Raw genomic sequence first — 111050 nt, 5'->3', positions numbered from 1 at the left:
TGTGCCCCACTCACAACTTGGTTCTGCGTTTGCAGAGGGAGCCTGTGGTCCTGTGGACACCGGCCCTAGGGGTCACCTGGTGACTATGTCAGGAGTCCTGAATTCAGAGTGACAGCCATTCTCTTTGAAAAAAGTTCCCTTTGCTCCTCACTACCTTGGGAATCCAGTTTCCGCTACGCATGCCCGGCCGCCCACCCGCTTCTCCCAGGCGCTGCGGGGCCCCCACCCTCAGAGGGAAAGAGGGAAGAGCTCTGGAATGAAGCGGCGGTGGGGGCAGGGAGGGGGAGGGGAGGAGCGTGTTTGTGCTCCTCTGGACTTGGCCTTGCAGCAAAAATCCCACCCAGTTGTGGTGCTGCGGAAAACCTGGGCTGCAGGTGGGGTGGGCGCCTGAGCCCAGCCTGAGGCACGCAGACTCTTGTTACCCCCACCTCCCCAGAAATGAGGCTCGGGGATTAGAGCTCCCTAGAGGATGCCAGCTCTGCCCACCGACAGGATGGGCCTCGTGACCTCACTGAAGGGGGCAGGTGAGCGCAGCCCGCTCAGTCCTGCCCTCTTGCCCCTTGGTTTCCCAAGCCCCTCCTCCTGGCTGCTTTCTTCTCCCCCATCAGGCCCCATCCTCTGCCCGTGCCACCTGGGTAGTGGACACACTGAGATCCGGCCGCTTCCCAGGCTGCAGAAGATGAAGGGAGGAGCAGACTCCGAGGCCCCAGGCAGGAGCTCAGCCTGCCCAGGCCAGGCTCTCAAGCGAGGGCTCCTGTTTCTGAAGACTCTGGATACCAGGGAGCCAGGGTAGGCTGCATGGAGGAACGAGCGGAGGCTTCTGGAACTAGCTCCTCGGTACCTGCCTGTACCACGTGGGGCTCCTCCTTCCCTCTGTGAGCCTCCTGAGAGCCTCGGCTCCTGAGCAGCCAAGTCAGTGGGGCTGGGCTGGGGTGGGGTGGAGAGCAGAGCGGGAGAGCAAGGGTGGGACCCCAGCTGGGTGTCAGGGGCCTGAGGGGCTGCTCCTGAGTGTCTTCCAGGCTCGGGTGATGTTGCCTACAGCACCTCTTGTCCCTTGCTTGGGGTGCAGAAGAAGGTGAGGGGCCTCCCTGGAAGCGCCCTCTGCTGTTGCCTAAAGGGAGCTGTCCCTGACCAGTCTGTCAAGGTCTATGTCCCCACCTGTGCATTGCGCTGGGGACTGGGATGGCGTAGGTCGAGGTCAAGGCATAGGGCAGGCTCCTGGGGGCATGCCGGGTGGGTGCTGAACGGTGACTGAGACCCGGCCCTGTCTCCACAGACCTCCTTGTTGGCCAGGACACAGACCCACATTCCAACACTTGGAACGGGGAGGTGGGTGAGACCTTTGCAAGCCAGCGTCAGGAAAGGGCTAATGGTCCTCAGAGAGGGCACGTGTGAGAAGGCCTGACAACCGGGCAGCTCTGGAGCTAAGCTCTGAGCAGCCAGCCATGTGTTTGATAAAACAAAACTCCCCATGTATGGATGGTGCTGGAGGGAACATCATTTCTGGCCTGCTGGAGGGCCCAGGGAGTGTGCTCCCTCCTTCCAGAATAGGCCCCCAGGCGAGAGGAGGCACTGCCCACCCCGGAAGCTCTGTAAGACACCTGCTTGGGTGGGGTAAGCCAGGTGGGAGGGGCATCTCTGATGGACAGTTTGCTGTGTGAGGTAGTGGGTTCCCTGTCTACAGCGGGTGTGAGTCTCTGTTATGGGTGGGGCAAGCCAGGATTTCAGACACTAACTGGTCATCTTTTGCTTCCTTTTTTTCTCATTTGAGCAAAAATAAGTTGGGGGAAAACAGGGAAGGGGTTTGGGCAGACAGAGTTCAAGGCTCTGGGGGCTTTCTGGCTGAGGGACCCTGGAAGGAACAGCAGCAGGACAGGGTAGGGGTCCAGGGTCAGAAGACGGAGTGCCCCTCCACAGTCAGTTCCATTGGAACTTGGTCCCTTCTAGAAGCTTCCCTGACCTTCCTTGTGGGGGTCACTCTTTGGATGCCTTCTCCATAAGCAGTGGGTTCTTGAGATCAAAACTTTCAATTGGCCAGGTGTGATGGTGCACACCTGTAATCCCGGCACTTTGGGAGGCCAAGATGGGAGGATCATCTGGGCTGAGGAGTTCAAGGCTGCAGTGAGCTATGATTGCATCACTGCCCTCTAACCTGGGTGATAGAGTGAGACCCTGACTCTAAATTAAATTAAATTAAATTAAATTAAATTAATCAAGAAAACAACTTATAGTCATTCTTTGCCCAGCTCCTCAGGCTAAAATAAATACCTAAGAGCTTTGTTTATTAAGTAATTAGGTCCAACCACTTAATGATCAGTAGCTATTTGAAAAAAAATCATATCAGTTAAAAATAAATGAATCATATTTTTATTTCATCCTCACATAACTGCAGTTACTGGCCCTCCGGAAGCAACACTCTCACTTCTTGTTCAAGGTCCTGGCTCTCAGGCCATACAAGGTGATGTTCATGCAGGACAGGTGACCCTCAAACAACACAGGTTTGCACTGTGTGGGTCACTTATACATGGATTTCTCCTGCCTCTGCCACCCTGACACAGCAAGACCAAGCCCCGCTTCTGTCTTCCTCCTCAGCCACTCAATATGAAGACCACTAGGATGAAGACCTTTATGAGGACCCACTGCCGCCTCATGAACTGTGAGTCTGGCTTCTTTTCTAGGTTTTCTGAGCAGGAATTTCCTTTCTCCAGCTGAGTTTATTGTAGGAACACGGGGGATAACACATGTGGCATGCAGCGTATGTCCTGACTGTGCGTGGGATCAGCAAGGCTTCTGGTCAACAGGAGGCTGTTAGTAGTTTCGTTTTCAGGGAGTCAAAAGTTATACTCAAGTTTTTGACTTTGCAGGGGGTTGGTGCCCCTAACCCCCATGTTGTCCAAGACTCAATTGTACTTTCTTTAAAACAAATTTTTTTTGCAGGGACGAGGGCCTTACCATGTTGCCCAGGCAGGTCTTGAACTCCTGGGCTCAAGTGATCCTCCCACTTTGGCCTCCCAAAGAGCTAGGATTACAGGCATGATATTCTGCAACACCCTGGGAATTTGCTGTGGCGTCCCAGGGTGCCTTAGCACACAGTTTGGGAACTGCAGCTGGAAAAACAGCAGCCAGGGCTGGGCCTGAGATGCGCAGGTCAGCCGAACAGAGACAAGGAAAATGACGTGGCCACCTGCTTCCCCAAAGCTGCTGCGGTGAGACAGGGTCTCTGGGCCAAAGACCTGTCTGCCTCCCACCTGCTGTCTATGGCCGTCCTGTCTTTCTATCAGTCTCTGTGTTCCTGTCACAGCCGATGAGCCCTCCTGCACAGTTGTGAGTTGCTCTTCCTGTCTGCAGCCCCTCTCTGCATTCCTTGTCTCTGTCCCTCCGCCCCGTCTCCACCTTTGTTGGCGTTGTTCAGCTCAGGCACTGTGGGAATTACCTCGTCCACATTAATATCACCATGAGAGCCCCCGTGGACATTACTGATGTGGGTATGTCCTGGCAGGGCTTTGCAGGTATGGCTGTGAGCTCAGGGCTGTCTGTCTTCCTGTGGGTTACCTGCCCCCTGTGGGAGGCTGTGTGTGGGGTCTACATATCCACAGCTCTGGGTTCCTGCTGTGTATTTATTCAGACCGGAGTCTGTGGCCTCCCCGTGGCCCCTGCCCAGGGCAGGTCCAGCCCGCAGAAGTTGTTGCTCTGCCGCCTTGCCGTGCACGCCAGTCACAAAGCAGGATGGTGGGGGCACCATCCCCGTTTCCCCCTCACAGTGGCACACCACTGCACTGCTTGTCTCAATGAGCATCTCCCACTAGCCCAATCTGGTTACCTGTCTGCTTCTTACCATTGCCCTGTATCTATCTTTCTGAGCTTGCCGTTATATTTATATTTTAAAAGACTTTTCTCCTCTCCAGCCCAGATCTCTTATCAAATTTCCACTTTCCTTTGGTTCTCCGGAAGGTTCTTTTTTATTTGTTTGAGACAGGGTCTCACTCTGTCACCCAGGCTGGAGTGCAGTGGTGCCATCATAGCTCACTGTAGTTTCTAACTCCTGGGCTCAAGCAATCCTCTTGCCTTGGTCTCCCAAACTGTGGGGTTACAGGGGTGAGCCCCTGCGCCTGGCCTCCAAAAGGTCCTTATGGTAAATGTGGGTTGTCAGATGAGATGATTTCTTGAAGGCTCCTGGAGCGGAGTGATGACAGCGACTACCATGCCCACTGTATGCCCACTGTGTGCCCGGTGATCCACCAAGCACTGTGTGGTCAGAGGGAAGCGAATTTCACCATGTTCTGGAAGTGGAAAAGGCTCAGTGAGGCTGGATGAGGAGGCATAGCCGCCTGAACCTCCTGGAGGCAGCACAGCAGGGCTGGGCTCTCTCCGAGGCTCACCATTTGTAGAGTATATGTTTCCCTCCAAGACCGGAAGACCGACCGCAGGACTCCAACTCAGAAGGCCATCCTTTCCTGGCTCCAGGGTAGAAGATTGCGCCAGGATGGGGGGCATGCTCGGGAGTCCTTGTAGGCAATGAGGGGGGTGGGTGGACACGAGCCGGTCCTCGTGAGCTTGCCTTTCTGAGCTGCCCTGTGGGACGACGGCAAGGGGCCCAGTGGCCAGACTTCCTAGAGAGTGCGTTTGCAGGGGCTTGGGGCACCTCTTTGGGAAATAATTCAGTCTGTTTTGAGACATCACTCTCTCCTCGGGTGTCACCCCTTCAACTACCCCCCTTAGAGTTCCATTTTGACCCTTCACCAGATCCCACCTGATGAAAGCAACTGGAACCTTAGGTCAGCCTCTCCTTGTATGGAAAGAGTGGGCTCAAGGCAAAGTGGAAGGAGCAATGGGCCCGCAGGAAAGCACCTGGTCTCCAGGTCCCAGCCTCCAGGGATCCTTCCATACCCCCACACTGCTTTCTTTCCAGGAATGTCTGTTGACTCAAAGCCCTTCGCATGCTGTGCTACGAACGCCACCTTTGAGAAGGCTGACGCATGATGGTTGTGTGAACATCCCTTCACAAATCAAACCATGTGTGTTCTCACAGGCAGCTCTTGGATGCCATAAAAGTCAACTCTGGGATCCAACAGGCATGTCTTTCTCAGTTGACACCCCAGCCATCCACCTCCTAGCTCCATGCTGTCCTCTCTCCCTTAGGGCATGATGTAGGAGACACACGATCTCATTCTCATTGCAAGGTGACTTCTTGAACCTGCTCTCCTTGCAGGTGGCCTGGTGATATGTGGGGAATTGTGGACCTCCCTATGAGGAAGAGAAGATGGAATCTGGGAACCATGGAAGTAGGGCCATCAGCCTCTCCCTTTAGCCATGTGGTTAATCCTGGTGGATCCCATGAAATGGCCATGAAATGCTGGAATCATCCAAACACAGAATTATAGGATGCAGGGGAACTGAGTCAGTAGAACCCTCTGATCTTAGAATCTTATGGTTCTCCAAGCATGGACCCATAGATGGAGAGTCTTAGAACCATAAGAAAATCAAATTTGAGAATAAAAAAAAAAATCACAATGGGCCAGACAGGTAGTTCATGCCTGTAATTCTAGTGCTTTGGGAAGCTGGGGCCAGCAGATCTCTTGAACCCAGGAGTTTGAGACCAGCCTGGGCAACATAGTGAGACTCCGTCTCTATAAAAAATTAGCTGAGTATGGTGGTGTGCACCGGTAGTCCCAGCTATTCAGGAGGCTGAGGTGAGAGGACTGGTTGAGGCCACAAGTTCGAGGCTGCAGTGAGCCATGACTGCCACTGCACTCCAGCTTGGATGACAGAGAGAGACCACGACTCAAAAAAAAAAAAAAAAAAAAAAAATCACAGTATCATGGAGTTCTGGAATCCTGCAGATTAATTATCCAGAATCCTGGTTCCCAGGCCATAACTTACTTCCCTGTGAAATGAGGGCAATAGACTCCCCAGACTTTCCTGTTGGGAAAGAGCTAAGTTTTGCTGCCACAGCAGCTCTTAGGGACCGGTTGGTGGCTGCTTGCTGGAGTTCCGCTTCTGGGCCAATACTGCCACCAAGTGGAGATGCCAGAGGAGGGCGGCACTGAAGGGGTGCCTGGGTCCAATCTTCCCCTAGAGGCAGTGCCCCTTCTGGGCAAGGTTGTGGGGGGCATGAGCGGCGCCTCCTCCCTAGCCCTTGGCTGTCCTGCAGCCCAAGTGGGATTTTACATTGTGGGTATGACCTATCTCATGGGAATAGTGGTGACCACAACCCCTGCTGAAGCCTGCATGACCCAGCTGATCCCTGAGACCACAGGAGATGCAGTGTCACCATCTTTGGAGCATAAGCCAGAGCCAAGGCTCAGAGGCCAAAAGCAAGATTCACAGGGCTGCTGTTCACACATGGGCCTGGGCCTGGGCAGCTTGACAGTCACGCTCCTCCTGTCCACCCCTATCACCCAGGATCATGGGTCTTGGACTCCCTCATCACTGGAGATGCTCTCCTTCACTCTGGTTCACCCCCAACTTCACCTTTAGGGCCTCCCCTTGGCCTTGAAGATCCTGAGCTCCAGGGACATGGTGGGATTTTTAGAACATGATACAAGTAGTGAGTGCAGGTGGTTTATGTGGGAACATGGTTCTAGGGAACAGGAGAGTGGGGGAACAGGTGAAGAGAAAAAGCCATTGGGGCATCCATTGACTGCCATCTTCCCTGGTCGAAGAAGCTGGGGCCCACTGTCCCTGGTGAGGCACAGGAGACATGGCTCCAAGGAGACATGATGTTGTTTTGTTCCTTACAAGGCCAGTCCATCAGCCCGTTTGTGGGCTTCCTCCCTAGCATCCACCTCCTGCACACCCTTTCTGACTGTCAACGGCACCCTACTCTCCCATTTCATGGAGGGAAATCGAGGCCATCAGCTTCTGTGTCAGAACCTGCAGTCTCTGCAGAGAGTTTCTGTCTCTCCCTCCTCAGAGGGTTGCTGAGGTTGTCCTCCAACCCAACGGGTCCAGAAGCTTCCTTGCTGGTTCCTTCCTTGCTGTTCCTTGCTGGTTGTCCTCCAGCCCAGTGGGTCCAGAAGCTTCGGCAAAGCATTCGTTCCTGTTCTGTCCAGGTTCTTCTCATATCAGGCTCAGCAACCACCTCCATACTCTCCTAAATCTTCCACCTGCCCCCTCTACCTGCAGCTTCCTCTTAGTCCAGAAGCTATCAGCTATTTAAAGTGGTATTACTTCTTTCCATTTCCATGTTTTGTTGCAAGTGCTGACTTTTAGTATATTGATGTTGTTTCCTGCAACTGTCCTAAGTTCACTTATTAGTTCCAGCAGACTTATTCTTTTTTGTAGATTTGTTGGCGTTTTCCATATAAACAATTGTGTTACCTGTGAATAAAGACAGGTTACCTCTTCCTTTAAATTCTAGATGTCTTTCATTTCTTTTTCTTGTCTTCTTGCACTAGCTAGAAACTCCAGGACAGTGTCAAATAAAAGTGGTGAGAGTGGATGTGCTTGTGTTGTTCTTGATGTTTAGGGAGGAAACACACAGTGTTTTATTAAAGTGTGATGTGAGCTGAAGTTTTTCATAGATGCCACTTATCAGGTTTAGGAAGTTCACAGCTAGTTCTAATCTGCTGAGAGTTTTTATATAAATATTGGAATTTATTAAATGATTTTCTGCATCTATTGAGACAATTATATGTTTTTATTTAGCCAATTAATATAGAGAATTGCATTAATTTATATTCAAATATTAAACTAACCTTGCATTCCTGGGATAAATCCCACTTGCTCATGGTGTATCATCCTCTTTATATATTGTTGGATTGGATATGCTAAAACTTTGTTAAGAACTTTTGCATCTATGTTCCTGAGAAGTACTGATCTAGAATTTTTTTTCCTTATAATGTCTTTGTCTGATTTGGGCATTAGGGTAATTCTGGCCTCATGAGATACTCATGAGTATTTCCAACTCTTTAATTTTCTGGAAGAGTTTGTGGAAATTGTTGTTATGTCTTGCTTAAATGTTTGGTAGAATTGACCAATGAAGCCATCTGGCCTTTAAGTTTCTTTGTAGGAAGGCTTGTAACCACAAATTCAGTTCTTTAAATAGCTATAGAACCATTTTGTTTATTTCTTGTGCAAGCTTTGGTAGTTGATGTCTTTCAAGGAATTTGTTCATTTTACAGAAGTTGAATTTATACGCATGTAGATGTTTATTCCTGTTTATTTTTTAATATCTATAGAATCTGTAGAGATGTCACCTTTCTAATTATTGAGATTAGTCATTGTCCTCTCTCTTTTTCCTGGGTTGTCTGGATAGAGACAGAAAGCCCATGGGTTGAGCCTGTCTATGGTCTTCCTGAGTTCCTGGCCTATGAATTTTGGACATGTTCAGCCTCTACAAATGCATAAGGCACTTCCTTGTGATAACTCTGTCCTGCCTTCAGGGACTCCACTTACATCTATGTTGGGCTGCTTGAAGTTTTCCCACAGCTCACTGATTCTCTTTTCATATTTGCAGTCCTTTTTTCTATGCTATGTCTTCAAGTTCACTAATTTTTTCTTCTGCAGTGTTAAACTGCCATCAATGCCATTCAGTGCATGTGTCTGCTCAGATATCATAGTTTTCATCTTTGGAAGTTTGATTTGGTGCTTTTAAATATCTACTCCTTCTCCACACATAACATGCTCCATCTTTCCTCTGCCTTCTTGAACATGTGGAAGCACTAGAGGCAATTTTTTGATGTGCTTGTCTATTAATTTTATCATCTGTATCATCATGTTTGTTTCTAATGCTTGATTGATTTTCCTCCTCATTCATGAGTCACATTTTTCTTCTTACTCACATGCCTAGTAATTTTTGATTAGATGCCAGACATTGTGAATTTTACCTTACTTGGTTCTGAATACTTTTGTATTCTTATAAATATTTTTCAGCTTTATTCTGGAATGCAGTAAAATTACTTGAAAGCAGTTTAATTATTCTGAGGCTTGCTTTTAAGCTTTGTTAGGCAGAACCTAAGCAGCATTTAGTCTAGGGCTAATTTTTCCCCAGTACTGAGGCAATACCCTTCTGATCATTCCACCTGATGTCCTACGAATCACTAGATTTTTCCACTCTGGCTGTTGGGAAGACAAACTGTTGCTGGCACTGTGTGAGCTCTGAAGATTGCTTCTCTAATTCTTTGAGGAAGTAGTTTCATCACATGTGTGCACTGGCCAGCACTCAGGTGGATACACTGAGGAACCCTTCTGAAAGTCTTGGGAGCTCTCTCCATGCAGTCACTCCTCTCTGGCACTCTGTCTTGTGAACCCCAGCCAACTTGAACTCCCTGGACTCAGTCCTCCTCCCTGCTGCAGTGTAAACTCTCTCTAGACAGTGTGGCTAATGCAACTGAGGAACCTAGTATTGAATTTTAAGTTTAATGAATTTCAACTTAAATGTAGGTAGCCACGCATGGCTGGTGGCTACTGCCATGGATGGCTCAATCTCTAGTGCAGCTGGTAGAGAGCCTGGGATGAGAAGTCTCTGCTCTTCCTTTGGGAAATGAGCTCTGCCCTCTCTGCAGTCAGGACATGTGTGAGCTCGGCTGGCTCTGGTCAGCCTGGAAGACCACAGTGGAGAGCTCACCTGTCTATCACCTGTCCAAGGTGGGCTTACATTTTCCTAGTTCAAGCTGGGTGCTATGATTTGAACATTTGTCTCCTCCAAAACTCATATTGAAATGTAATCCCTGATGTGGCAGTATTGAGAGGTGGAGCCTTTGAGAGGTGATTGAGTCAGAGGGTCCTGCCCTCGTGAATGGATTAATCAATTCATGGATCAGTGGATTAATGGGTCATCATGGAAGTGGGACTGATGGCTTTATAAGAAGAGGAAGAGAGACCTGAGCTAGCATGCTCAGCACCCTCCCCATGGGATGTCCACTACTTCTTTAGGACCCTGCAGAGAGTCCCCACCAGCAAGAAGGTCCTCACCAGATGCACCCCCTTGGTCTTGGACTTCCCATCCTCCAAAACTATAAGAAATAAATTTTGTTTTTTTAATAAATTACCCAGTTTCAGGCATGCTGTCATAAGCAACAGCAAATGGACCAAGATTCCGGGTTTTGCAGCAGTTAGCAGTTACCCTTCACTGCAGTACGGCAGATGCTTAGCTGGGCTTTGGTCTCCAAAGAGCCCCCTCTTCTAGCCCAGTTCTGTCAGATCTTGACTCAGAAAATAGCACAGTTTTCAGACCATCATAAACTCAAGGGGAGCCATTGTGACATTGGAAAAATAGACACTAATTCCACAGTTCCAGCCTCCAGGGTCTTACTCTGTCCTAGGCAGTGCCATGGAATACAAAATCCCAGAATTCCAGCCCAAATGCCCAGCCTCACATCTCACTGGTGGGCAAACCAGTCCAGAGAGACTACAGACTTGTATCCAAACATAGCACATAGTGATGGGGCCTGGACTGGAGCTCCCTGTGCCTCCAGATCCTCCATCCTGGCCGGCTGGCCTGTCCCCCCCACCTCTCTGCATGTTCTCTGATTCTATCTTGCTTTTTGTCTCTGCTCCCTCCCTTTCTTGTAGGGCTTTCCCTCTTCTCTAGGTACCCATTTTGGCCCTTTCCAGAGAAGACAAACACAAGGAGAATCCCATCTTGTGTTCATGTGCAAGGACACGCTCTGGACATTTTTGTCCTATCTGGTCCATCTCCCCATCTGCCTCCTCCCCTCCGGGGTGACTCTGCTTTTACAAGCCTGTAGACAGAGATGGTGGAGAATGCCTCCGGGAGAGAGACACTACAGGGCAGGGAGAATCTCATTCCTCAGGGAGGGCTTGTCAAATGAGTCCTGGGGCAGCTTACAGGCAGCTGTGTTCTTCCTTCCCTGAAGGCCTTCTTAGGACAAATTCCTCAAAAGTGGGACAGTTGGCCCCAAGGTGTCATGCACATTGAAGATTTTACTACATATCATTAAACTGACATTCAGAAAGAACTCTCACCAATGGCATGAGAACAACTGTCCCCACCCCTCCACCTGACTGTCTAATCTTTGAGCAGCCTGGTCTCTGAGTCAAAGGACCAAGGAATGAGTGAATGCTCAGGGCCTGGGTGGGAGGTTAGGTCCCTACTGAGGGATGGGTGGGTTCCCACAAGGCAGGGTCTTGGGAACTTTGATACTTACAATAACAACCATTGAAATCAAGACACTACCTTGACCTATTACTGCTGTCTAATTGTCACAGAAGTTCAAGGGTGACCAGTTGTCCCAAAAAGCCTTGTTTAGAAAGAGTGTCTTGGGCCGGGCGTGGTGGCTCGCGCCTGTAATCCCAGCACTTTGGGAGGCCGAGGCGGGTGGATCACGAGGTCAGGAGATCGAGACCATCCTGGCTAACACGGCGAAACCCCGTCTCTACTAAAAATACAAAAATTAGCCGGGCGTAGTGGCGGGCACCTATAGTCCCAGCTACTCGGGAGGCTGAGGCAGGAGAATGGCGTGAACCCGGAAGGTGAAGCTTGCAGTGAGCCGAGATGGCGCCACTGCACTCCAGCCCGGGCGACAGAGCGAGACTCCACCTCAGAAAAAAAAAAAAAAAAAAGAAAGAGTGTCTTGGTCAGAATCATGCATTGCATTTAGCCGTCATGTCTCTTCAACCTCCTCCAGTGTGGCTTATTGGCCATTTATGTATCTTCTTTGGAAAAATGTTTGTTCAAGTCCTTTGCTGATTTTTAAATTGGTTTTTTGTTGTTGAGTTGTAGGAGTTATTTATATATTCTGGATATTAATCCCATAGCAGATATATAATTTGCAAGTATTTTCTTCCATTTTGTAGGGTGCCTTTTCATTCTGCAGTCAACACTTGCTGTTTTCTATTTTTATTTTCTTCATAGTGACCATGCTAACCGAGGGCATGCCAACCCTTGCATGGTTGAAAGTCCATGTATAACTTCTGACTCCCCCAAATTTAACTACAGAAGCCTTGCCAATAACACAAACAGTCAGTTAACACATATTTTGTATATGTACTATATACTGTATTCTTACAATATAGTAAGGAGGAGGAGGAAGAGAGGGCTTGGTCTTGGTGTCTCAGGGGTGGCAGAGGCAGAAGAAAATCTGAGCGTAAGTGACTCATGCAGTTCAGATCCATGTTGTTGAGGGGCCAACTGTATATATCTCATTCATATATATACATAATATATATTACATTTATATATACATATATATATACACACATCACATTTTTATATATGCGTATATATAACTTTTTTTTTCTTTTTTGAGACAGAGTCTCACTCCGTCGCCCAGGCTGGAGTGCAGTGGTGCAACCTCGGCTCACTGCAACCTCTGCGTCCCAGGTTCAAGCAATTCTCCTGATTCTCCTGCCTCAGCCTCCCAAGTAGCTGGGATTACAGGCACATGCCACCACGCCCAGCTAACTTTTGTATTTTTAGTAGAGAGGGGGTTTCACTATGTTGGCCAGGCTGGTCTCAAACTCCTGACCTCAGGTGATCCACCTGACTCAGCATCCCAAAATGTTGGGATTACAGGCGTGTGCCACTGTGCCCAGCCAACATTTGTATATATGTATATGTCACATTTGTGTATATATATCACATTTGTATATATCACATATCACATTTGTATATATACTATATATCATGTGCGTGTGTATGTGTGTATCCATTCCTATGTCAACTGATATTTAGGTTGCTTCCACCCCTTGGCTACCGTAATTAATGCTGCAATGGACATGGATGTGCAAATATCTCTTCAAAATCCTGTTTTCAGTTCTCTGGATCTATACCCAGAGTGGGATTGAGGGATAATATGGTAATTCTATTTTTATTTATTTAAGTATTTATTTATTTTTATTTTTTGAGATGGCATTTCATTCTTGTTGTCCAGGCTGGAGCTCAACAGCATGATTTTGGCTCACTGCAACCTCCGCTTCCCAGGTCCAAGTGATTCTCCTGCCTCAGTCTCCCAAGTAACTGGGATTACAGGAATGCGCCACCATGCCCAGCTAATTTTGTATTTTTTTCTTGTTGTTGTTTTGAGACGGAGTCTTTCTGCGTCGCCCAGGCTGGAGTGCAATGGCGCAATCTCGGCTCACTGCAAACTGCACTTCCCAGGTTCACGCCATTCTCCTGCCTAAGGCTCCTGAGTAGCTGGGACTACAGGCGCCCGCCACCACGCCCAGCTAATTTTTTGTATTTTTAGTAGAGACAGGGTTTCACCGTGTTAGCCAGGATGGTCCCGATCTCCTGACCTCGTGATCCACCCGCCTCGGCCTCCCAAAGTGCTGGGATTACAGGCGTGAGCCACCTTGCCTGGCTCAGTAATTCTATGTTTAATCTTGCAGAAAACCTCCATACTATTTTCTATAGCAACTGTGTCATTTTACGTGCCCACCAACAGTGCATAAAGGTTCCAATTTCTCCACATCTTTGCCAACACTTGATGTTTTCTGTTTTTGTTTTCTTTATAGTGGCCATCCTAAGGAGTGTGAGATGGTATCTCATTGGTCTCGATGTGCATTTCCCTATGATTAGGATGTTGAGCATCTTTCCATGTGCCTATTGGCCATTTGTATGTCTTCTTTTGAGAATCATCTATTCAAGTCCTTTGCCCATTTTTTAGTCAAGTTATTTGGTTGTGCTTGTTGTTGAAGAGTTGTAAGAGTTTTTAGATATATTCTTGATATTAATCTTTATCAAAATGTATGTGTTACAAGTATTCTCTCCCATTCTTCATGTTGTAAGTTGTCTTCTCTGTTGATTGTCTCCTTTGCTGTGCAGAAGTTTTAAAGTCTGATCTAGTCCCATTTGTCTATTTTTGCCTTTGTTGCCTGTGTTTTTGGTGTCATATTCAAGAAACCATTGCAAAATCCAATGTCAGATTTTCTACATTTTCTTCTGAAATTTTATAGATTCAGGTCTTAAGTTTAGGTCTCTAATCCATTTTGAGTTAATTTTTGTTTATGGTGTAAACTTAGAGTCCAACTTCATTCTTTTGCATGTGCATCTCCATTTTTCCCAACACCATTTATTGAAGAGTGCATTCTTTCTCTAGTGTATGGATTTGACAGTCTTGTTGGAGATCATTTGGCCGTGTACATGAGAGTTTATTTATGGGCTCTCTATTCTGTTTCATTGTTCTATATGTTTGTCTTTATGCCTGTGCCATACTGTTTTGATAACTGTAGCTTTTGGAATTGTTTTCTCTCTCTTTTTTTTTTTTTTTTTTTTTGAGTTGGAGTCTTGCTCTGTTGCCCATGGCGGAGTGCAGTGCTGTGATCTCGGCTCACTGCAACCTCTGCCTCCTGGGGACAAGCTATTCTCCTGCCTCAGCCTCCCAAGTAGCTGGGATTACAGGCATGAGCCACTACACCCAGCTAATTTTTGTATTTTTTTTTTTTTTTTAGTAGACATGGGGTTTTGTCATCTTGGCCAGGCTAGTCTCGAACTCCTGACCTCAAGTGATCTGCCCTTCTCAGTCTCCCAAAATGCTGGGATTACAAGCGTGAGCCACTGTCCCCAGCCTGAGATTGTTTCCTTAAGTTTCTTTTTGGATTGTTCATTACTACTGTATAGAATGCAACTGATTTTCGCAAGTTGATTTTGTATCCTACAACTTGGCTGAGTTTCTTTATTATCTCTAACAGTTTCTTTGTGGATCATTTAGGATTTCTTCTGTATAAGATCATATCATCTGTGAACAGAGATAATTTTACTTCTTCCTTTCCATTGTGTCTTTAACTTCTTTTTTTTTTTTTTTGAGATGGAGTTTCACTCTTGTTGCTCAGGCTGGAGTGCAGTGACGTAATTTCAGCTTACTGCAACCTCTGCCTCCTGGGTTCAAGGGATTCTTCTGCCTCAGCCTTCCAAGTAGCTAGGATTACAGGCGCCTGCTACCACGCCCGGCTAATTTTTTGTATTTTTGGTAGGGATGCGGTTTCACCATATTGGCCAGGCTGGTCTTGAACTTCTGACCTCAGGTGATCCACCCGCCTCGGCCTCCCAAAGTGTTGGGATTACAGGTGTGAGCCACTGTGCCTGGCCTTTTTTTTTTTTTTTTTGCCAAATTGCTTTGGCTAGAACTTCTACTACTGCATTGGATAGAAATAGCAAAAGTGGACATCCTTCTCTTGTTCCTGGTCTTCGGGGGAAAGCTATCTGTCTTTTACCATTGATTATATGATGCTAGCTGTGGGGTTTTTATATATGGCCTTTAACTAGAGAAAGTTTCCTTCTATTTCTGGGTTGTTGAGTTTTTTTTTTTTTTTTAAATCATGAAAGGGTGTTTGACTTTGTCAAATGATTTTTCTAATCATTTTTAAATCAATTGAAATAGTCATGCTTTTCCCCCTTCATTCTGTTGATATGGTATATTCTATTGATTGTTTTTTGTATGTTGACCCATTATTGCATTCTAGGAATAAATCCTACTTGGTCAGATATATAATCTTTCTACTATGCTACTCAATTCATTGTGCTTCTATTTTTTGAGGGTTTTTGTGTCAATATTCATAAGGGATATTGGTCTATGGTTTTCTTGTACTTTGGTGTTGGTATCAGGGTAATGCTGGTCTCAATGAATGAGTTAGGAAGCGCTCCCTCCTCTTCAATTTTTTGGATGAGTTTGAAAGGGATTGGTATTAGTTTTTGTTTTTTTCTCACAGAGTCTTGCTTTGTTGCCCAGGCTGGAGTGCAATGACATGATCATAGCTCACTGCAGCCTTGACCTCCCGGGCTCAAGTGGTCCTCCCACCTCAGCCTCCCAGGTAGTTGGAACTATATGTGTGCATCACCATGCCCAATTAATTATTTGTTCTTTGTTTGTTTGTCTGTAGAGACAGGGTCTCACTAGGTTTCCCAGACTAGTCTCAAACTCCTGGGCTCAGGTGATCTTCCTGCCTTGGTCCCCCAAAGTGCTGGGATTACAGGCATGAGCTACCACACCCAGTTCTTTTTTGTAAATGTTTGGTAGAATTCTCCAGTGAGGTCACCTGGCCTTGATTTTATTACTAATTAGATCTCCTTACTGGTTATAGGTCTGTTCCAATTTTTCTGTTTCTTTATGGGTCAGTTTTAACACATTTTGTGTTTTAGAAATATCCATTTTAGTTAGGCTGTTCAGTTTGTTAGTATACAATTGTTCATGGCATTTAGTCATTTTTTTTATTTCTGTAAAATCAGTAGTAATGTCCCCACTTTCATTTCTGATGTTTAACTTGAGTCTTGTGTCTCTCTTTCTTGGCTGTTCTAGTGAAAGATTTGTCATTTTTTGCTGGCCTTTTCAAAGAAATAACTTTTGGTTTTATTGATTTTTTCTATTGTGTTTTTATTTTCTTTTTCATTTATCTTTGATCTGATTTTTATTATTTCCATTCTCTTGGATGGAAGCTTTGGGTTTAGTTTGCTCTTTTTTTCCCCGAATTTTTAAGGTGTACAATTATTGATTTGAAATATTTGTTCTATTTTAATGTAGGTGTTTACAGCTATGCATTTCTCTATTACCACTGTTTCCACGGTATCCCAGAAGTTTTGGTATGTTTCGTTTTTATTTTCATGTGTCTCAAGGTTATTTTCTAATTTCCTTTGTGGTTTCTTCTTTGACCCTTGGTTGTTTAAGGGTGTTTTGTTTAATTTACACATATTTCTAAAATGTTCAGTTTTCCTTCTGGTATTGATTTCTAGCTTCATTCCATTCTGATCAGAAAAATACTTCAGATTATTTCAATCTCTTAAAATTTATTAAGAATTGTTTTGTGGCTTAGCATGTGATTTATCCTGGAGAATGTTCTATGTGCCGTTGAAAATAATGTGCATTCTATAGTTGTTTGGTGGTATGCGCTATATGTTTTTTAGGTTTAATTGGTTTATAGTATTTTCTAAATCCTCTGTTTTCTAAACGTTCTTCTGTCTGGTTTTTCTATCCATTATTAAGGTGGGATATTGAAGTTTGCAACTACTGTTGTAGAACCGTTCGTCCCTTCAATTCCGTCAATGTTTACTTTATAAATTTTTGGTGTCTGTTAGGTGTTTATATGTTTATGGCCATATTGTCTTGCTGTATGAAGACTTTCCTCTCTATATATTGTTCTTCCTTGTCTCTTGTAAAGTATATTTTTCTGACAATAATATAGCCATCCCAGCTCTTTTTCATTACTATTTACATAGAAAGTCTTTTTCTATTATTTTATATTAAACCTCTTTGCATCCTTCTATGTAAAGTGAGCCACTTGTAGACAGCATATAGATGGACGTTGACTTTTAAAATTCAATATGCCAATCTGCTTTCTTAGACATTTTAGTTAATTTACCTTTAATGTGATTACTGATAAAAGGATTTACTTCTGCCATTTATTTGTTTTCTATATGTGTTATATAATTTTTTGCTCCCCAATTACTACCTTTTTTATATTTAGTTGATTTTTTGTAATGTACAATTTTGATTCCCTTCTTTCCTTTTCTGTGTATTTTAAAGTTATTTTCTTAGTGGTTACCCCAAGGTAACCACTTTCAACCTGGTTTGAATAATACCAACTTAGTTTCAATTCTGTCTTCTATACACTACTCTGCTTCTATACATCTCTGTGCCTCCCCATTTATATTATTATTTGTCACAGATTACATCTTTATACATTATATGCCAATTAAGTTAGATACATAGATATTATTTTATGTGTATGCCTATTATATCATATAGAAAAATAAAGATGTTACAAAGCATACCAAAAGTACATTAGTGGTGGCCTACATATTTACCTATGTAATTACGTTTACCAGTGTTCTTTATTTTTTCTTATGGCTTTGATTTTGTCTAATGTCCTTTCCTTTCAGCCTGAAGAATTCCCTTTAGCATTTTTTGTAGGAACAATCTTCTGATAATAAACTCCCTCAGCTTCTGTTTTTCTAGAAATGTCTTAATTTATCTTTTATTCTCAAATGAGAATAAAGAGAAATTTTTGTTAAATATAGAATTCTTAGTTGACAGGGCTTTCTTTTTTCTTTCAAGATTTAAATATGTTATCCTATTGCCTTCTGGCATCATTTATTTTTCTGATGAGAAATCAGATGTTAATCTTACTGAGAATCCCTTGTGCATGAGATGTTTTCATATTGTTGCCTTCAAATTTTTCTTTTTGTCTTTTTCCTTCAACAATTTGGTTATAATTTGTCTTGGTGTGGGTGTCTTTAAGTTTATCCTGCTTGAAGTTCATTGAGCTTTTTGGACAAGTATATTCATGTCTTTCCTCAGATTTGGGAAGTTTTCAGCCATTATTTCTTCAACTATTCTTTCTACCTCTTTCTGTCTTCTGTGAATCTCTGTGTATATTGGTCCACTTGATGGTGTCTCATACAGCTCTTAGACTCTGTTTACTTTTATTTGTTCTTTTTTCTTTCTATTCCTGAGACGTAATAATTTCAGTTGTCTTACCTTCAGGTTTGCAGACTCTCCTGCCTGCTGAAATTTGCTATTGAGCCCCTCTAGTGAAATTTTCATTTCAGTTATCCCACCATTTATGCCAAAAATTTGGTTTGGTCTCATTTTATAATTCCTATCTCTTACGGGGAGTCTTATTTTGTCATACATGGTTTTCCTGATTTTCATTGTCTTTAGCTGTTTGGGCATATTTAAGATCATTGTTTTAGTCTTTATCCAATCGTCCAATGCCTGGGCTCCTTAGGGACAGTTTTGATCTATTTTGTTCCTTTGAATAGGCCATACTTTCATGTTTCTTTTTACGCTGTGTAATTATTTTGAAAACTAGACATTTAAATATTATGATGTGGTAACTTTGGAAATCAGATTGCCCCTTTTCCCAGTGTTTGCTGGATTTTTGATTGTTGAAGGCTGTAGCAGATAATTTCTATAATGACTTTCCCAAACTATTTTTTGCAAAGACTGTATTCCTTGCCATATTCAATCGCTGACATTTTGTCCATAGCCTGTGTTCAGCTTGTGTTTTTTTATTTTATATTTTTATTTTTTGAGACAGGATCTCACTCTATCACCCAGGCTGGAGTGTAGTGGCATGATCATGGTTCACTGCAGCCTCCACCTCTTAGGCTCAAGCGATCCTCCCACCTCAGTCTCCTGAGTAGTTGGGACTATAGGTGTGCGCTGCCATGCTGGACTAATTTTTAAATTTTTTTTAGACTAGGTGTCACTATGTTGCCCAGACTGGTTTCAAACTCCTGGGCCCAAGCAATCCTCCCACCTTGGCCTCTTAAAGTGCTGAGATTACAAGGGTGAACCACTGCGCTCGATCTCAGCTTGTGTTTTGACAGAGATTCCCTTCAATATCAGGAACTAAAAACAAACAAACAAATAGCAGAAACCAAATAACCACTCCCAGACTTTGCAGATTGACTCTGTGGCAGGCACTCCTTCAACACTTACCCAAGCCTGCACTTAGCTTAGGGATCAGCCCAAAGTGGAAGCTTAGGATCTCCTCAGGTGTTTTCTGAGGATGCATCTTGCCCTGGGCATGCATGTGGCCTTCTAAATCCCCTTGTACACATGGGTGCTTTTGAATGCCCTGATTTCCCAAATAAACCCTCACCAGCTTTTACTACTGGGTCTTAAGTGTTTTATTGTAGGTCTCAACTATAATCTTCTGCCCTAGGCATCTGCAGGATGTGAGTTCACCTTGCTACATATATATATATATATGTAGCAAGCAATTGCTATATTGCTTATTTCTGAGTAGAAGAATATGAGACATTTCCCTAATCATTATGTGTAATTACAATTACATATATATTACATACATATATATATAATTGTAATTACACATAATGATTAGGGAAATGTCTCATATTCTATATACATAGACAGAAAGGGAGAAAATATATGAGGGAGAGAAAGAATCTTTCCATCTCCTTTGAGTTCCATGGTGTTGAGAGTCACGACAAATACCATTGCTTCATCATGCCTGCTTGCAATTATAGGGCTTTTGAACCATTTGTTCCCTCCTTAGATATCCTCATTGTTTTCAGATTCTTGCTTAGAAGTCACTCCTCCGTGGACCTCCTCTGACATATTAAACATTGCAGTCCATTATAAGCTGCAAGAGGACAGGGATTTTTGCCTGTTTTATTCCCTACTGTATCACCAGGGACTACAGCAATATCTGACAAACAGTGGGCATGTAATGAATATTTGTTAAGTGAAGTAATAAGTTCGATCAAATCACATCACCTGTTTAAAGCACTTCATTGGCTTCACATTGCACTTAGAATAAAGAGAAATTCTTTTTATACAATATAAGTTCCTGCAGAATGCAGACACTTTCTACTTCTCCAGCCTCTTTTCAACTCCTCTCCTACTAGCTTCTGTATTTAAGCCACATTAGACCTTTCTTCAGTTTTTTATATAGACTTTGTTGCATCACACCTCAGAGATTCTGTACATGTTCTTCCTCCTGCCTAGAAAGGATCATCCCTCCACTTTTGCCAACTAATCCCTGCTCAACTTTTCGTCTCAGCAGGAGGCCCATTCTCTTTGGCAATCCTCTGGCCTCCAGCCCATTTATTATATGCTCACATGTCAACATGTACTTCATACAGCATGTAAAACAATTGCACTTTTATATTTTAACAAATTATATTTCCCATATTGAACTGTAAGTCTCCTGAAAGGAGGAATTTTGTTCTTGCTCATCATCAACTTTTTCAACATCCAGTGCACCATTTAGAACTTAGATGTAGTCAATACAGTTTTGTGGAATGAAAGAGGAAAAGAAAGAATTAATATTCCTTTAAATTAGGATGGCAAAGATCGTATATAGAAAATTGGCTAAGTTGTGGTCCATTCATGTTTGCTCCCAATTAAGGAGCACAGCTATGAAAAGGAAGGCTTCAAATTAATAACCAATAGATTTTTTAAAAAAGAAAACTGGCCAGGTACTGTGGCTTATGTCTGTAATATCAGCATGTTGGGAGGCCAAGGCAGGATTACTTGAGCCCAGAAATTCCAGACCAGCCTGAGAATTTGGCAAAACTCTCTCTCTACAAAAAATACAAAAATTAGCCAAGTTTGGTGGCATGTGCCTGTAGTACCAGCTACTTGGGAGGCTGAGGTGGAAGAATAGCTTGAGTCTGGGAGGTCAAGGCTGCAATGAGCTGTGATCGCACCACTGCACTCAAGCCTGGGTGGTAGAGTAAGACCCTGTCTCAAAAAAAAAAAAAAAAAAAAAGAAAGAAAAATCACTAAGCAAAATAAGACATGTGAAGGATCATGTCAAAGGTAAGAAAAATTAGGGGAACATTAAAAGCTTTCTTCCCAAGCCACTAAATCAACTTGACTAACAAAATTACCACTTGATTTAGCATTAGAAAATTACATTACATATCAAACATAAACCCATTAATCAAATACTAAAGAAATTTCTGAGTTAAATGGTATAATGTTAGCTTATGCCGGAGCTGACCTCGAAAGATTGTTCAAATATGGCTCAGTGTGATTGAAAGTTCTGTGTGAATATGTTTTTGGAAAGATCCAACAGCAACACCTTAGTGTATGTTTTTGAAATAAAATGTATCTGAGTAGCAGCAAAGTTATTCTCAAATTTCCATTTTATAGCTGGAGATGTTATACCGTGACATATATGATAGGACCCAATATGGATTAATCCCTTTTAGAAGTCAATCAGGAAGAGGGGAGCAGTTAAAACAGTTGCTTGGTTTACAAACATTAGAACAATTTTCTTATTCACACCATCTGATTATTGTATTTTATTTTTTCCCCAATGTTTAGACTACACAATGAGTTAAGAATGATAAAAATAAGCTCACCAATATACTATGTACATATTTACCAAAATCTGTGCATGCTTATGCATATAAACACAGCTGATAATATATTAGTTAGGCTCATTTGTAATTTTTGTCACTATAGACCAGTTTTTTATTTAAATTGAAGATTAGTATACATTTTAAATGATTAGTCAAAATAAAAAATCTAAAATGTGCTCTAAATACCTCTTAGGTCAGAAAAAAAAGTCAAAAGGTAGAATATAGAGAAATTAAGAAATGCCCTAAATTTCTAATCTGACAAAAATTCATACAAGATTTAAATATTTTAATGGAAAATAGAACAGAACTAATCATTGAAGAAATTATAGAAAGGAAACAAAATAAACAGATTATATGGAGGATTTTTAGAAGATAAGTAAATAAATTAATATACTACGAAAAACAAGGGAAATATAATTGATAAATAAATACAGGTAAGAGTTCTTTTGAAATAATGATAAAATAGAAAATCTCTGTCAAAACTAAAAGGAAAGATGCATAAATATATAAATAAATGAGAAAAAGATGTTGCATACATATATGACTTTTTCAGAATCAAAAAATTTAAATTTCTGTAATAAAATTTAAATGTTTATAAATTTAAAAAACTAGAAGAAAGAATGTTGACTGTTCACAATACAAATAAATGACAAATATTTGAGGTGATGGATATGCTAATTATCCTTATTTGATCATTGGACATTGTATACATGTATCAAAATATCACTCTGTATCCCATGAATATGTACAATTATTGGTCTCAAAAACAAACGAAAAAAAGATAATGGGAGAATGTTGAAAACTCAGAGAGAAGAGCAACTCTCACAGATAGGGATCCAGATAACATTAGCAGCTGATTTCTTGGCAGAAACCTTGAAGGCCAGTAGGCAGTGGATTATATATTTAAAATAATGAAGAAACCTGTCAATTGAGAAATCTATAGCTGGAAAACTTATCCTTCAAAAATGAGGGAGAAATTAAGACATTTCCGGATTTTTTTTTTAAACTGAAAAAAATCCATTTATCCCTGAATTTGCCATTCAAGAAGTGTTAAGTCCTTCAGGTTGAAATAAATGAACTCTAGGCAATAACTATATAAGTAAATAAGCAAGCTGTATGAATATACAAAGCTCTCTGGTAAAGGTAAATACATAAACAAACATAAAAACAGTCCTATTGTAATTTTGGTTTGTAACTCTGCTTTTTATTTTCTACATAATTTAAAAGGCAAATGCATAAAATGTAATTGTAAATCTGTTAGCTGGTATACAATGAATAAAGACATAATTTGTTACATCAATAACATAAAAAGAGTAGAGCTATATATATAGCAGTAGAATTTTGGTATGTGATTGAACTTAAGTTGAAATAAATTCAAATTAAAATGTTATAACTCTAGGATGTTATATGTAATTCTCATAGTAACCAAAAATGAAATATACATAGAATATAAACAAAAGGAAATGAGGCTAGAAACAAAATGTGTCACTACAAAAAAATCAACTAAAGATAAAAAAGAAATAATTAAGAAAATGGCAAAAGTCAGTAACTCTGACATATCGAAACCTTCCATGCTACATAAATCTGAAAACTCTATTTCACATAAAACTGGAGCTGAAAGAGACAAATATTTACCTCTAAAGTTAAAAGTTACATAGGGAACAAACACTATTTTTTTTTAGAAAAAATTATAAAAAGAGTAAAAATATGCCTTATACTACCCTAATTTCATGTTTTACAGCTCTGGGAAAATAGAAAATAAAATGTTCTGTTAGCATGAATCCCTCTGTGCCCCGAAAAAACCCTATGGATTGCATCATTATTACCTAAAAAGTCTATTCTCAAATGCAGCAGAGTGATATTTTTTACAAGGTAGATATTAATTTTAGATATGGAATAATATTGGTGATTTCAATTTTATAACACTGGGTTAAGATGAAAGAATGAGAAGATAAAGGTCCCTCAGCAATATAACTCACAAACATGTTCAGAAGCAGTAAGAAGTTACATTAATTATCTTTTGAAAGTCAATAACCTACATCTTTAATGTATGCATATAGCATAGCTAATGTACTATCGCTGGGTCCATTTATTCAATGAATAATTGCCGCTATGTGTCAGACATTTTTCTAGGCCTAGGAATGGACACATAAGTGAACAAAGCAAAGATTCTGGTTCTTGTAGAGTTTCCATTAAAAGACCATTTAGTAAAACTTTTCTTCCCCCAAATTATAAAATCTGTAAGATGATTTAACAACATGTGTAAAAGTCATTGTGGGCCAGGCACGGTGGCTCATACCAGGTGTGGTGACTCATAGCACTCTGTCACCCAGGCTGGAGTGCAATGGCACAATCTCTGCTCACTGCAACCTCTGCCTCCTGGGTACAAGCGATTCTCCTGCCTCAGCTTTCTGAGTAGCAAGGACTACAGGTGCACACCACCACGCCTGGCTAATTTTTGTACTATTAGTACAGACGGAGTTTCACCATGTTGGCCAGGCTGGTCTCGAACTCCTGACCTCAAATGATCCGCCCACCTCGGCCTCCCAAAGTGCTGGAATTACAGATGTGAGCCACAATGCCTGGCCTTATTTTCTACAACTTTGGTAACTTTAGCATATATCCCAAATCTGTAAGACATAACATTATAATTCAAATGCAACTCATGGCTTCTCGTTGTACTCTTTCTCTAGCTTTTGAATTATTTATTCTAATACCAGTTTTAATTCTGACACAAAAGCATGGGAGTGCTAATCAAAATCCAACCTTTTATCATAAAAACTATGAAGAAATTATGAGTAGAATTTAAAAAGGAAAATAGGCCTATTAATTAGATTTGTCTTTGTAGCACTTAACTCTATAATAAATAACATAATATTTTATGCCTATGAGTCCCCAACAAAGCGTCCAGCTTCTATTTAGATATAAAATGTAAAAGTCACTACTGGATCCACAAGCAAGACTATGGTAAAGAAATTTCTCCACCTAACCAGCTTCTTTTACATGATGTTACATGTTTCTTTTGTTTTTTCATTTTGGCAAATATTGGTTGTCATCTTCGTGTTTGTCTATGTCCGAAGTGCTGGGATACAGAATCTGAAAAGATGGACACAGGACCTGCCTTCAAGTTCACCCTTTTTTTTTTTTTTTTTTTTTTTTTTTGAGCTAGAGTTTTGCTCTTGTCGCCCAGGCTGGAGTGTAATGGTGAGATCTCGGCTCACTGCAACCTCTACCTCCAGGGTTCAAGTGATTCTCCTGCCTCAGCCTCCCAAGTAGCTGGGATTACAGGTCCCAGCCACCACACCTAGCTAATTTTTGTATTTTTAGTAGAGACAGCGTTTCATCATGTTGGTCAGGCTGGTCTCAAACTCCTAACCTCAGGTAGTCAACCCACCTCGGCCTCCCACAGTGCTGAGATTACAGGCATGAGCCACCATGCCCTGCTAGGAGTTCACGCTTTAGTTGGGGAAAATATACAATAAGCAAGTCAATTTTTAAAATCAGAACTGCAATTAGAGTTAAATGCTACAAAGACAATCTCACAGGAAGATGGGATGTAGAATGATAAGGCTCTCAGAATAGTAAGAGAAACTATTGCTTCTTACGATGTTTGTCTTTCTTTGTATCAGTGCTCAGCTGAGTCTGCAGTGCTTCAGAGGCAGCTTTCATTTTATAAAAATCTATGATTTCTCCTTCCAGTTGTTTTTTCTCTTCCTCAAGCTTCCTTATCTCCTCCTGTTGCATCATTTTAAGATGCTCGAACTTGTCCTGCAGCTGTGAAACCAATGTGCAGTTGTGACACCAAAGCAGTGTGGCTGAACACCCAAAAGAATACGGTTTTTTCTGATTATCAAACAAACCCAAATCATCACAGTAGAGCAAGATCTTAATAACAATCTCAAAAACTCAGGAGTAAACACTCAGATATGGAATTTTTCTTTTCTTTCTTTTTTTCCTTTTATAAGATGGAGTCTCACTCTGTTGCCCAGGCTGGAGTGCACTGGTGCGATCTCAGCTCACTGCAACCTCCATCTCCCAGTTCAAGTGATTCTCCTGCCTCAGCCTCTTGAGTAGCTGGGACTACAGGCATGCACCACCACTACAGGCGTGTGCCACCACACCTGGCTAATTTTTGTATTTTTAGTAGAGATGGGGTTTCGCCATGTTGGCCAGGCTGGTCTCGAACTCCTGACCTCAGGTGATCCTCCCGCTTTGGCCTCCCAAAGACTTTTTTTTTTTTTTTTAATATAGAGACAAGTTCTCAGTATGTTGCCCAGGCAGGTCTCAAACTCCTGAGCTCAAGTGATCCTCCCACCTCAGCTTCCCAAAGTGCTGGGACTGACTGGATGCAGTGGCTCATGCTTGTAAACTCAGCACTTTGGGAGGCCAAGGTGGGAGGATCCCTTGAGCCCAGGAGTTCAAGACCAGACTGGGTGATATAACACAACAGTAAACTTCAACAGGAGAGAGAATCTGTAAACTTGAATATAGATCTTCTGAAATTATCCAGTCAGAGGACAAAGAAAAAAAGAATAACAAAGAGAAAAGAAGGCTGGGCGTGGTGGCTCAAGCCTGTAATCCCAACACTTTGGGAGGCCGAGGCAGGCAGATTAAGAGGTCAGGAGTTCAAGACCAGCCTGGCCAACATGACAAAACCCCATCTCTACTAAAAATACAAAAATTAGCTGGGTGTGGTGGCACACACCTGTAGTCCCAGCTACTTGGGAGGCTGAGGCAGGAGAATCGCTTGAACCCAGGAGGCGGAGGTTGGAGTGCAATGTGAGCCGAGACCACAGATTGCACTCTAGCCTGGGTGACAGAGCACGACTCTGTGTCCAAAAAAAAAAAAAAAAAAAGAAAAGAAAAGAAAAAAAAAGAGACAGAGAAAAGAAGGCCAACAAGACACCATTAGGCAAACCATTGTCAGGTTATGGGAGTTTGAGAAGGAAAGTAGAGAAAGGAAAAGAAAGCTTATTTAAAGAATGGCTGAAAACTGCCTAAATCATGGGAAAGATTTAGACATCTAAATCCATGAAGCTTAAAGATTCCTAAAGAGGTTGAAACCAAATAGATACTCACCAAGTCACAATATAATCAAATAGTCAAAAGTTAAAGAAACTTTGCAGGTCAGGACAGAATCGAATAATACATTCAAAGTGCTGAAAGAAAAAAACTGCCAGCAACTAATACTATGTCTGACAAAGCTGTCCTTCAGAAAGAAAGAAGAAATAACGTGTTTCCTCGACAAACAAAGCTGAGGGCATTCAGGACCACTAGGTCTACCTTAAAAAAATGCTTAATGGAGTTTTTCAAGTAAAAATGAATGAAGTTGGGAGTGGTGGCTCATGCCTGTAATCCCATTTTGGGAGGCCGAGGTGGGTGGATCACCTGAGGACGGGAGGTCAAGACCAGCCTGGCCAACATGGCAAAACCCCACCTCCAGTAAAAATACAAAAAATTAGCCAGGTATGAAGGCCACTGAGATCGTGCCACTGCACTCCAGCCTGGGTGACAAGAGTCAAACTACATTTCAAAAACAAAAAACAAAACAAAAAAAACAAAACTTGAGGCCTGGCCTTCTGCTCCTCTCCAACCCCCCCTTCTCTGGGCCCAAGCCACCTTGGCTGAGGAGGGGGTGAGGAGGTGTGAGCCCCTGCCAGGAACCCCCTGCCCGGACCAAGTACTCGGCCCCCAGGCCTGCGTTCAGTGAGGCCTCCCGTGGCATCAGCATGTTCGTGTGGAGGAATGTGGAAGGTCACTCTGTGGCCATGTTCCCCTGGTACTCCATCCCCTTCCTGACCCCTCCCTGCAGCCACACGAGGCCCAGCAACCTGCCAGTCACTCAGTGGCCTCCAACCAGAGAAAACAACCTGCCAAGTTGGCAGCTGTTGCTCATGAGCGTCCCTCAGGTGGGACGGGGAGTGTTGACCCTGGGCGGCCCCCTGGAGCCACCTGCCCTGAAAGCCCAGGGCCCGCAACCCCACACACTTTGGGGGTGGTGGAACCTGGTAAAAGCTCACCTCCCACCATGGAGGAGGAGCCCTGGGCCCCGCAGGGGAGTCCCTGCTGGACAGTGAGACAGAGAATGACCATGATGATGCTTTCCTCTCCATCATGTCTCCTGACACCCAGTTGCCTCTACCACTCAGATGATGTCAGGCCCAGTCCCTCAGTGCCCTGCGCAAGGAACAGGACTCATCTTCTGAGAAGGATGGATGCAGCCCCAACAAATGGGACAAGGACCACATCCGGTGGCCCATGAGTGGCGGTCATGATCTTCAGCAAGCGGCACCAGGCCCTGGCAGGGCGCACAAGGGTCACTCCAACCAGGATATCCGGACCGTCAGCCAGATGCTGAGCGAGCGGTGGTACACCTTGGGGCCCAATGAGACGCAGAAATACCATGACCTGACCTTCCAGGTGAAGGTGGCCCACTTGCAACAAGGACCGAAAGAAGTCCAGCTCAGAGGCCAAGCCCACAAGCCAGGGGCTAGCAGGAGTGTAACAAGGGCTCGTGGGAGCGGAGCATATCAGAGACGGGCACTGCCACTGCCCCTGGTGTGTCCTCTGAACTCCTGTCAGTTGTAGCCCAAACACTCCAGAGCTCGGATACCAAGGAGCAGCTTCTGTGGGGCAGAACGGCTGCACACAGTCAGGGAACCCGGCTCAGCCTGGCCCAAGCCGTCTCCCACAGAGGGGTACACAGCCTGGATGGCAGGGAAATAGACCATCAGGCACTACAGGAACTGACACAGGTGGTGTCTGCCACTGCATCACACTCTGGCCCAAAGCCTTCTACTCAGTATGGAGCTCCAGGCCACTTTGCAGCCCCTGGTGAGTGAGGTGACCAGTGGGCAGCCCTGCTGCTGCCCACCTGAGCTGCTCATTCCCAGCACATGGCCAGTGAGGACATAGCTAGTGACGACGAGCACACGGTTATCCATGAGGAGGAGGGGGTGATGATGTCATTGCTGATGATGGCTTTAGCACCACTGACACTGATCTCAAGTTCAAGGAGTGGGTGACCGACTGAGAGTGGGGACAACTCTGGGGAGGAGCCAGAGGGCAACCAGGGCTTGGGTTGGAAGGTATTTGCACCTGTCATTCCTTCCTCCTTTACTCCCGCCGCCCCTTGCTGGATCCTGAGCCCCCAGGGTCCCCCGATCCACCTGCAGCTTTTGGCAAAGTCTATGGTCCCACCCTGTCCTCCTCCTACACATACTCGGATGCTTCCTCCTCAACCTTGGCACCCACCTCCTTCTTACTGGGCCCAGGAGCCTTCAAAGCCCAGGAGTCTGGTCAAGGCAGCAGAGCGGGCCCCCTACGGCCCCTACCCCTGGGGATGGGGGCCCAGGGATGCCTTCCAAGGCGATCTGTTTCCTCCCAATGGATACTGCCACCTTCTGGTGCAAGAGACCTGAAAGTGTGGGTGACCTGGAGCTACCAGGCTCCTCAGTCATCAGGGTCCCTCCCAACACTAAGGCTTTCCTAGGCAGGAGCTGGGCTGAGCCACCCGGGGGGCAGAGCCTGAAGAGAAACTGACTGGGCTTTCGGGGTCGGGGCAGAGGGAACGCCACGGACATGGATCCCACACTGGAGGACCCCCCCACGCCCAGATGCAAGATGAGAAGACGCTCCAGCTGCAGCCCAAAGCCCAACACCCCCAAGTGTGCCATGTGTGATGGGGACAGCTTCCCCTTTGCCTGTACAGGTGGAGAAGCCAAGGACAGGCTCAGGGAACCGGAGACCTAGGAGGCGCTGTCCTCTTCACTGCACGCGCCCTGGACCAGTGCCGGCCCTGATCATGCAGCTCTTCCAGGCCCACTGCTTCTTCCTGTCCACTAGGCCACAGCCGCCCTCCAGGCCCACTATGCACACATCTTCCCCTCCAAGGTTTGTTATGCCCCTGCCCTGACTCCCAGCCCCGTGGAGGTCCTGACCGGACCTCACCTGGCTCAGACTCTTGACGCTGCCCTGGCTGCCCCACCACTGCCTCTGCCCGAGAGTCACGTGAGGCTGAGAGTAGGGGCAGGGGCAGCAGTGGTGCCAGTTGGGGGGCGGTCCAGTGGGAGGAGCCTCAGCCTCACGGGCTGCTCCGTGGGACTGATGACTGCATGATCTTCTGGGCACCTCACGGATCTTCAACTGCAGGTGAAACGGATGCTGGTGGTGGGTGCAGGGCCGCTGGGAGCCGCTGCATAGTTCCCAGAGGCTGGACTGGGGCAGGTGCCAACTGAAGCTGCTGGGGCAGCATGGGCAGGATGTTCTGCACACAAACCTTGGAGAAGAAGATGTGTGCATAGCGGGTCCACTGCTGCTGCCCCTGCCCTGACTCCCAGCCCTGCCTGACCCCACCTCGCCCTGCTCAGGCTCTGGCGCAACCCTGGCTGCCCTGCCACTGCCTCTGCCCCAGAGTTGGGGCCTTGACAGCCTGGTTGGAAGGGGACACCCCAGCCCTGCCTCAACACCTGGGGGTCTCCATAACTACCACAGGCAGGTGGGCGACCCCAAAGAAGATCCCAGGACTCACAGTACCCCCTGAGAACATGGACAGTATGTGGGGGTAGCAATGGAGGGCAGGATGGTTATCTTCTCCCAGGTAAAGCCATTTAATCCTTTCAGTTTGGGACAGAATAAGGCCTGCCTCTTTTTTTTTTTTTTTTGAGACCGAGTCTTGCTCTGTCGCCCAGGCTGGAGTGCAGTGGTGCGATCTTGGCTCACTGCAACCTCTTCCCGCCGGGTTCACACCATTCTCCTGCCTCAGCCTTCCGGGTAGCTAGGATTACAGGTGCACGCTACCACGTCCGGCTAATTTTTGTGTTTTTAGTACAGGCGGGGCTTCATCATCTTGGCCAGGCTGATTTTGATCTCCTGACATCGTGATCCGCCTGCCTCCCCCTCCCAAAGTGCTGGGATTACAGGCGTGAGCCACCACGCCTGGCCAAGGCCTGCTCCTCTTATCTATACCCCCTACCCCTGCAGCTGTGCCGGGGGAAAGCTGGGCAGTTTCCCTCCTCCGAGCCCCTGTACGTACCATGAATTGTGGGACCTTCAGTGCTTTTCACTTTCGGGAAAATAGCTCCTGCTGGGGCTACAAGATGGAGTGTGAAGAGGGCCTTGGGCCACAGGGAGGCGCCTGTGGACTAGGGGGAGTTCATGCACCTCTTCTTTCCCCAGAGGGGCTGGACTCAGGTGAGTATGGGGGTGGGGGCTCCTGCACTTCGACACAGGCAGCGGGAGGGTTTTCTCCCCATTCCCTCTGCACTCCCAACTTGAGCTATACTTTTTAAGAAAGTGATTCACCCTGCCTTTGCCCCCTTCCCCAGAACAGAACACGTTGATCACGGGCGATATTTTTCATTGTGCCAAAAAGTTGCCATGACCATCATTAAACCTGTTTAATACCAAATAATATGGAAAATAAAATAAAAAATTCGGGCATGGTGCAGAAACTCACTCCAAATAAATTACCTACCAAAATACTTATATAATGGTGGAAATATTCCAAAATTCCATATTTTGGGATTTATACACGAAAGATAAACAAATTAGAGGCCAAGAGGCTGCCGGAAGGGAAAAACGGGGCCTGGGAAGGCCATTGTGAGGAATGAGCTGGGCCTAAAGAGGCCACTGGCAGGCAGGAGCTGGACCTGCCAAAGTGGCCGAAAGGCAGGAGCTTTGGACTGGGGAGGCCGCAGTGAGGCGAGAGCTAGCTGGGCGTGGAGAGTCCGCTGTGAGGCCGAGGCCGAGGCCGGGCCCGTGCAGGCCTTCGAGAGGCAGGAGGCTGGGCCTGCAAAGGCCCACTGGAGGTCAAGTTCTGGGCCTGAAGACGCCGCCAAAAGTCAAAAGCGGGGCCTGGGAAGGCCGCCGAGAGCCATAAGCTGGGCTGGGCTGAAAGAGGCCACTGGGAGGCAGGAGGAGGTGGGCCTGGAGAGGCTGACTCGAGGAAGTTTTGCACCTGGAGAGGCCGCCGAGAGGACGGAGCTGGGCCCGGGGAGGCCGACTTGCTGCTCTTCCAGGCCCAATTCCAGGCCGACTTCAGGACGATTTGGGCCTGCAGAGGCCGCCGGGAGGCCCAAGCTGGGCCTAGAGGAGCCCACCGACCGGAGGCCGTTTAGGGCCTGCAGATGCCATCGGAGGGCAGGACCTGAGCCTGGAGAGGCCACCGTGAGGCCTGAGCTAGGCCTGGGGAGCTTGGCTTCGGGAAGTTGTGGGCCTACCAGGGCCGCTGGGAGCTGGGCAGGAGCTGAGTCCAAAGACGTTGTTGGGAGGCCAGAGTCGGGCCTGGAGACGCAGCCGGGAGGAAGAGCTGGGCCTGGAGAGGACGCCGGGAGGCTGCAAGTGGGTCTGGAGAGGCCGACTTGAGGAGGCCCGGCCTCTGCCTCCCGCATGGCGGCCTCTGCAGGCACAGGTGTTCCTCCTGGCTGCATCTCCCAGCCCAGATCCAGCCTCCCAGCAAACAAGCTCTTTTGGCTCAGCTCCCGCCGGCGTTTGTAGACCCCGAAGTTTCTGCAACCAAGGGCTCAGGCCCACATCCCGCCTCCAGTAGCCTGAACAGTCCCAGCTCCGGCTGGAGAAGAACGTCTGCAGGCCCCGCTGTTGCCTCCCAGGGGTGTCTCCAGGCCCAGCTCTCGCCCCACCGCGACCGCCCAGGCCCAAGTCCCTGCCTGCCTCCCAACAGGCCGCGTGCGACCCTGCTCCTCCCTCATGGTGGCCTGTTGAGGCAGGGGCTCACACTGACCTCTCTCAGCGTGGGAGGGGCTGGTGTGAGGCAAGGGCTCACACTGACCTCTCTCAGCGTGGGAGGGGCCGGTGTGAGGCAAGGGGCTCACGCTGACCTCTCTCAGCGTGGGAGGGGCCGGTGTGAGGCAAGGGCTCACACTGACCTCTCTCAGCGTGGGAGGGGCCGGTGTGAGGCAAGGGGCTCACGCTGACCTCTCTCAGCGTGGGAGGGGCCGGTGTGAGGCAAGGGCTCACACTGACCTCTCTCAGCGTGGGAGGGGCCGGTGTGAGGCAAGGGGCTCCCGCTGACCTCTCTCAGCATGGGAGGGTCCAGTGTGAGGCAAGGGGCTCAGGTTGACCTCTGTCAGCGTGGGAGGGGCCGGTGTGAGGCAAGGGCTCACACTGACGTCTCTCAGCGTGGGAGGGGCCGGTGTGAGGCAAGGGCTCACACTGACGTCTCTCAGCGTGGGAGGGACCGGTGTGAGGCAAGGGACTCACACTGACCTCTCTCAGCGTGGGAGGGGCCGGTGTGAGGCAAGGGCTCACACTGACCTCTCTCAGCGTGGGAGGGGCCGGTGTGAGGCAAGGGGCTCCCGCTGACCTCTGTCAGCCTAGGAGGGGCCGGTGTGAGGCAAGGGGCTCCCGCTGACCTCTGTCAGCCTGGGAGGGGCCGGTGTGAGGCTAGGGGCTCCCGCTGACCTCTGTCAGCCTGGGAGGGGCCGGTGTGAGGCAAGGGGCTCCCGCTGACCTCTGTCAGCATGGGAGGGGCCGGTGTGAGGCTAGGGGCTCAGGCTGACCTCTGTCAGCCTGGGAGGGGCCGGTATGAGGCAAGGGGCTCAGGCTGACCTCTGTCAGCCTGGGAGGGGCCGGAGTGGGGCAAGGGGCTCAGGCTGACCTCTGTCAGCGTGGGAGGGGCCGGTGTGGGGCAAGGGGCTCAGGCTGACCTCTCTCAGCGTGGGAGGGGCCGGTGTGAGGCAAGGGCTCACCCTGACCTCTCTCAGCGTGGGAGGGGCCAGTGTGAGGCAAGGGGCTCCCGCTGACCTCTGTCAGCATGGGAGGGGCCGGTGTGAGGCTAGGGGCTCAGGCTGACCTCTGTCAGCCTGGGAGGGGCCGGAGTGGGGCAAGGGGCTCAGGCTGACCTCTGTCAGCCTGGGAGGGGCCGGAGTGGGGCAAGGGGCTCAGGCTGACCTCTGTCAGCCTGGGAGGGGCCGGAGTGGGGCAAGGGGCTCAGGCTGACCTCTGTCAGCCTGGGAGGGGCCGGTGTGAGGCAAGGGCTCACGCTGACCTCTGTCAGCCTGGGAGGGGCCGGTGTGGGGCAAGGGGCTCAGGCTGACCTCTGTCAGCCTGGGAGGGGCCGGAGTGAGGCAAGGGCTCACCCTGACCTCTCTCAGCGTGGGAGGAGCCAGTGTCAGGCAGGGGCTCATGCCTCTGGGCAGGGTGCCAGAGGCATGAGTTGGGCATCAACAGGCCACCGTGAGGGAGGAGCTGGGCCGCACGCGGGCTGCTGGGAGGAAGGCAGGGACTTGGCCCCGGGAGGCCGCCGTGGGGGCAAGAGGTGGGCCTGGAGAGGCCCCTGGGAGGCAAGAGCGGGGCCTGCAGAGGCTGTTCTCCAACCAGTGCCGGGCCCGTACAGGCCACCAGGCGGCTGGAATGAGGCCCGAAGAACTTGGCTGGAGAAAGTTCGGGGCCTACAAAGGCGGTTGGGAGCTGGGCAGGAGTTGAGCCAAAAGAGCTTGCTTACTTGCTGGGAGGCAGGGCCGGGAGATGCCGACTTCAGGACAACTTGGGCCTGCAGAGGTCGCCGGGAGGCCCAAGCTTGGCGTGGAGGAGCCCACCGACCGGAGACCATTTGGGGCCTGCAGATGCCATCGGAGGGCAGGAGTTCATCCTGGAGAGGCCACCGTGAGGCCTGACCTGGGCCTGGGGAGCTTGGCTTGAGGAAGCTGTTGGCCGACCAAGGCCTCCAGGAGATGGGTAGGCAATGAGTCCAAAGAGGTCGTTGAGAGGCAGGAGTCGGGCCTGGAGACGCAGCCAGGAAGAGGAGCTGGGCCCGGAGAGGACGCCCGGAGGGTGCAAGTGGGTCTGGAGAGGCCGACTTGAGGATGTTCTCGGCCCGGAGAGGCCGCCGCAAGGGAAAAACTGGGCCTGGAAAGGCTGTTGTGAGGAATGAGCCCCACGGGCCTGAAGAGGCCACTGGCAGGCGGGAGCTGGGCCTGCCGAAGCGGCCGAGAGGCAGGAGCTTTGGACTCGGGAGGCCGCAGTGAGGCGAGAGCTAGCTGGGCGTGGAGAGTCCGCTGTGAGGCAGAGGCTGGGCCTGTGCAGGTCTTCGGGAGGCAGGAGGCCGGGCCTTGTCGAGGCCTGCAGAGGCCACCGAAAGTCAAAAGCGGGGCCTGGGAAGGCCGCCGGGAGGCATGAGCTGGGCTGGGCCGAAAGAGGCCACTGGGAGGCAGGAGGAGCTGTGCCTGTGGAGGCTGTTGTGAGGCAGTAGGCTCATCTGCGGAGACTGCCGTGAGGTAGGGTATGGGCCTAAACAGGCCATTGTGAGTCATGAGCTTGGTCTGTAGAGGCTGACTGGAGAGAGTTCTGGGCCTGGAGAGGCTGCCGGGAGGTAGGAGCTGGGCCAAAAGATTGAAGCACATTTACATTTATTAGGCACTTCATTTCCATTATTACACTGTAATATATAATAAAATAATTATGGAACTCACCATAATGTAGAATCAGTGGGCGTGTTAAGCTTCTTTTCCTGCAACTGGATGGTCCCACCTGAGCGTGATGGGAGAAAGTGACAGATCAATAGATATTAGATTCTCATAAGGACAGCGCAACCTAGATCCCTCACCTGCACGGTTCACAACAGGGTGCGTTCTCCTATGAGAATCTAATGCTGCTGCTGATCTGAGAAGGTGGAGCTCAGGCGGGAATGTGAGCAAAGGGGAGTGGCTGTAAATACAGACGAAGCTTCCCTCACTCCCTCACTCGACACCACTCACCTCCTGCTGTGTGGCTCCTTATGGCTCCATGGCTCAGGGGTTGGGGACCCCTGCTCAAGTGCATCCAAAGCGATCCTTCCCACACCAGTCTTCATAGTGGTCAAGGGCAGCAACCACTTAGCTCCCAAGGCGTGTGCCTCAGCTGGCATTTTGTCACAATCAACAGTAAGTGGTAGCTTGAGTCATTGTGAGGTCACTTCCTGGAAATCACCAGCATCCCATTTCCCACTGGCAAAGAGCTCAGCACTGCCCCCTGGGAAACCAAACCTATGCCCAAATCCCATCTGTGTGGGTTTATCTCCTGGGACCCTTCCTAACATATTAGTCAGAGTCCAATCAGGAAGCATAAACCACTCAAAAGTTTAAAGTGGTAAAATTTAATACGGAGAATTATTCATTGTAACAGGTGAACAGCATAATGAGAGATTGGCTAGCACAAAGTAAAGAGAACTCTAGAGAATACAGGACTAGCCCAGGCCAGGCATGGTGGCTCATGCCTGAAATTCCAGCAATTTGAGAAGCTAATGCAGGAGGATTGCTTAAGGCCAGGAGCTAGAGACCGGTCTGGACAACACAGTGAGACCCTGTCTCTATCCAAAAAAAGAAAAAGGTTAGCTGGGAGTGGTGGTGCACACTTGTAGTCCCAGCTACTCGGAATGCTGAAGTTTGAGCCTGGGAGGTCAAGGCTGCAGCGAGGCATGATTATGCCACTACAGTCCAGCCTGGTGACAGAGCAAGACCCTGTCTCAAAGAGCAACACAACAACAACCATTTACAGACAGAAAAGAGATAGAGCTAATAAGCTAAGGAAAGATGTTGAAATGTGACAAGTAAAGTAACATGAGGTCTTTTATCTATTTAAAACAATCAAACAAAAAATGACTTACTAAATTATAATACCCTGTGCTGGCAAAGGTGCAGTGAAATGGGCACTTTCTTATACTATGAGGGGTGTTTAAATTGTGTATAAGCCTTCCCGGGTAAAGCTTGTCAATTTTTTAAAATAACGGAGACAGGGTCTCACCATACTGCCATACTGCCTCCTCCAACTCTTGGCCTCAAGCAATCCTCCTCTCTTGGCCTCCCAAAGTGCTAAGATTATAGCTGGGAGGCACCCAAAACCCTGTCAATTTACATCAAGGGTAATGAGAATGTCCATTCACCATGACTCACAGTAATCTTACTTCTGGGGAGACAATTCAATCTAAACAAAACGTCATCTGTACAAACAGTAAAAAACTGGGAGTAGCTGAAGACAGAGTTGGTAAGTGAAATAAGAAACAGTTCTAAGAAATTAAACTATGATATCAATAGGCACCTGGTATAAAAGGTCAGTTGATGTTAGCTGCTACTTTTTTGTTGTTTTGAGACAGGGTCTCACTCTGTCACCCAGGCTGGAGTGCAGAGGCCTGATCATGACTCACTGCAGTCTCAGCCTCCCTGGGCTCAAGTGATCCTCCCACCTCAGCCTCCCAAGTAGCTGGGACTACAGGAACATGCCACCACACTAGGCTAATTCATGTATTTTTCTGTAGGGATGGTGACACCCCCTTTGTTTCCAAGGCCTATCGCAAACTCTTGGCCTCAAGCCATCCTCCTGCCTCAGCCTCCCAAAGTGTTGCGATTACCAGTGTGAGCCACCACACCTGGCCAGCTGCTACTTTTAGCAATATTATTATTATTATTCCACTCAATTAAAAATTATTATTTTCAAGGCTATGCAACAGTATGTATCCTACAGCGTAATTGCAAAAACATATACAGTCGCCGTCCCTCAGTATACAGAATTAGTTCCAGCCCCCCATCTCTGCATATACCAAAACCCATGCTTACTCACGTTTCGCTGTCACCCCTCTGGAATCCACGTATACGAAAATTCCAAATATTAGTTGGGCATAGTGGCAAGCACCTGTAGTCTCAGCCACGTGGGAGGTTGAGATGGGAGGATCGCTTCAGCCTGGAAGGTTGAGGCTGCAGTCAGCTGTGATAGCACTACTACCCTCCAGCCTTGGACAACAGAGGGAGACCCTGTCTCAGAAAAAAAAAACAAAATAAAACAGGTTAGAAATTGTAATGAGGTCTGTTGGGCAAAATTCCATATAAGCAAAGTATAAATTAATAAAGCAAATCGTGATAAATTAGTATGACTGACTTTCTGCAGTTTCTGACAATAAAAGTAAGGAAAATGCAAAACACAAAGACAGTAAAAAGAGAAATTAGGAAAGCATTCTACATGTTTAATAGGAAGACACTGGGCATGTTCATGCAGCGGCAGTATGTCGTGACATGACATACCTTGGAGAGAAGTTAACAGATGAGGAAGTTGATAAAAATCATCAGAGAAGCAAAATAGTGGTAGCGACATTCAAGTAAACCACGAAATTTCCATAACTTATGTCAGCAAAGTGGGAATATTGTACAGTGTGTGTTGAAGTTCCTATACAACATTGTTTATCTGTCTTTTGTTTGTTTGTAAGGAATGTATATACTAAAAGTTCTTCTTGCTGTCAAAAGAATATGTGTGAATAAGTCATTTTTAACTTATTCTTCTGTTTTTCTTTTATCTTCCTGCCATCATCCCACAGCCTTACTTTAGAAATTTTTTCTTTAGAAAATTGAACAAGTGCTCCTTGTGGTGGCACATACCTCTAGGATGGGAGGCAGGGGTGGAAGGGTCACTTGAGGCCATTAGTTTGACACCAGCCTGGCCAACAAAGTGAGACCCCCATGTCTACAAAACAATTTAAAAATTAGCCAAGTATCATCATGTATACCTACAGTCCCAGCTACCTGAACTTACGGAGAAAGTTCAGGGCCTGGAGAGAAGGCTGGGAGGCAGGAGCTGGGTCTAAAGACGCCATTGTAACGATGGAGCTGTGCCTGTGGAGGCTGTTGTGAGGCAGTAGGCTCATCTGCGGAGACTGCCGTGAGGTAGGGTATGGGCCTAAATAGGCCATTGTGAGTCATGAGCTTGGTCTGTAGAGGCTGACTGGAGAGAGTTCTGGGCCTGGAGAGGCTGCCGGGAGGTGGGAGCTGGGCCAAAAGATTGAAGCACATTTACATTTATTAGGCACTTCATTTCCATTATTACACTGTAATATATAATAAAATAATTATAGAACTCACCATAATGTAGAATCAGTGGGCGTGTTAAGCTTGTTTTCCTGCAACTGGATGGTCCCACCTGAGCGTGATGGGAGAAAGTGACAGATCAATAGGTATTAGATTCTCATAAGGACAGCGCAACCTAGATCTCTCACGTGCACGGTTCACAACAGGGTGCGTTCTCCTATGAGAATCTAATGCTGCTGCTGATCTGAGAAGGTGGAGCTCAGGCGGGAATGTGAGCAAAGGGGAGTGGCTGTAAATACAGACGAAGCTTCCCTCACTCCCTCACTCAACACCACTCACCTCCTGCTGTGTGGCTCCTTATGGCTCCATGGCTCAGGGGTTGGGGACCCCTGCTCAAGTGCATCCAAAGCGACCCTTCCCACACCAGTCTTCATAGTGGTCAAGGGCAGCAACCACTTAGCTCCCAAGGCATGTGCCTCAGCTGGCATTTCGTCACAATCAACAGTAAGTGGTAGCTTGAGTCATTGTGAGGTCACTTCCTGGAAATCACCAGCATCCCATTTCCCACTGGCAAAGAGCTCAGCACTGCCCCCTGGGAAACCAAACCTATGCCCCAATCCCATCTGTGTGGGTTTATCTCCTGGGACCCTTCCTAACATATTAGTCAGAGTCCAATCAGGAAGCGTAAACCACTCAAAAGTTTAAAGTGGTAAAATTTAATACAGAGAATTATTCATTATAACAGGTGAACAGCATAATGAGAGATTGGCTAGCACAAAGTAAAGAGAACTCTAGAGAATACAGGACTAGCCCAGGCCAGGCATGGTGGCTCATGCCTGAAATTCCAGCAATTTGAGAAGCTAATGCAGGAGGATTGCTTAAGGCCAGGAGCTAGAGACCGGTCTGGACAACACAGTGAGACCCTGTCTCTATCCAAAAAAAGAAAAAGGTTAGCTGGGAGTGGTGGTGCACACTTGTAGTCCCAGCTACTCGGAATGCTGAAGTTTGAGCCTGGGAGGTCAAGGCTGCAGCGAGGCATGATTATGCCACTACAGTCCAGCCTGGTGACAGAGCAAGACCCTGTCTCAAAGAGCAAAACAACAACAACCATTTACAGATAGAAAAGAGATAGAGCTAATAAGCTAAGGAAAGATGTTGAAATGTGACAAGTAAAGTAACATGAGGTCTTTTATCTATTTAAAATAATCAAACAAAAAATGACTTACTAAATTATAATACCCTGTGCTGGCAAAGGTGCAGTGAAATGGGCACTTTCTTATTCTATGAGGGGTGTTTAAATTGTGTATAAGCCTTCCCGGGTAAAGCTTGTCAATTTTTTAAAATAACGGAGACAGGGTCTCACCATACTGCCATACTGCCTCCTCCAACTCTTGGCCTCAAGCAATCCTCCTCTCTTGGCCTCCCAAAGTGCTAAGATTATAGCTGGGAGGCACCCAAAACCCTGTCAATTTACATCAAGGGTAATGAGAATGTCCATTCACCATGACTCACAGTAATCTTACTTCTGGGGAGACAATTCAGTCTAAACAAAAGGTCATCTGTACAAACACAGTAAAAATCTGGGAGTAACTGAAGACAGAGTTGGTAAGTGAAATAAGAAACAGTTCTAAGAAACTATGATATCAATAGGCACCTGGTATAAAAGGTCAGTTGATGTTAGCTGCTACTTTTTTGTTGTTTTGAGACAGGGTCTCACTCTGTCACCCAGGCTGGAGTGCAGAGGCCTGATCATGACTCACTGCAGTCTCAGCCTCCCTGGGCTCAAGTGATCCTCCCACCTCAGCCTCCCAAGTAGCTGGGACTACAGGAACATGCCACCACACTAGGCTAATTCATGTATTTTTCTGTAGGGATGGCACAGGTCCTTACCCTGTGCCAGCAGCTCCTGTGCAGTGATCCCAGGGGACAAGGCAGTGACTGACATGTTCCGTGTCGTCAAGGAGCTTTTATCATGGCTGAGAAGATGTCAGACAACTCATTAGATGCAGGTGTGATGGGATCACATGAGAAGGTAGCCCAGGTCAGGCTGGAGGTCAGGGAAGGCACCTTGGAGGGAAGGACTTTTAAGCTGAGGCTTGAATGAGAAACAGAAAGCAGGTAAACCCAGGGGTGCTGGCCAGGACCTGTGCAAAGGTAGGAAGGGGGCCCAGCGGAGGAAGCGAAGGCCCGGGTGGCTGCAGCACAGACGCTGGGGAGGCCATGGCCAGAGGAGAGACTAGAGAGGCAGGTGGGGGTGGAGCAGGCAGAGGGAGCGGCGTGGATTTCACCTTAGAGCAGGGCTGGCACTGAGAGGTTTCAGCAGGGCAAGGCCAGACAGGAGCACACTGCCAGTGCCCTTTACCCTACCCTAAGCCCTTGCCATCTCCCTCCAGGTGGTGCCAAGAGGGCTCTGAGAGAGGATGTGGGGCCCAGCAGTGAGGCAGGGACCCCCTCTGGCCCTGACCCTGGGCTCTGCTGGTGGGCTGGGATGGGGAGGAGCACCCCTTTGACCCACTCTGAGAGCCCTGTCGGGGGTCCTGACCCTCACCCCAGACTTGGGCCATCTCTCCCCAGCTCCGCAGGGCCCGGTTGGAGGAGGCCATGGCCCTGTTCGGTTTCTGCAGTTCCTGTGGGGAGCTCCAGTTGTGGCTGGAGAAGCAGACAGCGCTGCTCCAAAGGGTGCAGCCCCAGGCTGACACCCTGGAGGTCATGCAGCTCAAATATGAGGTACAGCCCTGGGAGCTTGGCACCTCCTCCTTGCCTTGCCCCTGCCTCCCTGTGGTCCGCTGCTGTGACTCAGTTTTCCAATTTAACTACGGTCCTGCCTGGGGGAGGGGAGCAGAGAGCTGGCCTGAATTTCGAGGGCCTCCTGGCCCTTAAGGACTCGGATGGCTGTCTTTCCAGGGGCAGGCAGCGTGGGCATCCCTGTAGCAGAGAGCACCACTCAGGTCTGTCATAGGCTAGAGGGGAGTGTGGGAAGAGAAAAAGTCCCCCAAGAGGGCTGGGTCCTCCTTTTCCCTAGAACTTCCTCACTGCCCTGGCTGTGGGAAAGGGCCTCTGGGCTGAGGTCAGCAGCTCTGCTGAGCAACTGAGGCAGAGATATCCTGGGAACTCCACACAAATCCAACGACAGCAGGAGGAACTGAGACAGAGGTGAGAATGAGGCAGGAGTGCAGGTGGTGAGGCAGGCAGACACAGTGCCCAGCCCGGGCCTGACTCACTGGCCTCCCGCCATGCCAGGTGGAGAGGCTGGACGTGTCCGAGGCACAGGGAAGGGGCAAGGGACAGCCAGTCTGGCAGCTTCTGTCATGTGAGGCTCTGGCCAAGGCTCCAGGATGGATGGGGAGGTGTCCCTGTTGTGGAGACAACCTTGTACCCTCTGCCCAGGTGGGGGCAGCTGGAGGCCCTGAAGAGGGAGAAGGCCGTGCAGCTGGCACACAGTGTGGAAGTGTGCAGTTTTCTGCAGGAGTGTGGACCCACACAGGTCCAGCTGCGAGACATGCTCCTCCAGCTGGAGGCCCCGCAGCCAGGGAGCTCAGAGGACACCCGCCACGCCCTGCAGCTGGCCCAGAAGAAGACCCTGGTGCTGGAGAGGAGGGTCCACTTCCTCCAAAGTGTGGTTGTAAAGTACGGCCAGCGCAGTGGCGGCATTGGGAGGCAGTGAGCACCATGGGAAGGCATGGGCAGGGCAGTGGAATGAGGAAGGGACAGAAATTGGGATGGGGAGAGGACAGGTAGGATGGCTGTGGCAAAGATGGGGGGATGATCAGGAGAAAATGCTCCTGGGGACAGGAAGAGCCCTATTTTTTTTATTTCTTTTTGAGACGGAGTCTTGCTCTGTCGCTCAGGCTGAGTGCAGTGGCGTGATCTCGGCTCACTGGAAGCCTAGCCTCCCGGGTTCACGCCATTCTCCTGCCTCAGCCTCCCGAGTAGCTGGGACTACAGGCACCCGCCACCACGCCTGGCTAATTTTTGTATTTTTAGTAGAGACGGGGTTTCACCATGTTAGGCAGGATGGTCTTGATCTCCTGACCTCGTGATCTGCCTGCCTCGGCCTCCCAAAGTGCTGGGATTACAGGTTTGAGCCACTGCACCTGGCGAGCCCTATGTTCTTGCTGCCCCCAGGTCAAGGGTGGGGTGGGCATTGAGAGTCACCACCACTCTCCCTGGGGGATGCAGGTTTGGAGAGAGGACATGTGCCTGGGGCATCAGGCCCAGGACAGGGCACTGACTGTGCAGCGCGCCCTGTCTCCCAGGGTCGAGGAGTCAGGCTACGCAGAGAGCCAGCCTCTGCAAGGACAGGTGGAGACACTGCAGCGGCTGCTGAAGCAAGTACAGGAACAAGTGGCCCAACAGGCCCGGCACCAGGCTCAGACTCAGGCCCGGCAGAGCTTCCTGCAAGAGAGCCGGCAACTGCTACTGTGGGCAGAGAGTGTCCAGGCTCAGCTGCGCAGCAAGGAGGTGTCGGTGGATGTGGCCTCGGCTCAGCGGCTGCTGAGGGAGCACCAAGACCTGCTGGAGGAGATCCACCTGTGGCAGGAGAGGTCAGGACAGGAGGGCAGAAGGGGTGCACTTTGGGCTGGGCCCAGGGCTCTGGGCTCTGGGTTCAGGCCCAGAAAGAGCATGCGGGAAGTAGTGTGATTTCCCCAGGGAGGGGCCCAGACTGGTTGGTGTCTGGCATGCTGCTTGAGGCAAGTTTACACAGAGGAGGATAGAATCTAGGACTGGGTCAGGCAGCCTGTACACTTCGAGGAGAGACCCAGGACACTGAGCTGCCTGGGAGGCTCTCTCCAGCCCAGGCCCGGCTGGCCCCCTCCAGGTGGGCCCGATGCATTGCTTTCAGGGCATCTAGCCTCCCCTGCCATCCTGGTAACATGGACCCCAGTGGCCCCTAAGTGGAATGGCTCAGGACCCACCCACGGGTCTGAGATCCCCACCTCCTTAGTAAGGTGGTGCCTCTCCTCCTGCAGGGATGATGTTATGGGCTGGCAGGCAGGCAAGGCCACCAGGGACAGTCCACAGGCTGTGCCCCTCCTGAGGGCACTTGACAGGTGGTCAAGTGGGCACTGAAATGCATCTGGTCCTCAGCTTGCCAGACTCCAGTACCTGGTTCTGCAGCGGCTCAGAGGAAGTGGAGCCTTGCTCTAATTCACACAAGGGTGTTACCTGTTCCCAAGCCACCTGCTGAAAGGGGCACCTTTTCTAACTGTTCAAAGCCTCCATGGGGGCTTGCAGTGGCCCTGCGGCCAGGTGCTTTTGTGGCTTGCGTGATTTTTCTCTCTCACGCTGTGCTGCCTCCGCATGTCCTCTAGGCTGGGCATCGGCCGTTGGCAGTCCACACTTAAGGACGGCCGGCTGGAGCCGATGGGGGCTTGGGAACCCCTGCATCCTAAGCACTCTACTGGGCCTATCACATTCAGTGTCTCATTCATGATCCAAGATGCGTGAACCCTGGAGGTGAGAGGAGAAGGAGGCTGACGAGGGAGCCTGCTGGGGTTTGACTCTCTGCCTGTCATCCTGGTCAGGCTGCAGCAGCTGGACGCTCAGAGCCAGCCCATGGCAGCCTTGGACTGCCCAGACTCCCAAGAGGTGGCCAACACTCTGAGGCTCCTGGGGCAGCAGGGCCAGGAGCTGAAGGTTGTGTGGGAGCAGAGGCAGCAGTGGCTGCAAGAGGGGCTGGAGCTGCAGAAGTCTGGCCGAGAAGTGGATGGTTTCACTGCCACCTGTGCCAACCACCAGGCCTGGCTGCACCTGGACAACCTTGGGGTATGGAGCAGGAATGTGGAGCTAGGCCGTCACTCCCCATCACTGGAGGGAGCTCATCCCCTTGAGTCCAGAAGCCAGGCTGGGCAGGAGGCCCTTGGGGCAGTGGCGGGTGAGATGGTCCTGACCCCCATTCTCCCAGGCATGACCTCAGGTCTCTGCACTCCCAGGAGGACGTGAGGGAGGCCCTGAGCCTGCTGCAGCAGCACCGGGAGTTTGGACGGCTCCTGAGCACCCTGGGGCCTCGGGCAGAGGCTCTGCGGGCACACGGCGAGAAGCTGGTTCAGAGCCAGCACCCAGCTGCACACACGTGAGCCTGGCCTCAGTCTGCAGCACCTGCAGATGACCCTTTCTCAGCCTGCACAGACGGCCGCCCTGGGGCGGGGAGAGTAGGGGGTGGCGGAGAGTGCACCTCGTGCTGGGGTGGGAGTCCTCTCCCATGCCCTCCTCCAACTCCCCCGGCCCTCCAGGGTCAGAGAGCAGCTGCAGAGTGTCCAGGCACAGTGGACCAGGCTCCAGGGGAGGAGTGAGCAGAGGAGGAGGCAGCTGCTGGCTTCCCTCCAGCTCCAGGTGAGGGGCTGGGCCCAGGTCGCATGAGGCCTCCCTGAAAAGAAAGCCTGAGACCGTACAGAGCTCTGTGCAGCCTACAGAGCACTTTCCTCACGCGCTATGTCATTCATCCTCTCAACACCTTCTGTGAGGCAGGCAACACAGCTCAGGTTTTTCCTGAGGAGGAAAACGGGGGCTGTGGCCACACCACCCTCAGATGCAGGGCTAGGCACCAGCCCCCACCCGCCGTGCTCTGAGACCCACTCTCGCCTGGTTCTTGGCAGGAGTGGAAGCAGGATGTGGCAGAGCTGATGCAGTGGATGGAAGAGAAGGGGCTGATGGCTGCGCATGAGCCCTCCGGAGCGCGCAGAAACATCCTGCAGACACTCAAGCGGCACGAAGCAGCTGAGAGTGAGCTACTCGCCACCCGCAGACACGTGGAGGCCCTGCAGCAGGTGGGGGACACGGGACAGAGGGTGCAGAGCCTCCTTGTCTTCAAATTCCCAACCCTACTGCACCACCTGTTTTCATGGAAGAGTCTTTGAAGGAAAAATCAGCCTCAGCGTGAACCTAGAACCTCCCCCCGCAAGCCTCCTTGATGCTGCTGGCATCCCCTTGGCACCCAAACCAGCCCCAAAGCTGCCGCCATCCATCCCTTCCCCCACAACTCTCCGTGGCAAGTCCCAGAGCCGGCCACCTCTACCAGAACACGGCTCTCCCCAGCCACCAACCTAATGCCGGCTCACCCCGCTCTATTTGCAGGGGTCAGAGGAAAGCCCCCCTACCTGCAGTTTTGGGGCCACGTGAACTGCTTTCTTCCAGGCAGCCCATGGAGTGCAGCTGTGGTCACCCCCTCACCTCCACTGCCAGCCACCCAGGTCCAGCCTGCTGCGGCCACTGGTGGTACCAGCAGCTCAGCCAAACTCCCTGGGCCTTTGTCTCCACTCCAGGTTGGGAGAGAGCTGTTGAGTAGGAGGCCCTGTGGCCGGGAGGACATACAGACCAGGCTTCAAGGCCTTAGAAGCAAGTGGGAAGCTTTGAACCGCAAGATGACTGAGCGTGGGGACGAGCTCCAGCAGGCTGGACAGCAGGAGCAACTCCTGAGGCAGCTGCAGGTCCACTGGGAAGAGGGACAGGGCACAAGAGGGAGACGGAGGCTGGGCTGGGCTGGACAGAACGGGGAGGGAGAAGTCTGGGTGTTCTGCTGACCCTGGCTCTGCAGCCTTTGGAGGCTTCTGGCCTAGGACAAGCTGAGCGTGGCTTTCTGCTCAGTCGGCCAATGCAGGATTCTCTCCTGTGTGCCCAGCGGGTGGTCAGCACCACTTGAGTCCCCCAGGGAAGAAGAAGCGTGAGGGAACAGGGGAAGATTGGGCACTTCTGGCCGAGGGTTGGCAGTGGTGGGGACAGAGCTCCCTGGTGAATCTGGTCCTAAAAGTCCAACAGTCCCAGAGCCCGGGAAGGCCACTTGCTGTGCCATACACAGAGAACCTAATGCAGCTCCATGCGTCCCTCCCAGGATGCAAAGGAGCAGCTGGAGCAGCTCGAAGGGGCCCTACAGAGCTCGGAGACAGGGCAGGACCTGCGCTCCAGCCACAGGCTGCAGAAACGGCACCAACAGCTGGAGAGTGAGAGCCGGACCCTGGCTGCCAAGATGGCTGCCCTCGCCTCCAAGGCCCATGGCGTGGCCGCCTCCCCGGCCATCCTGGAAGAGACCCAGAAGCACCTCCGGAGGTGGGGCCTGTCCTCCCACCCACCTGTGTGTCACTCCTCCATGTGAATTTAAGGTCCCACAAGATGGCACCCACAGGACCGGGGTGTCCAGATCTCCTCCCTTATGAGTAGAGTCATTCTGGGTTGGGAGGGTCGGAGACCCCATTATGCATCCTTAGCAGGACCCCCACAGTGCGGTCAGGCGAGTCATCTAGGCCATGAGGTGGGGCCCTGGCGCCCTTCCACTGCCTCCCTTTGTCAGATGGGGCTTTGCTCTATTCCCTGGTCTTGTTCTTCACGGGCCCTGGCTTGGCCAAGGAAAGAACCAGGAGCCTTGTGCTCACTCTGTTCCCAACCTCTCCCATCTCTTCCTCCTCCTCCTAGGCTGGAGCTTCTGCAGGGGCATCTGGCCATCCGGGGCCTGCAGCTGCAGGCCTCAGTGGAGCTGCACCAGTTCTGCCACCTGAGCAACATGGAGCTCTCTTGGGTAGCCGAGTACATGCCCCATGGCAGCCCCACCAGCTATACCGAGTGCTTGAATGGTGCCCAGAGCCTTCACCGCAAGCACAAGGTAATAGCCCTCTCTTCCTACAGGATTACCGACATCCGCTTCCCAGACCTTAGAAACCCTCTGCCCCTACTCAGGTGTCCTGGCCTCTAAGCCCTCACCCCTGGGTATCCCAATTTCCAAATCTCTGCTCCAGCTATTTTGACCCTGGGGGTCTTGCCATGATTGGGGCCTGGAGCCACATCCATGGCTCTGCTCCGGATGCCCCTGGGTTAAGGGCAGCAGCCTCTCAAGCCACTCTGTGGCAGGAGCTCCAGGTGGAGGTAAAAGCTCACCAGGGGCAGGTGCAACGGGTGCTGAGTTCTGGGTGGAGCCTGGCAGACTCAGGGCACCCCCAAGCCCAACACATCGTGGAGCAGTGCCAGGAGCTGGAAGGCCACTGGGCAGAGCTGGAGAGGGCATGTGAGGCGCGGGCCCAGTGTCTGCAGCAGGCTGTCGCTTTCCAGCAGGTAGGATGCAGAGAGGTGGGGTTGGGGGAAGAGGCAGAAGTCAGGGCTCCTTGAGGGGCCACCTGTGGGACTCTCAGGGAGGCGGATCAGTGGTGGGGGCTCTGGGCTGGGAGCTGATGGGTGCCCCTATGGGCACAGAAGCCCCTTTGATGCTGGAGAGCAGGGGCAGATGTCTCCAGGGCTGACGGAGGGTCCTGTCTGAGATCCTCCAGGTGAGTTGGCCCCACTCTTGGCAGTACTTTCTGGATGTGTCAGAGCTGGAGGGCTGGGTGGAGGAGAAGTGGCCGCTGGTGAGCAGTCGGGACTATGGCAGAGACGAGGCAGCCACCCTCAGGCTCATTAACAAGCACCAGGTACCACGTCCTGAGCCTCCCCTGCAGTGTGGTCTGGGTGGTGATGGACCACGGGGAGAGGGCTGTCACCCTCCCTCTCTCAGAGGCACGGAGCCCTGCTCTTGCTTCCTGGAGACACAGACAGCCCCATCCCCACTGCCCACCCAGATCCCACAGTGCCCCTTCTTCCAAGGCAACCTGGGCACTGTGATGTACACGCTTTCTCCCTTCATCTTCTTACGAGTCTTGCCTCTCCCTGTGGCCTTGGGGTTTCTCTGCCTCCTCTTGCTTCCTCTCTACCCCACCCCTGGCACTTTTCTCCTCTGTCAAGGTCACCTGCCCAGCCCGCTCCACATCTCCCACAGGTGTCTTCCTCCCAGGCTTTACCTGTCATCCTTTGAGTTAACCAAATGCCCTTCATGAAGCCAACCTCCTCCCACAAACATCCCCTGGCTGAAGGGAGGGAGGTCTCGAAGTCCCCTTCCTCACTCCTGAATTCGGACTCCCAGAACCACACAAGCTTCAAAGCCTGGAGCCCACGGCAGTCCCGGTTCCTGCTGTCACTGAATTGTCCTCCTGTCTGGGCATGTTTCCTGCACAGCCCCAGTTGCAGTGTGTTCTGCGACAGGACCTTCAGAGAAGGTCTTTCTAAAGGCCTGTAGCCTTGGCCTCACGGAGCACCCATCTCCCGGCTACACCGGACAGCTTGTTTAACTCTGCCTCTCTCTTACACATGGATGTTGGGGTCCAGTCTAATGCCTCCTGTGCCCTCCCTTCCTTGGCCCAGATTAGCCAGCATTCACCTTTCCCTGCTAAATAATGAGCCCTCAGTGGGCACAGACCAGGTGTTCACTTTATGGAACAATAAGTACTTACTCCATCAGTAATGGGTAGATGGATGCTGGGTGGGTGGATGGATGAGTTGAGGTAGATGGGATGGGCGTGTGAGTGGTGGGTGAATGGATGAGGATTGGTGACTGGATGGGTGGGGGACGGACAGGTGGGTGGATGAGTCACCCAGGCTGAGCCTGGCATGGGTCCTCATGCATCATAGGCTCTACGGGAGGAACTAGCCATTTACTGGAGCTCCATGGAGGAGCTTGACCAGACGGCCCAAACCCTCACTGGCCCCGAAGTCCCTGAGCAGCCGCGTGTGGTGCGAGAGAGGCTCCGGGAGCAGCTGCGGCCACTGCAGGAGTTGGCGGCCACACGGTGAGGACACCATAACCCCTCTCATCAGTGGGTACAGGAGGCCTAGCCACAGCTGACTGTTCCCATGCCATGGCCCAAAGTCAATCAGAACCCACGACCCCAGGCTGTAGAGATGCATTGGGAGAAGGGTGTGTGTTGCTCACCTCTTTCCATAAATTCTTCAGTGAGGCCCCACAACTCCCTGCAGTCCATCTCCCCACGTCCACACCCTCCTCTGCCCCTACACCTGCACTGCTGTGTCTACTACTCCCTGAATCGTGAGCCGCAGGCTTGGACAGAGACCATGAGTAACCCCAGTTTTCAGATTGGCCCCTCTGGCTGGCCCGACTGGCCCCCAGGGGGGTGGGCAACTCACTTCTGGGGAACCACGGGCTGTCACCACAGGCACCGGGAACTGGAGGGGACCCTGAGGCTGCACGAGTTCCTGAGGGAGGCCGAGGACCTGCAGGGCTGGCTGGCAAGCCAGAAGCAGGCAGCCAAAGGAGGGGAGAGCCTGGGGGAGGACCCCAAGCACGCCCTGGTGAGAAGAGGGCCAGGGTCAAGGAGGGTGCCCTGGGGCAGAGCCTATGGGGTGGGGAAGCTGGCTCTGGCGGGGCGGAGGAAGAAGGTGGCAGCAGAGCGGTGAGCCCTGGCTGAGGTGGGGCCTCCTGAGTGGAGTGGGCAGACGCCGTGGCTGTCCAAGCCCACATCACCCAGTTGGGCACTGAGGTGCCTCGATTCCCAGGCTGCTTGACGCCTAACCGGCCGGGGGCTACCCTGTCACCCACTCCCCTCTTCTCAGCACCTCTGCACCAAGTTTGCAAAGTTTCAGCACCAAGTGGAGATGGGCAGCCAGTGGATGGCTGCCTGCCGGCCGCTGGCGGAGAGCCTGCTAGAGCGTGGGCACAGTGCTGGCCCCATGGTCCGTCAGAGGCAGCAGGATCTGCAGTGAGTGCCCAGAGGGCCAGGCCAGCATGGGGTTTGGGGGAAGGAGCTGGGCAGGCAGGGCCCAGAGTGGTAAGAGAGGATGGCATGCTGTGAGGGCCACGCTGGCCCTGGCTGCCCACAGGACTCTGCAGGGGGCCTAGCTCCAGAGAAGCTGAGCCCGCCACAGGCTCTGGTCTGTGAAGGGAGGTGAGGCTGGGTGTGCAGGTCAGAGTCCTGCTCCCAGGATTGAGAGCAGGAGCTGTGGGAAGATGGTGGGGCCAGACATCAGGGCCTTCCCCTGAGCTACCCCAGCTCCTGTGCTCACTCGGGACAGCCCATGCCTCGTGTGGTTCCTAGCTGTCCACTTGGCTGATTTGGATCCACTCCCAGCCTGTGAGCTTTGAGGCAAGGTCATGACTTGCTCATAACCCCTAGCCCAGAGCCTGGCCTGGCAGAAGCCTTAGGAGCTCAGCCAGTTGCAGAGTTAGCGAGGAACGGAGAGATGTGGCCTCTGCCCACAAAGCGTCTGTGATCATAACCTGGGTGACGCACTATGAGTCAAAGCACAGGATGTAAGGAGTATCACAGCACAGATACCATGCAGTGCCGAGCATTACAGCAGCAAAGCACTGAATTCATGGTAAAGCTAGAAGACAGGCTCCCAGGAAGAAGGTGCGTAGGCAGGGCCACAGGCGGGAGAGGTTTTAAGGAGGAGGAGCTTTGGGCAAGTCCCGATACAACTCAGAGAGGAGCGGGCTGACCAGACCTAGCGGGAGGGAGGAATGAGACGGCCCGGCAGCTGATCCCCGGCTGGTCTTCCACACGCCGTGGGCAGGGCCGCCTGGTCGGAGCTGTGGGAGCGGACCCAGGCCCGAGGCCACGTGCTCCGAGACGCCGAGACCTCCCTCAGAGTTCACAGAGATCTCTTGGAAGTCCTCACCCAGGTCCAGGTGTGAGCCGGAGGGGTGGCTAGAAGTGGATACACTCCAGGCCCAGTGCCCACCCTCCATCCCTCATCTCCTCGGCATTCTCCCTTCCTCAGGAGAAAGCCACGAGCCTCCCCAACAATGTGGCACGGGACCTGCGTGGGCTGGAGGCCCAGCTGAGAAGCCACCAGGGGCTGGAGCGAGAACTCGTGGGCACCGAGCGGCAGGTGAGCCCAGCTGGCTGCCTCTCCGACCCAGGCCCCTGCAGCCCCCTCAGGCTGGCCCGCCTGTTCCTCTAGATTTTCCAGTCTCCCTCAGAGCCTCCCATGGGCCTACTGTGCATGGCAGGACGTGGCCCAAGGGGGCCAGAGTTCCCAGGCAAGGGATACATCTGCGAGATAATCAGGAGGACATGACCCTTGCCTCCCTGTTCCCTGCCCCTCCCGCAGCTGCAGGAACTGCTGGAGACTGCAGGCAGGGTGCAGAAGCTGTGTCCGGGGCCTCAGGCCCATGCGGTGCAGCAGAGGCAGCAAGCTGTGACGCAGGCATGGGCAGTGCTGCAGCGACGCATGGAGCAGCGCCGCATGGAGCAGCGCCGCATGGAGCAGCGCAGGGCCCAGCTGGAGCGGGCACGCCTCCTGGCCCGCTTCCACACAGCGGTGAGGGCTCCTGCCCCTTGGGTGGCGTGTGTGTGCATGTGTGTGTGCTGCACCATGCATGGGCATGCACGCATGAGGCCCTCCAGCTCCGGAGGGAGAACAAGCATGGACTCGGGTGGGAGAGCACGAGCACACGGGATGTCAGTCTGGCTGGTCAGGGGCTGAGCACATGGGTGTAGCAGTGACACCTTAGGGTCTGGGTCAGTGCCAGCAAGGTGAGTGGCAGGGCAGTCATGCAGGGTCCCAGCCAGGGCTGGGAGTAAGAACTGCCCAGGAAAGCTCATAACTGGAGACCCAGATGTTAGACAGTGACCTCTGGATCAGTCAGTATCTATTTAATGTCTGTCTTCAGCTCCCTGCTGAAGCCACGGGTGGAGAGAGGAGGGCAATATAGAAGCTATGGAAAGTGGAACTGCTGCCCTCGTGGAGCCCTGCTTCCTGGGGAGATGAGCCCGAAACCCAGAGAATCAGACTGGGACAGTAGGTCCTGGCCACGGGGTGTCCCCGGCATCCCACTGTCCTGGGACCTGGCAGACCAGGAGGCCCAAACTGACACTGCAAAAAGGCTTGAGTTTAGGGACCTAACTCTGCTGATTTGCTAGCAGTGTGAGCTTGAGCAAGGCACTTAACCCTGGGTTTGTCATGCACTTAGAGTTTACAAGACTCTTTGTGCCATTTACCCTTCCTTCCTCCATGCAATGAGATATTTGGACAAGGGCCTGAAGTCCCTCCAGCACCAATCTTGTATAGTTGTACACAAATCAGCAGAAGACTGTAAGGGTTAAATTAGTAATTCAGAGAACAAGGAGAGCAGCGCAATGTCAAATACCAGGGAAGGCTTTGCCCAGGCAAAGGCGGCCAAGGGGCCTTTGAAGAGCAGGTGAACTTTCTTTCCCCATCAAGCAGTCTTGATGGGGCTGATCTTGCTAGCCGTCAGTCCTCTCATGGCCTCATCCAGGTGAGCTCTGTAGAGATGGGAAGGCAGGAGGAACAAAGGGCAGAGATGTGTCGTGGTGAGGGTCTGGCTCATGTAGGGGGTTCGTGGTTCTGGGAGGATCGGGTTGGATGAGAACGGAGAAACCAAGTGACAAAGGGCCACACGTGCCTCACCCGAGGCCCTGACCCAGGTCGGCTCGGGCTGTGTGAGTGGACTCAGGTGGGCTGCAGTTGCCTCAGCACCTGATTTCCTGCTGCCCAGCCCAGCCCTCACCCGGCTCTCCCTCCGTGTCCCCGGGATCAGATGCGTGACTACGCCTCCTGGGCAGCCCGCATGCGCCAGGACCTGCAGGTGGAGGAGAGTTCGCAAGAGCCTAGCAGTGGCACGCTGAAGCTCAGTGCCCACCAGTGGCTCCGGGCAGAGCTGGAGGCCCGGGAGAAGCTGTGGCAGCAGGCCACCCAGCTGGGCCAGCAGGCACTTCTTGCTGCAGGGACACCCACCAAGGAGGTGGGCCCCCTTCCCGGGTGCCCCCACATACCCCAGCTGACCTAGCCTGTGCCTGGCCACCTGGTGCCCTGTCCTACTGTGCCATGCTGGCCTCTCCTCAGGAGCTTCCCTCAGGATCCAGTCCTCACCTCACCCACACCACCCTCCCCAGCTGAGGCTCCTCATGTGTCCATCCCCAGGTCCAGGAAGAGCTTCGAGCCCTGCAGGACCAGCGGGACCAGGTGTATCAGGCCTGGGCACGGAAGCAAGAGAGGCTGCAGGCCGAGCAGCAGGAGCAGCTCTTCCTCAGAGAGTGCGGCCGCCTGGAGGAGATCCTTGCGGCCCGGGAGGCAGGTCCCCTCCCGCCCTCACACTCCGCTCAGCCTCCTGCTCCTCCTTTCCATTCCCCTCTCTGCTCAGTCCCTTTCCTCCTGCCTCTCTGGCTTTTTCTCTAATATGAGGCAGCTGTGCACAAGTCCTTCCAGGTGGCCATGGTGAAGTGCTGAGGCCCCTGAGCGTCCACTGACATCCCCAGCCCCTATCCCAGACTGAGCCCCGAGGAAGTTGGCCAGAGGCTGGTCATGCTCCCCACATGGTGCAGAGGTTGAGGTGTCGCAGCCTCCCAACCTGGACTCCCACTCCTCACAGCTCCATGCCAAGCTCAGTGGGCACTCCTAAGGCCCTGCCATACCCAGAGTGCCCATGGGCACAGACTGCAGCTGGAGGGGCTGGCTGGCTGGAAGGCTTGGTGGCCTCTTTGACTTTTCTGTGGATCCAGGTCTCCCTGAAAACCAGTGCCTTGGGGAGCTCGGTGGAAGAGGTAGAGCAGTTGATTCGCAAGCACGAGGTCTTCCTGAAGGTTCTGACTGCCCAGGACAAGAAGGTAATGGAGTCAGGAGGCCTGGGCGTGGTCAGAGTGTGGTGGTCGGGAGAGAGTCCTGAAGGGGGTCACGGGGCGCTTGGTGCGTTCCTGGAGGCAGTGCTGATGAGCCTGCGAGGCTGGGGGCCTGGTTGGGGTTGACTGCGCAAGTTGTATGTGTGGCTCAAGAAGAGGGCCCAGGGGGAGATGGGCCACACTGCAGAGACCCACACGGGGCATTCGGCTCTGTCCACACCATGTGGTCCTTGGGGAGCAGACTGGTCTGGCTTGTGGCTGGGAGGATCAGACACCCCTCAGCCATGTGGGGCTGAGGAAAGGGCTCCGGGGCCCTCAAAGAAAGGACTGTGAGCCCTGCAGGCCAGGCCCTACCCCAGCCCAGGGTGGGAGAGCAGCAGCTGTGCCCCTGCCCCACAGGAGGCAGCCCTGCGTGAGCGGCTGAAGACGCTCCGGCGCCCCCGGGTGCGGGACCGGCTTCCCATCCTGCTGCAGCGCCGGGTGAGAGTGAAGGAGCTGGCGGAGAGCCGGGGACACGCCCTGCATGCCTCCCTGCTGATGGCCAGCTTCACCCAGGCCGCAACCCAGGTCAGAGGGCACCCCCAGCCCAGGGCCTTCCACTGGAACCACACTCGACAGTTTTCAGCCGCCTTCACACCGCAACACTGTGAGGCGGAAACAGGTTCAGGGGGTGGATGGCTTTCCCAGAGGCTGCCCTGGAGCCCAGAACATGGGATCTAAGCCCCTTTGTGTGGAGACCCCACCAGCGTCCCGAGCTGGTGGGCCAGGGCAAGAGAGGTGGGGAAGGGAGCAGAGCAGCCCAGGGCCCCAGGAGTAGGGGCCACACCTCCAAAATGAGAGCCCACCCAAGGCCCTGCCCGGCTGTCTCCTGCAGCAACCTTCCGGAGCTGGAACCTTCAGGGCTCATTTACCAGGTGCTGCCCGCCCCACCCCTGAGGCCAGCCTCCTGGGAATGGCTGGGGGCTAGGCCTGTGGCGTCTGGGACCTGAGGCTGCAGAACATTGCAGCATTCATGTCCCACCCCCACCAGGCTGAGGACTGGATCCAGGCGTGGGCCCAGCAGCTGAAGGAGCCGATCCCTCCTGGGGACCTGAGAGATAAGCTGAAGCCCCTGCTGAAACACCAGGCCTTTGAGGCTGAAGTCCCGGCCCATGAGGAGGTCATGACCTCTGTTGCCAAGGTAACAACCGGGCCCTCAGCCCCATGCCTGCCCCAAAGTGTGGCCCAGGGGCGATGTCAGTCTTAGGAGGAAGTGCAGCAGGCAAGATGTCCTGTGTCCCCTCTCTCCCTCCAGAAGGGAGAGGCTCTCCTGGCACAGAGTCACCCTCGAGCCAGAGAGGTCTCCCAGCGGCTGCAGGGCCTGCGGAAGCACTGGGAGGACCTGAGGCAGGCAATGGCCCTCAGGGGCCAGGAGCTGGAGGACAGGCGGAACTTCCTGGAGTTCCTGCAGAGAGTGGACCTTGCAGAGGCCTGGATCCAGGAGAAGGTGTAGCCCCAGCTGGGTGGGGGCTGAGAGATGGGGGGAGGAGCCCTCCCTTGACAGGAGGGATCCCCAGCAGCGGGTGCCAGGAGCCTGGGCTGGTGCTCAGAGCGTTCCCTCCCCACCCTCGGCCTTCACAGGAGGTGAAGATGAATGTTGGTGACCTGGGCCAGGACCTGGAGCACTGCCTGCAGCTCCGACGGCGGCTCCGCGAGTTCCGAGGAAACTCGGCCGGGGTAAGGGGGTCTTGCTGGGTAGAGGATGGCCATGCATCCCGCACTGAAAATCCAACTGAGAGCAGGGAAAGAGTGTGGTCTGTAGAGCAGGGCGTGGGCGCCATGCCTGCTCCTCCCATGCCCTCGGGCAGGCTCCCTCCTCTCACCCGCCTTCACTCCTTCCTTTTTAGAATGGGGGTAGCACCCACCTCAGAGGTAAGACAGCACGTGTGTGGTGGCAGGTACGTGAATCTCTAGCTGTGATAAAACTGCATCGACCTATCCCCCACTGCCCCGCACAGATGCATACTTGCAAAAACTGATAAAATCTGAATGAGGTCTGGTCTAGTTGGTAGTATTACACCAACGTCAGCTTTGTGGTTTTAATGTTATCATTATATAGGATGCTGCTGTAAGGGAAGCTGGGGAAGGGCACAGGGACCTCTCTGCAGGACTTTGGCAATTTCCTGGGCATCTATAATTATTTCAAAAAATCTTAAAAAGAATAGGACGTATGCCTGGATGTGGCGGATAATCAGCGCCCACCTTCAGTGTGACTATTTCAGCATCTCAGCGTCTTCTCCTCACCCCACACCCGCCCCCTCACACATACACACACCAAACATCTATTTCTCTTATGTGGTATACAGGGGAAAAAAATGGCAAATGTATTGACAATCAGGTGTTAAAGACCAAATGTGCTAACCTTGTCCCCCGGTACATGTATGTATTACTTTTTAAGAGGCGGCAGTGCTTAAACCTAAGACATCCCTTGTTAATGGTGGAATTTCACAGACACTGTGCCAGATGCTGTAGTAGGAAGAGAGCTAGACTCTAAAGGAGCTGGGCTTGAATCCCGGCTCTGCCGCAAAGGAGCCAGGTTAGCCTCTGAGCTCTGCTCCGGCATCTATAAAAGGAGGGGAATGTCCTTCCCTGCCTACCTTGCATGAGGCACTTCATAGGAAAGTGCTTTGGAAATTTAAACAAGCTCTACAGATGCCAGAGGCAGGAGATCTGCAATCACACCCTGCGGTGGACCCGCTCCCTGTGTACCTTTAAACCCCATCCAGCGTCCAAGCAGCACCAGCCTCAGCTCAGATGAGTCCTGGGGTGGGGACACCGAAACCCCAGGAAGCCAGAGCTCACTGTTCCATTCCACAACCTCCCTTTGCTTCTCTTCATCCAATAAACTGAATTTTCATTTTAAAAGTTTCTGTGGCTGGGCACAGTGGCTCATGCTTGTCATGCCAGCAGTTTGGGAGGCCAAGACGGGCAGATCACTTGAGGTCAGGAGTTTGAGACAAGCCTGGCCAACATGGTGAAACCCCGTCTCTACGAAAAATACAAAACTTAGCCAGGCTTGGTGGCAGGCACCTGTAGTGCCAGCTACTCGGGAGGCTGAGGTAGGAGAATCGCTTGAACCGGGGAGGTGGAGGTTGCAGTGAGCTGAGATTGTGCCACTGCAACAACAGTGCAACAGAGGGAGACTAGGCAACAGAGGGAGACTCCGTCTCAAGAGTCTCTGTTAGTGAGCATGTGCCCACTCTCCCCCTCCTACATGGTACCCAGCGCAGGGATCCCATTTTCTGGCCTTTGAGATGACTCTGGGGCTGCAGGCTCCAAGCTGATCTTGCTCACTTCACCTGGACGGGTTGACCTCAGGGACCTGCCGCAGTAGAGGAGGCAGGAGGCAGTTCTTCCCACTGCCCAAATATGCAGTTCCTTGGGCTCCGGGGCCCAGGCATGCTTCCAGTGCCTGCTGAGGTGGGAAGAAGGGGCTCTGCGTGGGGGGTGCCAATGCCCTCACCCATACCTCCCCTGCAGGACACAGTGGGTGATGCCCGCATCAAGAGCATCAGTGACTTGTCACTGCAGCTCAAGAACCGGGACCCTGAGGAAGTCAAGATCATCTGCCAGCGGCGAAGCCAGCTCAACAACAGGCCAGTCCCAGGCTGGGGAGAACCAAAGGGCCGGGAAGAGGGGTGGAAGGCCACCTCAGGCTCCACATGACACCACCACCCCTTGGCCAGGTGGGCGAGTTTCCATGGCAACCTGCTCCGGTACCAGCAGCAGCTCGAAGGGGCCTTGGAGATACACGTGTTGTCCCGAGAGCTGGACAATGTCACCAAGAGGATTCAGGAGAAGGTACGTGGTGGAAAGAGGTCCTGGTGGGGGCTGTGAGCAAATGCAGTCAGGGGAGGGGGCGCTGCCTAGAGTCTCCCATGCATCTCCCCCCTCACTGGCCTCTCCTGTTCAGCTGGGTACTTGGAGGTGGGTCCCAGCAGGTCTGCACCAGGGACATCTGATGGGCTGGCCCTCAGGATCAACTCAGGACCATAGAAGCACCCATTGCAAGCTCAGTGGGGGCTTCCCTGTCTCCTTTCTCCCCCAGATCTGGTCCCCAGATACATGGCAGGTCCAGAGGCCAGAAAACACACTCTCTGTTTCCTCCCATCCCTGAGGAAGCCCAAACCCTCGGGAGGTTTGCCCTGGGACTGTGTACACAACCACAGAGCCCCGGGCTGGAATCTGGCAGAGTTAGAACCCGGTCCAGGAAGCCCTCGTGTGAAACAGGTGCTGCTGCCTGTGCTGGGCATGCCTGGCTGTTTCCTCCGCTGGCTTCTGCCCTCAAATGACGGCACAGGCCTGTCTGTCCATCCTTGCTCTATTTTCTTTCTCGCTCCTCAAGGGATGAGAGTTGAGTGAGACTGTACAGGGAAGCAGCACACACGTGAGGTTCTTCCCTCAGAGGAGACTCCAAATCCAGAGTTGCTCCTCAGAATCGTCCCCCTCACATAAGGAAGAGATCTCTGGCCCTCAAAGCCGGGGCCAGGAAATCACGCTAGGGACTTGCTGTGCACACAGAAGCCACTGGTTGGGCCCTTTCCCAGGAAGGAGGAGCCGAAGCAAAGGCCCAGCAGGTAACCGGCCGTGCCCCTCCTCCAGGAAGCCCTGATCCAGGCCCTGGACTGTGGGAAAGATCTGGAGAGCGTGCAGAGGCTGCTGCAGAAACACGAGGAGCTGGAGCAGGAAGTGCACCCCATCCAGGCCCAGGTGGAGGTGCGTAGCTGGCTGTAGAGCTGGGCCCAGGGCATCTCCTCAGTAGGACCCTGGGCACAAGTGGGGAGGAGGGGCTTTGGGATGCCAGGGTGGCCCAGAGCTCCCCTGCCCCAGCCTCTGACACCGGCTTCCCCCACAGTCCCTAGAGCGTGAAGTGGGCCGCCTCTGCCAAAGAAGCCCTGAGGCAGCCCACGGCGTCAGGCACAGGCAGCAGGAGGTGGCTGAGAGCTGGTGGCAGCTCCGGAGCAGGGCCCAGAAGCGGTATGAACCCGCAGGCCTTACCCTCGCCGACCCATCCTCCAGCATCTCAGTCCCCACACCTCCCCTCAGCCCCTGTGTTCCCCTAGGATTCCTTCTCCACCCTTCAAATAACTGTACTGTCCTCCCAGTACCTCCCAGCCCGTGGGTCCTCCTGTGGTTGAGGGGATTAAGGGACAGAAGACACCAGTGGGCATGGGGGAGAGGGGTTCGAAGGCCTGACGACTAGCTGACGAGCGCCGTGGGCAGGAGGGAGGCGCTGGATGCCTTGCACCAAGCTCAGAAACTCCAGGCAACGCTGCAGGAATTGCTGGTCAGCGCCCAGAGGCTGCGGGCTCAGATGGACACGAGCCCCGCTCCTCGCAGCCCTGTGGAAGCCCGGCGTATGTTAAAAGAGCATCAGGAGTGCAAGGTGAACGGGCAGCTGGCCCAAGCCTTTCCCAGGCTCTCAGCTCCGCCCTCCCCTCCCCTTCCTCTCATCTCCTTGCTCTTGGGCCTCCTGAGTGTCCCGCCCTGCCTATCTCCTCCAGCTTCCCACTCCTCAGCTGCTTCCCCACCTCTCTCCTGCCTGCTGGGCTGCTTCCAGCCCCCAGTGATCTGAGCCCAGTCCTGTTCCAGGCCGAGCTGGACTCCTGGACAGACAGCATCAGCCTGCCCGAAGCACTGGGCAGCGACTGCTCACAGCGGGGCACCCCTTCAGCTCCGACATTCGCCAGGTGCTGGCTGGCTTAGAACAGGAGCTGAGCAGCCTGGAAGGGGCCTGGCAGGAGCATCAGCTACAGCTGCAGCAGGCCCTGGAGCTACAGGCAGGCACAGTCCCATCCCCAGCCTGCATCTTGCTCCCCGCCCCGCAACAGGGCCTGCGCTGACCCCACAGCCTCTGGTCAAGGCTAAGACTGGAGGGGCTGCTGTGCCAGGGACTTCCCCACCACTCAGCACTCTTGCCTTCCAGGACCCTGGTTCCCTAACCTGTGCCACTGGAACAGTCACTCCGACTGCAGTGGCTGGACCCTCCGCCGACTGTCTCTTGCCTTTTCCTTTGTTCTCAGCTGTTTCTGAGCTCAGTGGAGAAGATGGAACGTTGGCTTTGCAGCAGGGAAGACTCCCTAGCCAGTGAGGGTCTATGGGTAGGTGCCCAGCAGGAATGGGCAGGAGGGGGGAATTACAAGAGCAGCATTAGGGGTCAAACCAGCCAGTGCTGCCTGAGCTCCGTAGGCCAGGGATCCTCCCCTTCTGGGCCATCTCCCCACCCTGGGCCACATCCGTCACTGGGCAGTTACTTACCTGTCATCTAGAGCAGTTCCCATGCAGCTGTGGGCAGGCCCCACCACGAACACCAGGGAGCTTCTAGAGTGCTTGTGTGGGCCTGACCCGTTCCTGCCACCTCACCCCTGCCCTCCTCGCTTCCCAAATGCCTAGAGGTTGGCTTTTCCCGCCACTGCCCCAACCCTGAAGCAGACGAGTGTAACTTATAGGAGACCTCAGAGGATAACTGGGGACTAACGTGGTCCTCCAGGGAGTGCAGAGGAGGGAGCTTTCACCTTACATGAAAAAGCTCTGCTTGCCTCAGAGATTCTGGCTCTTGATCCCTGTCCCAAATGCCTCCCCTGGCTGGGAATCACTGTCTTAAAGCTGGAAACAGCCTTGAGGGATGTGAGGGATGTGTTTGGGCGGAGCAGCCGCTCTGTGGATGAGCATTTGGTAGGGTGGTTCTAGGTGGGAAGGCAGGTAGCCTGGGATGGGAGGAGGAGGCTCATGGACAGTATTGGGTTCCCCACTCCCACCAGGACCCCTTGGCCCCCATGGAGCCCCTTCTGTGGAAGCACAAGATGCTGGAGCGGGACCTGGAGGTGCAGGCGGGAAAGATCAGTGCTCTGGAGGCCACGGCCCGCGGCCTGCACCAGGGTGGGCACCCCGAGGCCCAGAGTGCCCTGGGCAGGTGCCAGGCCATGCTTCTGAGGTAGTGGTGGCTCTGGGGTGAGGGGTGCTGTGGGCGGGCTGGCACAGGCATCTGGCATCCCGGTTCTTCCCTTCCCACCCTTCCACTACTTGGCCCAGGCTCACCAGCCTTGTCCAAGGAGTGAGGTAAGATGCCGGGGGTCCCCACCACCCCTGGCCCTGCAATGTGTCTGCCTGTTACGGACATCAAACACCACGTGGCAAATCCCACTTCCTTCTTCATTCAGTTGAGACCAAAGGGAGTTTCAAGAGAGGCTTATGCTAGGAGACCAAGAGGAAACCAACTCACGAAACGGAAGGTGGCAGGGCACAGAGGTCAAGCATCAGCCTTCCACAGAGGTCAAGCATCAGCCTTCCACAGAGGTCAAGCACAGTCCTGAGTCCCTGTGCTGCCCACTAATGGCAGGACCCAGACAAGTTCCTCCTCACGGCAGCTGAGCCTCACATCCCGGGCTTTAACGGCTGTGATGAGGACGAAAGCACGGTGCTGGCCCCACAGGCAGGCTAGCAGAAGTCTTAGCTCATCTAACTGAAGTTCAGACACAGATGCATGTGACCTGCATGGCCCATGAGACCCCAGCTCTGCAGTTTTTTTTTTCCCTGTAAAAGCTCAGCGGGTTTGGCTGCTTCATGCAGCTCCTCAGACTTTTAGATCAAGGCAGATACGGTCAAAAGCCAGATCCCAGACTGGTGGGGGCTTTTGTCCTTCTCAGAGAGCCGATCAGAGAGCCAACCAGCACCCACAAATGCCATGGCTCCTTGTGCTGGTGTCCTGGCAGTGGTCGGGGCCACCCCCTCTCCATTCTTGCAGGTGGACCACACCTGGGTACCTGTGGAGGTCTTTGAATTAACAGAATGCAAACTTTGCTCTGCTGGTCTCTGTCACCACCCCCTCCCCCAGTCACCTTAGGTGGTTCCTGGCAGGCTCAGCTTCCCCCAGCACAGTGCCACCCTGACTTCCAGCCCCTGGCTTCTGCCCTCCTGCGGGAGGCAGATCGTCCCCCTGTGCTTGTGTCTGCCCCAGTTTCCTCCTCTCATGAGGTCACACTGGATTAGGACCCACCCATGTCACCTCATTTTCACTTAATTACCTCTTTTAAAGACGCTGTCTCCAAAAACACTTCTGGAGTTAGGCCTTCAACGTAAGAGCTCAGGGGTACAGGCTGGGTGCAGTAGTTCACGCCTGTAAACCCAGCACTTTGGGAGGCCGAGGTAGGTGGATCATTTGAGGTCAGGAGTTCAAGACCAGCCTGGCCAACATGGGGAAACCCTGCCTCTACTAAAACTACAAAATTTAGCTGGGCGTGGAGGTGTGAGCCTATAGTCCTAGCTACTCGGGAGGCTGAGGCAGAAGAATTGCTTGAACCCGGGAGGTGGAGGTTGCAGTGAGCCGAGATTGTGCCACTGCACTCCAGCCTGGGTGACAGAGTGAGACTCTGTCTCAAAAACAAAAAGAAACTTGGGGGTACAAAATCCGGCGCATAACAGACACAAATACAGAGGGGGAGTGCAATGTACCTTTATTCCAAAGGAAACTCCAGACTCGGAGTATATTCATACCCGAGAAAGCCTAGGCTGGACGGGCACCCCACCTGGCCCCGGGGGTGGCTCCAGGCCCATGAGCCTCTCCTCCTGGCAGGAAGGAGGCGCTCTTCAGGCAAGCCGGGACCTGCCGCCATCGCCTGGAGGAGCTCCGGCAGCTGCAGGCCTTCCTGCAGGACTCCCAGGAGGTTCGCCTCACTTGGAGAGGGAGGCGGTCATGGTGGGGAAGGAGTCGACCCAGGGAAAGGCCACCCTTCCTCTGGGGTATCCCAGAGGTCAGGGGAAGGGGAAAGCCCTGGACAGCAGGCCTGTCCTCCCCACGTGCCCAGGTGGCTGCGTGGCTGAGGGAGAAGAACCTGGTGGCCTTGGAGGAGGGTTTGCTGGACACAGCCATGCTGCCAGCACAGTTACAGAAGCAGCAGAATTTCCAGGCGGAGCTGGACGCGAGCATGCACCAACAGCAGGAGCTGCAGCGGGTGAGGCCCTGCAGGCAGGAGGGTGGTGGGACAGCTCTCCAGGCAGAACACAGGACGGTGCCCCAGAGCTGGTGCTGAACGGTGGCCAACGTTATCCAGTACTTTCTGTGTGAAGGCACCTGGCTAAGCGGTTGTTTAGGCAGAAGTGTAGTGAGAAGAAGTTGCTTTCCGGGTGGGGGCACCCTCTCCAAAAATGGCACCTTTTCAGTAATTTTAAAGATAACATTTTGATGTGAACAGGACATAGCCACCAGTCCTGTGAGTGAAGGAGTCAAAACATAGCCACTTTGAGACAGGGTCTTGCTCTGTCACCCAGGCTGGAGTGCAGTGGCAAGATCTCAGCTCACTGCAACCTCCGCCTCCCAGGCTCAAGTGATCTTCCCAGCTCAGCCTCCCAAGTAGCTGGGATCACAGGCCCACACCACCACATCCAGCTACTTTTTTGTATTTTTGGTAGAGATGGGGTTTTGCCATGTTGTCCAGGCTGGTGTCAAACTCCTGAGCTCAGGCAGTCCACCTGCCTCAGCCTCCCAAAGTGCCGGGATTACAGGAATGAGCCACTGTGCCCAGCATAGCACTTTTTAAAACATTCTCTTTTCCACCTGCAAAGGCAGGTCCTGACCCCAGGCTGGCTCCCTCTGATATAAGTCACCCTGCTAAGCATTTTATATGACTTATCTCATTTAAACAAAATAACCATTATTTTCTCTATGATACGGATGAGGAAACTGAGGCTTAGGTAAAGAAAGTCGCTCAAGATCACGCAGCTGGACCGCAGGGACTCTGCAGCTCTAGTGCTGGTGCTCAGAGTCAACACCAGTGCCCTGGTACCGGCAGTCCTGAGTCCACAAGGTGTGTTTCATGTTGTGGCTGCAGGAGGGACAGAGGCTGCTGCAGGGGGGCCACCCAGCCTCGGAGGCCATCCAGGAGCGACTGGAGGAGCTGGGAGCACTCTGGGGTGAGCTGCAAGACAACTCCCAGAAGAAGGTGGCCAAGCCCTAGAAGGCCTGCGAGGTGAGGTTGTGCAGGCCGAGGGGTGGCTGGCCGGGCTCCAGGCCACTCCCCTCCTGCCTACCTCACTTTCTACCCTAGGCCCTGCGTCTGCGGCGGAGCATGGAGGAACTGGAGAACTGGCTGGAGCCCATCGAGGTTGAGCTGAGAGCCCCCACTGTGGGCCAGGCCCTGCCTGGGGTGGGCGAGCTCCTGGGCACACAGAGGGAGCTGGAGGCAGCAGTGGACAAGAAGGCCAGGCAGGCTGAGGCACTGCTGGGCCAGGCCCAGGCCTTTGTGAGGGAAGGCCACTGCCTTGCCCAAGATGTGGAAGAGCAGGCCCGGCGGCTGCTTCAGAGGTAGATCCACCTGTGCCCTCAGCTTCTCTTCCCTGCCTTCCTGGAGGGACCCCCACCCCTGCCCTCTTAACTGATGTCTTCTCACTTTCTCCCCTTGCCCATGGTGAGGGCCACAGCTGGGTGATGTGTGTCACCAGGTATCCCTAATACTGACACCCTGGTCCCTGCCTCCCTTGGTCCCACCCTCCACCACTGCAGGTTCAAGAGCCTGAGGGAGCCCCTGAAGGAGCGCAGGATGGCCCTGGAGGCCCGGAGCCTCCTCTTGAAGTTCTTCAGGGACGCCGACGAGGAAATGGCCTGGGTGCAGGAGAAGCTGCCTCTGGCCGCTGCCCAGGACTATGGCCAGAGCCTGAGTGCAGTGCAGCACCTGCAGGAGCAGCACCAGGTGTGGGCCCACCCGGGGAGGGCCGGCCTCGCACGTGAGCAGGGCTTCTCAGCCAAGGAAATGGCACTCTCTGTGGCCCAGCCAGGAACTCTCTGCCTGTGGGGGCTTTTGGGATGCCCTGGATTCTTTGGGAGTCATGGGGACAGGGAACTCCTTGGGGACAAGTTAGTGGGGTCCCGTGAAACTTCAAGCACAACTGTGGGAGTCCCCCAAGGGTCAGCAACATCCGCATCCTCCTGCCTCCTCCCCCACAGAACCTGGAGAGTGAGATGAGCAGCCACGAGGCTCTGACCCGGGTGGTGCTGGGCACTGGGCACAAGCTGGTGCAGGCTGGGCACTTTGCCGCCCACGAGGTGGCCGCCCGGGTGCAGCAGCTGGAGAAGGCCATGGCCCACCTGCGGGCAGAGGCGGCGCAGAGGCGGCTTCTGCTGCAGCAGGCTCAGGAGGCCCAGCGGTTTCTGACTGAGGTGAGGGGACTGATGGGCAGGGCACAGCGGGCAGGCCTGGAACACAGGGCGAGTGCGGCCGGGAGGTAACTCCGGGGCTCCTGGCCTGGGCACCTTTCGTCTCCTCCACTCAGTGGTCTCCTGCCCCCAAGGGCTTCCTTCCACATGTTTCCCAGAACACAGCTGCTGGCTGGGTTGGCTTTTGTCTTTTTTCCCTCTAGATCAGTGGTTCTCAACCAGGGCTTTACATGAGAATCACCTGGAACCTTCACTTGGACGATTATAGCTCTTACTTCAGAATGGTGAATACAATTGTAAAGGAAGAAAAACTGAAGTAAATGAAGTAAATAGGCTAATAAATGAAAGGGAGAAACACTGCAAGGAATATTTGCTAAAACTTGGTTTTAAGTGACAAAATCTATGCCTGTGAACCAAGAATAAAATGTCTATTTTGCATGGAAAAAAAACAATCACCTGGACCCTTTACAAAACACTGCCGCTCTGGCTGTGTTCCGGACCAGATGAGGCTGCTTAGGAGTGGGGCCAGGCCGAGGGAGCATGACAGCTCCCAGGTGATTCCCCTGTGCAGCCAGGCTGAGAATCGTGGCTGTAAATCCTGAGCCCTGGAGGGTGCCCCGGGAAAACGGATCTCCACTCTGTCACCCCCAGCTCCCGGAGGCGGGATCCTGGCTGGCTGAGCGGGGCCGTGTCCTGGACAGCGAGGACATGGGCCACAGTGCTGAAGCCACACAGGCCCTTCTGCGGCGGCTGGAGGCCACCAAGAGAGACCTGGAAGCGTTCAGCCCATGCATCGAGCGGTTGCAGCAGACAGCAGCACTCCTGGAGAGCAGGAAGAACCCAGAAAGGTGGGCGGGAGCCACACCATCCGGGAAGGAGCAGAGAGAAGCCCCCTACAGAGATGGCAGGAGACTGCTCCAGCCTGGAAAGGAAGGGCTGCAGTCCAGACTGTCGCTCTCTTCCCACAGCCCCAAGGTGCTAGCCCAGCTGCAGGCAGTTCGGGAGGCCCACGCAGAGCTGCTGCGGAGGGCAGAGGCCAGGGAGCACGGCCTGCAGGAGCAGCTGCAGCTACACCAGCTGGAGCGAGAGACCCTGCTCCTCAACGCCTGGCTGACCACCAAGGCGGCCACCGCCGAGTCCCAGGACTACGGGCAGGACCTGGAGGGTGTCAAGGTGAGTCACTCCTGAGCAAACCTCACGGGGAGTGGGCAGAGGCTGAGGAAGGCCTGCCTTGGGATGAAAAGGTTGCTGGGGAGTCAGCAGAAAGGAGCCTGGAGAGGGTGTCCTAGGGAGGATCCCGATGGTTCCAGAACCTGGGCTGAGGGATTTCAGAGCCATCAGAGTCTGCTGAGCTCTTCATGAGCTTTGAGAGCTCATGATACCATCTCGAGTGACCCTGCTGGGCCTCACACCTTTGCAGGTGCTGGAAGAGAAGTTTGATGCCTTCAGAAAGGAAGTGCAGAGCCTGGGCCAGGCCAAGGTGTATGCCCTGAGGAAGTTGGCAGGCACCCTGGAGCGGGGTGCACCCAGGCGCTATCCCCACATCCAAGCCCAGAGGAGCCGCATTGAGGCCGCTTGGGAGAGGTTGGACCAAGCAATAAAAGCCCGCACAGAGGTATGTGACCACAGGCCGGGCCGAGCTAAGGGGTGTCAGAGTCTTCAAAAAATCCCTCTAAGCCCTCCCTACCACAGGCTTTGGTTCCAACAAGACACACACCCTGCTGGCCTCAAGTGAATGTGCCTTCTCCCTCACCTGCTCAGCTTTCTTCCAGGAATTGGCTGCAGCCCAGGATATTCCATCTCTGTAGGTCCTGGGCTGGGGCTGCCTCCTGAGCTGACCCTGTCCCCCAGCCCCATGAGAGGCACTGCAGGTGGTACTGCCAGAGTCAGCCAGATCCCCGAGAACCGGCCTGCTCCCTCACGTGGACCCAACACCTCGCGTCTGCCTTTCCCTGAGATGCACACGAGGCCCTCTCCTGTCCCCGCCCTCCCCACCCCCTGGCCTGCCGCAGACCCATATCATCACGTTCACTGAGGGCTGCAGCATGGAGGATGGTTTCTGTACCTGGGGACACATCAAGCCCCGTGGTCCTCCTTGTTCAAAAGGAGGTGGCCCAGAAGGCCATGTCTCCAGGGAGAAAGGAATCCTGGGAGCAGAGAACAGCCCTGAGGAGGTCCTTTCTCCTCTCCCAGAACTTGGCTGCAGCCCATGAGGTCCACAGCTTTCAGCAGGCAGCGGCTGAGCTCCAAGGAAGAATGCAGGAGAAGACGGCCCTGATGAAGGGAGAGGACGGAGGCCACAGCCTGTCATCTGTGCGGACCCTGCAGCAACAGCACAGGCGCCTGGAGGTGAGGCCCACGCCGTGCAGCCTGCCTGTCTGAGCCCCTGCCCGAAGGCGGTGGCTGAGGGGACCTATCTCAGCCCTCCCACCCCAGCCTGCTTCAGCCTCCTCTCCAGAAACCCAGATCCTTCCCCGAGGGGCCCTAGGATTTGGCCCAGCTTGTGCAGCAGAGTGGAGGTGGTTCCTCAGAGAGGCCTGGTGCTCCTGAATGCAGAGCACGCATCGGCTCAGTGGGGGGACTGAGGCCTGATCTCATGCTCTGGTTGCAGAGAGAGCTGGAAGCTATGGAGAAGGAGGTGGCACGGGTACAGACGGAGGCCTGCCGACTGGGCCAGCTACATCCTGCAGCTCCGGGGGGCCTGGCCAAGGTGCAGGAGGCCTGGGCCACCCTGCAGGCGAAGGCCCAGGAGGGAGGCCAGCGGCTGGCGCAGGCTGCACAGGGCCATGCCTTCCTCGGGCGCTGCCAGGAACTGCTGTAGGTGTCCTACCTCAGCTGCCGGCTCAGCTCTACCCTGTGGGGTGGGGGTATCCTGGCTCTTGGGGGAGCTGGACCCTCCCTCCCCTGCTCCCCAGCCAGCCCTGACAACAGCTCCCTTCCCTGCCCCACAGAGCATGGGCACAGGAGAGGCAGGAGCTGGCTGAGGACGTGGCGGGGGCTGAGCAGCTCCTTGGGCAGCATGAAGAGCTGGGGCAAGAAATCAGGGAGTGCCGCCTTCAAGCCCAGGACCTGCGGCAGGAAGGACAGCAGCAGGTGGACAACAGCCACTTCATGTCCGCGGAGGTGTGAACTCAGAGGGTGGGCCTGGGGTTGGGCTGGGGATGCAGCCTGATTGCCCAGGGCCTCAGGGCCCCTCACAGGCATGGAAACCAGCGGGAAAGGAAGGCTGGGCGCAGGCAGGGAGAGAGGCTGGGAAGGGGCAGGTGCAGGTCTCACAGCCTTCCCTCTGCACTTCCATGAACACTTGGCTCTCCAGCCCTGCCCTGCCCTGCCCTGCCCATGGTGGGAGCCCTACCCAAGCTGTCACCCATAGCAGCCCCTCCCCACCAGGTGACAGAGTGCCTGCAGGAGCTGGAAGGGCGGCTGCAGGAGCTGGAGGAGGCTTGGGCCCTGCGCTGGCAACGCTGTGCCGAGAGCTGGGGCCTGCACAAGTTTCGGCAGAGGCTGGAGCAGGCTGAGGCCTGGCTGGCCTGCCGGGAGGGCCTCCTGCTGAAGCCCGACTATGGGGTGAGTGGGGGTCCTGCCCCTTAGCTGGCTACCAGGCTCTGGGCACCCCTCAAGCTGGGCCTCACCTGAACATGCTTCTCCCCAGCACTCAGCCTCAGATGTGGAGTTGCTGCTGCAGAGACACCAGGACTTAGAAAAGCTGCTGGCAGCCCAGGAAGAGAAGTTTGCCCAAATGCAGAAGACAGAGGTGCCGACTGCCTCGGCTAGGGGCTGAGGGCTGGTGGGGGAACAGTCCCTCTCAGCCTGCAAGTCAGTGTCTCCCAGGGCACTGAGCCCTCACCCGGCCCTGCCTTACCTGCTCCTTTCCCTGGCCAGCTGCAGTGGTGGGAGAGGCACCATTGTGGACTGGGTGTGAGCCTCCAGAGCCAAAGCTGAAAGAGCTAGTGACGGGGAGGCAGGCCCCTCTGACCGGGAGGGCTGGGGGAGGGGAGATAGACGGGAACCCGAGGTGTGGCTGGTCTCCCTGACCTGGCTCACCTTGCTCACTCCCCAAGATGGAACAGGAGCTCCTGCTGCAGCCACAGGAGCTGAAGCCCGGGAGAGCTGGCAGCTCGCTGACATCCTGTCAGTGGAGGCCCTCTGGACACCAGGGGCTAGGAGCACAGCTGGCTGAGACGAGGGACCCCCAGGCAGGTGTCCCCATGGGGCTGCAGCCACCCCCGCCGTGGTCTCCCTGGAGCATGCAGTGGGGCTGGGGCTGGGGCTGTGGGGGTGAGGGCCCACACCCTGGAGCCAGTGCTGGGAGCCCGGGCACAGGAGCTGAAGGTCATTAGGAATAAAGATGGCTGTCTACAGCCATACCACCCTGAACATGCCCGATCTCATCTGATCTTAGAAGCTAAGCAGGGTCAGGCCTGGTTAGTACTTGGATGGGAGGAATAAAGAGAGCAGGGGGCAGTGGGTGCCTTGCCCACCTTCCTGAGGGTGCTGGTCCTGACATTTCTGGGCCCCATCTTGCATTTTCAGGATGCAAAGGGTACCCCCACCATGGAGGGGTCTTTGGAGTTCAAGCAGCACCTGCTGCCTGGCGGGAGGCAGGTAAGTGCCTGGAGATTCCTTCTCCAGGCAGCTCCCCACTTGCAGCAGCACTTGAGTGGCTCGAAGAGCCATCTGGGCCTGGCACCCTTGCACTGTGAACTTGGGCAGATGCCACCCCCCACCATGCTGTCCAGGCAGTTTGGCTCCTTGGGACCCTTCCCAGCTTCTGCCACCGCCCCCACCTACCCACCCCCCCAGGAGGTGCTGGGATTCCTCCTCCCCATCTGCTCTTCCCCTTCCGCTTGGTTTCCCGTCAGAGCCCCTGTGTGGCTTCCCTTTCCCCATGGGGACTTTGGTCTAATCCACTGCTTTTCCTGGGAAGCTCCACACACACGGTGAGGCGTGGACAGGCCCTAGCTCTGGCTTCCTGTGTGTGGCTCATGCGACCTTCCCACCTCCTCTCCACAGCCTAGCTCGAGCTCCTGGGACAGCTGCCGCGGGACCTTGCAGGGCAGCTCTCTGAGCCTGTTCTGGATGAGAGGATGGCAGCGGAGGTACCAGGTGGGGTAGGGGAGATACAGACATCAGGGTGCTGGGAAACAAGGCAGAGGGGCCCCAGGACAGAGGGACCCCACAGGGAAAAGCTGAGATGGCCGCAGTGACCCCTGCCTCTCATCTCTCCTCAGAAAGTAGCTTCCACAGCCCTCCTTGACCTCACGGGAGCCCGGTGTGAGAGGCTGCGGGGCCGCCATGGCAGGAAACACACATTCTCCTTAAGGTGAGCGGAGAGACATGGACTGTGGCATCGCCCCCAGCAGCCACCTGGCTCAGCGGGGGCTGGAGGCATGGGGGTCCCCAAAGGGACAGTGGAGTTTGACCTGTGACTGTGTGGGTGCCAGGCTGACCAGTGGGGCAGAGATCCTGTTTGCGGCACCGTCCGAAGAGCAGGCTGAGAGCTGGTGGCGAGCCCTGGGCAGCACTGCAGGCGGGCTTCAGGGGAAGGATGTGGGGAGGGCGGCCGACTCCCTGGGCCCCAAGCTCCTGGGCCCCTAGTGTTTTATGCATCCTAGGGAGGTTTCACAGTTAGCATCTCTCACCTCCAAGAAGTGGGACTTACTGTTTTTTCTCAAAGAATTTAGGTCCTAGAGAGGTTACGCAACTTGCCCAAGATCACACAGCTAATTAGCAGAGATGGGGCCAGTTTTGAACCCCCAGCTGTGTCCTGGTCCTGTTCTGCCCCTTTTGGAGTCTGCCACTCAGACTGCCCCAAGCCCTTCCTGCCAGAATCCTCATGGACTGTGTTCCTCCAAGGGCTTTCCAGGCTCTGGTCTGTCTGATCTGGGTGCTTCTCTAACCTTCTAGTCCTCAGACAACTTTGAATGTCACCACCCTTGAGTTGTTTTGCAGACAGTAAGCAAGCCAGGTTCTACTTGGAGGAATATATAGAGACAACCCTTTGGACTTTCTTCCGTGGTCAGCGTGCTCTGCTGAGGCTCCGTGTGGACAGTGTGTTCAGGGAATGTGTCTGGGATCCTAGCTCTGTCGCTGGTTCCCCTGGACTCTCCTCCCAAGTCTGTCTTCCCAGAAACCCAAAGGGATCTTGAGTTGTTCGACATTCCAGAATCCCCCACCTCCTAAGAAAGCTCAGCCTTTCTTAACTCGCCTGTGAGGAGTTTCCTAAGAGGCAGGACGCATGGGGGAAAAACCTGCCCACAAGTGCTCAGCCCGCCCCGCACCCCCACGTGGGAAGGGCCTGGCATGGCCAGGCCACCTAAGGCTGTGCTGAGCCTCCAGAAGCTGGAGGAAGGAGCAGCCAGACCTAGCGCCTGCAGATGGTCTGGGCCGGGCTAACAGTGGTCATTCCCTTGCTCTGCAGCCGAGTCTGAGCCCAGAACTCAAAGCCAAACCTGTCAGCTCTCCGAATGGGTGCACGACCAAGGATGCCCGGCCTGGATGTCTACTCAGGTGGGACACCTGGGTGGGGGAAGCAGGGCAGGGAGCCCTGGGCTTCAGTGGCTGGCAGGCGCTGTCCTCTGAAGCCTGAGGTTCTGGGCCTCAGACTTACTCTGTTGGGCTGTAGGGAAATGCTATTGGAACCCTCAGCTGCCCCTGCCCACTCTCAGCTGAGAGAGGAATCCAGGCCACAAAGCCCAGATTTCCACAGACTCGACAGTGGTCCCCTCCCAGGGCTCACTCCATGCTCCGGTGTGGGGACCCTGTAGACGAAGCTGCCCAGGCTCCCTGTGCCCTTCCTGCTCGGCTGCTTGTGGGAGGGACAGCCAGGTTTCCCTCTGCCCAGTGCTGAGAGCCTGCCTGGGTTTGTTTCCCATGCACTCCACTTTCCTCCCTCCTCTCCCCTCTCCAAGGCACAGCACATTGGCAGGACGGCCAGACCCTGCCCCACCCTTGTTCTAACCCGTTCTCTACCTGGTCCTCCCCTGCTTTCCCCAATCCCCACTCCATGGCAATGGAGAGGGCCAGCATGTCCCGGCCTGCAGGCCAGGGAGGAGATGCGAAGGTGGATGTGCGGGGGCAGGTGGCTCTTACCTGGCTCCTCAGTCCCTCCTTGTAGATCCCAGCATCATTTCAATGCTCAACCCCCCTCACCCACATCTCCTTCCCTTCCAAACCAGAGGGCTTCAGGCTCTCCAGGGGGAGGGGACACCTGGGGTTAGGTGAAAGTGGAGGAGGGACTGGAGACAGGCAAATCCTCCGTGCATGGGCCCCATGCCAGGATGTGCCTAGACGTGCACACGCATATACAGCCGTGTGCCTGGAGGGCTCATACCATGAGGGGTGGCAGCCACGGCTGTGGTCTCCAGTGTAACCATCTGCTCCCAGTCCTGCAGAGCCCAACATATGATTTAGATGATGTGTTGCTGACGGGACAGGCCTTGTCCTGGACACAGTGGCTCCTGAGGCTACCAGGACAGCCATTTTTTCTGCTGTCTCTAACCCAGGGCTGGGGTCGCTAGGCCAGCTGACAGACGTAGAGTTGGGTTATGAGAGTCGAGGCAATTCCCACCCACTCACCCGTCACTGTGGTCGCGGCTGCAGCGCCTGTCAGCTCTGGAATCCACCCCCACGCTTATTCTAGGAGGCTGGCTGGTCCAGGGGAGGGCGGGGCACCAGTGTTTGTTTGGAGAAGATTCTGGGGTGGCCATACCCTACTAAATTCATTCCGTTTTCCCAACAGGTCTGATCCCTGAGGTGAACCCCAATGTAACACCAAACTTCAGGGGCACAAGCGAGGACACATCTAAGGGACCAGAATGAGACTCGGCTACAGGCAAAAGGGCTCCTTCCCGTGGCTGCTTCAACCCAGTTCCCCAGGCCCAGCTTCTGGAATAGACAGTTCCTTCTGGTTAGATGGGTCCTACCATGTGGCAGGAAACAGCCATTGCCTGGCCTCCCCCTGCATTCCTGTCTGGGTGAAGAGAAGACGTGTTACGGCAGAGCAGGTGGGCAAGGCCAGGGCTACCCCAGGCCCATGTGGCCTCCTCCTTGCTTGGAAGCGGTGACTCTGAGCACAGGTAGACGCAGATGTGTGCAGAGAATGTGCTCTTCGGAGGAAGAACACTGATGAGCGAGCTCTGTACCAGCCCTTGCCATGTACAGCCAAGAGCCTAGAATGACATGGCCCTTCTCAGCAGTAATAACAGATGGTCTCAGCGCCTCACATTTGTATGAGTCTGTAATGTATCAAGTGCTCCAACTACTCAAGGTAGCGCAGAAGGGAAAACAGGCACAGGCCGGGGGGTTTTGGGTGATTACACAAATGGGCTTGGCCTCCTTACCCCACTGCAAACTGCTGAGGTGCAAGGGAGCTCCCAGCCCTCAGCCTGGACCCTGGGACAGTGCCACCTGAGCCCGAGGCTCTGAAGCACTGCGTGATGACAGTTCCCACCTGCAACTCAGCAGCCAGGGAATGAATGAGAGTCAGGGGTGGCAGGGCCAGGCAGGGGCCCCGGCCATCAGTGGGGCCTGCGCTGCCGCCTCCGCTGCACTGCCTGGCGCAGCGCCTCCAGCAGCTGCTCCTGGTTGTTGCAGACATTGTAATGTGTCAGGTGCAGCAGCTTGTCCGCGTCCTCCTGGCTGTAGGTCACCTTCGTGTAGTGGTAGGGAGAGTCCGATGAAGACAGGTTCACCTCCCCAGCCGCTGCCTCCTCGGGTGTCCGCCGGACCCCTGTGGAGAGAGTGCAGCCTGGCATGGGGAACACGTTGTGGGGAAGACGGGTTTGGAGAGGCACAGGGGACGGAGGAGGTGTGGGGGACTGGGGCAGCAGGATGGGGAGGTGAACAGCAGCTCACCAGGGGCCGAGTACTCCCGGAAGGAGTCGCTGACCAGAGGAAAGTGTAGCACTGCAGGGGCTCCGGGGCAGGTGGGGTCGGAGAAGGTGTGGCACTCCCGAGGCTGGAGCTGCTCTTCGGGGCTGGGCGAGATGGGTGGGAACGGGATCCCCTGCTCCTGGCAGAACCGGCCCAGGAGCTGCAACTGCTGCAGGGCAGGCAGAAGGGGCTTCAGAGGGACAGGGCCCCTGGCATCCTCAACACTGGGGCTGACGTAAGATGCACAGGACCTGGGGCTCCAATGCCAAAACGGTCTCCAGTGGGGCCTACGAAGCCAGTCGTTGGAAAAAACTCTCCACACCTGACAGGCCTCGGTGGCAGCTCCTCTGGGGCTAGACGGAGCCGGGTTACTCCCAGCATTCCAGTTCTGACACTGGGAGCCAAAGCAGACTCAGCAGGTGGGCCCAGAGGCCCAGGACCACACCTCGCAGGTCAGTAAAGGGGACCCAGCTACAAGATACCAGGAGAACCTCGCCAGCTTCCCAACTTCTGGAAAAGAATGAGCTCCTCTGGTGGCAAATTAAGATTCCAGTGTCCCAGTCACAGCTCCTAAAGGAAGCTGAACCAGACACTGGACTCCAAAGCCCCTCTCTTCAGGGGGCAGGGGCCACCCACCGCCTCCCTGGTGGGCTGCCCACCCTTCCCAACCTGGAAGGCTCCGTGGAGGTTGTAGTCCAATGACAGGATGAGGTCCACGTCCCGAGTGGGCTGCAGGAGGGGCAGGCAGCTGGTATTGATGAGGTAGCCAACATCCAGCAGGCACAGGTGGGGCTCCGAGGGTGTCAGCTGGTTGGGGAGCCCATCCAGAGTGGTAGCTAGAAGGTTGGGGAGAGCAGCAATTGTCACAGATACCAAGGGTACCAGATTCCTGCTGGAAGGAGAGACTCTGGCCTCTGGTCCCTGCTCTCCTGCTGAACCAACACCTCCACAGCCCGGCAGGTGGGCCCTGGGTCCCCAAGACAAGAAGAAAAAGACCCCTGTTCCAAGTAGTCCAGGGAATCAAGCTCAAAGCAGGAGAATGGGAGTGGACCGTGAGGGGTATCTGGACTGGGGACTCAAGGCTCAGGTGGCCACAGGAGGACTTTGGAGAGAAGCAGGTACCTTTCCATGTGGAGAAGTGAGGATGCTGAAAGTAGTCTTTGTGGAAATGGAGGCCACGCAGGAAATTATGTGTGGCCTGGGCCAGTGGACGCCACGTCAGAAGATCGGTGAAAAACTCAGCTATCCTGCCGGCTGTTGAGGGTGGTTCTTCTATCTTCAGAAGGGGGACCTGCTCCTTGTCTACACAGGCAAGGTGGGGAAATGGGGACTCCTGCACCTTTAGCCCCACCTTGGTGGTGACCCTGGAGGGGGAAGAGGTGAGAACCCCCCGCCCCCTGGTGCTGCCCCTTGGCACCCTTATGAAGGGGCCGGAGCACTTACCCAGGTTGGCCTGGTTCCTGACCCAGCGGTCCCAGAACTGGCTGGGCTCTGAGGCCCAGTATAAGCTGTCCTGGAGGTTGGCTGCATACAGGTTACTCCAGATACCTGAAAGAGCGGCCGTGAGGGAAGAGGGCCCCCGACTCTTGTCCCAACCCTACCCTTCCCCATGGCCAGTCCTGGCCCAGGAAACTCTTCTGACCGAGGCTGCCCTCTCACCCAGGACCCATTTTCCCTGCTCGGCCCAGCTTCCCCAGCCTGCCAGTGCCCCTCACCTTCTAAGAAGCAGATGCGGGACTCAGGAAGCCTCTTCATCAGCTGCCCCATAAAGAACTCGGAGCCAAAGAGCTCAGAGGGGATGAAGGCCCCGTACTTGGGGAAGCCGACCTCGTAGGGAGAGAACTCGCACCACTCTGTGAGGAGGCCACCCCTCAGCCTCATGGTGCAGAGCCCTTAGGCACCCCCACCCCCACCCCGACCCAGGGTTTTGCTTTAGGGCAGCTGAGGACCAGGAGGCCCAGGCCTTGTGGCCTGGGCTTTGTGCATGGGACCTAAGGCCCCTGCCTCCTTCCCAAAGGGCTGAGGGACCCTGGTAGGGTGCCGGTCTCCAGAAAGCACGGGACCTGGCTCAGGAGAGGTGGGTGTGACATCTGCAATCTGCACACAGGCCCCGTCTCCCCTTATTCCACCAACTGCAAGGGCACAGGTGTCAGCTCTTGGGCCATTCACCCCCAAATTCAAAAGTGGTCAGGCTCTGCCCCTTGGTGTTGAGGGCACAGTAGATGGGCAGAGGGTTCTGGCCATGACTCAGGGCCTCCCGTTGATCTGAGAGCTTGTGATCATGGGGCTGGGGAAAGATGCGTAGAACCTAAACCCACAGCTGCCTGGGTGCCCAGGGCCTTTCCCACCCTGCTGTCCAGCACCGAGCCCCAGCTCCAGCCCTTGCCCTGGCTCTGCCCCCAGGCCGCAGCCCCCGCACCTCATCATGCAGCAGCGCCTCGCTGATGAGGGCCCACAGGTTGGTGAAGCAGCTTGGGTAGCCCAAGCGGGCACGCTCGGCCAGCTCCTGCCGGTACCGCTGCAGCTGGCTGGGGGCCAGCACACCCAGCTTGTTCTTGGTCACCTGCGTCTTCAGCAACTCAGTGGGCCCCGCCAGGTCCTTCTGAGACCACTCTGGGTCCTCATAAAGGTTGGCCAAGGCCCTGGGAAAAGCCAGAGCCAGAGGGCTGTCACTGAAGGACCCCGTCTAGACCCCACGTGCCCCGGGCTTTCTAGGACAATGGCCCGGCAGGGACCTTCCCAGGGTCCCCTTGAGCACGTTTCTCCCTGGCACGTTCATTCTCCCAGCCCTTCTAGTTTTCTCAGAGGCCTAGGAGAACCCTGGCACCAGCACCCCCTGCCACACAGGGGCCAGCATCCGCCTGCCCCCAGCTCACCAGGTGGAGCCCGAGGCCCCGGTGATGTAGGAGACGCAATCCAAGAGGCCCAGCTCCTTCAGGCCAGCCAGCTGCCCATACAGGGAAGTCATTGCCCGGATCCCACCACCAGTGGCCATAATAGCTACCACTGGGATCTGGAAAAGAAGAGAGCCAGGCCTGTAGAGGCCCTAGGGATGGGGAAGGCCAAGTCACAGGAAGAAGAGGTAGCAGGTCAAGTGGCCACCCAGCCCACAGCTAAGGCCTGATCACAGGTCTTGGGACCAGTTCTGAGTCAGCCCTGGGGGCCAGAAACAGCCTTTTGAGTGCCCAGCTCCTCCAGTCCTAAGGGCTCCAGGAAAAAATGGCCCAGGCAAGTTCTGAGCCTCATCTCCTTGCCCTCAGCCCCCGAGCCTGATGCTCACTTTCTGGAAGCCCCAGGGCCCGCCTCAAAATTTTCCCAAATTGCCATCACTCCCCCAGGAGATGGCCCAGGCTAATATGAACCTCCTGAAGCACCCTGGGCCAACAGGCCTCATACCAGATATCTGTCTCCCTCCTCAGACAGGCTAGGCTGAGAACCAAGAAACAGAGTAGGAAAGCCAGCCCTATGAGGTAGCTCCCATGCGGGCTCCAGGTGCCTCAAGCAACACTCTGCCTGTATCAAGTCCCTTCTAACACCAGGTGAGAGGAAGCAGGGTGGGGACAGGCAGCTACGAGCTCTGGTCTAGATCGGGGACAAGCAGCTCCAGTGTTCAGCACCAGGAGCTAGGCCCAAGCAAGCCCGGGGACACCCCATCCAGCCCAGCCCCCAAACCTCATCCTCCTGCAGGTCGCCGTCCAGCTGCAGGGCCTGCCTCAAGGCCGCGGCCACCACCTGCTTCCTCCTGCTCAGGAAGGCCTGCTCCTCTGCACAGGGCCCGAAGCCCAGTCGCACGGCCAGCTCCCTCAGTCTGGCCGGGGAAGGAAGAGACTGTGAGACAGCTCTCAGCCCTCCCCAGAGAATGGAAAGCTGGGTCTGCCTCACCTGTAATACCTACTGCCCTCCCTCTTCTCCCCAACCCTCAATGCCACTCCCGTGTCACAAGACTGAAGTTTGACACCTGGGGAGAGAGTGTCCATGTGGACATGCTTGGGAATGCAGCAAAGCAGACTGGCAGGACCCAGAATGCCGTGGCCGAAAGAGGCTGCTTGGGGTCCCAGGTGCAGACAGGCCCCCAGGCAGGCCCCATACCATAGATCCCCCCTCCAAGTCTCGTGCTCTGTCCCTTACCCACGGAGTTCAAAGCACTTTGGGAGGCTGAGGCAGGCATATAACTTGAGGCCAGGACCAGCCTGGCCAATGTGGGGAAACCCCGTCTCCACTAAAAATACAAAAATTAGCTGGGTGTGGTGGTGGGCACCTGTAATCCCAGCTACTCGGGAGGCTGAGGCAGGAGAATCACTTGAACCCCAGAGGCGGAGGTTGCAGTGAGCCAAGATCGCGCCATTGCACTCCAGCCTGGGTGACAGAGAGAGACTCCATCTCAAAAAAAAAAAAAAAAAAAAAAAAAAAAGGGCAGGGGGCAGAGCAGAAAAGGACCAATAATCCTGTGTCTGTGAGGTGAGAAGCCACTCTCTCAAGACAGAGGGCCAGGGTGGGCGACAACTCTACGAAGATCATTTAAGGTCCAGCCATAACAGCTTCCACCCAAAAGGGCGCAATTTCCCCTCTTCTCTCCCTTGGTTTTCCTGCCCTCTCTGCGCCCCAAACCATGTTACCATTTTCCATCCTCGCCTCCCTGCGTTTTCCAGCCAAACATTTATCAAGTGCTCCCCGGGTGCCTGGCACTGGGCCAGTCACTCGCCCCTCTGACCATAGGTGCTAAGACTCCTCCCAGTACTCCTCCCAGTACTTCGTGCCCCCCCAAGCGCAAGCCTGAGTCCCTTCAGAGAGCATGAGGATGAGGGGCGGCTGTTTCTCCCCCTCACTCCTCCAGGCCTCCTCCAGCCCCGCGCCCTGGTTGTTTTCCAGGGCCTTGCCCAGTCCCCAGCCAGGCCTCTCACCCTGCTTCTTTATTCAGCTCCACTCTCATCAGGGGCTCCTGAAAACCGTGAAGGCCCCAGTCACAAAAGGTCACCTCCACCCAGCTCTGGTCCTCTTACCCTGATCCCCAGCACACCACCCCCGCCCCGCCACTGTCTCCACAGGCACCAGGCCTGAAGCAGGGATGCTCAGAGGACACTCCCCAAAGAGCCTGGCCCCAGCACCTGCTCAAGGTGTGACCCACGGAGAAGCGGGAAGCAGGCCCCTCCCTTTGTGGCCTGGGTCCCAGCCCCATCCAGGCGCCTTGCTTCCTTCCCTGGGAGGCCAGTACCTGGGACGTGGGGAAGACAAGCCTCACCACTTGACCAGAGGGCAGGGCACTCAGTGGCACCTTTAGTTGCTCCTCGGGGGCATCCTGCAGGGGACAAAGAATGGAGACCTAAGAATCTTTACGCTCCCACTCCTAGCAAAGACCTCACCAAACTCCCGCCGGCAGCCATAGAGGTATGGGAGGGACGGGAAGGGGAGGCCAGCATGGGCCCACACATGCTGCCAGGGTGCCCACTCTGCCAGGTGGAGCAGAGGTCAGACTGGGAGGAGGTGCAGAGGGAGGGAGGAAGTTCTGGGGGCCCCACCTCGAGGGAGCGAGGCACACTACCTGCAGGTGAATACTCAGCTCCTGCTCCCAGCAGGCTGGGCAGTGGAAGCGGAAGGTGCCAGTGCCCACAGAGGCCTCCTGCGGACCCTCACAGGACCCAGGAACCACAAGCTGAACTCTGCGCTCTGAGGCTGGAAACAGGAACCAGAGCAGAGAGGCTGGGGACGGTATCTCTGCCCACAGAACCCATCTTGCTGCGTGGCCTGGAGGGCACCTCCCTCTCCCCGCTGAAATAGTCTGGTGGAGATGGATCCCCCACCACGGTCCCCCGAGAAGGCCTAAGGGGAAAGCTCAGGCCCCAGGGAGAATTGTCCAATGCTTAAAGGGGGAAGACAAGAGCTGAGAGCCAGGGGCTGTCCCAGTGGGTTGGGGACTCACACTTCTGGTCTCCTGTCTCCTCCAGTTGAACGTGCAAGCAGGAGAGCTCCCGGGCCTGAGTCATGAAGACAGCCCCTCAGACACTAACCCCACCCCCCATTCAGGGACCCCACCCTCGCAGCACCCTGGCTGCTGCTGGTCTGCACTTCATTACCTGGGCCCTTGAGATTGTATTCCCTTAACAAACTGAAATCCCAGGGTCCCCAGGCTGAGGCAGCGGTGGGCCTGTACCTCAAGTCGCTGGCATGAGGGAGTCCCGGGGACCCCAGACCGCCTCCCAAAGCACTGGCACACTCACCACCAGAACGCCATTGCTGACGAGCCACTCGCCACGGTCAGCCCTGGAAAGAGCCCCCAGAGCCCCCTTAGCAGGAGTCCAGGTTCCCACCCCACAGAGACCTGGGCATCCCCCAGGCACTAGTGCTGTCCTTCCCACAAGGCACTCCCACCCAAACTGCCCCAGGCCCCTGACTCACAGACTCTGCAGGCGAAATTCAACTTCCAGGCGCCCCTCACCCTGGGAAGAGAGCCAGAAGTAACTTAGAAAGGGTCAGAAGGAGTGCACATATGTCAGCGAGTATGAGAGACATGCGTGTGTGTGCATGTGTGCGCGTGGAGATTTCAACCCAGACACCAGCTAGGGCTGCCGTGGAAACACCGCCTTGCCTGAGGGCTCAGCGAGAAGCTCTCGCGCCGGAACTCCCCAGCCCGCAGAGTCCCCGCATCAAACAGTACTGACAACACAGGGTCATCTCCGGTCACCAGGTCCTGGTCAAAGACTTTCAGTTCCACGACATTCTGGAGGGGAAAAGAGTGACAGGGCTGCAGGAGGGAGGGGACAGGAAGGTGAGCAGGGCAGCAGCAGCGGCTGGCGAGGATGTGGGTAGAGTCGGCGCTGATGCCTGGCCCACCTTGAGCTGCCTGTGGATCCTGAAGTGAAAGCTCTGGTTCCAGACAGGGCTACTGCTGTTCTTGACCGTGCGTGTCTGGAGCCTGTGGCTGCAGGCCGTGGGCAGCCAGAGAGTCACGTAGCAGTCAGAGGGGGTCACTGCGGGAAGGAACAAGTGCCCAGCGGTGGACAAGAGCCCTTCCCAGCCGCCCAGACCCACTTCCTTCCATCACCTAGAGCCCCAGGTGGGTTAAGACTGAGGGGGAGGGGAAGTGGGGGGAAGTGGGGGGAAGTGGGGGCCAGAGGCAGAGCCCCAGCTGCCACCTTCCACCCAGAAGCTCCTCTCAGCTCCCTCCTCTAGGCCCTGCCCACCGGCCCACCCGCCTCCACCAAATCCAGCCACAGCACCCTCCTCCTCAGCACCCTCCTCCTCCCTCAGCCCAGCACAGGGGCCAGGGCGGTGCGCACTCACCTAGGTCCTTAGAGGGTAGGCGATGGGCCTGCAGGACACGAACCGTGAGCAGGCAGGTCCTGGACACCTCTGCCTGCAGAGGTGGGAGAGGGGAGACCTGCTACGGGCTGATGAAGCCAAGGGTGACACGGGCCACAAAGGAGGCTGGAGCAGTGCCTCAAGGCCTAATCCTGAACCCCAGGCCCATCCTCCATCTCATCAGAATCCTGAATCAACAAGAGGAGACATGGTATCTCCATCATGACGCCTGCCAGCACTTACACAATGCTCTGCGCCGGCTCTGGGCCAAGGGCTTTGCATACATTAACTCATTTATCGCACAACCACCTTATGCACAGATACTATTTACGATGGCCCACTCCACAAGGAAACTGAGGCACAGAGAAGCAGTCACTTGCCTGAGGTCCACAATTGGGGTTGGAGCCCGGGCAGGCTGGCTCCAGATTTATGCCTCACACAGACCTGCTTCCACCTTCTCGGGCTAGTATCCTTTAGGCTCTCCACCCCACATCCCCAGCCCACACCCCAGCTAAGCAGCTCTCCGGCTGGTCTTGGGTGGCAGGGGACATAAGCTATCGAGGGAGGGGAAGTAGCACATCAGGGCCTTGGGCCCCAGGCTGAGCTGCTCTCGCACCCTCCCTCCACCCTGGTCAGAAGAGCATCCTGGAAATGGGTTCTCTCCTGGGCAGGGGAGGCGGCTCCTAGCTCAGACCCCTCACAGGCTGTCATGTCCTCCAGGTCCTGCCAGGTCAGGCTGAAGATGGTCCCCCGGTAGCTCCCTCCAAACCCATGCCCCTGGTTCTGGGAATGCAGCCTGACAGGCGCACCGGGACCAGGGAAGCCTGTGCCAACTGCTTCCTTTCAGCCTTCCACCTGCCTCTGCAAGGACCCTAACAGGTCAAGTCCAGGGAGCAACCAGGTCCAGGGCAGTGCTGGAGGGCCTCATCCACCAGGGTCAGCCCAGGGCCCTCACACTCCAGGCAACTGAGTCAGAGGAGCATGGAGGAGCCACTTGCTTCCAGGGCCTCAGGGCGGCAGCTGGGAGCCTCTGAGTCTCCAGGGCCCAAATCTATGTTGCCCGGGAGCTCTGCCAGGAGCCCGTTCCCAGGACAGAAAACACTCAGGACGGATCCCTCATCCCCAAGCCTCCTTCTCCCCTGGCTTCTGCCCACTACCCTGGTCTTGTGGTCAATAAACTCCCCTCCCTACCCCTGGAGAAGACCACAGCTCCCATAAGAAACATATTAACTAGGCCCCAGGTAGAGACCAGGGGTCCCAGTAGGGACCCAGGGCCCTGCCAGGCCTTACCACAGCCATGAGACTGAGTCCTCAGGAGCAGGAATGATGGGGCAGTGGCCACAGGATCAAGGACTGTCAGCTTTCTAACCCAGAGCCAGGGATGTGATGTCCCAATTGGTCCCAAGTCCCTCCTACCCGCCGCCTCTGCTCCACCTAAGCTCCACACCCACTCCTGAACCAGCCACCTATCCAGGAAATGAGGCACCCTAAGCCTATACTAGAGCTCCTGATACCTCTGTGGCATTCGCCAGCCTTTACCAGCTGGGCCTGCCCCACCCAGCCCTGCAATCCCAGCCTGGAGAGCTTGCTGCCAGGGGCTGAGCAGAAGGAAAGCAGGGGTGAGTCCCAGAACAGCAGCCAAGAGAAGAGTGGAGTTCCCTGTCACAGGCCTTTCGCAACTCTGGCACCTGTTGGACAGGAATGCCCAGTCTTGATGGCAGGGCTCCATCAATCTGAGATGAACACCCGGGCCCCCTCACGACAGGCAGGGGAGTGGCTGTCACATAAAACAGCCCTTCAAAGCTAGGTGCTGAGTCGCCGGGGATGAGGCCTGTGGGTTGGCACTCAGGGGCAGGGGGTTCTTCTGCCTCCAGGGCATGGTTTGTGGGGGGGTCAGCGTGTGGAGACCAACTCTTTCCTCAGAGGGACAGCCCCACGAGACGCGGGGGCTTCCGTCCCTTCCTGCCTGTGCCTGTTATGGGAGAAACAGGGGTTATCCCCAGGGCACCAGGTCCCACCTGCTGCCCCTGAACTGGGGGAGGACAGTAACCGTAGGAGAGCTAGGAATAGCTCTCAAGGTCCTGGGCCAAAGTGGTCCGGACCAGAGAGCTACAAGACTCAGGTCTGCTTGCTTGTCCCAGGGAGGGGCTGCGGTGGCTCTCATGGACAGTGGGACTTGGGCAGCTGACGGCTCTTTGGGCCCAGGCTGGGATCCAGCCCTCACCCCCAGTGAAGGTCACCCTGAAGTTTTTACCTGAACCTTCAGGCCCTCCTTAGACCACAGAAGGCAACTTCAAGAGGGAGGATCAGAACATACGACTCATAAGCCAGGCGCAGTGGCTCACACCTGTAATCCCAGCACTTTTGGGAGGCCGAGGCAGGTGGATCACGAGGTCAGGAGATCAAGACCATACTGGCTAACACGGTGAAACCCCATCTCTACTAAGAATACAAAAAAATTAGCCGGGCATGGTGGCACGCACCTGTAGTCCCAGCTACTTGGGAGGCTGAGGCAGAATAGTGTGAACCTGGGAGGCGGAGCTTGCAGTGAGCTGACATCACACCACTGCACTCCAGCCTGGGTGACAGAGCGAGACCCCATCTTAAAAAAAAAAAAAAAAAAAAAAGGACATACGACTCACAGCTACCTTTTATTCAACATGTCCTGTGTGCCAGCTCCATGCTGGTCCTCATAGACATCATCTCCAAGCCCACAACAGCCCCGCGAGGTACAGCCATTATTATCTCTTTACTGACAGGACACCAATGCCTGAGACGCAGTGACTCGCCCAACATCACAGCGCTGGGGAGAGGTGCCGCTGCACCTGATCCCCACTCTGCTCACCTGTGTGGCAACTTCCTGAGAACCCTCACCCAGACCTGCCTGGCACCTTGAGTCCTTATGACCACATTCCAAGATCCTCCAAAGCTGATCTCAAGCCATGCCGGACCCGGGGCCAGCAGCCAGCATGCACACTCCAGGCTCTCTCGAGAACTGACCGGGCCAGGGAGGGGCTGGCCCCGTCCCCCGAGGCGTGCTTGGTCGTGTTCACCAGTGCTCCATCAGTCAAGGCCTGAAGCCTTGGTGAGGGAGTCGAGCAGCTGGAAGTAACTATACTTGAGGTCGTATTCCATGTCATACCAGAAATTCACTGTGGGAAGAACGGGGATCTGAGCATGAAGATCCCTCTTCTGACCTAGAGCCTCCCAAGCCTCCCCCCAGAGGCCCTGCTGGACCTTGGCAGGGCCTGTCCCCAGGCGGCCTGGGCAACTCCTCACCTGCGATGCAGCCCTGGGACTGCTGGACGTGGTGGAACCACAGAGCCGGCAGATAGAGCATCTCACCGGCCCGCACCGTGCAGCGAAGGGCCTGGGCCTGACTGTAACTAGGGTACCGTGCTAGGTCTGGCGCCAAGGGGTCCAGTGGGATCCAGGGCACCTGGGAACACATCAGATGCCAGGGAGCAGCCCCCCAGACCCCCCAGGACTTCAGGCTCTGTCCCTTCCAAAGGTCAACACCACAGACCCTGCTTGGCTCAGCACTGAAAGGCCTCAGACTTAGGGACTTTTCAGAGCAAGGTGCCACCTCCCCAGATCTTTTGTGCCTGCTCTTCAGAGCCAGGCTTCTGCCCTTCTCCCTCCCTAGAGCCCAAGAACAGGACAGACACCTTCTCCATGGCCTCTTCATCCACCACCTTAAAGGTGCCCTCTTCAGTTAGCTGGTAGGTTGCCGGCCTGTACAGCTCTGGAGCCCAAGGGAGAAGGGTGTGGGGGAATTGCAAACAGCCTGGAACTTGCCAGACCCTCCTCCACCCCAGCCAGCCCTGGGCAGGGGCAAGGGGATCAGGGGCCCTGGTGCACTGGGGATGCCACAGCCACACCTCAGGCCTGGGAACTGGCCTCCCAGGCTCTTGCTGCCTCCCTCCCCCTTGGGCCAGCTGTTCCCCAGCCCCTCCCTGCAGGCCACATCCCCTACCATAGGGGATGAAGGGCCGGTCACTGGGCGGATGGAACAGGAAATGCTTCTCTCCTGAGACCACGCAATAGAGGTTCTCATAGTGGTCCTTGTGCACTGCCAACAGAAAGAAGGCCCGGGGGCAGGGTATGGAGGGCAGGGGCACGGGAGGAGGCAAACCATCATGCTGAGAGCCCTGCACCCCAAGACGGCCTATGACAAAAGAGAAGCACGCATAGAGCCAGTGGGCTGGAGATGCCAGGGGCTCTGATGGGCATTCTGGAACTCTGCCTACCAGGGACCTGATGCTCACCAGGCCCTGGTCTCCTCTTCAACAAGAGGAAAAGTTCTCCTACACTTACCCCCTGGCCCAGCGGGCCTTCAGGGAGGTTTCTTTGGGTCTAGAAGAAACAATGCACCCGCCCCCAATGCCATGGGTCCATTCCCCGACCTCAGCTGTCAGGGGAAACCCTCTGTGGTGCCCGAGTCCTAGAAGCCAAAAGAAATCTTAGAGAACAGCCCAACCTCCACCCAGGGCCATCCCTCCACTCCTGGCCTCGTCTTCCCTCCCTCTGCCCCAACCTGCTCCTTCCCCACCTTTGTATTCCCCTTACACCTACAAGAAGTCACCGCAGCCGCCTCCCCCAGCCAGAAGTTCACAGCATCGGGCATCTTTCCTGCAGGGCAGAAGGCAGAGAGCAAGTTAGGAAGGCCAGGCTGGGGAAAGCTGCCATCCAGTGATGCCAGAGCCAAAACCTGGGTGAGCACAGAAGAATCCCAAGAAAGGGGTCAGGGAGAAGAGGCAGAGGTTGGGAAATCTTGAGGAAGGGGTCCTCCCTCCCTGGGGCAGAAGGAAGGACAACAATCTTTGGCAGTTCATCTATGATTAAGTCAAGGCCTGGGAATGTATTCAGTGAGCTGCACCAGATGCTGACGGGACCAAGCCCATAGGCCAGGTCATCACCTAAGGGCAAACAGGCTGACCCCCTCCTTCCCATATCTTCCCTGTCCAGGGCCAGGACCACCCCACCTCCACTCACCCAGGGCTTCAGAGGCCCAGGGCACATGGGATTCCAGATCAGGCAGCAGCTGGGGCAGCTCGGTGGGCAGGTTGGAGCACTGCTTCTACACATAGAGGACTCCAGGGTGCTGGGCCCGGCCCTCCAGCACATCCACCACGAAGCTCAGGGGCAGGCGGCGCTCAGCTGGCATCATGAAGCGGTCCCCTCTCACGGCATCCGCATAACCATCTGGGGTCACGGCCACACTCACCTCTGTGGAGCCCACTGTGGCTCTAGAGGAATGGACACTCAGCCCATGCCCAGATGCCAGTAATCACTGCTCACACCTGAACCCAGGGCAGCTCCCACCTGAAATAGGGGAGGGACCACTTCTGGAGGGCCGGCCAGTGCTGCAGAGCGTTGCGGATGATGCACGGCCTGTTGGGGCAGACCCAGTCCCGGTAGAAGTGGAGCGGAGTTGGGGGTTTGTCCAGGTAGGGCACAACAAGAGGCATGCAGAGCTCTGAGAGAAAGAAGAAGACAGGGGATGGAAGGGCTGAAGTCTGCAGCACCCAGTCCCTGCCCAAGAGATGCCCTCCCTGGAAAGGCCGCGCTGTGTCACTGGGAAATGCTCGTTGGTGACCAAAGGACCCTGGACAACCAGTAATAGAAAGATGAGGAGGGAATAATGAAAGCAGAAAGCATCACGCACACACACCAGCATGGGCCCTGACCGTCCACAGGGCCAGAGGCTGCTACCCAGCCCATAAGCCAAATCCCCTGTGGGGCTGTGTCTGCACAGTGGACCCTATGCCTTCCCACCCTGGAGAGGCCAGCCTCCTAGCATCTACCAGGAAAGGCCACCATGGAAGTGGCATTGCGAGCTCCAGAATGAGTAAGGCTGAGGCCCCACGGCCACGGGCTATTCTGGGTGTTGTGTGGCTCTGGGAAGCCCCCTTTAACAGTGACATTTACTGAGCACCTGGAATGTGCTCAGCACTTGGCTTGGCTAATCTGGGGCTATCAGGGATGACACAATCATCATCTTAAGAAATTTACAACCTTCTTACCCGGGAAGACAAACTACCAGATGACACCAATGGAGGAAAAGGAAGGGCTCGGCTATGGTTTGGGTCCTGCTGAACAGCATCACCGTCTCCAGACACCCAGGGCCACCACGTACACTTCGGCAGGCTGCGTGGTGTGCTGCCTGCGCAGGGGTCTACAGTGGCCCTGTGTCACCTCTAATCAAAATCTTTTTGACTCAGCTTTCTCCTTCACTCCCGTCATCCTACTGGTTGGCTCTAAGTCCTGTTGATTCTGTCTCCTATGTCTCTCAAACCCACCGTCTCCTCTCCTCCGCTGGCATCCACATTCCAGCTACCTCCTTTGGGTCCTCACTCAAATAGCACATTGATAAGACTTCCTTCTCCGACTATACTTTCTAAATTTATAATCTGTCCCCCTGCCGCAAATCTTTATATCCCTTTCTGTATTTTTTCTCGTTAGCATTCTTCACCATCTAACATGCTATATATTTTAGGGCTAGACGTGGTAGCTCATGTCTGTAATCCCAGCACTTTGGGAGGCAGAGGCAGAAGGATTGCTGAGGCCGGGAGGTCAAGACCAGCCTTGGCAACGTAGCGAGACCCCATCTCTACAAAAAAATTAAAAATTAACTGGACATGGTGGCATGCACCTATACTCCTAGCTACACTAGAGGCTGAAGCCAGAGGATCACTTGAGTCCAAGAGGTAGAGGCTGCAATGAGCTATCATCGTGCCACTGCACTCCAGTCTGGGTGACAGAGCAAGACTTTATCTCAAAAAAAAAAAAAAAAAAAAAAAATATATATATATATATATATATATATATATATATTTCACCTACATAAACTGTTTATCATTCTTTCACCCTTGCTAGAATGTGAACTCCACAAGGGCAGAGACACTTGTCTGTTCACTGATGCACCCCTGGGACCCAGAACAGTACCTAGCACACAGCATGTGCTCAGCAAGTATTTGCCTAATGTTGAATGAAAGTCTCCAGTATCCTGGCTGGATGGTTGCAGTAGTGAACTAGCTGGTTTCTCTGGCTTAATTCCACTCCCTCCCAAAGCATTCATCATCATAGCCCCAGTCATCTTCTGAAAATACAATCTCATATCGTCATACCCCTAGCAACAAATGCCTCGACGGCTTACCACTGCTCCTTAGAGAATGCCGCCTGCCTTGGCAAGCACGACCAGGCCCAACCTACTCTTCCAGTCTGATTTCCTGTCTCGTGCCTGCCCTTGCCACATACCCTCTATTCAGGTGGTACCTTTGTTCCAGCTGCTCACTCAGACTGGAGTGTCTTTCTGCTGGTTTTTATAAAGTGTACAGGGCTTCGCTTTGCTACATTCATGCTCCAGGTCGAGCCAGAAGGCCATGGTTCCCATTTGGTGGTTACCACATGCTGCTCCAAATGGTCCCGGCACTGATGTTCACCTCTGAGGTCACGCTGCGCCTCTCACAGCAACACCATGCCAGTCACCTTTACTTTCTGATCAGTTGGAAAGTGAATGTTCTTAGATCAAATATTGTAACTGAGTGAGAAGACCCCACTGGGCCCAGGAATACTGGAAAGGAAAGAGTTGGTGTGCCTGCTTGCTTCCCTGGCTAGAGGCAAGATGGCACCCATCCAGTAGATATGGAATCCAGGAGAGAAGAAAGTGGCAAAGGCCTTCCCAGTCACGCCAGCCCATCCAAGCAGTCACCTTGAGAGACGGGGTGGTCTGGGGCTCAGTACATCTTCCTGTTGTACTCGCTGAGATTAAGAGACAGGGTCTTGCTCTGTTGCCCAGGCTGAAGTGCAGTGACGCAATAATAGCTCACCGCAGCCATAAACTGTCACGGGATCTTTGGGGTGTTGCTTTACCAGCTGGAAACCTCTGTGGCCAGTGATGCCTTTGCCTGTTTTGCTCAGGCCCATTGGGCCCACTCGGCCCTGCAGGCTGTGCTCAGCTCATGCTTCCGGCCTGGATCCCACACCTGCCAAGGGCGAGTGGGGCAGCGAGGGGTGTGTGAGCGAATGAGTGTGGGGTTTGGCCACTGCGCACAGCTAGGCATGTGGGCTGCGGTGGGGCAGGCAGCTTCAGGTGCCAACACAGGCGCTGGTTTCCTGCAAGGCTGCAGCTAGACCAGGTGTACCATAAGCAGCTTCCACAGCTGACACTGGGAAGCATGGTGGTGCCTGGAAGCTTGCAGATACCAGGAACCGCAGAGCCCTAAAGAGGGTGTCAGAACCCCAGCTTGGGGAGCTCCTGGGTCTGGACTCCCCAAAGGGCCGCAGCTCTTCTTTCCTTCTGGTCACCCACAATGTGGCGAGCAAGACGCATGGTTCAGCCCTCTTCATGTTACAGCTCTTTTAGCCCCGCCACTCAGCAGGTCCCAATTCTTGTCCTGCATCCAGGAAGAATGAGGTACACACAGACAAGCAGAGGGTAAACAGGACAAAGAGGAGCTTTACTGAGCCATAGAATAGCTCAGAGGAGACCCACAGTGGGCAGCTCCTCTCCGCAGCCAGGGTGTCCCAACGAGTGTTCAGCTCTCAGCAAAGAGGATAGCTCCTCTCTCTGCAGGCAGGTAGTCCTGTTGAGTGTTCAGCTCAGCAGAGCTTTGTTCCAGCTGCTCACTCAGACTGGAGTGTCTTTCTGCTGGTTTTTCTAAAGCGTACAGGGCTTCGCTTTGCTACATTCACGCTCTAGGTCGAGCCAAAAGGCCATGGTTTCCACTTGGTGGTTACCACATCCTGCTCCAAATGGTCCCGGCACTGATGTTCACCTCTGAGGTCACACTGCATCTCTCACGGCCACACCATGCCACTCACCTTTACTTTCTGATCAGCTGGAAAGTGAATGTTCTTAGATCAAATATTGTAACTGAGTGAGAAGACCCCACTGGGCCCAGGAATACTGGAAAAGAAAGAGCTGGCATGCCTGCTTGCTTCCCTGGCTAGAGTAGCTGCTCTCTGTGGGCAGGTTGTCCTGTCATCTCTCCAGCTCTCAGCAGAGAGGGTAGCTCCTCCCCGCAGCTGGTCGTCCCATCGTCTCTTCTGGTCTGGCTGAGTCAGGGGCTTTTTATGGGTCTCACAGGGGAGGACGTACATGCCTATTGGTCCATGGGCAGCCATGGGTGGGCCGGAAAAAGCACCAAAAGTTCCCATTCCGGTCCATGGAACCGGCAGCCCAGCCCCCAGGCTTCAGGCCTTCCCTGGCTTGAAGGTCGGGCTTCACCGGGACCCGCCACCTTCCACCCAGGAACCTGTCTGCCTCTTGCCACCATTCACGGCACCCAAGCTGTTTGTGCCAAGGGGTGCCTGCAGGCCAGCACTGAGCTGCCCTCAGCCCCTCTTGGCCTCCCTCCCATGCTCGTTGGCACCCAAAGGCCAGAGGGGGCCAAGGTGGCAGGGGGCTGGTGTGTCAGCACTGCCCAGAGCATTCACACACCCAGCCAGGCTGCAATAGCACCCAGGCTCGGCCTCAACTTTGCTCCATGATCTGATCAGGTGCTGACAGTGGGGAGAAGCCAGACAGCAGGATCAGGCACTTCCAAGCCTGCGGCAGCAGGAAGGGGCCTTCCTGGGTCCCCAAAAGTGCAGACATGCCTGGGTCCACAGCTGCAGCTTGGGAGGCTGCAGCTGCACCTAGGAGGGTGGGGCTCCTGCCTGCTCCTGGCTCCCAAGAGCACAGGGGTGCCTGAGTTGCAGCCCTGGCTTGGGTGGCTGTAATTGCGCCTAGGGAGCTCCCACTCCACCAACTTGGAAGGGGTGGGGCTCCCACTTGTCCCCAGTTCCCGCCAGCTCTGTGGAACATGTGGCCCCAGCCGCCTCTCCTCTTCGCATTTTCCCCACAGCGGCGGTGGGCAAGGCGCATATGGCATGGCAGCTCTGACCACCCCAAACAAATGAGCCTAGTAGTCCTGTGTTCCGGAAACAGTGAAGAAGCCAGTTTGCAGGAGCAGGATCTTTGTGCACATGTGTGAGTATTTTTGTACTCACAAGTCCAAGTCCCTACAAGTCCCAGCTGCACCTTTGGCAGGGTGCTCGCGGGCTTCTGGGATGTGGGAGGGAGCGAGGTTCAGGCTGCAGCAGAGGGTCTGGGCTTAGGAGCAGGTCCTGCCCAGCCATGTGAGGGTGGGGGTGGTGCAGTCGGCTGCCTCGGGGATGCAGGGAACAGGGGACTCACTACCACCACTGCTGCTCCCAGAGCCGTGTCTGCTGCCCAACTTGTGCCTCCCCACTGCAGCCAGCATGATGACAGCATCTGCTTCAAACTCCCCGCCACTGTCATCAAAACTACTGGACTCAAACAATCCTCTTGCCTCAGGAGGTGGGACTACAGGCACATGCCACCACACGATGGTGTCTCACTATGTTGCCCACGCTGGTCTTGAACTCCTGGCCTCAAGAGATGCCTCCCACCTTGGTCTCCTGAAGTGCTAGGATTACAGGCGTGAGTACTGCACACAGCCTGGGATTCTGAAAATACATGGAAACTGCCATTTTTTCACCCTTTGGACTTCTGCAATTAGGGATTTGTTTTACTTGCTCACCATTTCCTTTAGAGAATGGCTGCTTTCCTCTCCTGGGGCTTCCAAGTGAGAAAATTTCAAAAGGGATCCAAACAATTGCTTTGGCCCCATAACTCTGCTAAGAATTTAACAAGGCCGGGAGCAGTGGCTTATGTGTTCCATGGCGTTCCAAAACTTTGGAATGCTGAGGTGGAAGGATTGTTTGAGGAATCTGAGACCAGCCTTGTCTCTACTAAAATTCAAAAAAATTAGCCAGGCGTGGTGGCGCATGCCTGTAGTCTCAGCTACTCCCAGGTGCTGAAGCAGGAGGATCTCTTGAACCTGGGAGGTCGAGGTGCAGCGAGCTATGATCGTGCCACTGCACTCCAGCCTGTGTGACAGAGTAAGACCCTGTCTCAAAAAATATAAAGAATTTAACCAACAAACATACTCACACATGTGCAGAAGACACTGCTCCTGCAGACTGGCTTCTTCACTGTTTCCTAAACACATCAGGCACACTCCCACAGAGGGCTTTGCCTGCACTTACCTTCTAACCTACTTCTACTCTACAATGTACTCATTCAGTACACCTGTGGTTAATTGTCCACCTTCTCACTTAGAATGTAACAGGACATAGACTGTAAAAGACAGATTTGTTTTGTTCAGTGATGTATCTCAAACACACTGAACAGAGCCTGGCACACAGAGAGGCTGAATAAGTATTTGTCAAATCAATACTCAAAGTATTCGTTGCAGCATTATTGAAAACAACGGATTGGACATGACCTAAATGACTAAGTGAATACAGCACTAGCACACAGAGGTGAAAAAGACTGAGGCAGAGGAATGTGAAATGATCTCCAACATACACGGTGCAGAAGAGTGTGTTTAGCAGGCTACTATTTGTACAAAAAAGTAAAAAGTCGTGTGTGCACGGATATAAACAATCTTTCTGTAAGAATGCAAACTGGGGCTGGGAGGGAACCTTGCTTCATTTACATTGCGTACCATTGTATATTACATACCCATCACATACACATGAGCCTGTGTTGCTGTTCAGTGGTAAGACATCATTTAAAAATAGAAAAAAGAAGGAAGGAGGGAAGAGAGAAAGAAAGAAAAGGAATAAAAACCAAGCAGGGGAAGAGCCAGGGACCATTTGGTCAGCCTGCAATCCTCCCAAAGTGCGACAAGGGAGTTGAGGTCGGAGGTGGGGCACGTGGGGGAGGAATCCGACCACCACCTGTGTGCCTTCCATGAGCTTTCAACAAGGGTAACAGCAAGCTGCTCAAGACTGTAGGAAACACAGGGCTTCGCCGCGACCACGGTCAAGACGGCACCGGGCCTTGGGAATCACGTGAACAGAATCACCCAGGAAGCCGCGGGAGCGCGCGAACACGGGAGAAGGGAAGCAGGTTGCCACAGAAGAGCAACCCGAGCGGGGCCTCAGGGCAGTCGCACACACGAGGTTCCGAGCCCCCGGTGTCAGCGGCATCCCAGGGCCCCTCCCGTGTTCGGAAATCGCCGCAGCCTGTGGGAGAGCCACTCACCCCTTGCAGCGGCCGGGAATTCTCGTAACTCGCTCCGCACGACTTCCAAAGCCGCCTCCGCCATGACTGCGTCAGCGCCGGCCGAGACCCCGCCTCTCTCCCCGGCGTCCCCGCCGCAGGCCACACCCCAAGCACTCGCCCCGCCCTCCCCGGAGTCCCCGCCGCAGGCCACACCCCCAGACTCTCGCCCCGCCCTTCCAGAGGCCCCCGCCGCAGGCCACACCCCCAGCACCCCGCCCCGTCCTGCCCCTGGACGCACACCCGGTTCTGCCACCGAAGCGGTGGAGCAACCGGCAGCGCCCGCTTCGGCCTGCCCCACTGGCCGGCATCCCAGGGTTAACAAACAATTGTGTTTATTGACAAGTTCATGCATCAGTACAAACGGGCACGTTAAAAACAGCCCCCCCGCCCCATGCAGCCGAGGATGAGGCGGGAAGCGCCGCGACCTGCACAAAGTAGAAAAGTTATAAATAAGGGGCTTTCAAAACAGGGCGGGGGCAAATCTGGAGTGGGGCGGCGGTCGCCGGTGCCCTCAGACATGCAGAAGGGGACGGGGCGCCGGCCGGGCCACGAGGCCCCCACCCGCATAGGGCAGAGGGCAGGAAAAGGGCGGCCACATTCTCACAAACTTCTGGCGAAGGGTAGCTCCCTCCTCCTGAAGGACCTGGCCCAGAGGTCGAACCTGAGTCCCACCTGCGGTGGGCGCGGCTGGTGTGGGAAGTCGGGGCACAGCAGGCACGGGCCCGCCCCCGCCGCCGCGGGAGTTCCAGGGCCATGCGGGTGGCGATGCTAGAGGAGTGGGGAAGGGCCAGGTTTGGAGCAGCTCAAGCGCACTCAGGCTGATGCCCCGGAGCTGGGAACCTTCTGTAACCCCCTTTTTTTTTTTTTTTTTTTTTTTTTTTGAGATGGCGTGTAGCTTTGTCACCTAGGTTGGAGTGCAATGGCGCGATCTCGGCTCACTGCAACCTCCACCTCCACCTCCAGGGTTCAAGCGATTCTCCTGCCTAAACCTCCCAAGTAGCTGGGGTTACAGGCGCCCACCACCACGCCCAGCTAATTTTTTTATTTTTAGTAGAGACAGGGTTTCACCATGTTGGCCAGGCTGATCTGAATCACCTGACCTCGTGATCCACCCGCCTCGGCCTCCCAAAGTGCTGGGATTACAGGCTTGAGCCACCACACCTGGCCCGGAACCCATTTCTTTATAAGCCTCTGCCTATGGCGCAGCAGGGCGGGTGAAGGGGTTCTCGTGGCCTGAAGCTGTGGTAAAGCTGCTCTGACTTACCTGCAGCAGAGGGGAGCAGTAGGGCCCAGAAAAACCTTTCCTCAACTCTTCAACTGCCTCACGACATGGTCCCACTCTACCTCCTAGGGTCCCCTATCTCCTTTCCCTCACCCCTAATTACTGCCCTTTTACATTCTAACCTATCCCCTCACCTCTGCCACTTACATGTCCCATCTACCACTTTTCTAGTGTCTCCTTTGGTCCCAGCACCTCCCTCCTCTCAAACTCCAGTATCCAGCACACCCGTGGGTGCCCAGCACTGCCTTTGAGGAGGCTCCTTCTACCTAAACCAGGTGTCCTATGGGCCATCTTGTATCAGCTAGGCTGTGGACACCAAGAATCCAGAATCTGGGTTCACTTAGTGTGCTGCACCCCTTTTCTGCTCCCTGATAGGTGTTCCACATAAGCCAGGGTGGTGAAGCTGAGGCAGGATGTGAGGAGACCAGGCACACAGCAGCCAGCCGGATACTCTAGCAACCAACACTCAACGGCGTGCTGTGCAGGTAGGTGTGTGTGTGTACATGTGTGCACGTGCATGTATGTGATCTCATCTGTGGCCGAGGTCCTCAGGAGGTAGGCCAGCGCCCTGTAAACGAGGGATGTTCCAACACAGGCTTCTGACTAAGCATCATTCGGGATGCAGGGAGAAGGTGGCCTCTGGGCTCCAGCAGCCGGCTGGGGTCCAGGGTGGAGGACAGGGAAGAACAAGGGGCTGAGGAAAGGAGGCCAGAGCTTCATGTTTGCCCAGGTGAGGGCTTACTGTCCTGCAGCAACGTCCCACAGCTGGCTCAAGTTCTGGCCAGGAAAGTAAGGGGTCACAGGGAAATACAACGCTGGGCCCCTCTTGGAGGGAGAATGGGAGTGGAATGTGCGGGCTCAGGTCCAAATACCAACTCAGGTCTCCTGATGGCTGGGGACACCCTGGAGGGCCAGATGGCTCTGCCTTTCTGAGCTGCCAGGTATTGGGGAAAACCACCCTGCTCTGGCAGCCAGGGGAGTGCAGCTGGTGTGAGAGGGGAAGTGGAGGTAGAGGTGAAGGCCCACAGTTGGCTGACGGGCACTGAATACCACATCACCTCACCTGGACCCCAGAGTACCCTGTGTATGCTCCACCACAGGGAGCTAATCCCTGCAGTAATTTCAAATGGCTTCTAAGAGAGGGCCAGCCCTTCCCAGATTCCTAGATGGGGCAGGCTGCCCTCCTACCTCTCACAGCACCAAGATGACAAAGACCCAAGACCTGTCCCTGCCACCGGAGCGGCTGTGGAGGCAGGAGTTCCAAGGAAGTGAGGCAACAGTCAGGGAAATAAATTAATAAATACACGCCCCCCATGAGGAGCGGCTGGGAAGGCTGCTTTGCCTCGGAACACTGCTCCCCGCTTTCCACTCCAAGCAGCCCCGCAGGTTTTGGTGAGTGGCAGAGGGGCTGCAGTTTGGAATCGCTGGGGCATTCATTCACTTGGGACAGGCTTCCAGAACTCAGAGTTTGCGTTCCATACGCCGTTCCACGGCTCGAAGCAACAGTTCTGAGTATTGCTCCAGCAGGGCCTGTGTCTGCTCGGCTCCCACAGCCCCAGGGCTGCTGCCTGGGCTGGACAGCACTGCCCCAGCCACAGCTTCCAGCTCCTGTCGCACTGAAGAGAAGGTGTCTCTGAGGAGCTGGGCAATCCGACTTTGCTCTGCTGAGGGCATCTTGCAGCCAGCCACCTGAAACAGCACCCCCAGAAGTGAGGTGGAGGAGCCTGTCAACAGACATATAAAAGGGAGGGGCCCCACCTGGGTCCAGCCTGCCTCAGAAGGGACTAGCTGGGAACTCTACCTGCCGAGATCAGCATGTATGGCCAGGGAACATGGGATGCAGGCAGACTCTGGAGGTGACGCCCAAGGAGGAACCCATTGGATTGCAGAACCGTCTACATCTTATAAGCAACTCCTTATGACAACTCCGGCAGAATCTGCTTTCTCTTTCAAAGTTTGGGCCTTCTTGGACTGTCCCCTATGTCTAAGGGGGCCAAATAATTCATGGATATGAAAAAGGATGCCATTAATAATTACACTGGGACAACGACATAAACTGGGATTGTCCTGAGCCAACTAGGAGGTGTGGTCTCTTCAGGCCTCACCTCCTGAGGGAAGTCTCCAGCTCTTAACCAGAAATGACCGCAGGTGCTCGGTACAAGAGGCTAGCCTGGCCTCTAACCCCCTCACCTATGCTGCCCAAGATGTTCTTGAGTGTGCCATCCTGTCAGCACAAGAGCCTTAGCATACTGTTCTGGACATGGTTATCCGAAACACCCAGCACTACTGACGTGCTCGCCCTCCTGCCGGGGGGCACCTAACACCCACCGAGTGGTAGAGCCGCACGGCCTGGCGCACGCTGCCGTGGAGCTCTGCCACCAGCTGCTCACACTGCTCCAGGCTCACCGCTGGCTCTGAAAGAGACGGATACAGCTCAGTGAGGCCCAACATGTAGCCCTTTCAGGCCTCCGCACCCAAGACACTCAGAGCGGGAGAGACCTAGCCCTCAGCATTGCACCCCCCACTTGCCCTCAGTCCCTTCCTCTTGGCTTCTCTTCCAACGGCCTCCCCAACACCACACAAACAAGGTCCAGAGGAGACGGCCAGCCCTAAGTTCAGAAGCCACTGAATGGGCAAGTGAGTCACAAGGAAGTCATGAAGGTTAGCAGGAGGGTCTCACCATCAGGGGTGTGACTTACGGACCTGCGACAGGAGCAGACAGGACAAGAAACACCAGAAGCTGTACCCACAGAAATGGGATGGAGCCAGACAGCGGCCAACAGAGAGGGGAGAGTAAGGATGGGGCAGGAGATGAGAGCTGGGGAGCTGTGCACACCTGAGTCCTGGCTCAGGGCTGCCCCTGGCTTGGTGCATTCCATGGGGTTGGGAGTCTTCTCAGGGGGTGGGGGCTGCAAGTTTTCAGGGCCTTGGAAGAGGCTGCTGACTGGCAGTTGCTGGGCACAGGGGCTGCTGGGCCCAGGATGAGCCTGGCACTCTGTCCTAGGCTTGGGAGTGGGGCCCTCCCCCAAACAGGCCCATCTCTCAGTTGTACTGCGAGCTTTTCCTAGGCCCACCGGGAAGCCAGGCTTTTCTGCCTCACCAGGGGCCCGGCCTTTGGTGACAGGAGAGAATGCAGCCAGGGTAGGACGTTCAGGCAGTGGTTTGGGGATGTCCAGGACCAGGTGAGCCCGGCTGGGCAGGGCCAGCTTGCTGAGTGGTGAGACTCGGATGGGGGCATGAGCTTGAGGTTCAGCCACCAGGCCCAGGTTCTCCCCAACAGAGATACTGCGGGATATCTTGGCCATGGAACTGATGGTGGAGTTCTGATAGGAGTGAGGCCGAGACGGACGGCCATCAGCTGGGGGCAGGGAGCCCAGACCATCCTGAGCTTCCATCTCCTGAGAGAGCAGTGCACCTGGTGAAGGGGCCTGCAGACTGGCCTCATCTCTTTCTGCAAAGGAGACAGAGGTATGAACAGGTCAGGTGTTGAGGAAGGCATCCCAGGTGCCAACACCCAATCCCGAAGAGCTGCTGTTCCCCTCCACATGCCCACTAAGGGACACCTAGTGGCCAGCACAGTGGCACATCAGGGCCACACCAGGCCCTCCCTCCTCCAGCATGTACATGTGTTCCATACACCCTGCACCCTGGCACTGAACCCATCAGGCTCCTCACCCTGTGGCACCAGACTGTGCACAGACTGGGCCTTCTGGAGTCCAGAAAAGGGGCTGGCTGTGGCCACTCTCTTGGGAGCCCAGCTACTGTCAGGGCTGAGATGGCATCGTGGCAACAGCACAGAGGCTGCCTGCTGGGGGCTGGGGTTGCCAGAGGACGGTTCCACCTCCGGGGGTGCTCCAGGGGGATTGGCACCATTGCCTCTCGGCTGCTCACCAGATGCCTGTGGCACCTGGGCTGGTCTCGACATCAGTGCCAGGCTTGAGGAGGACGGGGATGGTTCCCTACAGGGAGGAAATGTGGGAGAAGGCCCAGAGAAGGCTCAATGCTCCTCCCTGCCAAAATGGCGAGAAACTCATAGCACCAGGGCACTAGGAGAGGACAAGCACAAAGCCAGATAGGGCTGGGGAAAGGCCAGTTAGCCCAAAACCGGGAGTGCAAAACACCCCGCACATGGAGAGACAGAACACTGGAGAGGAGAGGGCAGCAGCCCTGGGAGGCCAGGAGAGCCGGAGCTGCTGCTGGGGGTAGGGGGCCTCTGTACCTGAGTGGGCGGGTCTGTACTTGCAACGGGAATCGTGAAGAGATACTCCGAGACTCTGACCTCTCTGGCACCTGCACTGGGGCCCCTACCAAGGTCAGAGAAATGATGAATTGGGGCAAAAACCAAGCCCTTGCCCCAGATTTTGCCTCCTTGAGACCCCCAGCCACAGCCTATACCCTGGGACCCTCCTCTCAGGTAGGCAAGGAGGGGAGAAGGGCAAATTGCAGGCACTAAATGCTGGCCCTCTGACCACACCTGGAGCAGCTCCACTGGCCAGAGTCTCAAAGTGCTGTTTTAGAAACTGCTCCTGGTCTGGAGTCTGGGGGCTGCCCTCCTGTAGCCCATAGGGGCCCACGTCTCCCTCCTCTTCTTCCTCTTCTTCATCGCCCTCAGCTGGCTCTTCAAGGTCTGAGGAGATGCCATCCACACTGAGGGGCTCCGTGCTCTCAGAGTCTGGGTGTGGGGAGGGGAGAGAGGCATCGCACTGCACCCATCTGTTGCCAGAGCCTCCCCACCCACCTCCAGGCCCCACCCCCCATGGCCCCTCCCTCCAGGCTACAGCCTCACCTTCAGTGGGGTGCTCGGGGCTGGAAAGGCAGCTGCTGCTGTAAGCCACAGAGCAGGCACTGTCAGGGCTGTGCTTTTCTGAGCTCCTGCTGCCTGGGTACACTCTTCCCAGAGTTCCCCGGGCTGGAGCCTGCACCTGGAACTCACTGCCAGGATTCCAGCAGGGAGAAGAAAAGGCAGTGAGCAGGGGTAGGCAGCAGCCCCGCTGGACTCCTGCCTGTGTGTGATCAGGGTGAGGGATGAGGCAGTGGTGAGCTGGAAGGAAAGCCTGAGTATCCTGGGGGCCAACCCTCCCTCGACTAAAGAACACTCATAGGGAGGGGAAGACGGGGGCACGAGGTCTGGCTAGGGCAGGATCCTTGCCTGGTATCCATGGTGGGGCTGTCACTTGGCTCCGGGTAGACAATACCGTCTTCAATGGGTGCAGGTTCCAGATCTTGGGCAAAGACCCCTTCCTCTTGTGACAATAATCGGATAATATGGGGATAGGAACAAGGTTGGGAAGCCTGAGGCCGAGGGGGCCTTTCATTCTGGGAACACACAAAGGGATGTTAACAGAGCAGAGGTGACAGATGAGGCAGTGGTAGCTGGGGGGTAAGCCCTGAGTATCCTGGGGGCCAACCCTCCCCTTGGAGAAGAGGTGGAGGTGAGTAAGGATGCGGTGTGCACTCATTCAAGGGGAAGCTGAAAGACAGACATCGAGAAGCCAGGCTGGGCTCCAGTTGCTGATGTGAGCTTCTGGATGAACTATATTAGCACTCTGAGCTGCCAACCTCCAGCTACCACTTAATACCAAGAGTCCTCCAAGAAACCCAGCCCAGGGCAAAGGCCACTTTTGCCTCTCTACCCCAACCCCTCCCCTGCCTATCCTGATGACCAAACCATACAGCCCAGCCACCCCCATCCTGGCTTTGCAGTTCAGGTTACCCATGTGCCACAGGGGCAGAGCAAGCATAGCTGGACCAGTGCTCAGGTCCCAGCTGGTGGCAAAGGCTGCCTAAGGCCCCTTGGAACTCTCTAGAGAGCTGGGAGAAAGCAGGCTCACCTGGCTAGTGAGTGAAGTCTCAAGGGCCTGCTGCCCATGCTTCCTGGGACCAGATGGGATGATGGCCAGCGAGTCCTGGCTAGGGTCCTGCAGGCTTGGGGCCAGTGTTTCCAGCTGCCGCAGATCCAGCATGGATCTAACGCTCAGTTCCACACCTGGCTGAACCCAGCGCCCTCTTCTTCTGGGTCCTGGGTTGGCTGCAGGAGCTGGGTCTAGGAACCCCACGGACTCCTGTGCCTGGTGGGAGGTAGGGGGTGGGGGAGGAGTAACAACAACCACACAGTAAGATCAACAAATATCCACATATCCCTTACTATGTGCCTGGCACACTACACATACTAGCTTACTTCATCCTCACAGCAACCTTTTGAAATGGGCACTAGTATAATCCTTGTTTTACAGATGAGGAGACTGAAGCACAGGGGGCTTAAGTGACCAGTCTGCGTCCCACAGACGGTAAGTGGCCTGCAGGTTAGTCTGGCTCCAGAGTTCATGCTCTTAGCTGCATTCCGCATCCTCTGGCACAGGAACCCCTAGTCTCAGCCTTCACCTGGTATCATGGATGCCTCAGAGCTGGGGGTCTCTCAAAGTCTCCTACTCTGAGGACAGCCCCAGCAGCAACCACTTACTACCAAGAGTCCCCCAAGAAACCCAGCCCAGGGCAAAGGTCACTTCTGCCTGTCTACCCCAACCACTCCTTTTGCCTCTCTACCCCAATCACTCCAATAGCTGGGGGCCCCAAAGTCCCTTCACAGCACCAAGGACAAACCTATAGCCCAGGCCTGAGACCCCTGGCCCGGTCAGGGTGCTCCAGAGACACCACAGCATCATCACTCTGTGAAACTGTTGCTGACAACGGAAGGTACTGGTGCTTGGGAACTTGCTCTGAACACCTTGATCCCCCTTTGGCCACCCCAGGGCAGTCGCTGAGTTATGGGTCCCCTCATGGCCTTTTCCCTCTAACTATTCTGGAAGTTCTCCGCTTACCTCCTAACCGGGGTCTTTAGAACTGTTTGTCCAGATCTCCGCTCTTTGGATCCTTGATTTCCTGCATTTTAGTTCTAACTATCTGGCTTAGGGGTCCTTTGTCCTCTCCACCTTGAGCTCTTCTCTGATGATATTTACTTCCAGGCACCAGGCGGCTGAACAAGTGCCCCACCTCCCCAGTGCTGACTGACCCTGTGCTCCATCCACCCCATCTGGTCCACAGGAAGGAAATACCTGGGCTTTCTTCACCCCGCACCCAGGACCGGCCCAGCTGCTTCAACTTCCCTGACAAGGCCTTCCTTGGACACAGGAGTGCAGCATGTGGGCAGACCCCATGCCCCAGTACCCTACCAGGCCCAGAGAGCCCTGTTCTCACAGCTCCCTTTGCCTCCTCTAACCTTGGAAGGACATTTTAACAATGGCGACTCACCCGACTCATCTCCCAGTGGGACAGGCTTCGGGGCAAGGCTGGGCTGGGGACCGAGGCTAGACAGAAACAGGCAATCAGAGGAAGTGTCTCCTGCCCCCTACCAACCCAACCCTGGAGCCCTGGCCCCATCAGCCCATACCCTGTGTGGCCACAATGATGCCTCAGTTTCCTCAGCTCACACTGCTCTCACCCCACAGTCTCAGAAAAACCATATCTAGCCATTATACCAACTAGGGCCTGTCTGCCCCCACACCCAACTGCCACAGACCCAGTGCCTTCTTGGTACTCTTGGCAAGAACGGGCAGTGCTGGAAGTTCTTCTTCAGTCCCCTCATCTTCTCCCTCCTTGTCACTGTCTGATGAGAGAGCTGGTCCAGGAGACAGCATCGATGGGGCCTGGTGCCTGAGTCCGAGACAAGGAGGGGCATGGGGAGAGGAGACTCAATAGGGGGAGAGGAGGCTCAATGGGGGAAGAAGGAAGAGGAGACTCAATGAGGGGAAGATGAGACTCAATGGGGGGAGAGGAGACTCAACAGGGGGAAGAGGCTGACATCATGGATCCTTGTGTGAGAGGTAAGGTCTTGGGAGACAGAGTTGCTGAATGGCAGGCCCAAAGCATGGAGGAAGTGCAGTGAGGTCCCAGCAAGCCATCTGCACACCCACCCATCACTTGCCCACATTCTGTTCTCACCGGTTGGGTCCAGAAGCCCTTTGGGGAGAGGATGGTCCTTGCTGCTTGCCGCCCCGCTGACGCTGGCGCAACTCGGCCAGACGCTGCCTCATGCTGATGGTCATCTCAGAGCTCAGGCGCCACACAAATATGCAGCTGGGGTAAAGCCACACAGTTGGCTGAAGGAGGGGCAGGTAGAATGGCTAGCGCCATTCGTTCCCCTTATCCATGGATGGCAAGGAGACCAGAGTCACCCTCCACTTCAGGTCAAGCACAGCCAAGAGCTATCCCTGTTAACCCCACTTCCCAGAGACATCACTGAAATGGAGAGAGGGGAGGGCAGGGTGCTGTGGCAGAGTAAGAATCTGCCTCTCAGGGAAGCTGCTCACCTGTCCCCAGACACAGAGATGAGATGTTTACAATCATTACTAAATTTCATGCCAGTGACAATCTCTGTGAAGAACAAAGAATACGGTCTATAAGCCACCTTAAATTCCCAACCAAGTCCTCTCCATCCCAACAGTGGACACGGGGGTTGGCTGCAGGGTAGGGATAGGTAGCTCTGCGGGTCCCAAGAAACTAATAGAAGAGTGAAGTTCCAGGGGTGGAACTCACTCAGGTTTACGCAGGTATCAGCTTCTACTCGGGGATTCAGGCTACACTCACCTGAGTGGCCAAACACGGTGGCCACGCACTCACCTGAGGAGAAGTCATAAATGGAGAGATTCTTGTCAGAACAGCTGGTGGCAATGTAGATCCCTGAGGGGTCTGTCTGCACCTGAGGAGTAGCAGGGTGTGCAGCTGGAGGACATGGGAAGTACCAGTCCCTCCCACCCAGCACCACTCTGTCCCCGAGCCCCTGTCCAGTACCCCCTCTGGGTCCTTACCTTAATGAGTGTGCCGTCCTCGCCCTGTGATCCTTTAAACAGCTTCTTCTGCTTTCCACTGCTGATGTTAAATATCCTGTAAGAAACATAGTGTCTTTCTCATGAGGAGGCGGTGAAGGTGGAACACGCCTGGGGGATGGAAATGCCAGCTTTCACTCCCAGTCTACGCTCTCTGGGAGCTACCCCCAGCAGCAAACAGGCTACCACCTCTCGGGTGAAGCAAAGTACTGTAGGCTCAAGGGGGTACAAAGTCCTGTACAGAACGACAGATGTGGGAACTTAGCTGCACAGAGCTGACCCCGTAGGGCGATGAAGGAATGTGGGCAGAGTCTGAGGAGGGGACGCCCACCGAATATTTCGGTCCTGGCAGCTGATAGCCATGTACTTCCAGCTGGGCTCCACATCCATGTCATAGAGGGTCGTCTTCTGCACCACGTGGTGTGTCCGTGTGAACTGCACTCCATCTCCAGACTGCAGGGGTGGAGCATGTGGGCAGGCCCACACCCAAATGCCTCGCCAGGCCCCAGGAGCCCTACTTGCGCCTCCCTTCACCTCTTGTAACCTTAGGCAGGGAATGGCAGACCCCGCCCTGCCCCGCCCCTCTCAGGAAAGCCCAGTGCCCTCACCTTCTGCACAGTGCGGAAGTAGATGCTCTTGTCTGCTCCACAGCTGATCATGCGGACTTGCCCATCACTGGCTGTGAAGGAGGGAAGCCCAGCTGTTCCCACTGTTCTCACCACACGGGAGCAGCCTGCCTCCCACCTTCCCTCCATGAGATCCCCCATCAAGCTACTCTACATGCCAGGGAAAACCAACTAAATTAAACCTGGAAACCCAGGTTTTCCTGTCTCCTTATCCTCAGTCCAACCTGGTTGGCTCAAGTCCCAGCACTGAGAGTCTCTGTTCCACCTATCTTCCCAACCAGCTCCAGGCCTCCCAGCTGCTGTCCAACACTCCCCGACGACTGGCAGACCCTTCTCATGGAGGTGGGAGGCAGAAGGCAGCAGGGGTGAGAGTGGCAGGATGTGTCTCATTCACCCTGTCCGCACCTGCAAACTTGACAGCAGTGATGGAGGATGAGTGTTCGTCCAGCATCTGCTGTAGGCTGTACTCCCGCCCGGCATCCAGCACGTGGATCAGCCGGTCCCGGCTCGCCGATGCTAGCAGTTTCAGACCTGGGGATGAAAGAACTCCATCAGCCCATGAGTGCCCTGAACAGTCCTTATCTGGGCCTGGCAAAGAGCCCTGAGGGAACTGAGCCCCATATCCCCAAGCCATGTGAACCACGGAGCAAGGACAGAGCTGTCTTCCTCTGAACCAGCAAAGACACCAGTGATCCAAAGATTACCGACCCCACGTCCAAGAGCCGGGACAGATATAAGTGGCGCCGGCAGGACTGGAGGAGCCCTGTGCCATTCCGGGCATTCTCCTGACCTGTGTCTGGCTTAGAATACTCCAGGCACAGAATCTGAGAGTCATGGGCCTCCACCTTCAGCATCTCACTCAGGGACTGAAGTTCGTGCACCCTGCAAAGATGAGGAGAGGTAGGAAGAGGCCATGGCCAGGCCGCAGGAAGGACTCACGCCCCCTCCTCTGCTACGTTTTCTCCTCCTTTTTCCTTTTTTTGAACTTTTAGGCTTAGAGAAAAGTTGCTGAAAGAACAGAGAGCGTCTATATTTCCCTTACCCAGCTTTCCCTAATGTGAACATCTTACATAACAATACTGCAATTATCAAAACTAGGAAATTTATGTTGGCACAATACTATTAATTAGAGACCTTACTCAAATTTCACCAGTTTTCCTACTATGTCCTTTTTCTTGACTCTAGATCCTATCCAGAATCCAAATTGCATTTAGTTACTTCTCCTTAGACTTCTATGGTCTGTAACAGTTCTCTAGTCTTTCCTTACTTTTCATGATCTTGATGCTTTTGAAGAGTATTGATCAGTTACTCTGTGGTATGTACCTCAGTGTGAGTTTGTCGGATGTTTTCTCACGCCTATATTGAGTTTATGCATTCTTGGTAAGAATAGCACAGAAACAATGTCACATCCTTCTTAGTACATCCTATTATGGGCTTAATGATGTTGATATGAGGATGTTAACCTTGATCACTTGGTGAAGATGATTTCTGCTAGGTTTACTCATTGTGAAGTTATTATCTTTGCCTTGTAAATAAGTATCTTGTTGCCCAATCTTTTCGAGCCAAACCCTCCCTAAAGTTCTAAATACCCAACTCCGCACCACGAGAGGCAGTCAGTACCCACCCAGGACCTGGCATTACCTAAGTGTGCCCATACGGTCCCCTGATGCTAGATGCTGTCCATTGGGGCTGACACACACCGAGCGGATGCCCACGCGGGGATCCAACAGGGATGCATCAGCTTTGTCTCCTCCAGGCAGCTCTGTGTCCAGCAGGGCCTGGGTGTTCCCATCCACATAGATGATTTTAATGAGGTCCTAGTGGAACAGGTTAGAAAAGGTGGATGAGGCAGGCCTGACCAGTACAGCTGCAAGGGGCAAGAAAGCTGAGCAAAACAAACCCTTGGACCACAGAGCACAGCCAAATGAAGGCTGGAAGGCCAAGGCCTAGGGACCCAGTTCCCAGTAACAAGGTGCAATAGCTGTGGGGATGGGGGCACTGAGGGTGAAGCGGGGCCCCACAGCCTCAGGGCTCACACTGCTGAGGATGTTTCGGTGGAGGGTGGAGCCATGCACCCCGGAGCTCTCTGTGTTCCACAGGCGGATGGTGTTGTCTGAGGAGCAGGTAATAAAGGAACTGGGGGGCAGGCAGGCCTGGTTACTATCCTTCACCTCGGGGTAGACCTGAAGGGGCCGAGGGAACACAATCAGACCTCCATTCGGGAGCAGTCCTCTGCCTACCCAAGGAGATGGAAGGGAATGGGACGAAAGAGGGAATGGTGGCCAGGACTTAGCCCAGTGCCTGTCACAGGCCATACATAACTGGTATATACCCTTCAACATGACCAAGGGGAAGCACCCACTATATATCAGGCACTCTTCTATGTCTCCCACTTACATTATTTCATTTTATTCTTAGAACAATTAGGTGAATCAAGTACACCATTTTACAGGTGAGGAAACTGAGGCTTGGTCAAATTCAATAACTTGTCCAAGATGACTGAGGCAAAACTAAGGATGGAGCACACTGGGGAAGCCTGTAACATTCAAACTCAGTCCCCAGGATCTATCCCAGGGAGGTCACTGGAGAAACAGGGAGGCAGCAGGAATCTAAGATTATACTTGGGGATCCCTACTTTCTGTCCTCAAAATGGTATCCCAGCCAACCTGGCCAGTCTCCAGCCAGCCAGCCAGCCCACATACCTCCACACTCCAGACGCAGGAAGAATGATACAGAGCCGAGTACACCTTGCCCACTTTCTTGGGGTCCCTCACATCCCAAACATAAATGCTATGATCGTTGTACACACAAGACAGCCACTCATTAGTAGGATCAAAGGTCAAGGCAATGGTGTCTGGATACCTGCCATTCGCCACTCCAGAGAAGAGGCGACTGTAGGGAGAGGACAGGGCACACTGGTCAGACTGAAGGGAATGAAAAGAGAAGCCAATCCACAATGCAAGGAGCAGTGTGTGAGGAGCCCTCCCTGGACCTGCAGGTTTGGAAGTAGTTGCTTGAGAGAAGAAAGGAGCCCCTATTAGCCATCAGCAGGAACCTGACCCAGCACTAGCTGCTGGGCCATGGTGTTCGGATGAACACAGCTTCACAGAACACCAACGTTAGACAAGGTACTTCTATGGCTGTGATGGGGCAAAACAAAAACAAGACTACTCTGTGCACAGATAAAAACAAGATCACCATACAAACCACAACGAACCATGACAATGATCAAACACCGCCTTTCCCATCTACATGACTGCTGGCGGCTTCTTGACCAAACACAGCTTTAGCCCCCTACCTTTCCTTCACCTCTTAGATAAATTAACAAGATGTTCCACTGTAGAATCGCCCCTAGTTCCTGACAGCATCCAACCAGAATACTTCAATCCCTTGAACGATTCCTAAAATCACCCAACGCAAACCCAAATCCCATATGTCCCTCCTAACACCCACTTACTGAGACTCTCCACAGTTCTCCATGGGGTGGGGTCTCCTTGGTTGCAACAAGTACCGATAAACCCAAATTCTTCTGTCTAAAGAGGTGTTCCCAATAATCTTTGGGGCATCAATACACTCTTCACCTGCTCCCTGAGGCACTGACAAGAAAGACTGGGCAGGGGTAAGGCTACAAATGGAGGAAGGGGGGCCCACGTAGCTCACCTGGCCTCGGTGATGCTAGCAATGTCTGTCCCCAGAGCATGGGGTCGGGGCAAGGTGCTAAGGAAGTGCAGGTTAGAGGGGTTGAAAAGGCGCACGGTGCCATCAGCACAGCCACAGAAGATGTAGTCTTGGCTCACAGAGATGCAGTGGGCCACTGTGGTCTGTGGGCAGAGTGGCTCAGCTCAGCAAGGCCACCTGCCCACTCAGTCTTCTCTCCTCCCCACCCATCAACAGCCACCTGCCAAGAGGAGGGACCGGCCAAGGCAGGGGCAAGGGAAAAGCCGCCCAGCTGCCCTGTTCTGAGCCCCTCAGCCCTGTCCAGCCAGGGATTAGGAATCGAGGATTCTTCTAGGCACCAGAGGATCCAGTAGGAAAAGCCCAGTGAAGAGAAAGAAACAGCATGAGAAAGAGAGGAAGGTGCAGGCACCACTTACTGTGAAGCTGTCTATGTTCTGAGCGGAAGAGGAAAGCAGGGGAAAGAGACAGAAAGAGCAGAGAGGAGGCAGTTATACAGATCACCAAGGGCTGGAAATGGGCCAAGCTCTAGCTCCCCCAAGCTTCGTTCTCCTGGGAATCTCCCGTATGCACAAGGGACCAGCCCCTAGTCTGAAGCCCTGGGCACTAGTTCTCCCCTGAGCTGAGACATGAGCAGACCCTACCCCTGGGGACGGAGGTACTTACCCTCAGCTCCACCCACTTGTCCAAAAGCCTTCCATCACTGAACTCGCACAGCAGCCCTGAGGACGTGACGCAGAAGGTACCGTCCGCCTTCTTTCCTCTGCCACGGGCCACATCAGTGAATAGGTTGTCCCGTAGCTCTCCCAGCAGCCCTGAGCGGCCCAGCAAGGGCACAGTGGCATTCACCTGTGGAGGCACACCACTGTTACACCCCCATCCACCCCGGAGCCTGCCCCTGGAAACTAGGCCCTAAGAGAGTACAGGGGATGCCTCCAGCACCTCCTTCCTCTTTGGGCCTACTCCTCAGCCCAGACAGCATCTGGCTCATCCAAAACTTCTGCATGACTGCTGGGAATGCAGAGAGAGGCCCAAGTGGGGCAGAGTCTCCTGGGGTGGGCTGGGCAGGCCCTGCCAGGGGCCTTGGTGGCTACTCCCAGCTTCAGCAGCTCACCTTTGAGGTCTTGCTGTCATCGAGATACCAGAATTTGATGTGCCGGTTGCCTGCAGTGACAAAGTAGCTGCAATCCTCAGAGAAGGACACTGCTGTCACCCGACTGGACACCTTGCTGGAGGCCGCCACAGTGTTTTTCTGGAGGGGATGCCAAAGGAAGAATCAAGGCTCTGTCTCTTGGAGCTAAGAAGACAGTGACTCAGACAATGGAGGAGAATTAGAATTTGTACTTGAAAAAGTGTTTCTTTCCAGAATTTACTGGCCAGAAAAAGAGGGGTGGGGAAATAATCCCTTTCTAGAGGAGCTGAAAAGATTCGTTTCCTGCAGAAGTCCTTGAAGGCATAAAGCTAGCCCCTTCAACCAACATGCTTGGCCACACAGTTGCTCTTTTCTGCTTCAAATAACTTTCTAGAATGAGAATGGTTCAGTGGGGTGGAATGGAGCGGTGCAGGTCAGCAGCCTCTTGCCTCCCCAGCTGACACTTGACCCCTGTGAGGCTGCCAGGCCACCCCACCCAGCCACTCACCTTCCAGGCCCACACGTTGACGATCATGTCATGCTGGTAGCCCACAGAGACAATGTACTTGGCGCTAGGAGAGAAGGCCACACAAGCCACACCGTACCTGTGCTCCTGCAGCTCGGCCACCTGGCTGTGCTCTGCCACATCCCAAACCCGCACGGCAGGCATGTGCCCACTCTGCAGGAAGGCAAGAACTGGAAGTGAGTTCTTGACTTCTCCACAGGCATACAGCCCCACTTCGTCTTCCAGAGCGGGGCCCTCGCCTCCTCAGCTACTAGATACCGTCACTTCCCCAGCCAAAAGTCAGGGCAGGGTACAGAGGAACTATGATAAAGATCTGAGGGCAACAGTGATTACCAGGAAGAAAGTGGCCCCGGATTTTAGTCAGCATCTCTGGGTGGCCGTCTGTACTTCAGGTTGTTCAAAGCTCCCTGAATGGTTCTGATGGGCAGCCGGCATTGAGAGCCACTACCACTCAGGTCTATTTCTGCCCCTAGTAAGACTATGCCGCCGGGACAGAAGCGTTCCTCCTGAGCCCAGCAGGGGGCCCCCGGGGGTAAGGAATAGTTAAGGCAGTGGTTTCCAAAGCACGCTTCCTTCACCAGCAGGATCAGCACTCTCTGGGAACTTGTTACAAATGCACATTTCAGACTCCCATCCCAGACCTACAGAATCAGAATCTCTGAGGACCAGCCTAGTGATGTGTGCTTTCACAAGCCCTCCAAGTGATTCTGATGTACACTAAAGCTTGAGAACCACTATTTTAAGGTATAGCGAAAACCAGGATTTGGTGTCTGTTTCAGAAGCCAAAGTGACAGCAGGCCTAGGACCGCAGCTCTCTGCGGAGGCCAGGACACCTGCCCTCTTTACAGTACTGCCAGCCCTCTTCCTCACTCACCTCTCCAGTGACCAAGTACTTGCCATCAGGGGAGAAGGCAAGGGCAGTGATGGTTTTCCTGCAAGAGATGGGGCAGGCTCAGAGGGGCACTGGCAGCCTGGCCTAAGCCTAGCCCCCTCCCAGCCTCTCAAAAGGTGAGACCAGCAGACACCAATGGCACATGTGGCACTTCCCCATCTGGCTTTAGGGCCCAACCAGGCCCCAGCCCCCAGAGCCACAGAGACTCTAGACAGTGCCCTTCTCATAGCTCCCAAAAGGAAGAGGTATCCTGAGGACCCCAGCCCATTTACCTGGAACTGTTGAGGATGTGGTGCTGTTTGTGTTTCTGGGGATTGAACAACACAACCACACACCTGAGGAGATGAGCAGACAACAGGCTCAGCAGCAAACCACAGCTCCCCCAGGAGCCCTCCAGACCACCCAGGACTTCCAGTCACCTGGCAGAGGAAGCTGGGTAGAAAGAGCTCAGAAGGGCACCACTGTTTTTTTACTTTTCTTTTTTTTTTTTTTTTTTGAGACAGGATCTTACTCTGTCATCCCAGCCAGAGTGCAGTGGTGCAAACATGGCTCAGTGCAGCCTCAACTTGCAGGCTCAGGCAATCCTCCCACCTTAGCCTCCCTAGTAGCTGGAACCACAGGCATGTGCCACCATGCAAGCTAATCTTTGTTTTTTTTTTTTTGTTTTTTTTTTTGTAGACACAGGATCTTGCCACATTGCCCAGGCTGGTCCCAAACTCTTGAACTCAAGTGATCTGCCT

General features: G+C 54.1%; 3 protein-coding genes, 2 long non-coding RNA genes and 1 pseudogene across 11 annotated transcripts; 2 read left to right on the top strand and 4 right to left on the bottom strand.

The window, feature by feature from the left end:
• Window positions 1-32505: 32505 nt before the first annotated feature.
• LOC101151914 (uncharacterized) lies at window positions 32506-39118 on the bottom strand. Of its 7 annotated transcripts, none has more exons than XR_010134212.1 (6): window positions 38863-39118; window positions 38578-38635; window positions 38226-38484; window positions 37289-37479; window positions 35167-35224; window positions 32506-35073 (listed from the first exon to the last, which is right to left on the bottom strand). It is a non-coding gene; the product is annotated as an uncharacterized lncRNA (long non-coding RNA). The 7 variants fall into 7 exon arrangements; XR_010134210.1 differs by lacking the exon at window positions 38863-39118 and having other exon boundaries at window positions 32506-33695; window positions 33744-35073; window positions 38578-38848; XR_010134211.1 differs by lacking the exon at window positions 38863-39118 and having other exon boundaries at window positions 37285-37479; window positions 38578-38848.
• Window positions 39119-40495: 1377 nt separating this feature from the next.
• Window positions 40496-70701, top strand: LOC129534707 (spectrin beta chain, non-erythrocytic 5-like). Its single transcript, XM_063706817.1, is given in 57 exon segments — window positions 40496-40532; window positions 40917-40945; window positions 41098-41250; window positions 41546-41676; window positions 41911-42183; window positions 42780-43067; window positions 44049-44289; window positions 44457-44596; window positions 44757-44856; window positions 45120-45290; window positions 45786-45950; window positions 46352-46566; window positions 46930-47116; window positions 47362-47562; window positions 47799-47915; window positions 48949-49106; window positions 49491-49626; window positions 49888-50033; window positions 50848-50962; window positions 51055-51165; window positions 51388-51597; window positions 52838-53041; window positions 53221-53370; window positions 53799-53903; window positions 54315-54482; window positions 54946-55095; window positions 55210-55401; window positions 55536-55631; window positions 57435-57550; window positions 57641-57755; window positions 58557-58670; window positions 58810-58931; window positions 59178-59340; window positions 59547-59577; window positions 59580-59734; window positions 59978-60055; window positions 60716-60888; window positions 62527-62617; window positions 62759-62905; window positions 63782-63919; window positions 63998-64254; window positions 64453-64639; window positions 64894-65106; window positions 65755-65951; window positions 66072-66276; window positions 66524-66718; window positions 67297-67452; window positions 67715-67920; window positions 68055-68226; window positions 68494-68670; window positions 68756-68857; window positions 69165-69299; window positions 69637-69708; window positions 70117-70177; window positions 70180-70202; window positions 70335-70426; window positions 70548-70701. Coding segments are annotated over 57 exon segments (8436 nt in total).
• A 2623-nt stretch (window positions 70702-73324) lies between these two features.
• LOC129532042 (cytosolic phospholipase A2 beta) lies at window positions 73325-83211 on the bottom strand. Its single transcript, XM_055380065.2, has 20 exons — window positions 82564-83211; window positions 81256-81328; window positions 80806-80942; window positions 80561-80692; window positions 80371-80411; window positions 80193-80235; window positions 79895-79949; window positions 79517-79647; window positions 79190-79273; window positions 78879-78916; window positions 77650-77785; window positions 76854-76990; window positions 76397-76619; window positions 76147-76264; window positions 75693-75830; window positions 75421-75525; window positions 75100-75279; window positions 74647-74813; window positions 73960-74146; window positions 73325-73834 (listed from the first exon to the last, which is right to left on the bottom strand). The coding sequence occupies exons 1-20, from the start codon at window positions 82570-82572 to the stop codon at window positions 73623-73625; spliced, it is 2346 nt and encodes a 781-aa protein (XP_055236040.2). The 5' UTR covers window positions 82573-83211; the 3' UTR covers window positions 73325-73622.
• A 1077-nt stretch (window positions 83212-84288) lies between these two features.
• Window positions 84289-93463, bottom strand: LOC129532048 (bifunctional peptidase and (3S)-lysyl hydroxylase JMJD7-like; annotated as a pseudogene).
• Window positions 93464-93679: 216 nt separating this feature from the next.
• Window positions 93680-102160, top strand: LOC129532040 (uncharacterized). Its single transcript, XR_008677632.2, has 4 exons — window positions 93680-93789; window positions 95013-95122; window positions 100871-100924; window positions 101600-102160. It is a non-coding gene; the product is annotated as an uncharacterized lncRNA (long non-coding RNA).
• On the bottom strand, window positions 95116-110614 carry LOC129532032 (mitogen-activated protein kinase-binding protein 1-like). The gene is made up of 29 exons (XM_063707365.1): window positions 110583-110614; window positions 110293-110350; window positions 109401-109571; window positions 108875-109012; window positions 108427-108609; window positions 108180-108197; window positions 107746-107906; window positions 106788-106977; window positions 106122-106268; window positions 105727-105902; window positions 104876-104967; window positions 104491-104616; window positions 104068-104138; window positions 103791-103912; window positions 103442-103517; window positions 103254-103332; window positions 102944-103007; window positions 102576-102710; window positions 102154-102287; window positions 101886-101941; window positions 100469-100705; window positions 99787-99953; window positions 99424-99569; window positions 99112-99309; window positions 98857-98941; window positions 98313-98596; window positions 97474-98088; window positions 96966-97051; window positions 95116-96326 (listed from the first exon to the last, which is right to left on the bottom strand). Exons 3-29 carry the CDS (start codon window positions 109560-109562, stop codon window positions 96099-96101), a joined length of 4176 nt encoding a protein of 1391 aa, XP_063563435.1. The 5' UTR covers window positions 109563-109571; window positions 110293-110350; window positions 110583-110614; the 3' UTR covers window positions 95116-96098.
• Between the last annotated feature and the right edge of the window lie 436 nt (window positions 110615-111050).

The sequence above is a fragment of the Gorilla gorilla genome, chromosome 1, assembly GCF_029281585.2.
Source record: "Gorilla gorilla gorilla isolate KB3781 chromosome 1, NHGRI_mGorGor1-v2.1_pri, whole genome shotgun sequence".
Taxonomy (NCBI): Eukaryota; Metazoa; Chordata; class Mammalia; order Primates; family Hominidae; genus Gorilla; species Gorilla gorilla.
This window is presented reverse-complemented; position numbering and strand designations above follow the sequence as displayed.

What these genes read in the sequence shown, in the direction of transcription:
- LOC129532042 (XM_055380065.2), bottom strand. An exon ending in TCAGCAATGGCGTTCTGGTG is followed by an intron (nt 79,950 to 80,192) that starts GTGAGTGTGCCA and finishes TTCATGACTCAG; the next exon opens with GCCCGGGAGCTCTCCTGCTT. An exon ending in AGCTGAGTATTCACCTGCAG is followed by an intron (nt 79,274 to 79,516) that starts GTAGTGTGCCTC and finishes TGTCCCCTGCAG; the next exon opens with GATGCCCCCGAGGAGCAACT.
- LOC129532032 (XM_063707365.1), bottom strand. Translation starts at nt 109,562, where the DNA reads ATGCCTGCCGTGCGGGTTTGGGATGTGGCAGAGCACAGCCAGGTGGCC. An exon ending in CATTTATGACTTCTCCTCAG is followed by an intron (nt 103,008 to 103,253) that starts GTGAGTGCGTGG and finishes TGTTCTTCACAG; the next exon opens with AGATTGTCACTGGCATGAAA. An exon ending in AGCCCTGAGCCAGGACTCAG is followed by an intron (nt 97,052 to 97,473) that starts GTGTGCACAGCT and finishes CGTCTCTTTCAG; the next exon opens with AGCCAGCGGTGAGCCTGGAG.